This window comes from Cynocephalus volans, chromosome 16, assembly GCF_027409185.1.
Source record: "Cynocephalus volans isolate mCynVol1 chromosome 16, mCynVol1.pri, whole genome shotgun sequence".
In the NCBI taxonomy this organism is placed as follows: domain Eukaryota; kingdom Metazoa; phylum Chordata; class Mammalia; order Dermoptera; family Cynocephalidae; genus Cynocephalus; species Cynocephalus volans.
Window position 1 is genome coordinate 27,589,884 of NC_084475.1, and position 144,179 is coordinate 27,734,062.

A 144,179-nucleotide genomic window follows, 5' to 3' on the forward strand; every position below is an offset into this window, starting at 1 on the left:
CCTCAGCATCTTGCTTTCCTGCAGCCTTGCCTCTGCTGCTCCCCTCGAGGGGGGTGGCTCGGCCAACCTTCCTCCAGGCCGGCCTGCCCCTGGTGGGCGCGGGTGCTGGTGGCGGTCTGTGTGGACAGTGGGGCTCTGTAAGTGCGGTCTCCTGTGGGCAGCTGCATGTTTTTCTACAGAGGGAGCTGGCTGTCAGAGGACCCTGAGGACGAGGAGCGGCACCTTGAGCTGTTTTCTTTCTCTTTGGCCTACATTTACTTACCCACTCCAAGGAGCACGGGCCGCGGATGGTGCCCGCGATTCACTTGTCCTGGTGAAGGCAGCTTGACAGCTGCATAAATCACGTGCAGATCCCACTAATGGGTTGCTGCCTGAGACTGTACCAGACCACCCAAGCGCAGCTCCCTCTGCGGCCTGCACACAAATACAGTAATGCAAATCGCTTAACCCTTGGTCACTCTCCAGCACGCTGCAACAAACGGCCTCCGAATGTCCCTCTCTGGTTCTCAGTCCCCCAGAACAGCCTCGGTCTGCCCCTCCTTCCCCCTCCCTCCCCCTGACTTCTTACACCCCCTTCCCTTCCCCACTTTCCTCCAGCCTCTCCAGACTTCAGCTGAGGCCTGTGCAGGAGCAGGTGGTGAAGGGAGGAAGACCTTGCCAGAGTTTTTGGCCGAGGAGGGATGGGATGGGTTGGGTAGGTCACACTGAGGCTGCAGTCAGTTGGTGGCAGAGCAGGTCATCAGAAAAGCGGGAGCAGAAAAGTACGGTTATGGCGACTGCAACTGCGCCTCCTGCTTCTTGGCCTGAGGGCAAGGTGGTGCCATGCACAGCCTAGTGACAGTTGCCCCAGGCCCTGTCACAGACGCAGAAGGGAAGGTGAGGTGTCCAGTGCAGTTGTAGGGAGAAAACCATGCCTCACTTCCTTGCCTGGTGGAAAATTGACCCAGCTTCTTCCCTTCAGCCACATTTCTCCAGGGCTAACTAGAAATGCTCACCCTGTGCTAGGTGCCAGGAACACCAAAGAGAATGCAGCTGTGTCTCCACTTTCTGGAGCTCAAAGTCCTGCACTACCCGAAGTGACATGCCTTCTACCTGCAGGCCTTCCTGTGGCCCATCCATCATCGCCTCCTGCACCTGTCCCTGGCTCACGCCCCTGCAGCAGCTGGCCTCCATGTGCCCCGATGGCCCAGGACAGCTCCACTCAAGGACTTTGTGTGATTTGTGGGATCTGTGAGACTCCCTCCTTCACACCTTTCAAGCCATGGCTCAAATGCCGTCTTCTCAGCCAAGCCTGTCCTAACCACCCTGTTTAGCCCTACAACGGACCCCCAGTGTAGCACCTGCTACTCCTCTTTTCTGATTTATTTTTGTTTATTGCATTTAACCACTTTCAAACATGCTATACCATTTCCTTCTTTATTTTATTGTTGCCTTCTCCTACTAGTGTGGTAACTCCTTGAGGGTAAGAACTTTGGACTGCTTGTGTGCACTGATGTATCCTTGGCAGTATGGGCTGCATGTGGCAGGTGCACAGTAAATATTTGTTGAGTGATTGATGACTGTCACAAAGGAAAGTGCACTGAGCCATGGGAACTGGAGGAAAGAATGATGTATTAGCCTACAGGAGATGGGCAGGGGCACGTGTCTGAATGTATCAACCCAGGGATCAATCACCCTGTCAGAGAACTTGAAAGCAATTCCTCTGTCATCTCTCAGCATGACATCATTGGCTCCAAAAAATATTTACTTATTTCTCTCTGAAAACAGCTTAGTATATCTGTGATAGACTTCATAATGGCCCCCAAAGATATTCATGTACTGATCTCCAGAACCTTGGTAAAGGGGATTTTGCAGGTGTGATTAGATAAAGGATCTTGAGACAGGGCAATCATTTGGTTTATCCTGGTGAGCCCAATGTAATCACAAGTGTTCTTATGAGAGGGATACAGGAGATCAGAGAGAGAAGGAGATGTGACCACAGAAGCAGAGATGGCAGCAATGTTTATCCCCAAGCCAAGAAATGTGGGAAGCTTCTAGAAGATGGAAAAGGCAGGGAAACGAATTTTCCCCTAGAAGCTCCAGAAGGAATTCAGGCCCAGTGACATCTTGATTTTAGTCCAGTGGAATGGATTTTGGACTTCTGACCTCCAGAGCTGTAAGGTAATACACTTGTGTTATTTTAAGCCACTAAGTTCGTGATAATTTGTTATAGCAGCAATCAGAGATTAATATAATCTCCCCTTTATAATTTGAACCTTTCTTTTCTCAACCCTGCCCTCATTTTGGGCTTTTGTTTTTCTGACAGTACTCATGTGTCTTCTTTTCCATCTTTGCACATGACCTTCTGGAAGTGGAATTAATCTGAGAGCTCTTTGTGCGATTCCTAGGAACATTTTTTAGAAAAAGGATTTTCTCTCTCTTCCTTGTGGGGATCATTTCAGCTTGCTCAATCCACATTTTTTCATATGTATTATTGATAAGAAGGTGCTTCCCAAGCTTCTTGAAGTGCTCTCAGAAATTCCCAAAGGGCTGTGCTTTGGTCCCTGGTGAAGTCTGGCCTTTCTCTCTGTTGGAATGGTGTCTTAGTCTATTTCCTGTTCCTATGACAGAATATCTGAGACTGAATAAGTATAAGGAAAAGAAATTTCTTTCTTACCGTTCTGGAGGCTGGGAAATCCAAGGTCAAGGGAGCACATCTTGCAAGGCCCTTCTTTCTGGTGGGGACTCTTTGCAGAGTCCTGAGCCAGTGCAGGGCATTGCATGGTGAGGGGACTCACAAGAGATGGGCAAACTGGCTTTTATAACAGTCCACTCTTGTGATAGCTAACCCACTCCCTCAATAAGTTATTAATTCATCAATCCATGAATGGATTAATCCATTCATGAGGGCAGAGTCCTCATGACCCAATCACTTCCCAAAGATCTCAAAGGTTCCACTTCTCAACATTGCTGTATTAAGGACCAAGTTTTCAACACAGGAACTTTTGTGGGACATATTAAATCATAGATTCTCTATTTCAACCCTTCAATCTGTGGCCTCAGACTAGCCCTGTGGCCCATTTCCTGGCTGTGCCAGTCCTGTGTCACCCCAAAAGAGGGGCAGGAAGGGGGGTAGGAGTTAGAATCCTGGTCATTTATCTGAGCAGGACTATCTGGGGGCTCACCTCCTGCCTTCATCCTCTTCCTTCCTCTGTCTTTATCTTGCTGTTTATACAATATGAACTTGTTAAATACTTATCAGGCACAATGTACATCCCCTCCAACATGAAATATGAAAAACTAGGGGCAAAAACACTCCTAAACTACATGCAGGAGGGATTCCTGTGATGTTTCTATAGCATTTTACAGACCTGAATGTAATGTCAAGAACATGTCAGTAGAGCTCAGTGATGATTTGCTTTGTTCTTTGGAATAAGTTGGTTGTAAACCCCTTCTCTTTTTGGTGTGTGTCTTTAGTCTTTATCTTCCAGAAGGCTGCAGTGGCACTCAGGATATTAAAAGAACAAAAAGTTGGCACTAAAACTAGAAATGGGTTATGCAAATTAAGGGCTGAAAACTGGAAGCTGGAAATTTAGATCTATACCTTTTCAATTGTAAATGTTATGAAATCTAAATATAGATATAGTATTTCTGTTGACAATTTAGCATCCAAATTGAAAAGTGCCAGATTTTGAGGCTTTAATATGAGAAAAAGAATATAAAATATTTTAATAATTTTATATTACTTACCTGTTAAAATTATACGATCTTGGATATATTGGGCTAAAGTAAAATATATTATTAACATGAATTTCGTCTACCTTTTTCTTTTTTTAACGTGGCTACTAGAACATTTATAATGACATATGTGAGTCACATTGTATTTCCATTGGCCGGAGCTGTCTTGGATGATCTCTGTTATCCCTCTTGGACAACGTCTTAGCAGGATAGGAAATACGTAATCACTCCCCTGATTTTGTCTTCCATATTTTTTAATGGACTTATAATGTAATTTTGAGAAATATGTTTACATCTTTGCTGGTGTTTCCATAAGGATTCCACTTCGGAGAGTAGACTAAGGAGAAAAGACACGTTTTTGCAGTTTACACTCATAGAATGTGAAACAATGAAGAGTAAAACTCAGTTATCAAGAATAAAACCACTGTAGGCAAACAAAACAGTCACAAAAGCACCAACACAAATGCTATGTTCCTACCTGGCTTTGAATTAAATGCATCGTCCATAAGCTTTCAGTTGATACATACAGAGACTGACCTTATCTCCTACTGTTTGGAAGGATTGAGGATATTTGAAATGTTTCTTCATTTACCCCTCGAAAGTCATTTGGAACTTTAACTAACACTTTAATCTCCTGTTTTCTGAGAAGAGATGCCCATCTTCATCTAAGACTTATACTTTCATATGCTCTTGGCACTTATTTCTTCTACCCCAAAACAGCAACGACAATAGCTCAGTTGTTGTCTTAGCTGTCATCATCATCATATTAACAATGTGTTGCTCTATCCACTTACACACACACACACACACACGCGCTTGGTGGTGGTGGTGTGCAATCTTCACAAAAGCTACATGCTGTCACTGTGTTGTTGGCTTTAGCCTGATGCCTGATACACATATTGAAAGAATAAATTATTGAGTCTAATAGAAACATCCTAGTTATTTGAAGTGATCAGCAATGGTTTAATTATTAGAGCTAACATTTATAATGTGTATACTATGTATGTGTATGATGTGTGTCAATTTTCATGCTTCATTAATATTTTCATTATTAACCATAATAATGACAGTAACCAGAATGATAATGAACATTTATTGAGCACTTATTCTCTGCCCAAATCTTCATTTCATCTTCATAAAAATCCTGGGATATAGGTATGCTTATTAACACCCCCTCCCCAGAGATGGGGAAACTGATGCTCACAGAAGTTAGGCAACTTGCCCAAAGCCAGCCAGTTAGTAAATGGAAGAAGCCATGAGATTTGAACCCATCAAACCATGGCAACTACTCTTCTCTTGCAGAGTGCACAAACTGTAAACCCAGGCCTGCCACTTCCAGTGTGACTTCGGTTTTCAGGTCAACACGGAGCACCTGTGGCAAACTGGAACCTCCAGCCCACGTCGGGGGCAGCATGCAGGTGATTTTGAGCCACCTCAGTAGTACAGAAGCTCAGCCAGGGTCCTGGACTGGTGAGGACTGTAGGGCTCAGCAGGGGAAGCTCAAAACCACCCCTAGAGACCTTCATAAGCTGGGGAGTGGAGGACAGGCGTGGGAAACTCCTTTTGCTGAAAATGAGCTCATACCCACAAAATTATGAAGCATGACAGTAAAAGCACTACTATCAAAGAGCATCATCAGATTAAGAATTAAAAAAGCCAAATGAAAAGAAAGGAAAAAAATTCTTATATTTATAAAGTAAAATGCCCACTTCTGAATACCTGGCTAAAAAAATAAATCTTAATGGTCATGACAAAATACATGCACAAAGAGTTTCAACTCAAGAGAGTAAAAGAACAAAATTTCAACAGCAGAAACCCTAAAGTAAATCCAAAGGAGACAGAAGGAAATAATAAAGCTAAAAAAGCATAAATTAATGAAATAGACAAACTCCTTAAAACTGAAAGTTGGTTTTTTTAGAAAGACTATCTCTAATAAGACTGATTAGAGGGAACAAATAAACAACATAGAAAAGGCAAAATAATTGAGATATAATAGAGATTTTCAAAAATGTAAGAATAATAGGAATATCTCTAAGCCCACAACTTAGGAAAGTCAGGAATTGAAGGACAGGGGTGTGGCTGGCCTGTCCTGCCTTGTCTCCACATGCCCTTCAACCACCTGCTCTTTCTGCGCTTTTCCTCCCAGCCCAGAATGCCCTTATTTCCATCTTACTAGCTTTACTCCCATGAAATTATTGGAGGAAATATATGAGGAGTGTTGCCAGATGTAGCAAGTAAAAGTACAGGAGACCCAGGAGGCAATATTTTGGCCATACTTACACCAAAAAAAAAAAAAATTGTTTATCTGAAATTCAAATTTAACTGTGCATCCCGCATCTTATATGGCAACCCTAATTCTTGAGGGAGTGATTTGCTGTGCATGACAGTGGACTGCGTACGAGTGGACGATTCAGGGGCAGGCATTAACATTTCTGTCCTTTAGTTCTGCTAATGCATCTTAGAGAACCCCAGAAGCCTTACTGGGGCCCTGGAGGGAAATGGATTCTGCTTGGGATCCTTGAAGGGGTGACCGCGTTGCTTCTCGATTTATAGAGGGCATGAGACTTGCACAGCTCTTGGACACATTTGGTGAGGAATTAATATTCAAATCCAAACCAGATCTACTTTTCTTTTTTTTTTTCCAGAATAGAGGATCTCTGCCCCAGCTATTCTAAGCTACCTGCTCATCCCCACCCTGCCCTCCATCCTTGACCTATTAATTGGAGCCCAAACCATTTCATCATTCAAGGAGTTCTATGCATACAGCCCGGGATTTCTGAACCAAACAGGAGCTGAAATGAGAGACAGGAAATGGCTTATCTCTTTGACATCTTTTTTCAAGTGTTAATCATTTTGGTTGTTGATGGTAAGATGGAAAGAAGAAGAAGAGGAAGAGGAAAGAGGAAAAGAAAGAGGGAGAAGGAGAGAGAGAGACCCAGGCTCTCCACTGGCCTCAGCCATTTAATTTCTGGCTTAATTCCCTTTTAAAAACTTTGTTTACCTTCCCCCATCCGACCCTCTTGCAAAATACTTTTAAAAGAACGTTAACGGAGGAAGATCAAGGATGTTGTTTTCTTTTCCTTCTTTTTGATTTATGTTCCTTTGTCTGGAAAGCTCCTGTAATCTCCCCCAGCTTTGGAGCCAGTTCCCTGCTGACAGGGTGAAGGCGTAAAAACTCTGCCGGCTTTGAGATAAACCACCCCAGCCTGGATCATTAGCTACACAAGCCTTCTCCCTTGAGCCCCCTCGTAAAACATTTGCAACTCTAGAACTTCTTCCTTGAAAATGAGGAAAAGCGAACACCATAGGTTATATCTTTTAGAAGCATGTAAACCGAGATTTTTGTTAACTCTAGTGGGAGTGGGACCTGGCACTGAGTTGGTTTGGTACCTGCCTGACCGCAGCAGACATTTATCGAACTGCTACTGTGTGCCACTGGCCAGCGCTACAGGAGAGGCAAAGACAAATGTGATGGGTCATACCCACAAGGAGCCTGCTTGTGAAATAGTTGGGGACAAATGCAACCAGTCTTCTAAGACCCCACAATACACTGGGTCAGGTAACCCTGGTAAATACTCTTATAGCAACCTGTATCTTCCCATCACTGCACATTTAAAAACTATATTTCTACATTAACTTCTGTAATGATTAATTCAGTGTCTTGCTCACTAACTAGTGTGTAAGTTCTGTGAGTCCAGGAGGGGAGGGACTGTGTCTTTTGATTACTGTGATATTTTCAGCCTCAAGTTGACACATTCTAGGGACTCATTAAATATAAATCAAATGAATGAATGATTGAATGAGCAAACTATAATATAACACAGAATTTTCTCCATCTGTTACAAATGAAGCATGATGTGAGCAGAGAGAAGGAAGTGATTCATTTGGGAAAGGCTTTGCTAATGCTGTGAACAAGGTACTGATGAGTGAGTGTCTGACTCAGGAAGAGGGTGATGCCCTGACAAGGACTGACGTTGGAAGTGGGTGATGCCCTGACAAGGACTGACGTTGGAAGTGGGTGATGCCCTGACGAGGACTGACACTGGAAGAGGGTGATGCCCTGACAAGGACTGATGTTGGAAGTGGGTGATGCCCTGACAAGGACTGACGTTGGAAGTGGGTGATGCCCTGACAAGGACTGACATTGGAAGTGGGTGATAACCTGACAAGGACTGAGGTTGGAAGTGGGTAATGACCTGACAAAGACAGATGCCAGAAGTAAGTGATGCCCTGACAAGGACTGACACCAGAATAGAGTGATGATATATCGAGGACTGATGCCAGAAGTGGCTGATGCCCTGACAAGGACTGACACCAAAAGTAAGTGACACCCTGACAAGGATTGACACCAGAAGAGGGTGATGCCCTGACTAGGACTGACGTTGGAAGTGGGTGATGCCCTGATGAGGACTGACACTGGAAGAGGGTGATGCCCTGACAAGGACTGATGTTGGAAGTGGGTGATAACCTGACAAGGACTGAGGTTGGAAGTGGGTAATGACCTGACAAGGACAGATGCCAGAAGTAAGTGATGCCCTGACAAGGACTGACACAGAATAGAGTGATGATATATCGAGGACTGATGCCAGAAGTGGCTGATGCCCTGACAAGGACTGACACCAAGAGTAAGTGACACCCTGACAAGGATTGACACCAGAAGAGGGTGATGCCCTGACTAAGACTGACATTGGAAGTGGGTGATGCCCTGACAAGGACTGACATTGTAAGGTGGTGATGCCCTGACAAGGACTAACTTTGGAAGTGGGTGATGCCCTGACGAGGCTTGACACTGGAAGAGGGTGATGCCCTGGCAAGGACTGACATTGGAAGTGGGTGATGCCCTGACGAGGACTGACACTGGAAGAGGGTGATGCCCTGACAAGGACTGACGTTGGAAGTGGGTGATGCCCTGACAAGGACTGACACTAGAAGAGGGTGATGCCCTGACAAGGACTGACGTTGGAAGTGGGTGATGCCCTGACAAGGACTGACGTTGGAAGTGGGTGATGCCCTGACAAGGACTGACGTTGGAAGTGGGTGATGCCCTGACAAGGACTGACACTGGAAGTGGGTGATGACCTGACAAGGACTGACGTTGGAAGTGGGTGATGCCCTGACAAGGACTGACATGAGATAAGGACCGACATGAGAAGAGGGCGATGCCCTGACAAGGACTGACACTGGAAGAGGGTGATGCCCTGACCAGGACTGACGTTGGAAGTGGGTGATGCCCTGACAAGGACTGACGTTGGAAGTGGGTGATGCCCTGACAAGGACTGACACTGGAAGTGGGTGATGCCCTGACAAGGACTGACGTTGGAAGTGGGTGATGCCCTGACAAGGACTGACACTGGAAGTGGGTGATGACCTGACAAGGACTGACATTGGAAGTGGGTGATGCCCTGACAAGGACTGATGTTGGAAGTGGGTGGTGCCCTGACAAGGATTGACGTTGGAAGTGGGTGATGACCTGACAAGGACTGACATTGGAAGTGGGTGATAACCTGACCAGGACTGACGTTGGAAGTGGGTGATGACCTGACAAGGACTGATGCCAGAAGTAAGTGATGCCCTGACAAGGACTGATGCCAGAAGAGGGTGATGATCTGACAAGGACTGACACCAGTAGTGGACCCCGAGTGCCCTGACGTCAGGGGCTGTGAAACTCCGATCCTAGCACAGTCCGATGGCCCTTGATTTGAAGTAGGGCCTCATGGTCTGTGATTTCCAAGGTCTTTGCTTTTCTCTGGTCTGTAGTTTTATACTAATTTAAATAAAAACTGACTCCTTTTTTTCTGACCTTTGCTTCTCTAACCTCTGTTTGTTCCAACATGATGAATAAAACCTTTCTGTAGACCTATTGAGCATTTCCTGTGTATCCTTCAGACATTTATCTTCTATGACTTGTAAAATGGCCCTCAATGGTTTTAAAGATATATGTCTGAAATTCATGGGAAATCCACCCATAACTCAAATATAAGTGCTTCCAACGTCATCTAATCTCGTGGGGCTGATCTCTCCCACTCCTGAGATGTGAACCCCCTCCAGACATACCACTTGCCTCCTCCACAGTCCTCTACAGGTCCAAGGACAGGTGCAGCCAAGAAGACTAGCTCTTCAGCCCCAGCTGAGTGACATTTTTCATATCAGGAATATGGAATGGTAGTTTTAAATGTCAGGGACCCTCAAAACAAGATGACTCCTTAGGGATCATTTGATTCAAACCCTTTGGGAAAAGGTGGCTCAGAGAAAAGAAATGACCTGCCCAGCCACACTGCTAATTACTGACAAGGTGTGGGTGAGGGGACACTGGGAAATAATTGGGTGAGTAGTTTCAGCTGAAGGCTCCACTCTGGGGATAAATATTGTTGAGAAATTTATAACTATATGATAATGCTGCCCTGACCTTCTCTGCTTTATTTGTAAGTTCCAATGGGACATTGTGACTGGGTGATGCAAAGAAGCCAGTAAGGTACATGGCACTTGATAGAGGCTGAGTAAACGTGACTTCCGCTCTGTTCTTTCTCTCTCATTACTCAGTGTGTCGAGCCGAACCTGGATTTCAATTACAATCTGTCTGTCCACTGTCTATTATTAACCTTTCCAGGAAAGCTGGTTCGGTGGTCTCTCCCCCTCACAGCATCAGTAAGAGACAGAACATTCCCAAAAGAAAGGCGGCCTTGTGCTTGTTGGCCTAGGCCATGTGTACAAGATGGCAATGCTTCCAGGTGGAACCGACTCAAAGTCTCCTCCTCTCCTTGCCTTATTGAGTTTGAAGCAGATGGAGCAACATTGTTTTCAGTAAAATGTGCATGGCCTTTTTAGACATCTCCAAAAGCTTTGTGGACTCAACTGACTGGAAAGAACTTTTCTTCCTGGTAAGAGAAAAACACGCTGTCACCTTGAGCTGGCTCTGACCATGGAATATCTGATTCAGCCCAGTGCTGAGGATCTGACTTCATAGCAGGCAGCTTCTCAGGCTTCCCTACCTCAGCTTTGGGGGATTTAGCATCAGAACACAAACCATCAGCATTGCAATTGCTAGTGCACTCCTTTCCCCTCTAGGAGAGCGTGGGACTTGCCTCCTCAAGAATTTGTCCTAATGACTCTGTCAGGCCCTGCATGCTGTACAGCTCCGGAGAGAAGCTTGGCTGAGTCATGGAGACTTCACGAGGTTCCCAAGGGCTTCCATCTCAGTGCGGTTAGGTGACTGTCTAATTTATTGTCCAAAACAGGACACTTTTGAGAACGAAGGGGTCCCTATTATTAATTATGCCAGGAAAACAGGCATCAGCTAGGACTGTCTCAAGCAAACTGGTCCTATTGGCAGCTCTGTGCAGAGTGGATGACAGTGCTCACTCTGGAGCCAGATGGTCTGGTCCAATTCCAGCTCTGTCACTCATTAGCTGTGTGACCTTGAGAAGTTGCTCAACCTCTTTGTGCTTTAGTTTCCTCAGCTATTAAATTGATTATAAAAATCACATCATCTCATCTCACATGGTCACGTTGAGGATTCAGTGAGTGAATAAACACAGCAAGGTGCCTGGTGCGGAGCAAGCGCTACACAATTGTTTGCTGCTGTTTCTACTAAGGGACTGAAGGGAAGGGAAGCATGCACTTTTCAAGCTTCCACATGGGGCAGGCATTCAACTTGGTGATACAGAAGCATTTTGTTTTATCATCTTCAAAATAATACTACATTGTTGGTAGTTCTGATCCCATTTTAGAGATGGGGACACTGAGGCTCCGAAAAGCTCAGTAAGTTGTCTCATGTCACCTGGTCAGTCTGAGCACCGTCACGTTTGCCTTCCAAGCCCAGGCTCAGTCCATCACTACCGTTTTGCACCGACAGAGTGAGCTCTGCCCTCAGCTGGCCCAGGCTCAATTATAAATGGAATGTCCCTTAAGTGCTGCTTCCTCTGCCTGAAATGCCCTCCGTCTACTTCTTTAGTTATTTAGTCTTCACTTACTTCTAGTTCTAGCTCAGGCATCACCTTCTCTGGGAATCCTTCCAAGACCTTTCTCCCTCTTTTAAAGTCTGGATTAGGGGCTCCTCCGTGGCGTTGCTTGAAGTTTCCCTCTCCCCCATCCCTCTGCAAGAGCTCTTAGCCCCCTTCATGTGATGATCTATTAATTGTCTGTCTCTCTTACTAGAGTACAAGCTCTTTGTGCTTATTCCCCAGTGCTAAGTATAGTGCTGGGAACAGCAGGTACTCAATAAACATGTGTTGATTGGATGGAATTGTAGGGTACCACAATGTGTTTATAACGATCTTGGAAGTGACATCCCGTGGCTTCTGCTGTTTTCTGTTGCCTAGAAGCAAATCACCAAGTCCAGCCCACGCTTTAAGAGAGGTAATTAAGTTCCATCTCTTGAAGGGAGAAGTATCAAAGAATTTGTGGACATATCTTTAAAACCATCGCAACATATGCAGCTATATTGCTGACTTACAGAATCTCTAATTTATACTCCTTTTAATTATTCATTATGTAAGTACTATATAAATACATTCTCCTCATAAAATTTCAAAACGTTACGTAGGACCAGACTCCCCTTTGACCCATCCCCTGACACAATTCTTGTCAATGCAGAAGCTCTGAGCTAACCACCACCCTCATACTGCTGTGTATCTTTCTGGATGTTTCACTACACGTTTTACACTCAGAAAATATTTGTTTATACATATAGTGTCATAAGTATATTTTTCCCTTGTTTTTCACTCAATAAGATACATTGAATTTACCTTTTTCATTTAAACGAGTGCAAAGAACCCCCGGGTACAGATAGATCCAAGTCTATTTAGTGATGCCTCTACTGCTGGGCACACAGGTTGTTTCTAGTTTTCAATACGACAAATGGTGAGCTCCGAACAGAAGTCTCTTCCTGTGCTAGAAGTTCTTTAGGGCAGATAGCAAAAAGTAGAGTTGCTCAGTCAGATTTCATTATTAATTAGGCTTCATTTGACTTTTTATTTCCCCCCAAATATTCCTATGTCCTTCAATCTTGCCTCAGGCTCTCCTGGCCAGCTCTTTAGTAGCATGGGTCCAAGACCTCCATGAAACTAGATGAACAGTTGATATGAATCATCAGGGATAGAAGGTGGATTTGTGAACAGATGCTCCTGGTCCCTAAGGATGGGCAGGACCTGTGACTTGCTTCAGACGGAGGGAACACTGCCATGGCGATGGGAGGTCATCTGTGATGACGTCATGTTAAGGAAGACTCCGTCTCGCTAGCAGACTCACTCCAGTCTCTCTCTTCCCTTGCTGGATCTGAAGAAGCAAACTGCTGTGGACCCTGCCGAAAGGAATCAAACGCTGCCAACAGTCACATTAGCAGGGAAGTGGACGGGTTGAGGCTCCGATGAGAACCCAGCCCTAGCTGACACGCTGACTGCTGCCTTAGCAGAAGGCCTCCTGACCGCAGAAACTGTGAGACAATAGGCTGCAAATTTGTGGTGATTTCTTATTCAGGATACATAGCTAGTACACCTCGTTCTACTGAGATTCTCTCTCTCTCTGTTTTTGTTATTGATAACCACCTTTCAGTTGTTGAGCTTTCCTCTCTAAGTCACACATTTTATTTCACATGCTTCATAGTTGTACTAATCAGCTATTGCTGCTTAAACATGCCCCAAGCCTCAGGGACATACCATAACCACTGCTTGCTCACGCATCCATAGGTCCGCCAGGATGGACTGATCTGGGCTGGGCTCTATTGCACTTGGCTGCAAGTGCCACGTTGGGTACGGGTCTGCTCCAGGAGTCTGTCATCCTTCTCGGAGCAGTGGACACCTGAGGCATATTCTTCTTACCATGGGCAAGACCACAGCCCAGTTATGAGAGCACATTTCAAGCCTTGCTCGAGTCAGCACTATTAACATCCCATTGGCCAAAGTGAGTGACATGACCAAGCCCAAAGTCACGGGACAGGAAAGTACACTCCTTAGACCCCAAGGCCATGACATGGAGGAAGATGGATTGAGGGAAGAACTGGGAGCAATAAGTCAATCTCCCAGTGAAAAAAGCACTGGACTGGGATTCCCCCTCTCTTGGTTCTAATCTTAACCTCCAGTACAACCTTTAGCAAATCAGTTAATCTTTCCAGGTCTTAGTTTCCTCATGTGTAACATGAGAGGTTGTACTAAATTTGTTTCAGCATGGAGAATAACTGTTGAATATCTTCTATGAGCAAGGGACTACTTGGTGTGGTAGGAAATTAAAAGAAAAAATGAGTATGGACTTGTTATCAGGACAAAAGATTTGTGGAAATAAACAAAAACCACCTAAATGAGAACAAACTGAACCCATTTTTTCAGATTTTGCTCTAGCTGGGGAGTTGGCCACCAGCACTGTGTCTGGTATAGACTCAAAGGCAGGGGAAAACAGGGGAAGCTTCAGGGACGCTCTGATAGGGGGCTGCTGGCTGAGGAAACCGGCGGCAGGCTCGCTGGCAGCCAGGCGGTCTTACGTGATCAGTTCAGGGAACGTATCTTGCTTTCTCTGGCTGCTCCAGAGAAAGCTTCTGGTTAGAAGGAGAGGCAAAAATGAGGGAGGTCGGCAGTTTCTGCACCAGTCCTGACTGTTCTGAGCCAATTGCTGCAGAGGTTGTGGGTCAGAGTTCTGTGTCATAAACGGTCTGGCCATTGTCTTTTTTACAATTAGTCTCCCAGCTTTAAGATGGCGTATTACTTTTTTGTGAGTGGTGTAAGAAATGCCCAGAAACTTGGAGGCTTGAAACACATTTGCTGTCTCACCGTTCTGGAGGTCAGAAGTCCAACGTCAGTTTCGCTGGGTTGGAGCAGGGTGTCTGCCGGGCCCTGCTCCCTTCCCCTGGAGGCGCAGAGGCGACTGTGCCTGGCTGTTTCCAGCCACAGTTCCTGGGCTGCCTTACTCCAACTCTGCCTCCATGGTAACCTCAGCACCTCCTCTTCGTTGTCTTTAATCTCCTTCTGCTTTTCTCTTACAGGGATACTTGAGATGGCATTTAGGACCTGTTTTAGTCTCTTTGGGATGCTGTAACAAAATACCACAGACTGGGTGGCTTAAACAACAGGCATTTATTTCTCACAGTTCTGGAGGATGTGAAAGCCAAGACCAGGGTGCCAGCACGATCAGGCTCTTGGTGAGAGCCCTCTTCCTGTTCTGCCTTCTCACTGTGTCCCTCATGGCACAGAAAGAGAGAGAGCTCTGGTCTCTTCCTTTTCTAATAAGGACAATAATCCCATCATGGGGCCCCATCCTCATGACCTCATGAACCAATTTACCTCCCAAAGACCCCACCTCCAAATGCCATCACATTGGGGCTTAGGGTTTCAATATATGAATTTGGTGGGGACACAAATACTTAGTCCATAGTAGGGCCCACTGGATAACTTCCTTATCTCAAGATCTCTAATCACATCTGCAGAAACTGCCATGTAGGTAACATTTACCAGTTCCAGGGATTAGGACAAGTACTTATTTTGGGGGGCCATTATCAGACTGCCATAGTGTCCTTAAGTCCCAGTCCAGTGGTTCTCAAAGGTGGTCCCTAGACTAGCAACATCAGCATCACCTGAGAGCTTGTTAGAAATGCAAATTCTTGGAGCCTTGGATCTACTCACTCAAAAATTTAGGGGTAGAGCCCAGCAACCCACTGACAAGCCCTCCAGGTGTTTCTGATGCAGGCTGTACTTTAATAGTCATTGTCCTAGTGTAGTGTTCTCTTCTCCACACTATGGTGCCCAGTATAAAGGACCCTTTTATAAAATATTTTTGTTCAGAGTTCATTCAGAGATTCCCAGATATTTCTCAACTGGTCTCTGCTTCCATGCCATCTTTGATGGATGGGTAAATGCCTGGAATGTTTTCTTTAGAAGAAACAGTACCATGATTGATTAGCAAGGACTGTCACGGCAGGGGAGGGACAGTGGTGTCACCAGCCCTACCTTAGCCTCTAGCTCTGTAGGGTAATTTGTAATTAAAAAAAGAAAATCACACACTTCACATTTTCTTTATGACTGTGTTGCAAAGGGAAACATTTAAATTTTTCTTGGTTTATACTATTTTATATTGTGTTTGCAACCTGCGTAATTTTAGGAGAGTCTTATTTTATATTAACCACAAATACCTACATGAGTCAAATAAAGCAAAACAAAACAACAACGAAAAGAACTTACTGCTTTTTTTTTTTTTTTTTAGACCAAAGCTGCAAATGGCTCTGTGTTGATGGAAAGCTCTTTATTTTTCTTTGGCAACAAGACCCGTAGGGTCTGGACTTGGATTTATTCTGCTCCCCGGAGGCTGCCCCAGAGCCCCGCTCCACACCCACAGAGGACTCTGTGGTTACTTTTCATAAGCTGCCATAATTTTCAAAGCCCAAAGGGCTCATAATCAGATTTGGGAAAGCTGCTCTATTTGTAAGCATCTGAGTCTGCCTTTCGGGAGGTTTTTCCCTGAAGGGAGCCATGACTGACAGCAGAGACATCCTTTTTCTCCCCTCTTGGGGATAATCCTCTGTTGAGCAGGTCTTCATTGTTATGGAGACATTTACCCGGCTTCAGAGCCCACTGCCTGGTTCAGCCACCTTCCCCAGCAGCCCACCCCGACCAGCACCTCTGCACAGACAGCGCAGACTTCTGAGGAGGGGTGGAGTGCTAGGGACAACTCGGTACAAACGTAAGAGTTTTGGGCAGATCTTTTTGTCTGCAGGCTTATGGATTTTGTCCTTCCATCTGCAACCCCAGTTATCACACAATCAGAAACTGTTATCCGCTCAGGTTGTAGCAAAAGGCGTCCTCTTGCAAGGATGGTGCAGACAGGAGAGAGCTCCAGCTGCATGTCGTATTCTCACCACGATGTCTCTGCCTCAAGAAAAGCCCAAATATCCAAAATACAGATTCTAAGTCACACTCAGTTTCTGTATTAATCAGATGAGTCTTCAATAAGGCTTCTCTCGTGGGTCCCTTTGGTTTTCATAGCATGACATTGCTTAGGCTTCTGCAAGGAATTTTTAAAACTCTCATCAGGTTAAAATCCACCAAATCCTATTGCATAATGATTGTATTAGTTCTTGATCTTAATCACTCTTCCTCAATTTCCAGTGTCAGGTTCTTTGATTCTTATAGAGTAGCGTGTTTTCACAAAGGAGAAAATTCTGACTCACCATTAATATTTTATAAGAAAATAATATTAATTGTAGCTAACATTTATTGAGCCCTTACCATATGTCTCACACTCTTCTAAAAAAGTTTCCCATATACTGTAGAAACTCATTTAACCTTCACAATGACCCTATCTCGTCAGTAGTATTACAGGCTGCAATTTAAATGTGAGGATACTAAGGCTCAGAGAGGTTGAGTAATATGCCCAGGGGCACACAGAATGCTTAATTCTTCCAGTTATGTTTAGCGGTTTACCCTGAGTGTATCATTGTCTTCTGTGGGTTAGTAGATCAATCTTTGCTTGTGAAAAAAAAAAAAAGTTTTCTTATTGTGATGTTTATTGCTAACTGGGCCATGTGGGTTTTGAATTCTGGGCCTTTGCCTTATTAAATATCAGGCTCCAAACAGCTGAGTTAACTGACCAGCCACGGGTCACATATTTGCAAAAAAGAAAACTATCTTCACCTCCAACTAGTGTGGGATTCATCAGCCAAATCCTATTTCTTATTTCATGGCTTAAAACTCAAATAATGTTTCCCCCCCATTAGCATAGTTCCTCCCAATTCTACCCCCATCCCTCAGGGCAGAGGCCCTTTTCTCTGTGCAGTTCTGCTCTGTTGACTTCCAAGGTGCTGATAATTCTGGTTTCTTTGCCCTCTGGTACCGCCACTCAGAGGCAAACGTCTTAATAGCTGATGCATTTTTAACACTTTTATCTAGATTTTTAGAATCTTAGAGACTCAACTCATAAATAAAATACAGAATCGGCTTTTGTTTCAAATGTAATTTTAGACTTGAAGATTGTTTAATTTTAATTTTGAAAGGAAAAAATTTACCATATTCAAGCCCTTCAAGTAACTTTGTATGCGCTTTGATTGAGAATCATTACTGCATGTTAAAATGCATTCAGTTCTTTCTTTTCTGCCTTGAAATCCAAGCCTCTCACAGAGAGGAGTATGACTAACCTTCCCTTGGGGAGAGTATTTTGGCCATCCTGGTCCCTAACTCACCTCCCAGATGTTGGGTGAGGTCATAGGCTGGACTGAGCCTCTGGGATCGCACTCCCAATGTATTGTAATTCTAGATGAGCGCATGCCGTTGCATACTCTGTTATGTCATGGCTCCACATACTTCTGACTACAGGAAGGAAACCAGGGAGAACTAATAATAATTTCCTGTGCAGAGGATGGGGATGAATTTGGGATACAGTCAACAGGTGTAGGGACATCTGTAGCTATGCAGCAGTGCTTTCCTGAATAGCACTTTATAAACATAATTAGTTCCACTTCCAACTGTACTGATGGAATAGAGTTAGTCACAGGAATAAACCACTGAGGGCAACTAATTGCTTTTGGTGAATTCTGCAATCAAAAATCTTTTCTCTTGAGGAGATACTTATAGAATTAGCAATTTACAAAACATCCAGATAATTATTATTTTTCGTTCAGTTTCTTAAGTTTTATGGAAACATTAGATATACTTTTGAAAATTCTTAAGTTGAGGAGACAAAGCTTACCCTTTTTATTCTCCAGCTGTATTAAGAAGAACATAATAATTTCCTAAATAGACTTCTTAAATAAGTTTTACAGAAGGCCACTGGTTTGGACTTTGCTTCTACACAAGACCCCAACAACCCAAACCAAATGGAGTCATCTCTGCTAATATTTTATGCCACCAAGGCAAAATAAGATGTTTATCTGACCTTAGGAGAAATCAGGAGAGAGAGATAATAGCCTAATCCCCAAACAGGCTAGTTTTTGCTGGTGTGATAAGAAAGTCCCCTTGCTTTTACCTTCACAAGGAAAGTAACCTTGAAATGACCAGTCTGCTCTTTGTTTCTTGTTTCTGTTTTCTTTAGCCTTTTTCTGTCTGTAAATACTCATTGCCCGTGTTGCAGAGCGAAGTTCTCTGAACCTCTTCTGGTTCCGAAGGCTGCTTGATTCAAGAATCATTCTTTGCTCAAATGAACTTGTTAAATTTATTTTGTGTAAGTGTTTCTTGTATCACTAAAAGTAGGACATGATTTATAGTCAATAGGGACCTAAACTGGAAAGCAGGAACAACCAGCAAATCAATAAATTGTGTTTAGCTTTTTGGTGGGACATGGTGGTCGGTGGGGAGTGGAAGAGCTTACTGCTACGTTGTTTTAAGGAAAATATGCTTCCATAAGGGACAGAAATAAAAACCACTCTGATTCCAGCAGTCAGCTTTCCTTCAAACCTGTTCTCCAGAATAAGCAAATCTTGACTTGAGCTCTTTATTTTTAAGGTTTTTTTGGTCTCATTTTTGGATCCAGTCTGGAATTATAAATGTTTAATTTGAATTCCGTGTCCAGGTGAGACAGCCTGTGAGTTTCGTGTTAGCAGCGCATGTGTTGGTCACGGTGCTGCCCTGCGGTCCCTTCTAGGAGTTGTCATCTTACCTCTCTCCCCACACACAAATGCTTGCTTCTCAATTAGAACTTGATTCATCTCCAGAAAGCTACCAAAATAAACCCACGATCAGTGAGATCATAGGAAAATATTGCCCAAGTGTTCTAGCAAGTAGGGGTCGTGATCTGTAGCCCTCGTCCCACTTAGCCTTCCCACAATTTTCAAGAAAGACTTCTCTAAATGAAGCTATTGCCCTTGAGTGTCCTTAGGAACTTGAACAGATTGAAACTGCCTGAAGCCATGGGGTTTACTGAATGTCTTTAAAATATAGGCATTTCAAAGAGCAGTGGAGGGAGACCATCTCCAAAATGGCTCAACAGCTCCTTGGTAGATACATTCAGGAGGGAGGCACTTCAAAAAGTTTGTGTAAAAATAGAATTGAAAGATAGTATGAATCTTTCCACAACCTTTTTGAAGCACCCTTGTACTTTAGGGCTACGAGATGCTCAGGAGTTGTCTTGGCAGCCTAGAGGCAGATGCACCTAATTGTGTGTGTGTGTGTGTGTGTGTGTGTGTGTGTATGTGTGTGTGTATTGTGTGGTATAACTCTAGCAATTGACATTTTATGTATATGAAAGCATGCACGTGGTATATTATTGGGAAAATATAGGAAAATGGTCAGGGCCCCTCAGACGTTCAGAGTCTTGCTGAGCATTTGCTGTGAATAAGTTGTGTGTGGGTGGAGTTCGTAAGAACCCAAATGCCCCGAGGGATCACACCCTGATCACATAAGTCCTTCTCGGCCACACCCCATCATGGCGCTGGTTGCCCTTCTCTTCCATACTCTCCTTCCCGCCGGCGCGAATCGCACACCAATCAGCTCACCCCAAGCCCCATGCGGTATGCTAAGTAGGGATTGTATTTTAAGCCAATCAGCCTTCCCTAAAAGCCCTATATATATGTGTGTGTGCTGCCTAATAGACAAGCCCTCTCCGGTGGATGGTCAACTGGTGTCGACTCATCCTTTCAGAGTTAGTGCACCTGCGAGGCGCCACCACCTTGGCTGGTGTTCGATTGCCTCAGGCGGCCACTGCACAAGCAGCCATGCTCTAAAACTGTGGCTCCAAGGACCTTTTGGCCAGTTACCCAGCTCATAGACCTGCGTGTAAAGGGTCTGGTGATCCAGCCTGGCATGTGAGGGGTCTGGGGACCCAGCCTGGCATGTGAAGGGTTTGTGACCCAGTGTGGGGACAGGCTTGAGGGGTCTGTGAGCTCCAGACCCAGCACTAGCTCAACAATTGGTCCAGTTGCTGCAAGATTACTGGCAGGAAGAAGAGCCAGACCCATTGGCCCAGTCGGCAGGATTCCGACATTAGTCCTGGCACTGCATATATGCACTGCGTTTATTTATAAATTATATACATATCCTACTGTATTAATATATAACGTATATTAAAACACACATAGAAATAGAAGATTTAGAAGGATGAAGTAAAGAATAAAAGTAAACAGAAGTTTAATATTTTCTTACCGTGTGTCATCATGCATGCGTGGGGTCCGTTCACCCTGTTTTGGGATCCACTGCTCTGGAAACCACAGTGAAATATATGGCTCTTGAATAACCTCCAGCCTGGTTAAGGGAGGGTAAAACCAAGCCTCCTGTGTGTGGAGTTGAAAGGGCATGGGATGAAGATCTGTGACATAAGGCTTTCTAAGGAGCTCAGAACTGCCATTTTACTTCTTTTGAATTCTGTTTTCTCAAATGAAAACAAAAGGGATTGAATTTACTAAGTTTAGTCTGAGGTTCTTTGCAACTCTAATAATGTATGTTTTGAGAGAGCTGGATTTAGACTGAGGTCTGGGGAAGCTGGAGAAGGTGGTACAGAGGAGTTGTGGGAAATGAATGGGATTCTGAGACTCTGACCGAGGGAAGGAAGTGATTTGTGACTGGGGTGGACGTGGTTCCAGTAAAGGTCTGACTCAGGAATAAAGGTGGCAGGGATGGGAAACCACGAAGCAGAAAAGTTGGGGGCTGGTGGGACATGTTTTTGGGTAGTTAAAGAATGAAGGGTGTGGGGGTTAATTTTATGTGTCAACTTGGCTGGGCTCAGTGCCCGGATAGTTGGTCAAACATGATTCTAGATGTTTCTGTGATGGTGTTTTCTGGGTGAGATTAACATTTAAATCAGTGGACTTTCAGTAAAGCACATTTCCCACAGTAATGGGGTGGGCCTCATCCAATCAACTGAAAGCCACATGACTTGTTAGATGGTGTTGGTGAGTTCATTGAGAGCATTTCTCTTCTGCCAGAACCAGAGAAAACCCTGCACGGTCAAGGTACAGATCACCAGCACCTCTCAAGCCCTGGGGAGGAAGAAGGTGATTTGTCAGTCTGATATCTTAGGTGGGATGTTTCTGCTGGCCGACTGCCTTTGGACTTGAAATTTAACTCTGCCCTGAGACTCCAGCCTGGTGGACTACCCCGTCAAATGTTGGGCTCTCCAAACCTCCATAACTGTGTGAGTCAATTTCTCAAAATAATCTCTCTCTCTCTAAATATACACACATCGTATTGATTCTATTTCTCTGGAGAATGCTGGCTAGTACAAGGGGCCAGACTTTGGAGCTCAAATTGAAGCAAAAAAGTTCAGCTTGATGCTATAAATGGAAGTAAATCACTTTAGTATTAACATAATTGTAATTGTTTAGGAAAAATTGTGTGGAAGTGGTTTGTAAGATGAATTAAAAGAAGAAAAAGTCTGGAAATAATGTGGTAACCTGGAAGGCTGGTGCATGTATTCATCCATTCATTCAGTCACTCAAACACTCAGTCCTGAGCGAATCACTGTGACATACTTGGTGTATGTCAGGGTGACAGGTAAGAACAAGAGTTATTCCCTTTCTCTTCTCGGGCTCCTAAAATCAAGAGAGGAGGACACATACCAAACAAACACACACTGATATTTAGTTAAAATGTGTGATAAACACTATCAAAATCAAGAGATTGCTCATCAGGACAAGGAAAATTGGTGACAATTCATGAGAAGAGAAAGGGTGCATTTAAGAGAGATAGCAAAGGAAAAATAACAAGGTTTGGAGACAGATTAGGAATAAATATCGATGGACTGGAAGAGTCAAAAATGACCCCAAGGTATCTAGCCTCGGAGGAAAATTTCCTGGCAAATCCCCACATTCTGAGTTTTGATGACTGTGTCCTCTAGACCTGTATTCCCTGTAAACTGTCAGTTTAGTCTTGGAGGCTGCTTTAGATTCACGTGCAATTTTGGCTAGCAATTACATATACATCATAGATGGGACTCTGGGGAGGTGACTACTTTCTGACGGCCTTTCTTCTTGGTGATGCTAATATTGACCAGTGGCTTAAGGGGTTGCCAGCCTGATTCATCCATTCTGCAGCTCCTTATCAGTCTTTCACCTGATGGTTTTATCAATCACCGATGATCATTACGGGGTGCCAAATGGTGATTTTCTATTTCTGTGATCCTTCTGTATTTATTGGCTAGAAGTCCCTCATCAACTATATGGTTGTCCTGAAAAACAGTTTGAATAAGAAAAATAGAATGAATGTTTGATCCTTTTTCCTTATTTACCAGTTTTCAGAATGAGTTAGTTTCCCAGCACCTTCCAGAGTTGTGACCAGTGAGTTCCATTTACTGTTTTTAGTATGATGACAAATTCGTGAGTTTTTCACATAATTGATATGTTTCAAGCCATTGCAGACAATTTCTTTTTGATACTCAAGCTATTCCACCTTTGGCCAGTGAGGGCCACTTCAAGTTGGTTCCTGTTTGCTTTGAAACAGCCCAGTAGTCTCTATAGTTTCCTGGGTCTCTGGGGTGACAGACGTTCTAGGCAGCTCTTGTACATTTCATGTGCCACACCTGGAATGGGCCATTTCTCTAAGGAGCACTCGTTCGTACTACTGGGAAAGGATATTTGGAAACCACATTCTGGGCACAGAAAACGTATTTAATAGAGCTTGAATCTGTCATATTGACAACTTAGTCAGATCATGGCATATACAAAATCTTCAGAGAAATTCTGTATATATAATCTTATAAATCAAGTGGTGATTTGGCATTAGGTATCATGGGATCATATGAAATTTGGCACTTCCTATATCTAATAAAGCTAATAGGGCTGTAAAAGTTGATACCTATTTTATGAGGCACACATGAAAACATCTCATTAATTTATTGCCACCCCACACATGCTAGGGTCCCTGTAGGTGTATTTCAAGACTTTTCTCATGACTTTTCTATAAGAAAGTCTTTACTAAAACTTATAAGTCCTAAACTGCCCCAGGGGCTATTGTAAATTATAAGATGATAGCAGAACATTTGGCATGTTGGAGAGGAGAAATTATGGGTTATGGATTTTTCTTTTTTTCAGATATTTCTTAATCATGTTATAATGCTTTTCTTTTCCAATTAAAAAAGCACAAATTACAGAAACTCTAAAAGAATAGAAAAAGCCCAAGTGCTAGAAGAATGAGGATTATTAATCCTGCTGGGGATAGTGTTTCTCATGGAGAGAGAGGCAGGTGCATCTTGGTACCTGCCATTTCCCCTCCAGGTAAGCACCAGTGCTCTCCTCCTAGCTGCCTCTGACTGGCATTGGGAAGAATGCTCTTTCTGAAGCTATTTGAGAAGGAAATCGGTCTTCCACTGCTTCAGGTACCATTTTGGTAGAATTATTTGCTATTCCTGTAGACCACAGTGTCACTGCCCAGGGATCAGAGCATGCCACTGAGAAGGATGAGCCCATTGCAGAAAGAGTTTTAAATGTTAAGCTGAGATCAGCATGTTAGTCAGGCTTCAATGAGAAGCAGAGCCTGCAGAGATTTGTGAGTATGACATGTGCAGTCACGGGGGCCGAGTAAGTGGTCCTTGAGTCTGGTGAAGGGAAGGTGGATGGAAGTCGGGCAGAACAAGGACGAGCAGAAGCGAGACCCTGGAGGATGGACTGGAACCCTGGTCGATCTCCTGCCACTTTCAGCCTCAGTGACGTGGGTGGCCTCGAGCAAGCATGCCCCTGGGCCAGGAGCTGGAGATGGTGCAGTGCTGGGAAGTGGAGCAGCTGCGGCCTGGCTGCCACCCCACGTCAGCAGGAAGGTAGCAGGAGAGAAGCGGGAGCTGCGGTCGTGCCTAGAGCCCTGACCGACCTTTTCAGCATAATAATAATAGCAGCTGCTGCTTCATTTCCACCTTCCAAATCTCTCACAGGATGTCTTTTGTGGCCCTCCTTTGTTGATTCTAGTCTTTATCTTGATCACGCAGGTGTGATGTCCCCTTCATTTCTTGTTACTCTATCGGTTCGGCATTACAGCCGTACGACTGACTGCAGCAAGCGTTCTCAGCACAGAATTAACAATGCTTAAATATTATTCCTTTCTTCTCTCATTACAACAACAAAATTGCATGATGAGGTCTTTCCTGTAGAGTCACCATTTTGTTATGAATCGGGGGGACCCGAAGTAGTAAATTACAGTTTTAGTGAAAGCACATTTCTCCACCAGGGTGAGGGAGGATATGTGGTTACAACACTCCCCAGGATGAATAAAAACCCAAACAAACAGGGAATGCCTGTGCCAGCGTGCCAGGAAATGGGTCTGCCTGTGAACTCACTGGTGAGGATGGTGAACCCAGCAGATAAAATGATGGGGAACGATACACAAGAAACACCCCATCTCATAAAGACCATGCCAGCCTTTGAACATTCTTTCAGGTTTTGTAGCTGAGCGTGGTGACAGTAATTAAGGTGATCTCGTTAGGAATTTGATTACTCTTTAATTCACATCTCAATGGAGGCTTTCCCAGAAGAATCTGACTGCTCTTAAAGCGGGTTCCAAACCATTCGAAAGGTGACCTCTGTTGACTGGTTTGCTTCTGATGCCTAATCCCCTCCCTGGGCATGATTCCACACATCGAAAGCTGACTTCTGTTCTGCCCTAACTAGCGCTGTGATCACACTCATAGGCTCTGGGGCCCCACCTGTCACATCGTGAAATGATAGGGTTGGACGTGGATAGTTCCTAATGCTTCTAATGGCATTAACGACATGTGTGACTATGACAGATTACATGATCACTTTCCCATACCATCGGGTTTGTCTCTCCATGCTGCCAGAAGACAAATTTATGGTCCCATGTGACCTATAATTAGTACTAAGCTTGTTCCTGGCTCCATTTAATACATACCTTCGTTCTCTCTTTATTATCTTTCTTATTCAGTTCTGTTTCATGCTCTTTCATTGTACTTTATATCTTTGCAAACCATCTTAAATATACTTTGGAGAACAGCCGGGTATAAATGCATGCACATTTATTTCTATTTCACGACACAGAATCAGCAATACCAGATTGTGATTATGAAAATCAGGTGGGCTGTGCTTCACCTGCCCCTGCCTTGCGTAGGCCTCCACTCTAGCCTGATCCCCTGACTTTCTTCAAGCCTGCCAAGCTCATTCCCAACTTCAGATCTTCACTGCTTGCTCTTCTGTTTCCAGCTACCAACCCTTTCCCTCTCCCTAAATCACTCGGCAAAACTTTCCATCACTTACTCGTCCATATAACTAGTCTTTGAGGGTCATTTCAAACCTTCCCTCCCCCACCCTGTGCGTGCTGGGCAAGTCTGCACCGAAGTACTGAGTACTTCAGTTTGCATCTTCCTACGCCTTTTTTTTTTTTTTTTTTAAAAAATACAGTATTTAGTATCTTAAGTCTGGCAAAAGCTAAGTTTGATGTGTTTTTACTCCTGAACATGCCGTAATTTCTATCACAGAGAGGTGGAGCTCAGTAAAGCTCTTCCTTGTTCAATAGTCTTAATAAAAACAATGTAAACTAAGGTGTAAGTTCCAAGAGTCTAAAAATATTTTGAGAGGGGAGAATGGAAGTGGAGCACTGGGTGATTTAGTGGCCATTGAGAACCCCGAGTGTTTTCAATGAAAATATGAACTTAGCCGTTTAAAAGTGGCTAATAGGTTTGTTTTTGTTCTCACCTAGGTTTTGTGACTGGCATGAAATGTGGGTGCTCTGCAAACCGTAGCTAATACTAGAAATGTGTATTGTGGCTGGGGGTTACGTATCACACCTGAGCTCATACATCTTTTATGACTTGCTCCCAGCCCAGGAATTGAGACTCCGCACAGCGTGGTGACTCCCTGCTTCCCTGCCGTGGCTGCCCTCTGGGTCGTTCAGTTCTGTGAGTAGAACCCAGGCCCATCACGTTCTCCACTGTTCCTCTGGACAAGACCCCAGAACCAGACAACGCATTACCCCAAAATGAAATTTGAATCATGAGTCAAGCACTTCCAGAGCAAAAAAAGTTATTTACCCATGAACTGTTCTGATATTTTTGTTGCCAGGAAGATAGTTGTGGAAGTAGCTCTTGATACGGATGTCAGGATCTGTGACCTTTTGCTCACAGTCTCATGTCTGAGCCCATGTTTAGCGTAAGGTGCTACCTCTCCAATAAAGTTAAGATTAACACATTATTCTCTTTATTTAGCTTGTTAAACCACAATTCTTCTTTGAGACACAAATTATTCCAACATAGTAAAGTGCAAGAAATGTTAGTTGTCTGGTAAACATAGATTTTGCAGCCATTCAAATCATAGAATTTTGGATAGAGGAAACTCACATTTAGGATTAGACTATTACTATAGTTTTTCTTCCAAGGTAAACATAGCTTGTGTGTGTACATATGTGCACTATGAGGTCCTGGACCAAATTTGTCCAGATCATTATGTTATCTAAAAGAAAAATTATTCTATTAATATTATCTATTTACAATTTATACTCAAACTACTTTTCAAAGATATTTGAAGCAACTCATATTAATAACCATATATAGCAAATTCTGCTGTAGCAATTACTTTGTACCAGGCACTGTTCTCTTTCTCTCCTTTATTTTCTACAACTAGTTCTTTTTAAGTATTGATATCTATACCTATGCTCTATTTATGTGTATTAACTCATTTGACTGTCCCTGTTTTGCAGATGAGGAGATTGAGGCACAGAGACGTTAATTAACTACCCAAGTTACACAGCCAGTGAGGGGCAGATCCAGGATCCAAACTCAGGTGGTCCAGCTTTAGAGCCCAGGCCCATGCTTTCTCTTACTATGCTGAATTAGTAAAATCTGACAATTTATTGTCATACAGAAGAAAGGGAAGAAAATGGACCTACAGCATTGGCTGACATGGTCATCGTGATTAGATACTCAGTGTAATTCTCAAATTCTTTGGCAGCCAAGGCAAAAAATGGAAGCATATTGATGAGAGAGAGCCTATCAGTCCAAAATTCCTGATACTGAATTTACAAACTGGACGGCTATGAGGCATGCACTACCAGGACAGCTTGGCCAGCATTTATTTGGGGGAACGGCTGAGTGTAGATTGAGCTCCGAGTTTGCCTCCTGAGGGCTGGTACTGCTGTGGCAGAAACAAGAGGAAGGATGGGGTGTGTAGGAGGCAGGGAGGGCTCACCTTACAGGGGTACACCTCTTCTCGGAGCATGGCGATGGGCCTCCAAATGAAAGGCATGTGTCGCTCTCAGGCACATTCTTGGCATTTCTTTTGAGAAAAATGCCTCATGGCCAAAATGTCAGGAACTTGCTTGTAAATAACAAATTCCTTAGAGTTCCTGAACACACATTCTCTTTTTCAAAAAAGCTCACAGTCACCCCTTTGGAACTTACCCAGTGTATGGTTTGTACATCAGGACTGCAGACTTAGTCCTGAGTTCTGGCCCGTGGGCAAGCATCACTATGCGTTGTCAGGCTGTCACAGAGTGTGCTGTGGGAAGAGTGGGCAAGGCATGGCTTAAGATGCAGGGTTGGAATTACTCATTCATTCATCAAATATTTAATGCATTACTTCGTGGTACATCAGGGAATACGCTGGGGATACAATAATGAATCAGGCATAGTCTCTCAAGGAATGTGGGTCTGTTGGGAAAGTGATAGGACACGAGCAATTATTGTACAGAGTGACAGGTAGTATGATAACGTTGAAGGGAGGGTGCTGTGGGCACCTATTTCAGCGGGGGGCAGAAGTGAGCAGAGAGAGATCCCTTGAGGAGATGACATCCAAGCTGAACAGTTGGTCTGAGGATGACAGTAAGTGATGCCAGGGAAGGGAAGGGCCACGAGGAAGAAGGGATGGCATCAGAAAGCCTGGGACATAGGAGACATGGTGCTCTGGGATACTCTAAGCAGTCCAGATGGCCACAGCACATGCAAGAGCTGAGCCGAGAGGTAAACAAGGTCTTGATGATGTGGTGCCTTGAAGCTACGCTCAGAAGTTTGCTTTTTCTTCTTCAGTCAATGGGAAGCCATTAAAAAATTGTCAGTAGGGCAGTATCATCACCATCATCACCATCGTCAGCACCATCAGCAGCAGCATGATCTCCTTCCATGCTCCTCTGTATGACTTGCTATGTGTCAGGCAATGTGCTGAGCATAACATATGCAAGGGTACTTCAAAAAGTTTGTGGAAAAATAAAATCAAAAGATAATACAAATTCTTCCGTGAACTCTTTGAAGACCGCTCATGCATTATCCCAGTTGATTATCCTAACAATTCTATGAGATAGATGGTATTATTATTTCCATTTTGCCAGTGCAAAGACTATGACTTTACAGAGCAGAGTGTATTAGTTTGCTGAGGCTGCTATAACAAAATAACTGCAGACTGGGTGGCTTACACAATAGAAATTTATTTTCTCACAATTCTGGAGGCTAGAAGTTTGAGATCAAGGTGTCAGCAGGGTTGGTGGCTCCAGAGGCTTCTCTCCTTGGCTTGCAGATGGCCGTCTTCTCCCTGTGTTTTCCCATGGTCTTCCCTCTGTGCCTGCGTCCTGATGTCCTCTTCTTATAGGGACACAAGTCAGATTGGATTAGGGTCCACCCTAATGACGTCATTTTAACTTAACCACCTCTTTAAAGACTTTATCACCAAATACTGTTACACCTCAACCCATGACTAGAAGTAACTTGTCCAGGGTCACAGAGCTGGTGTGGCAGAGTGTGGAATTGAACCCAGGCACACTGACCTGGAGCCTGAGTTCTCGAGCGTCATGTTGTAAATCTGAAACGTGTGTTAGAGAGCTCATGGATGCTGGAATAAAGAACATGCATTGGAGGGGGCAGTGTTGGAGGACCCGCTGAGAGATGATCCTGCTGAGCTCCGATAGTAGCAAGGGGAGTGCCCAGAAGCAGGTAACTTCAGGCGAGGTTGAGGAGGTACAAGAGCATGGTGACTGAGTGGGCGAGGGGAACGGAGTGGGTAAGAGCGGAGAACATCTCCTGGATTTCTGGCTTGGGCACATGTGGATGGCAGTGCTGTTAGTAGGAAGGAGGGAATGACCCTGTCATCAAAGGCTGCTCCATGTATCTAAGGTCCCTGAAGATCCTCATGACAAACCCTGTTGGGTCTGTGTACTATGCTGTGGTTGGCTGTAAGATCACGGGGGGCTGATCTAAGACAAACTACAACTATTTGCAGCTGGTCATCACTCTAAAATGCTCCTGTGTCTTCCTTCCAGAAAGGCTCAAGCTTTCCCGAAATCCTTATTTTCTTCTGTTTTCATTTCACCATTACTTTCTGGATTCTCATGAGTTGGATTCATAGACTGATTTCTCTGTGTGTCCCCTGTTCTGTGCTCCAGCTCAGTGAAGAAACTTCCAGAACTCTGCAGAGGTGTGTACGTGTGCACGTGCATGTGAGTGCTGTGTGGGGTCATAGGCTCCCCCAACTCTGTGACCATATGAAATCATAGTCACACTGAATGCAAAAAGATAAAGTGCTTTTGTTAGAAATTAAGTTTAATGATAATGCCTAAAAGAGGTCTTTCTTCAAAGAACATTATAAGGGTATCCATAACAATACTGGCTCCTTGGGCCCTTGTTCCAATGGGAAAAAAAAAAAACCTTTTGGAGAGAGCACCATGGCATTTCTGGCTGCTACAAAGTGAGGCTAGAAAAAGAAGCCTAGAACTTCCTTAGAGTTATGCTAATTGCAATGCCTGGAGTCTGTGTGACATATTAGAGCTCATAGAGCGCTCTCATGGACCCTAATCACTTGATCCACAGGACAACCCTCGCTCTTTACCTGACTAGCTCCTTCTTATTTTTACATATTTTTGTTTTATTTTCAGTTTCTTGATTGTTTTATGGCACTGAATAACGACTTACACTTACGTTGTCTTTCTCCGCAGCTAGGGTACGGGTTCCCTGAGGGGAGCAGTCTGTGGTCTTCACCCTCATGGTCCCAGCACTCTTTGGAGGACGTGTTGGGGAGAGGTGGAGGCAGGACAAACCATATCTTCTCTTCTTATTTTAGAGGGTGGGGAACAAGCTTGGATCTGTTCATTCTGCAAATAATATGAGCTACTTTATGCAACACAGCATACTCTAGAGGTACTCTGGAGATGCTCAGAACTGAATAAAGTTGTCATTGTCCTCATACATGTAAAACCCAGTGGCAGTCAAAATAGGTTTACAAGTTGGGTGAAAATACTAGTTTTTCCAGGACAGATCTGTTTTACGCTTATTGTCCCTGCTTAATTATTTTTCCTTTCTAATCTTTAATCTTTAATATTGGGTAGTCAGTAAATCATGTCTGGAGTTGACAAATCAAAAAACAGAGATATATGTTTATATTCATAGTTATGGGGGATTAAAAACAGAAATTTTTAAAAGAATAGCTTATGGTCAATAAGATGGGACATAGGAGAGATGGGACAAAAGGTTAACTTTCAATAATATTCTTCTAAATATATTTAATTTTTTTATTCTGAAAAAGTGAAGAAATATTTAAGTGAAAAAATTGAAATAAATATGATATTCTAGAATCAATGGAAAATATAATTTCTTCTGACAACCTGCTCGTTTCTATTATTGCCAATGACATATTTTAATAAAATGACTTGTTAGCCATGTAGTATCTGCGTTATGGATTAGATTTGGTCTCATAAAGGGCTGCAATGGCACAATTATAAACTTAATCACTGATATGAGGCAAAAATAAGACACTATTTTCTTCACTATAGATGTGGGGAAGCCAGTGATCAGAAAGGTCAGATTCCTCTGATAATTATTCGTTCATTTATATGTCATTGCATAAACATTTACTGGGTACCAGTTATGTGTTAGGCACTGAAAGGGCAGAGGAGCTGGAAAAATACATGAAATGCTGTCTATGCTTTCGGGGAGCCGATGTCCAGTAGTGGAAATAAAGTCATACAGAGATAATGGCAACGTGATTGGGGGAATCCCCATGGGATGAACAACTGTGCCAAGAAGTGGCCTGGGACAGTTGGAACCGAGAGCCTCAATATCACCCGGAAAGGCGCCATCAGCGTAAGCTGTGATGTCCTTAACCACCCATCTGCTTTCTGTCTGTATGGGTTTACCTGTTCTGAGTATTTCGTGTCAGTAGAAACATATGATATGTGATGTTTCTGTGTATGGCTTATTTCACTTACCATAGTATTTCTGAGGTCCTCACTGTTGTGGTATGAATCAGAACTTCATTTCTTTTTGTGAAATACATTTTATTGTATGTACTACTTCAAAAACTTCATGGAAGGATCTGTATTACCTTTTAATTGTATTTTTCCACAGACTTTTTAAAGTACCTGTACATGCTACATGTGTTTATGACTCTCCTGTGGATGGACACTTGGGCTGCGTCCACCTCTTGTCTACTGTGCATGGTGCTGCTATTAACATGCCCGTGCATGTGTTTATCTGAGTCCCTGTTTTCAATTGTTTGGGGTATACCTAGTGATGGAATTGCTGGGTTTTGTGTTTGACTTTGTGAGGAACTGTTTTCCACAGCAAATGTGCCATTTTACATGCCCACCAGCAGAGTGGGAAAGGGTTTTAATTCCTCCACATCTTTGCCAACACCGTAGTTCCCCCTCCCCCACCCCTTTTTTCTATTATGACCCCCCTGGAGGTGTGAGGTGGTGCCTCACCGTGGGTTTGGTTTGCATCTCCCCGATGCTGATGTTGAACACCTTTTCATGTGCTTGTGGGTCATTTGTACATTTTCTTTGGAGAAATGTCTATTTAAGTTCTTCGCCCATTTTTTATTTGGGTTGTCTTTTTGCTGTTGAGTTGAAATAGTTCTTTATGTATTTTGGAGACTAGACCCTTACTAGGCTTATAGAGTGAGTTAAAAAGTGTTCCTTCCTTTTCTATTTTTGGATGAGTTTGAGAAGGATTGCTGTTAATTCTTCTTTAAATGTCCACCTCCTGTTTTTGTAAATAAAGTTTTATTGGAACACAGCTGCATTTATTTTTTATTTTTTCCATATTATCTGTGGGTGCTTTTGCACTACTGTCAACGGCAGGGTTGTGTTATTGCAACAAAGACTGTGTGGTCTGCAAAGCCAAAAATAATTACTATCTGCCCCTTTACAAAAAGGCTTGCTGACCCTTGTTTTAGACTCAAAATCTGCTCCTGTGGTCTTAGTTCTATAGAAAACTGAGAAATCTGCCTTTCGGGAGTGAAATATTCATGATAATTTAAAATTTTCATTAGGCCATTTAGATGTGCACGTGCTGTTTCATAGGTACATCTCTGTGTTTCGGAGGCTGGAATGAAGAGGGGCCGTAACTTTTCACCCTAAGAAATAATACTGGTTGGGAAGGTGATGGTGGAGAGAGATCGCTAGAGTACGTGCAGAACGCAGAAGTCGGAGAGAGGACATTCCAGGCCCGTGCCTCTGGAGGGATGAGAATTTGCTTGACTAGGAAAGGCACCAGGAGATCCAGGTGCACAGGGGAAGATCCTGTGCTCAAGTTCTGATAAGCTGAGTTTGAGGTAACCTTGAAACATCTAAACAGAAATGGTACGAGGGGACAGAAATCACTCCAAAAAGTAGTCCTCCTGCCTCTAAATCATTAATATACCAAGACAGGCTCTCAGACCCCTCTTACTTCAAGAGGCGCTTGTTGCCTAACTGGGCACTTCTGCCGAGGTTGGATGTGGCCGACACCTGCCCTGCCCCTGCTGCGGGACCTCAACCCTGGCTCCCCAGGCTCTTCTGTCTGTCCCTGGAGGTGTCTGCATGGTTTCTCTCAGGTGCCATGTCGTCCTCCCACCAATTGCATCTCCAGCGTTTTAAAGTCTGAGGTGCCTAAGCAGATTTTGTTTTCCCTAACTTTCACTAAATACACAATTACATTTGCCCAACTTCTATTATTTGCATGCAACTGAAAACCTTCTAATATATGGTACAAAAACCCAGGTTTTCATGCTTTAAAAAAAAAATAATGTGGGGCAAAAAGTGAATCAAAACAAAGAACTCAGAATGGAGAACTGGTGGTAGAAAGACTGGTTGTGAGCGTGGATCTAAGAAGAAACTAATGGGGGAATTACGGTCATGTAATTGTCTCAAGTTCTGACAAAATAGAAACAGTATAAAGCAACAAAAATTGGGAGGGAGAAAGGGATGCAGGTAAAAGAGGGCCTCCTCTTTTCTAGTGAGAAATCAATCCAAACTGTTTAAAAATAAAATACATATTTAAAACCATCAGCAACAGAGGATGGCTCTAGGCTTCTAACGATAATCTTAAAAAAACCTCAGTGGTGAAGAAACATTTATCTAAATTCCACAGCTCCCTTGGTTTTACTTTAGTTTCTTTTTTCTATGTAAATACACATAAAATAAGATTAAATGGTATATATTGTATGATTTTATTCCAGTAGATTAGCTTTGGCATCTATTTATCTATATCTGTCTATTGAATCCGATTTTTATTCATTCTTTTATCTGTATGTCGGTTTGGAGCAATTCTGTAATAATACTTGTAGACTCTTAAGATTGCTTATTTCTGGGCGGTAAGATTTGGGGTGAGTTTATTTCTTGGACCTTTTCTATATTGTTGAGCTTTTTATGCTTTAGTACAAATATAAGTATTACTTAAGATAAAGTTAGATGACAGTCTCCCATGAATTCAGTTTATAAAGAGTACTTATTTTTGAGATTACACGTGAAATTCCTGAATGCATTTGGAATTTTGCTTAACATTATGTTATGAAGACCATTTTCCTAGTTTCCACAATTCATTTGAAGTGAAGATTTTTAAGATTCTTGTATTTTTACAAACACTGCTGAGCTCACGAAACATTTAACCTTGTAGGTTACACTTGCCTAATTAGAAGTGTGAGTCTTTTTCTTAAGTTTCATAGTCAGTCTGTAATAACTGTATTGGATTTATGTTTCCAATACAGAATCCTACTCCAAAGCGAGGAACATCACACCACTGGTTTTATTGGTCCTGGAGAACAGTACAGCTATTGAAAGTACTAAGAGAAACAGAAAAATCAGTGCATGTTATACATGATACCTGGATCTGTTGTAAAAGAAGAAAAACAAATTGGAAATTAAATATAAACTGTGCTGAGATAATAAGAGCTTTGGTTGAATTCCTAATAACTAGAAAATTTGTTTAGGTCTGACACATGAAATTTAACATGTTCTTTTATGACTAGGTTTACATTTGAATGGAAAGGAACTATTTTAAGGAGGTCATTGAAGTTTTAATTAATACACGTTCAGCTTCTAAGGCAGAAGTTGAATCTCTCTTTTTTCCTCTCATCCTTGTATTCTTTCTTTCCTTCCTTCTTCCCCTTTCTTCCTCTCTTCCCCCTTCCTGTTTTCCTCATCTTTCCTCCTCACACCCCATCCTCTCTTTCTCTTTATTTTCTTCTGTTCTTTTTCTAAATGTAGTCTATGTCATTATTTACTTAGGCCTCCCTTCCAGATCCCGACAGAGGCGAGCTACGCGCTAGCACCATGCGTCCAAGTCAAGCCTCAGTGTGCTCCTAAACCCAGTGTTTATGCTGCCTATTAAAGGCATCACTTTTTGGAAATATATAGGGAGTTAAATGATTTCTGACAGCTGTGAACTGCAGAAGAAAAGGACTCTATTGTTCAAAGAGCTGCCTTTAATATTGAGAAGCCCTTGCTAAACACTGGAGTCTGCAGTGTGGCCAATGTTAATTGGCCATAAACTTAGCAAGAGCTGGTTTTCCTCCCTTTCCTCAACCTCCCCCAGTTCATTTTCCTCACTGCCTCTTCCAAGGTTGAGTTTCTAATACTGTTCTCTACTTCCATTTGCCCTATAAACCTACCACCTAGGATATTCTCTAAGACTTTTGGAAATGCTATTTTCTCATAATACTCTTTTATTTCTTTAAAACAAATAGTGTACAGCTCAGATGCATTAGAGGTGAAAGTTCAGAGCCTTGGAATGCACAGTCTGTGCAAGTCCTTGGTATTTCTAATGGGTTTCCTTGATGCTTCTGCCTTTGCAAGCCATAAAAGTCAGTTTCCTTCTAGAGCTTCTACAGTGATTTTCAAAAGCAAACTTTATTTATCCCTGGGCATTTTCTGGCTGGCCAGCAAGGGCAATAAGAACAGGGTAGGGTCATTTGAGTCTTTCAGAATGGAAGAGAACCCTGTAACCTTGGTGGCCTTCTCCTGTTTCTAATGTTCTTCCTAACCCCTTCCACTATCCAAACCCTACGTGTCCAATGGGCCCAACTCAAGCCCCACTTTTGTTTTATGAGCAACATTGGTAGTGCCTTTAATAAAATACTCACATATTTTGTTAGTTCATATATTTTTTTGCCACAATTTAGATTTCAAGAAACTTGGATTATTTTAAAAAATAAATTCATTAGTGGGTTATTAGAAATAATGGAATATTTGCATCCTGTACATAAATTTACAAATCGGAAGAGTGTGTCTTGATTTTTGGCTATGCATTTATGGCTATCACCTTTGCAGCCCACACTACACAATTAATTTAGTGCCTAGTTATAGAATGTCAATGGATGGATATTTTGAATGTCCTATTGGGCTGAGCACTGCTGTGTACACATTTTAGGTGTGTTAGCTTGGTTTCCTTACCAAGATTTTTCACTTCTTACGAGTTGAGACTATAGCTCGTCACGTTGTCACAGTGCTCCCCATAACCAATGCAAAGCTAAACACATTGCAGGTGCTCAGTGAATATTTTGAGTGACCAAGATGAACATTTTTAAATCTGGAAGAGATCTTAGAAATCATTTACCACTCTCTTGCTTTGTATTTAATTAGCTTATTTACTTTTGTCTCAGATTCTTTTATGGTTGTATGCAAATAAGAATTTTGTTTATTTTTAATTGCTTAAAATTTCTTTTAAAATTACATGTTCGATTACCTGAAAAAATTCAGTTGATGAAATTCCCTGATGGGGAATCCTTGCCTGATTTTTCCTGGATGACTCATGTGCTTGTCTTTCCAGGCCTCCGTCATACAGTACACTATCTTTCATTATGGGTTATATAATTTCATACGTTCGTTGCTGGTCTCCTGCTTGCTAGACTCAAGGGAAGAGACCATGTCATTTAATTTTGTAATCTAAACACTGAGGCCTTCAGTAAAATAGAGAGTTGGTCAATCAGTTATCAAATAATCCTGTCCCTGTATCCAGCATGAGGGGGAGAAGAGGATGCTGATGGTAACGTTTCTTGGGATGAGACTAGAATTCCCCCGCCTAGGTTCAGTCTTTCTCTCTCCCTGTCTTTCCATTTTTACATTCTGCCTAGCTCTGCAAAGAATAGCAATGTAGCCAAGAAAAGATATGACAGAATTTTTGAAAAATTCCTTTTTATGCTATTACAAAAGCGATATATACTGATTCCAACAAATTTAAACAGTACAGATGTATATAGAGTGAAAAGGAAAAACTTTCTTCTTGTCCACTACATTTCCAGTCCCTGGAATAAATACTGTTAACAGCTCAGGGTGTATCACTCTAGAACTTTTTGGAGTGTTTATGCACATCTCTACAAACAAATATGCATGTATATATATATTTTTTTATATATATAATATGCATATATATATATTAAGTTGAATAGACTATTGTATTGCTTGGCAATCTATCTTTTTCTGCTCTGTGATGTAGACATAGTAACACATCTAGAATATGTCATTAAATTTAATAGACCTGTAGTTTGGAACGTTGTAAAATTTGTTTTAACATTCAACTATTTATTAATATGTAGTTCTTTGCTATAATTTTGCCATTAGAAGTAACATTGCAAGAATATATTAGTACATATATATTCATGTATACATGCTAATCATATTTCTGGAGTATATGCTCTAAAAGTAGAATCATGGAATTTAAGAAAGTGCACATTTAATGATGAATACTGACAAATCATCCTTCAGGAAGGCTGTACTGATTTCCTCTTCTGTCAATACTGTATGAAGATGTCCATTTCTGTACACAAGCACCAGCACTGAGTAAATATCACCTTTAAAATCTTTGCTACGTTGATAGACATATCAATTTGCATTTCTTTAGGTACAAGTGATGTTAAATATCTTTCTTCATTTGAACCATTTGTATTTGTCTTCTGTGAATTGCCCATTTATAATCTTGTTATTGATCTATTGCATTATGCATCTTTTAATATTGGTCTGTAGGAATCCTTTATATGTGAAGGATTTAATCTTTTGTTTGCTTTGCAAATATTTTCTTCCAGTCTGTCACTTCCCTTTTAAATTTTATGTGTCTCTTGCCATCTAGAAAATTTAAATTTTTATGTAGCCATGCCTGTCATCTTTTCTCATTAAAAAAAAGCTCTTTGTGATTTGTAAACTTAGTGTCATGCTAAATGAGATCCATGGGAGGGGATCTGCACTAGGTGAAGCTGTGCAATCTTTAATATGTAATCCACGGATTCAAATACATTTGAGCATCTACCACGTGCCACGCACAAGCACAAATGCTGAGTAGGATACAGTCTCTCCCCTCAGAAAGCCCATAGCAAACACTCACAGGAGACACTCACTGGAGACACTCACAGCCGGTTATCATCAGAAGGTTCCGCACTGTGTTAGGAATGAGCATAGAGTGCTGCTGAGGGAAGACTTAGCAGGGCACATGACAAAAGCCACGCTGGGCCAGGAGGGGATGTGGTTAATTGGAAGAATTCCCAAATGGGCTACATTCTAAGCTGGGCCCAGAAAGACAAACTGGAGCTGGAGAGAACGATGTTGATGGCCTGTCAGAATGTCTCCGTGTGGTGGGTCTCAATTTATCACAAGAGGAGCCACCAAGGCATTTTCGAACCCTGGAATCCAACTTCTTTCTTACAGGGAGCTCCAGGTTGAGCCTCGCCCGGGTCTGCATTTGACTCAGAGCCCAGCCGTTCCAGACTGATTTGCCTGTTGCTTAATCTCTTTAATCCCAGTTTCCTAATCTGTAAAACTGGACTAGATCCTAATAGCTGTCTCACATAATTGGGAAGATTCAACTATATAACAAATGAAAGCTCTTTTTACACTATATTAAGCTCAATAAAATTTTGTTTCTCCATCTCCCCTTAAAGTTTGCCTAGACTACAGCAGATTTTATTCTGATCATTTATAGAATTATTTGATATAGAAAAAGAAAAAAATAATGAATTTGTTTAAAAACTGATCTCTAAACTGTCACTGATGGCTTACGTTAAAAGTGTTTGCGGATTAAAAAAATTAGAGTCCTATCTCCCACAAATATGAAATATGGCATTAACTATCCTCCAAAAAAAGACAAAAAATTCAATCTCATCTCTGTGAAACCAGCTTCCCCTCTTCTTTCTATTTATTGCATTCTGCTTCTAAGCAGGACTCTGTTATTTGAAAAATGCATACAAGTTACTGCAGCTCTTTGTAGATCTCTCTTGTGTGCATGCTCACACCCTGGCATGCATGTGTACATTTGCAATTGGGGCAGGATAATTTATGGAGAAATCAATGCATGTTTTGTTCTGTCTTTTGCTGTCCCAATTTAAAGAAAATGGTGGGCTTTCTCTCTCTGTCTCTTACACTCTCTTTCCCAAGCTTTAGAGATTTTACAGAATCCTAAATAAATGCTGCTGCTTGAGAGCAACCACTTTTTGTGTCTTATCAAATGGAAAGCCATAAAAGACATTTTCTGAGGTGTCTCTGAAGGCAGGGAAGCGGGTGAGAGCCCCGGAGAGCAGAGCAGCTGGGGCAGCAGCGAGGCGGTAGCAGATGCTTGAGCAGTGGGACCTGTAAGTGAAAGGGAAAAGGCACCTTTGGGGAGGGCAGGACCCTAGTGTCAAAGTTTCTCTTTATAAACAAGCTCTGTTACCCCTTGGAAAAGAACAGCCTGCCCTGTAAGGAGGCCTCTGTTGAGAAGATCAGTAGGTTCTATTTTTCAAAGGTGGTCTCAATAATGTATCCCATCCCATGTGATCTTTCCCGACGGGGCCCTGCCACACTCCATCAAGGGGTGGGGTCTAATTCTTCTCCCGTTGAATTTGAGCTGCCCTAGAGATTGGCTTGTAAGCTGAAGTCTTGCAGCTTCTGCTTGCTCCTTGGCAAGCTAATTCTCTGGACACTCCTTCCAGGGATGCTCCATCCCAGAACCCAGCTCCTCTGCTAAGAAACCCAAGCTCCATGGACGGGCCACGTGTAGGTGCTCCAGTCAAAAGTGTGGCCAACTCTGCAGCCATCCGGGCCCACCTGCTGCCTTCAGCCATTCAAATCTTCCCATCCGAGTCCCTGAACATTGTGGAGCAGGGACAGACCATGCCCACAGTGCCCTGATTGAATTCCTAACCACAGGATTCATGATGTGCTGAAATGGTGGCACATCATGGTGGCATACAACTGTATGCCAGTAAGATTTTTGTTCTTTTTAAAAAATTAAATAGGCTTATTGATGTATAATTCATATACTATAAAATCCACCCATTTAATAAGTGTACAGTTCAATGGGTTTTAGTAAATATATGCAGTTTTCACCAAAGTCAATTTTAGGACATGTTTATCACACAAAAATTTCACTGGGCTTTTTATAATTCATTTCCTCTCCTAACCTCAGCCCCAGACAACTTCAGATTTGCTCTCTCACTCTGTAGTTCCTCCTTTTCTAGAAATTGTATATAAATGGAATTATAGAATATGAGTCTTTTATGTCTTATGCCACTCCCTTTTGGGATAGTTTGTTAATGTAGTAATTAATATATGACTAGAAAACTCCCTCTTCTCATTTCCTAGGCATGGCATAAGCCATTTGGACAATTGTGCCCCTAAGGAGGGGAACAGTGCCCCAGCGATGACTGAGATCAAATGCCACCCGCAAGCTAATTTAAGTGGATTAAGAAGAAATTGATTTGTGATGTTTCCTGTTAATCTGACTTGGTAGCCTAAGATTCATTGTGGGTTATAATGTGATGATGCCAAGAGACAGGTTCATTTTTAGAGAAGGATTTAAGAGTGCTGCACACCTTCTTGAAACACAGATAGCTACGGAATGCGGTTATTGGTTAGCTTTGCTGCCGTGTGTGCTGCCTTTATGTTGGAAATGAGACAGATCTCATGCATCCGTCCCTTCGGGGGCCACGACATGGACCTGCCACTTCATTTCTCCGTCCCAGCATTGTAGAAAGAGATGAAAGTCACATTACCAAGTGGGAAACTATTGTGCCTCAGTATTTTCAGGGAATTCTATACTTTTAAAATTCCTTAAAAGTTTTGGAACTTTGTACTTTTATACTTTGGCATCCCAAATATCAAGAAGCCTGACAGGAAGAATTGATTAGGCAAGTGAGCTGCTATTGATATGTTCCTCATTTATAGGAGAGTGGTAATAAAAACTGTGGAGTAAAAATCTGTAGGAAAGGGAGAAGGTAAAAACAGAGGTAAACTCAGAAAAGTGTTCAAGAAACCTAGAAGCAAAAATAGGGCAGATCAGAAAAAAACATTCAGTCTGTCCTCACCTCGGTTTGCACATGGAATCCAGCAAACACAAGTAAATGGGTTCTTTCCAGAACCTCCAGGGAGGGCACTCACAGGTCTTCCCCTGGTAAGTCAGTGCATTTTAAAAACAGTAAAGAAAGGGAATACTGTTGACGGGGCTATGTCTGTTGCTTGGTGTGACTGTCATTTCTCAAGCTGGTTTGTGTCTGGGTAATATTTTTATTGGTCTCTCTTAGATACTTTAGTGTTATATCATCAAAATTAAAAAAAAAAAAATTTTAGACCTGGGTGTTTGCAGAAGATGCCATTTGTGGAGTGAGTTGTAACGGGGGAGGAGGCCACCTAGATTCAGTTCCAGAACAATGAGCACGAATATGGAACATCAAGGAGCCGAGGACAGTCCCTAGGCAGTGAAGGTAATTATTATTCATTGTCATCCTAAGTGGGTTCCGAGCTGGGGAGAAGATTACTTACTCGTTACTCTCTCTTTGGAAAAGCCACCCTGAAAAGAGGTCTTTGGAGGTCACAGATCTTTAGGGGGGTCTTTGACTGTGTCTTTTGCCTTGACTCTGTCTTCATTCCCATGTTTATAAAAGTTTAGGATGACATCTGCTTGTCACCTTTACACACAGCTCAGCGTGATCACATCAGAGAAACTCCCCAGCGTCCCCCTGATGTGAACGGAAGCTCAAACCCAGAGAGGAATGGCCATCGTGTGCACGTGTGACTGCTGGGTGGTGCTCTCTAGGGAAGGTGACGCCTCCTCCAGGAGTGGCCAGAGTCCCGTCTGGTCTGGGTCTGGCTGTGACCCTGTCCTCAATGTAGTGTCTTGTTCTGTACCCCACTGCCGTGCTCTTCCATGCTGCTCACCATCTAGTCCATGTCTCTTGCCACCGGAGCTCCAAACACTACTGGAGTCATCCGTCTCTGCCTCAAATTGCACAAAGTTCAGTTTTTTAAAGCACAGATTTTCTGCTTTGAGGACTCAGTGTTGGCGATCTGTTCCAGCCACTTCCTTACTGATTGTTGTTGTATGGACTGATGCAGATCCCAGCAGATTTCTGCTTACGTTTGACCTTAAAACAAATCCCTTTACTATCAATCTGGGAAAGTTTTATTATTATTGCTATTGTTATTATTATTATTATTATTATTATTATTTTGTAACACTAACCCTTTACTTTTTAGTAGCTGGGCTTGAGTCCAAAAGAGCTTCTCTCACCCCAGGAGGGAGTCCTTCCTAGGCAACACTGAAGATGACTTGGGGCTCTGGTCCCCTCCTGGCAGCCTGCTAGCTCTGTGTGGGCATCCTTTCCTGAGTTTTGGGGCACCTGCATTGCAGCTGCCCAGTTAGGCAGACCTAGGAGCCAGGACCCCTAGGCCTAGGCCTGCACAGTTTCCTGGAGAATGAGCTGTTGAATTTTGGAAGCAGGGGCCCAGTGTCCTGGGCTTGGTGTCAGGCATCTGCCCCATCAGTGCCCAGGTGGCCACTCAGGGCCCTGAAGCCTGGCCTTCCCGGCCTCCTTGTGTGATGGAGGCTGGTGCTCTGCCAGGGTTTTCCCTGCCTTGGCCCAATTTCCAGCAATGGACAGGGCCACAGGTCCCTTGAGTTGTCACACTGGCTGCGGGGGGTAATCCTTGTGCCCCTTCCCTCCCAGGTCTTGGGTTGGGGCCAGCCCGAGCCCTTCTGGGACTGATACTTGAACCCTGGAAGGGGGAATCGGTCCCTCAGGTAAAGTGGCATGAGGAGGCAGGGCAGGCTGTTGGCTGGCTAGGGCTGGCAGGATGCCACGCTCACCTCTTCTCCAGTCACCCGCTAGTGTCCAGCCTCACCAAAGACATCGATTTTAGTCAACTGAGGAGTTGTCTGGGTCTGCAGGGCTGTGCCAAGTGCTGCCCTGGCTTCTTCGGGGACTGGGTCTGTCTCTCCTTCTGAGGGAGGTTGAATGCAGACAGCACTGTGCTGGGGGGTGACTTTGGACTTGGGCTGGGCAGGGCCTAGTGATGGGACTTCAGTGAGTTTGCAGGACTGGGACTGTTCTGTGGTCCTGGGGGTAGCCAGAGCTGATATAGAAGGGACAGAGACCAAGCACTCCTGCTCCAAGCTGTCCCGGAGGAATCACAGGACCCCAGAGTCTAGGTCCATGGGGAGGTTAGGAAGTGAGCTCCACGGAAGGAGGGTCCATACTGCTGGTGGCCTGTCCTGATGTCCCCATGCCCCCAGTGAGAGTCACAGCCCTGGGCTCTGCAGAGATCCCCTCCTGACACTGGGCCTCAGCCTCCCGAAACTGCTGACCCTGTGCTGGGGGTCCAGAGCGGGCCAGCACATTGTTCTTGGGAAGGGTCTCCACACCGAGGGAGGCCAGCCGAGGCCTGGGTGCTGGGGACACCAGCTCCAGACCCAGGGACTTCCTCAGAAACTCCTCAGGTGTTGCTGAAAGGAAAGCAGATGTGGTCAGCTTCCGCACAGAGCCTATCTGGTCCTTCTGGGACAGGCCCCATGGATCTGGGTCCCTGGAGTGCCCTGGTTGCTGCGTGGCCTCCCTGGCCTGACACTGAGGACATTCCTGCAATCGGTGGGGGGAGGGTAGGTCACACTTAACTCGATGTAGTTCTGCCATGGGGGCCTGAAGGTGCCTTAGCACCTGTCGTCATCACCTAGGACCCAGTCCACAGAGAGCTGGTCATGCAGAAACCCATACGTGTCTTCCAGGGGCAGCTCTGAAGGTGTTTTCTGTGAACCTCTAAGGTGGTGTAGGCCACAGCTGCAAGCAAATGCTCACCTTCCAGTAAATAGACATCCCAAAATCTCAGGGTGAGGCCGAAGGGGGTCTCCTTGATAAAGCACTGAACGGCCAGTTTGTTTCCACTCCTGTGGTCATTCCTGGGTCATCCAAGTGCTTCTGCAGTTTGGGGAACATTTTTCTGACAGTGTTGCTCCTGATGGAATTAGAGTTCTCTGAAGCGTGGGGAATCTTGGTATGTAGAATCCTTGTAAAATATCACTTCTGAGATGAGCATCCTGTAACACTGCCAAGCTCCTGGGGTTTTGGGGCAAGCCCAGCAGGAAGGTATCTGTTCTTCTTCTGAGGAGCAGTGGTCAGGTCCACTTAAGAACAGGAGCCCAGACCCCCACCCTCTCCATCTCAATTTTAGTTTAGAGTCCTTCCTCTCCTTGCTTGGGCCTCTGTGAGAGGAGTGACCTTGCGTCCTAAATAGGATGCTCTGGGTGTTCATGAATCCAGAATTTTCAAGAAGCAACCATGGCCCATGGGACACCCAAGCCAGTGACTGTGAGAATGAGGCCCGGAATGTCATTGGCTGGGAATACTCACTGTGTCATGCACAGACAGGCCACCAGCAGGTGGATTAAGGCCTGCTGCTCGATGCCGTGGCGCTCCCGAAACATAATGTGGTTTGTGAAGGTGCGGCTCGCTTCCAGGTCGATCTTCTGTATTTCCTGGGAGAACATCTTGCCTTGCCCCTTCTTTCTCTGTCATGCAGGGCCAAGAGAAGGAAGCATCCCAGAGCAAATGGAAGACTCCCTGCCATAAACAGCCATCCTAACGGGGTCCTGGTCATTTAAAATCAATGACCTCATTTCAGGCTGAAACAGAAGTAACTTATAGACAAAATGCTACTTGGAAGTTTTCTCATTGCTCAAAACCTCTTTCTTTCTTTGGTCATTTGCAATATCCTATTATTCAAGGAACTTTTGGTTGAAAAAAGTGGGGTTTAATAAAGATGTGACAATACTATCACTTTGCAGGTCACTGTTGCTTTTTTCTCTTTCTACCTATGGGACACACTTAGGCTGCTGTTAATTAGCAAGCAAGAAAAGACAAGAGGAAAGCAGAAGCTTTTCTGACAATTAGGGAACTTTGAATTCATGTGCCCAACTTGCGGCTGTCGGGTGGAGATACGCTGGGACGCGCGCAGTGATGTTGGGCACATTGAGCAGCACCCGTGAATCTTCACCTAGGTGGTCTTAGGTGGCTCTGCCTTTTATCCTTTGGAACAATCTGTGTTCTTTACCATCGGTTGAAATATTGTTTTGTGTCTGAGCCAAATCCCATCAAGGCTTTTTAGAGAAATAATGAGTTGCAATCATTTTCTTAAAAAAAGGACAAAGAAAAGGCTAATCAGTAGAGGTGATATGGAAGGGGAAATTGGCATGCACATGTCAAGTGATTTAAGCCCCTAGCAAGGGAGGGCTTTCTCTATCTGGCACAGACCTTGCGTGGTATATTTAATTGGGAGTTGGGTGGGAGGTTGGCAGCCATCCAAGCCAGAGCAGCCCCCAGGGGAGAGGTGTGTGTGAGAAGAGGGGGCGTGGGGTAGCTGAATACCTGAGCATTGAGAGTCATAAAGGTTTCTAGGCAAAAAGCATCTCTGCTCTGGACAAGAACTAATTAGGGAGGGTGACAAAACCCACATCACTGCTTCTCAACTCATTAATTCCTGCTCCTGGAGAGCACAGACTTTTTCTCCCAATAACTCAGGTCTCAGGCAACAATGTGCATGTAGCTTGTGGTGTCACTTGGCGAAAGTCATGCTGCTGTGGGAGGCCATGGTGTTGAGGGCTGCGAGGTGTGTCTGTTTTGTAATGAAAAGGTGGTAGAGCCATGTAGAATGTTAGATGGAACCTCACAATGAAAACATGGTGCCCAGAAACCCTAACTTCTCTGGGAACGTAACTATCTTAGTGGCAAAACTTGACCTGAACCCCAAACCTCCTTATTCTAAGGCCAATGCTTCCCTCGGCCCACTCTAAGGCTTACTGAGGTGTGTATTAGTCTGCTGGGGCTACTGTAGCAAAACACCATGGACTGGGCAGCTTCCACAACAGAAATGTGTTTTCTCACAGTTCTGGAGGCTGGAAGTCCAAGATCAAGGCGTCAGTGGGTTTGGGTTCTCTCAAGGCCTCTCACCTTGGCTTGTAGCCAGCTGTGGTCTCACTGTGTCCTCACATGGCCTTTCCTCTGTGCATGAGCATCCCTGGTGTCTCTTGTGTGTGTCCAAGTTCCCTGTTTTTTTTTTTTTGGTGGCTGGCCAGTACAGGGATCTGAGCCCTTGCCTTTTCTTATGAGGACACCAGTCAGATTTGATAAGGACTCACCCTAATGCCCTCATTTTAACTTGATCACCTCTTTAAAGGCTCCATGTCCAAATGCAGTCACATTCTGAGGTACCAGGGTTAGGACTTCAACATATGGATTTTGGCGAAACACAGTTGTGCCCACAGCAGGGTGTGACAGGGACACTGAGAGCATGGAGGAGGATCACAGCCTGTCCTACTGTGGCTTCCGTGCAGTCCCCGACTCCACACAGCAGCCGTCATTCTCTCCTGCCAGCCTCGTGTCAGTGTCTTTTTTGTCTTGGTGATGATCTTGTTTCTCAGTTACCGACCATTAGAAGGGACCCACATGCCACCAGGCGGATGGTGTTGGCTCTCAGTATTGGCTGTTGTACTTTGAAATACCTGGAGGAGATCACATGGGGATCTAGAAGACAAGTTGGGCTTGAAAATCCTCTGGGATGCTCCAGAGAGGGATCCTAACTTCCAAGCCTAACTTCTGTGTTTTAGACATCCTTTTTTTTCTTTCTCGAGGAATATACTTTATATAAATTTGCTTTAATAACACTGAGTCATGTAACATTTTAAAAATAATTTTTTTCCTTTGATGTCACAAACATATTTTCTGTTATGGACTGAATATTTGTGTCGCTCCCCTTCTCTGGCAATTCATATGTTGAAGCCCTAACCTCTGAGGTAATGGTATTTGGAGGTGGATCCTTTGAGATGTAATTAGGGTTAGATGAGGTCGATGAGGTCGTGAGGGTGCGGCCCTCATGGTGGAATTTGAAGCTTTGTAAGAAGAAGAGAAGAGAGATTGCTCTCTTATGTGGGAGTGCAGGGAAAAGGGCATGTGAGGGCACAGTGAGAAGGTGGCATCTGCAGGCCAGGAGCGAGCCCTCACCAGACACCAACCCTGCCAGCACCTGATTTCACACTTCCAGCCTCCGGGATTGTGAGAAAACAAATTTCTGTTGTGTAAGCCACACAGTCTGTGGTATTTTATGACAATCTAAGCAGTCTAAAACAACTTTTTAAAAGAAGAGTAATGCTTCAAGAATAAAAATGGAATGAACAAAAGCAGTGGTTTTAGAGAAAATGCTAGGTCTTGGATGTATCAGATGCATGCCACGTTACAGATACCTCCAGATTTCTTGAAAAACACTAATCTTTTCCATGTACAGGGCTTGGGAGTGCACTGTTCTACCAGGATGCACTGACTCACGGGGAGGCACGGGGACCAGGCTGCTTTGGCCTCAGCCCATGCAGGAATCAGTCCCCGGCACCTGCTGTGGCACTGTCCTGTGTGGCTTGGCCCCCTGCACGCTCCTCGTTGGGCTGCCAGATGTGTGGGAGGAAAGGAAGGAGGCCTGGATCTCTCGGTGGGTTCAGAGTAAACTGCTGTCCATACACTCTGCAAGTCAAAAAGGTTTGGTTGGAGGAAGTAAGTCATTGCCTCAGTTCTCTTTTGGTTTTCAAAATGGGTTGTGTGTGCTTGTGCATGTGTTCGATTTGTGTTTAAAGACACAGTCTCTGCTCCCCGACTTCAGCTGCGGGTGGGTAGATGGGATGTTGGGGGGCATGTGAGACCCGGGGAGAGAAGCCCAGGAAGGCCACATGATCGTCATCATGCGCTGGCTCTGCCATCTCTGCGTCTTGCTGTCTCTTTCTCCTCCTGGACAGCAGTGGCCGGGAGGAGATGAGAGGAACCTGCCCTGGAAGTGTGGATGCGGAGGAGGTGTGGACGTACGTGGTACACAAAGGTGCAGCTGGCACCCGAGAGGCCCTTGCCCTCCGCTCTTGCTGTCAGAGGCCGTGGCCAGGGGAGCCGCTTCTGCTCATCTGAGCCGCGTCCTGCTCTGGGGCTCGCAGCCCACCGTGACCTCTCACCCTGCTGACTTCAGTCTCCTCATCTGAGAAAGGGCAGAAATTTCCCTCATGCCTGTCTCCCGGGGCTATTGTGAGGATTAAGTGAGAATATACTTGCAGCTCAGGAACATATATTTGTAATACGTATGCATATATGTACATATCACATACCTATGTAATATGTCTGCATGCACGTGTGTATTATATGTGTACACATTACATACATACATGTATGTATAGGTATGGATATATGTATAGGTATGGATTGTTCTGACCATCTCCTCGTCGTTATTTTATGTGAAATGTGGCAATAATGGGGGACTAAGGTACAGAAGGAAAATTTTATTTTATTTTAAAATTCCAAAAGGATCCCACATTGGGGGAAGCAGGAGGGTGCAGTAAATGCAAAACTTCATTTGTGGTGAGAGGGCTCAGAGTTTTAAGTTACGTGTGGACTACGAATTATTTCCAGGTTGCTTCCCCAAATCACATTCCTGATGAAAAAAACAGTGGTCAGTTGGAAATGTCAAAAGAAACACAGAAGCATGTGCCTCCAATGTCTTTAAGACTCCTAAGAAAGATCCCAGTTAGTATTCCAGAAGTGTCCAAAGAAGTATTCATTATTTTCCTAAATTAAATGTGTGTCTCCCTTCCCTCCGCATCACTTTTCCTGGTTAGAGTCTAACTTGTCCTGGCTGAATGGTGCTGTCTGTGCTTGTCTGAGGTGATGGGTAGACTACGTGGGAGCTGGGGTCAGGGACTGCAAGGGGGCGCTCATTTGTGCCCTTGGGGTGGGGGCAGAATCTGGTCACCTCAAGGTGGTCTTCATCAGCCTCGGTTGCGCTTCAGAGCCCACCCAGACTCAGGCAGAAATGGCACGACTACCTGTGAACGGGATCCGTGCCTGTGCCAGGTTGGAACACAGGCCTGAGTTCTGGATTCCCCACTCCGGGCCAGTCTCTGGACATGACGCAGAGTTGATGAGGAGGGACACCGGGAGTCCAGCCTGCAGGGAGGCTACCCACACTCGAGAGTCGTCCTAGAAAATAGCAACAACCCTGTGAGAGTTTCGGGAAGCTCTACTCCATTTTTTTTTCCTTTGGTTTTGTTTTTTTCAATGATATCCACCTCAGTGGCCATTTCTTTTCTTTTTTCCTCTTGAAACATGACTTTATATTACATTTCATTTAATGATTTTCACCCGTGCCAAAATATATATATATATATGTTTACTTTATATATATGTGTGTGTATATATATACTTTATATATATATATGTAAAGTAGCTTATCGAGACACTGAAAGAGAATAAATAAATTGAAAGGGAACTCGTGGTGAATGGAAAGTAAAATGGAGATGAAGACTCTGTGCGTGGACCTACCGAGCCGGTGAACTTGGCTTAGAGTTGTCTTTGGTTCTCAGGGAGGCACAAGCTCTTCCCCATGGGCTTTCTGTGCTACTGTAATTTGTGCAGGGCCCAGAGATGCTCACAGAGCTGCATGGCCCATAAAGGCACTCTGCTCCAAGCTCTAGTCCTCTCTGTCTTCCCTGACTGCTGTCAGATGCAGAGGACACAGCAGAGGATTCTCCGGCCCAAGGGAATGGCAGAGCCACAAAAAGCTGTGCCTGGGTCCCTGAACTACTGTGTGGAAGAGAGCTTCCCACTGACAAGGAACACCTGCTGGAAATTTATGCGAAAGAGAAATAAACTTCTGTTGTGTTTGGAACTGTTTGTTGAAGTGGTTAGCCTGGCTGATTAATAGGCTTTTCATTGGACTTGGAGAAGCCCTGAGAACATCGCAGGCCTGAGCGACAGTCAGAATCGCGTTGGCTGTCGGCCTCTATCCGGCTTCACTTTAAGATTCTGGACCTGTCCTTGGTGTCCCGCTGGTGCTGTGGACTCCTTAGGACTGCTGTAGATTTCTGGTCTGTCGCTGGAGTTTCCCTTGGTCTTTTTTTTTTTTTTTTTTAAATTTTATTTTGTCGATATACATTGTGGTTGATTATTGTTGCCCCTTACCAAAACCTCCCTCCCTCCTCCCTCTCCTCCCTCCCCCGCAACAATGTCCTTTCTGTTTGCTTGTCGTATCAACTTCAAGTAATTGTGGTTGTTATATCTTCTTCCCTCCCCCCGGTTTTTTTTTTGTGTGTGTGTGTGTGTGTGTGTGAATTTATATATTAATTTTTAGCTCCCACCAATAAGTGAGAACATGTGGTATTTCTCTTTCTGTGCCTGACTCGTTTCACTTAATATAGTTCTCTCAAGGTCCATCCATGTTGTTGCAAATGGCAGTATTTCATTCGTTTTTATAGCTGAGTAGTATTCCATTGTGTAGATGTACTTCACTTGGTCTTTGACTATCACTCTGTTGCTGCTGCTTGCTTTCTGACCATCCAGAAGTGGAGAATGACTTTTTCTCAGTGGACCAGAACTTTTGCTCCAGCATTAAATATTCAGATTACCGGGTCATTGCAACTTTTTGCAGGTAGCTTTTTCCTTTCCCAGCACATTCCCCAGGACATTACCTCCCACACTGTTCAGTGAACATTAGTTTAGTACATGACGTCAGTAGACATGTGGGGACAAAAAAGGGGCTTTGTGGTCAGATGACTGAGAAAAAAATTGAATTAGGTGAAGTTAAAGATTTCCTTGATGCAGGACTTCTCAGAGCTTTTAGTATCTAGTGAGAGGGTCAGCAAGCTTTGGCCCCCAGGTCAAATCTGATCACCACCGGCTTTTGTAAGTAAAGTTTACGGGATCACAGCTGTGCCCATTCCTGCTGTGCTCTCCATGGCACTTTCCTGCCTGGACGACAGAGAGCATATGGCTACAACAGAGACCACATGGCCCACACGGTGGAAAATATTTACTATGTGGCCTTTTAGAGAAAAGGTTTTCTAACCCTTGCTCATGTGTCTCTGAAAGGAGGAATACACATGGGTTCACACTTATGGGTTGGCACTTACTTGGCCACAAATCCCTCTTATCCTTGGACCCCAGCCTCTTGAGAGCTTCCAGTATTCTTGGAAAATGTCATTGGTGGGTTCAAAGGCCTTGGACTTACCCTTGGTGCTACCTTGTAAACATATGGCCCCTCATTTCCACTTTCTTCCCCAAACTCAGACACATCTCTAGTATCCCTGACCCATCGTCCCACCTTCCTTCCCACACTGAGTTCCCCACCTTGTCTCTGTCCAGCTCCTCAGGCCCAGGAGGCAGGGTTTGCCTTCCTCGCGCCTCCTCATCCACGTTCTAAGGACGACAGGCCCGAAACTCTGTCTCCCACTCACTTGAGAGCCCTGGATGGCAAGGTGTGCAGTCACCCACAGCTCTGCAGGTGGACAGACCTCCTGCACCCTCACTGACAGCGACCCTGAGTGCAATGAGCCTGACCCAGGGCCACCTATAGTAATTCGGAGGTCACCCTCCCACCTCCTACCCCCCCCCCCCGCAACTTTAGGTGTACAAATAGCTCAGGGAAGGATCATTTTAAATGCCTTTAAAGCCTGATTTGTAAATAATCTAAGACCTAAGACAGAGCAAGTTAAATATTTATTTGAAGATTATGTCTCTAAGGAGGGATTGTTGAAAATTAGTGAGTACTTTGCCATCCTGGCATTCCCCTCCCATGCTGGAGGGCATATTATTTTTACGGCTGTGTTTGACAGCCAGAACAAGCCTCTGTAGATTTAGTGGTTGTTTGTAGTGGCATTTATGTGTTTGAATGAGCTGTGCAAACAAGATGGGGGGAGGGAGGTGCGGGTGGTTAATTAACTCTGAGAATCTCTTCGCCAGCACTTCCATGCTCAGGGAAATGCTGGTAAAAGAACCATTCACAGGTTAAAAAAAAAAAATAGCCACACAAAAATCCTTCCCTTAACATGGCAGGTTTGGAAAACACAGCAAATCAGCACTCCGGCCATTGTAGTATTCAGGATCTCCAAAGTGAAAGGCTTGCTTCTGAGCAGGACATGTATGTGGCCACAACTTTCTGGGTGAGAAAACCAGCAGCCCTGGCAGCTGCTAGGATAATGCCAGTCCCTCATTCACCAGGTATTTTCTCATCACCTGGTAGTTCTAGGCCCTGGGTATGTACATATCTTGTACCTGTACAGGCCAACCTGCTCTTTAAGGTGTACACAGAAAGGTATTTGAAAATTTCCTTTTTTTTATAAAATGAATAGATCTATAGTGAAAACCAAGCTTGAGGGGAAACAACACCAAAGCTCTTGGCCAATCAATGTATTGGTTTTACCCACCTACAGCACTTTCATCTCCAGAGGAATTTTAACAGAAGATAAACTGAGTGAGGAAGGTGGGCACCTGGACTCTCATCCCATTGTCCCAGAGGCTGTCTGTGAGTTCTTGGCCAAGTCCCTCACCTCTCTGGGCCTCACCTTTAAAATGAAGAGGTTGGATTAAATGAGTGTTCCCTCAATTTACATAATTATAAGAATCACTTAGAAGGTCCAGTTCAATAGACTGGGGGTCAGTCAGGCTTGAGACTCTGCGATTCTAATAAAGATCCAGTTGATGCTTAAGGCACCAAACATTAGAGAAATACTGGATTAGATGATCTTTGTGGTTCCCTCTGGGTATGACATTTTAATATCAATGTCTTTTCGAAGAGCTGCCTGCTCCTTTCAATGGCTAGCTCTGGAAATGCTCTAATAAGAGTCTGATGATCACCAGACTTTTCACACGAGGAAAACAGGAAAGTGTAAGAGAAAGATCATGCACAAACATTCCCTAATTATTGACGCACCGTGCCTACCAGGTGCTTTCCTTGAATATGGGATAAGTGACATAGATGGGGCTGGTTCCCTTAGTGATAAAGGGCAGGAACAGACCCCTCTGTTGTGTCATGGCCCAGGGAGGGTGGAGAATGCTGCAGGGTGGGCGTGCATGGAGCAGGAGGTTCAGTGCTCACAGGCCTTGCTCTCCACTCCCTCCTGAGCTTCCCCGCAGCCCCTTCCTCCTAGGTCCTGCCTATAGCACTCGTTCTACTTTCCACCCCTCTGCAAGGCACACTCACACCTATTCTTTCCTCCCACCGCAGATGCTGGTTCTCACTTAGCAGCCCACTCCTTGTGCATGGGAGCGAACTGAGCGGAGCTCCCTTTGCTGTGCATGGGGTTTCTGCAGTGCCGCCTTCTCCTCCTGCCCTGTGGGCCCAGCTTCCCGCTAACTCCTGCTAGCAGCTCGGGCTTGGGGGCTCAGGAGATTCCTCCTCCACTCGTGGTCCCCTCCAGGCACAAGGGGCAGGGGAGGTATCGGCTTCTTGCTCTTCTGACATCTGGGTTGCCTCGACATCTCCTGTGGGGCTTCTCAGCTCTCCCATCATCTTGGTGTTAATTCTCTAGTAAGAGGCATAGATGTGTTTCTCTTTTCCTGACTTGGCCCCCAAAACCCCAGTCCTCAAAGTTTGTCCCTAGGCCTAATCTCTGTTCTGAGACTCAAAGCCATCTATACTGCAGCAGCATCTGGCAAGTGACTGGCTGAAATGCTGTTATGTCATTCTTAGGATGTCCCAGACTGAGTGCCCTGACCGTCCCGATTCCCTTCCTCCTCTGTGTTTGCAGTACACAGTGCTGACTGCTGCCGTCGCCAATGTTCAGATTCCCGCTGTCCTCTGCAGCTCTTCCTCACTTTCCACGTGTCCCCAGCACTCTTGAGGACACCTGCTGACGTGTCTGCATCCGCTCCCTCGTGTGCATCCCCACAATGCTGCTTTAGGCCGGTGTCCTTCCTTGTGCTGCAAAGGCCTCTGCTGGTTCCCGGCTTTTGGTGTCTTCCCACCTCCCACCTCACGTGTGCTCCTGGAGTGATATTCATTAAGCACAGTTCCTTTCCATTGCCAGGGACAAAGTAAAGGTCACTTCTCAGGGCAAATGGGCTCCTCTGCGGTCCCACCCATGTGCACAGCCTAGCTCTGGCAGGTGGTGCCGCCCGCCACTTCTCAGGCAGCTTTGCCCGTCCTGCCTGCCTCTCAGAGGGGACACCCTTCTTGTCCCCAGCTTCCAGTCCTGGCTTCGGGCCAGCTCCAACCTAGAGCCCGCTAATCCTCCTATCTGGAACTAATCTCTTGTTTCTCGACGCCTCCTGCGTTTCTTTGTTCTCTCCTTTGCTTCTTACCGCATTCTACCTCATAGGGTAGCCATGTGGCTTCTGTCACCCTCAGATGCTCGTTCACATTTACAGCTCCTGTCAAATAATTGGCACTCGGCAGAGACTGGGTGGAAGGCATGTTATGTCACTCAGGAAATACATATCACATTTGTGATTTACAGCAACGCTTTCATATATATTTCTCTATGTTCTAATCTATCTCTCCATGTTGTCAATCAGCTACATTGCTATTTTTTTTTTGGAAATAGTACTCTCTTCCCATTTTAACCCAGTCCTAAATATAATCAACAGATATAATTTATTAGACTAATTTTCCCATACGGACTATTTGAGAGTCTGTCACATGCACGTGTTAAGTGATTTACATACATTATTTTATTTAATCCTCTCAAGGAGGGATTCTCTTTATTTTATAGACAAGAAAAACTAAGGCTCATAGAGATTAAAGAATTTTGTCAGCATCACACAGCTGGTAAGTAGCTAGACCAGGATCTGAACCCAGCTCTACATGACACAAAACCCCACATCATAAAACGGACAGGTTCTTCCTTCATCCTGGGGGAGATTGATGAGAAAAGATACAGTTTGCATCCACAGAGCAGATGGGAACTCCCCCCCGGTGTTTAGTAACCTTGATTACCCGACACTAGTGAGGTGGCCCACCTTGCTCCGTCTCTCCTCTGGCTTCCTCCAGAGCAACACGGACACCTCTGACTGAAGCCCCGCACCCCACATTTCCAGTTTAGCTCCTCATCAGCTCCCTGCAGTGAACCCCATCCTCACCCCCAAGTGGACACCTCTTCCTAATTCTCAGTAGCTCAACAATTGAAAAATAGTTTGTTCTTACAAGAGACCCAGAGGTGTCAACCTGGGCTTGCGGGGAGACGGGTCTTGCTGTCACTGTCAAGGATGTGAGGTGAGCAGCAGAATTTCTGGCCTGGACTCCATGCTGGGTCTGTGCAGCCTGGGGTTGGTGGCAGTTCTGTCCTGGGTTTCTTTCGCCTGCCAAGTTTGTCGACCTATGGGGTGTGCTGAAAGATGTAGCTTTTTGGTTAGCTCTTTCTTGGGGCTTTTGGATTCTCTTGCTTTCTTTCCCCTTTAGTTTTTCTTTTCAGAGAGACTCAGCTTCCTCATTCATTGCAATAGCCCAAAGGCACCGAGGCATGGGGGTCTGGAGGGGCTGGCTTGTAACCACGAATCCTCTGGGTATAAAAGTGCTAATACAGTAACAAGGACAAGGCAACTCTGCTCTGTTGCTCCATTTGGACAGTCCTCACCATCTTTTTTTCTGTCTCAAGTTTCTGTTGCCTTCTTTCCCCTCCACCCCATGCTTCTGTTATTGTCACAGTTTCTCAGTGTATGGCCGTCAGGCTTCTTGGCCCCCAAGCTGAAACAGTGTTCTGAGTTCTCAGGAATCCCCCCGAAGCGGCTGACTCCTATGGTCACCTCACCCACAAGGAACACAGGGTAGAGGGAAGGAAGCCATCCAGGTACACACCAGGTCGGACGGAATTCGAGAGCCTAATGACCACCAGAAAAGTAAAGAAAGGTAATAATGGCTTTTAAACACTTAACAAAAGCAAATCTCACCTCGAAGCTTTGTAAATTCGTGGTGAGGACTGATTATAAGGGGCGCCTGAGCTGCTGCTTTGTGTTTGATTTGCAAACCAGAATGCACACGCCCCATATGCATAATGGGACCCTCACGGTCTCCGCCTCAATGTGGCCATGGAGTAGAAGTTTATTTATCCAGGGCTCATTCAAAGAAAAGCTGAATGGAACAAGAAAACTCCCACTTTGCGATGGGATTAGATACCATGGAGTATTCCTCCCCCGTACTCTTTCAAAGATTTTTTTTTGAGTTTCTAAATCTGCTTGGGAAGAAAAAGTAAATTGCCAGAACTGAGATTAGTGGGGAATATTGTTCTTAGGACAATAGCGTCTTTATGGCTTGACTGGTATGAGCTCCCTGCTTCAAAAAAATACAAGGGCTGGAGGTGTGGGGCTTCTTAATTGCCTACATCTGATCAACTGGCAGCAAAAAAAGAAGAAAGAAAGAAATCTCATTCAGCTCTGATTTGACCTGGATCAAGTCCACTTGCTAATCAGAGTTTAATGAGGATGGCACTGGCCCTGTTGTATTTGCTGATGCTCCCTCTAAGGTCCCTGGCCTCGTGTTTGTGCGGGGAGCCCTTGCGTCCTGCCACCCCATGAAGCAGGATGCAGACTGAGTTGGAAAAGTCCCAGCCTGGAGAAGTTAATTAAGTTTAGGCCCTTGGCATTCCAAGTCACCGGAACCGATGGGGGGAAGCCTCACCCACCCACACAAAAGACACCCACATAGAGCTCTGAATGACTGTCCCTGGTGGTGGTAGCTGGGCTTCTGCGTGCCCCACTGCCAGCTCTCAATCCTGGGATCTGTGTCCCCTCCCCTCCATTGCACAAACTGAAAAGGCCTGAGGGACCACGGGCCGGCCCGGGCTCGCGCGTAGGAAGTTTTGGTGGAACATCTGATGTCACAGGAACACAGACGCCAGGCTCTGGCAGGGAATTGACAGACCTGTGAAGGCTCAGATGAAGGACTAAGTTGTTTTTAAGTTGAATTCTCTTTGGTTCAAAAAATATTTATCGTAAGCAAAAAGTTGACCTTTAGGTGAGCAAGCTACTTTTTTCTTTTTTAATTGTGCATCCCATAATCTCTGTGGAGAGGGGACTGAAGTGTCTGCGGTCTCCATGAGATGCTGGAGCAGGCTGACATGCCTTGGGGTTCAGGGAGCCCCAGAGTATGTGGAACACCCTCTCTGTGCTGTGCATTTGTGTTCACTGCAAGAGAAGGCATGAGGGCAGATGGGAGAACATGAGGTTTGGAGGCCAGTGGACTTGGGCTGGAGTTCCAAGCCCACCAAAATTCCCTGAGGTCAGTGTTCCTGCTGACAGATAGATTAATAATACTTAATATGGCGTGAGGATCGAGATAACATGTGGGGACATTGTCTTGAGCAGCATCCTCAAAGTCACATATAAGTGGGCCTGTGTTCCCTCTCGGCAGTAGGGTCTCAAAATCCAGCGAATCCCCTACAGAATGCGAATCGCATTCCTAACAAGCTCCTGGGTGAGGCAGATGCAGGTGAATTGAGGACCAGGCTTCCACACCCAACCCGAGGCGACAAGGCAACCAGGCAGTGTTCTGTAGGTGCGAAGTTCTAAGTGTTTTTACTACATCTGAAGCCACCTACATTTATAGTATTATGGCTAGAATTTATTCTGCTGGGCCTGGCATTTGTTTTTCTTTGTCTCTCTCTTATTAACATTTATAAACACTTTCAGTGTTCCAAGTCTTGTGCTAAACCCATTACTCATATCTCATTTAATCCTCTTTTTCTTATCCAAACAGCTGTGTATTAGTCTGTTTCTGTTGGTTATAACAAAATACCTGGAATTGGGTAATTTGTAAAGAAAAGAAAATTTATTGTTTACAGTTTCAGAGGCTGGGAAATCCAAAGTCCAGGGAACACTTATGGTGAGGGCCTTCTTTGGTGACACAGGGTCTCACGAGTTGAAAATAGTAGAGCAGAGAGACAGACTCTCACATACTCTCCTTTTAAAGCCCTAGAACCACACACACAACCACCACCATTATTAATCCATTCATTATGGCATGGTCCTACAATCTAATCACCTCTCATGGCCCCACCTTTCAATCTTCACAATAGGATTTCTCACCTTCTTAATACTGTCACAGTGGGGGCCAAGTTTTCAATACCTGGAGGTTTGGGGGACACAATTTAAGCTTCAGTGAGTTTGGTGGGGGAGGGGGCATTCAATCCACAGTAAGCTGCATGGATTTCTTACTCAGTTCATAATCACCTTAGCTCAAATGTCACCTTCTCAATGAGGACTTGCCACACGTTAAAGTGTCAATCCCCATCCCATTTCTCAGCACATTGTACACCCTGTTGCTGCTTTTTTTCCTTTAAAAAGTACTTGTCACTATTGAATATATATATATTTCATTTCATTTGTCATTCAAATACCCCCAATACTATATAAGTACCAAAACATGGGGCTTCCTTCCTTCCTTCCTTCCTTCCTTCCTTCCTTCCTTCCTTCATCCTTCCTTCCTTCCTTCCTTCCTTCCTTCCTTCCTTCCTTCCTTCCTTCCTTTATGGTGGTTTCTCTAGTGCCCACAACTGTGCCTGATCCATTCTAGGTGCTCAATTAAAATGTATTAAACAAATGAAAGAACCATCTCAGGAAACAGATACTTCACTTTGCAGATGAAAAGGTAGGGTTCAGGAAGGATAGGTGAGTTGGCCAACGTTACATAACCAATAGGTGGAAGATAAAGAACCAGAGCCCAGGTCTGTGTGTCTCCAAAGCCTGGGCCCTCAGCTCTGGGCTGAGGTGAGTTTGGGCAGGTTCCATTGGGAGTCTAGAAATCCTGACAGCCAGCATCACACGGGACTTGGAAGGGCTCATGCTCTCCTGAGAGAGCAGAACTGAAAGTGTAGGGTCTAGGTTGGCCTGAGATGGGGGAGGCTGTCTTCCGAGCACATTGACTCAGCCAGCCCATCATTTTTGAATACCTGAGTGCGTCTAGAGAGAATTTTATCAACACACTGCTCCCTCAGTTGCTGGACAGCTGATTGAACATGTATTTCTGCTTCATAATTTGAATTTATTCTCTAAGAAAGTTCTTCCTCCAGCCCATGGGCAAGCTCCTAGACCTCGTTTTCTTATTCCACTATTGAAATGTCAGCTATAAATTGTGGAGACCCATTTGGTTTTAATGCACAATGAGTGGCTTGTAGTAGCTCAATGCATGTTTGAACAAATTAATGGAAAAAACTATTTTTTAAATTAAACTTTATTTTGAGATAATTATAGAGTCACATATGGTTGAAAGAAATAATGCAGAGAGATTCCTTGTGTCATTTATCCAGTTTCAACCAATGATAACATCTTGCGAAACTATAGTACAATATCAGAACCACTACCAGAATATTGAGATTGATACAATCTCTTGATTGAGGTTGCTGCAGTGAAGATACAAAACATTTCCATCTCTACAAGGATCCCTCATGTTTTATAGACACACCTGTTTCCCTCCTGTTCCTCCCCTCCCTGTCCACACCTTCCTTGCAACCACTAATCTGGTCTTCATTTGTGTAATTTTGCCAATTCAATAATGTTATATAAATGGGATCATACAGTACGTGCCTCATTGGGATTGACTTTTTTCACTTACCATGATTCTCTGGAGATTCATCCAGGTTGTTGCATATATCAACAGTTCATTCCTTTATTACTAAGTAGTATTCCATGGTATTGACGTACTAATAATATCTCTAACCATTGACCTATGGAAGATTGTTTGAGTTATTTCCAATTTTTGGCCATTAAGAATAAAACTGATATGAACATTCATGTATAGGTTTTCGTGTGAACGTAAGTTTTCATTTTTCTGGGATAAATGCCCGGGAGTATAATTGCTGGGCCATATGACAGCTGATGTTTAGTTTTCTATGAAATTGCCAAACTGTTTTGCAGAGTGGCTGCCTTGTTTCACATTCCACCAGCGATGTGCGAGTGCTCCAGTTTCTCTGCATTCACCCCAGGATCTGGTGTTGTCACTTCATTCTTACTTTTCAGAATTGTTTAGCTATTCTAGTTACTTTTGCACTTCCATACAAATTTTACAATAATCTTGTCTGTACCTATAAAAAGTATTGCTGGTATTTTGATAGGAACTACATTAAATCTTTCTTCAATTTGGGGAGAATTGACAGCTTTACTATGTGGAGGACTCCAGCCCATGTTCATATGAGACATACCATGCCTTCGATTTTTTTTTATCAGTATTTTTAAGTTTTTAGCATATAAATCTTATACACATTTTATTAGATTTACTTCTATTTTTTTTGAGCTATTGTAAATGGTATGGCATTTTTAATTACAGTTACCATGTGTTTATTATCAATATATAGACATACAATTGATTCTTGTATGTCGATCTTGTCTCCTGTGGCCTTGCTCAGCTCATTTATTATTCCTAGACATTTAAAAAAAATAAATTTCTTGAGATTTTTTCCATGTAGGCAATCACATAATCTACACAGAGGCACTTTTCTTTCTTTCTTTCCACTCTATGTGCCTTTTATTTAATTTTCTGGCCTTACTGTACTGTCTAGAAATATTGGATTAATGATGAAAGCAGACGTTCTTGTCTGTTCTCAATCTTAGAGGAAAAACATTCAGTCTTTCACGTGTAAGTATAGTGTCAGCTGTTAAGTTTGTTCTTAAATGTTCTTTGTCAAGGTGAAGAAGTTCCTCTCTATTCCTGTTTTTCTGAGAGTTTTTCTTTTTAATCATGAATGAGAGTTGGATTTTGTTAGATAGTTGTTCTGCTCCAATTGACTGATCATGTGGATTTTTTCTTCTATAGCCTATTAATATGGTGGATTTCATTGATTTTCAAATATTGATTGGTTTTGCATATCTGTGGGAATAAAGCCCACTTGGTCATGGTATATAATTCTTTTCATGTATTGCTGAATTTTATTTGTTAATATTTGGTTAAGAAGTTTTGCATATGTATTCATGAGGGATTTTGGTGTATAGTTTTTTCTTTTCTTTTTTTTTTTTTGATACTGTCTTATTGTCTTTGTCTGGCTTTGGTACAAGGGTAATATAGCCTCACAAAATAAATCAAGAAGTGTACCCTCCTCTTGTATTTTCTGGAAGAGATTGTATAGAATTAACATTAATTCTTCTTTAAACATTTGGATGAATTCTCCAATAAAACCATCGGGGCCTGGAGATCTTTCCAGGTGGGGGGCGGTGGGGATTTTTAAAGTACAAATTCAATTTCCTTAATAGTTGTAGGGCTAGTCAAATTTTCTGGTTATCTGCTTCATGTTGGGGAAGTTGTGGTAGTTTGTGCTTCTTGGGAAACTGTCCTCTCAGTGGTCAGCTTTATGTAGAGCTGTTTGTAGCATTCCCCTGTTATCCTTTCAACGTCTTCAGGGTCCAAAGTGATACCTCCCATCTCATTCCTGATTTTGGTAATTTGTCTCCTCTCTCTTTGTCAGTATTTCTAGTGGTTTATCACTTTAGTTGATTTTTTATTTTTTTGAAGAACCAGTTTTTGTTTCATTAAAATGCTCTATGTTCTATGTATTATTTTATTTCCTTTAAGACTTTCTCTCTGACCCATGGATTAAAGTGTGTTTAGTTTATAGGTATTTGGAGATTAAGAAAGTTGCACTGGTTTCTAAAATTCTTCCAATTAAAAAAAAGTCCATCTTATCTAACATTGCTAACATAATACAACCATGATCGACTAGTAGTGGCAGATTTCCTGGATGTGTGTGCCTGTGCTGTGAACTGAGGCTAAAGCAGCATCTGATCAAGGCAATATCTGGCCTTAGGTTTGCTTTTTTCTTGGGGAGGTGTCGATCCTTGATTCTTGTAGTCTGGCCCAGGCTCCCAGCAGTGGCTGGTGGACGTTGACAGCCATGTTTTTGAGGAGGCTGGGAAGTTTCTTCTTGTAGTTATGTCTTCACTGGAAATCATAAAGGGTGAATGATCTCCGAAGCAGAAGAAAGCTGACTGATTGGCTTTGAAAGTGTTGATGGCTCCATGTAGTTTAACTTGACCTCTATTTCAATTTTAGCATTTTAACTTCTAGTGGTTCCATAAACATTTTGGAGGGTGGGCACTCTAGTTCTTTCTCTCTCTAGTTCTCTCTTTCTCTTCCTTTAACAGTGCCTCACACTGTCATTAAATTTCTCTAGTCAACTTTTCCAGTAATGTGACAGTATTTTCATATGAGAGGCACTGAGAGTGCACTGTAAAGACAGGCAAAGGCACATCTTGGCCCTCAGGGGATCATAAACCAACCCAGACAGATGCTTGCTTGCAGAATGTTATCCTGTTCAGATAAAATAAGATGCAACTTGAAAAACTGCCCCTAATTCAAGTTGAAAAACAACTGTCATGGTTTTATTTATAGCTTATTTCTTGATTCCAGCACCTTTCCTATCTGAGTTGGAACCAGTTCTCCCTTACGTACAATGCATGTGGGGATCACAACTGAGTCTGACTTACTGCCTAGTTCCACATGAGGTAAACCCAATAAAAGTGTGTTAAGCTAACTTCTATTCAATAATATAAGCAAATGTCCAGTTCAATTTTTTTACTGTGGTAAAATAGACATAACATAAAACTTACCATTTTAACCATTTGAAGCATACGGTTCATCGCTGTGCCAGCATCACCACGGTCCGTCTCCAGAGCTTTTTCATCATCTCGGCTATAACTCCGTACCCATTAAACATTAACTCCCTACTTCTCTTTCTGCCCAGCCCCAGTCTAGCATAAATTTTATTTTTGTGGTGATGGTTAAATGAGCACATAGCCCTTGGAAGGCTAGTGAAGCACACTCTCCACGTTTCTCTCTCTTTGTTTTTCCTTCTTTCAATAATCCTTCATAACAGACCCAAAACGGTGTGTATTAGATTTCCACTCCTATTTTATAGATTGGGAAGTGAAGTCCTAGCCAGCCAGCATCAATCCCCTGGCTATGTACAATTCTTGCTTGGCTTTTCCTTCTTGCCTGGGCAAACTGTCCACCCACCAAGAACCAGAGAACATTTCATGGCCTCTGTTGCTGTCTTATGCCCTCCCCTGGAATTTCTGGGATTCCAGTCCCCTGCAGGCACTTTGTAGATGGTTATACTAAAGGTACTGCTATCGCCAATTCTGTGCTCCAGTTACATCAAGAAGGAACCCGAGGCTCCTTCTAAGGGTGTTTAACCAAGAGGGGATGGGATCTCTGGATGTGAAGAATTCTTAGCCTAAGTTCCTCTCAGCAGCTGTTTGACCTTGAGCAGATTACTTAGTTCATCTGGATCTCAGCTCCGTCACTGTAAAAAGCTTCAGTGAAGTCATGGTACACTGGGGATAATAACAGATTCGACATTTCCACTTAGACGTCCGATAGGCATCTCCAACTCAACAGAAGGAATGGAGCTCTCGATTTTGTCCTCCTGCGTGGGCTATTTCTGCAGTCCTCTTTAGGACTCATCAGCTCTCTTCTAGGCTGATCAATGTATCATTATCTGACTGTTTATGACAAAAACTTCCTTTCTTTCCTTGTTCACCAGAACGTCCTCTCAATTGTACCTCTGTGTTATATTTTGTTATCTATATCCCACTTCTCTCCAAGTTCACAGCCACCGCCCTGGTTCATGCTCCAGTAAGGACAATGGCAATCGCTGCCCAACTGGTCTACTTGCTTCCATCCTTGGCCTTTCTCCATCCCTTAATAACAAGAGTAAGGGTAGGAATAAGAATACTTTATAGAGCTTTCTCTGCCAGCCACTGTTCTAAGTGCATTATGTATATTAATTCATTTAATCCATGCACTAGTCGTAGGCAAATCCCCTACTTAAAATGAATCCATGGCATCCCATTATTTTAAGACTGAAACTCTAGCTTCCTGTCTGCTGTGCAAGCTTCTGAGTGACCCGGCTTCTCCCTGCAGCCCCCTTTCCCCACTCTCTCCCATGCTCCTCAGCGGCCAACCACACCACCTCTCTTTTTATTCTTCAAACATGTTCTCAAGTCTGTACAACTCCTGGTCCTTCTATTTTGTCTCCCACTCTTAGCATGGCTAGGTTGTCCCCAGGCTTGAAGTCTTAGCTCACAACGTGCCTCCTTGGAGAGGCCTTCCCGGTCTTCTTTATCCTGCTCACGGGCCAGGAATTCTTTATTACAGCATCTGGCTTATTATGTGAGCATCGCTCATCCTAGTTTGTACTGATCTTGCTTATTGATTTGTTTAGTGGTTCGTATTTTATCACCCCCACTGGGCTGTAAGCTCCGTGGGGGCAGAGACTTCATCTGTTTTGTTCTCTGTTCTTTCCCGCTCCCAGCAGAATGCCTGGACTCCCGAGCAGCTCAGCAGCTGTGGCTGGAATGACTCATCGGAAGAATAAATAACTTACGACTTTGACCTGACAAGGTTGTTGGAGGATTAAAGTGCATGAGATAACCTATCTGTCGTACCTTATGAAACAGTCTCCAGTTCAGGTGTTTGAGAACAATAACTTCCTTTCCATACTTTCTTATTTCCTGTAGTTTTACGTCTGAGGCTCCTTTCCCCTGGATGAACAGACATGCTAAGTCAGTCTTCCTCTTGTGGACCCATCCGAGGTGTGAGCCACGCTCAAGAATACCTTGTAGTGCCAAGGCAGGTGAGACAGGGCAGTCAGGTTACTGTCAAGAGCTAAGAGCTGTGTCCACACAGCCCTGCCAGGTGCAGGTCTTTAATGATTGCAGGTCCCACTCAGGTAAGGGACCCTAGGAAGTTCCTGGCATCTGCTCTGTCTGGATGCATGTGCGGATCTTCCTCTCTGGGTCCGGCCACCCTCCTGTGCATTGCCAGGAGAGGCCCACAGGTCTTTCTCTTTCCTGCTGTGCCCCGGGTGAGGAGCGTGTCCTCATCTGCAGGCTGGGCAAGGGGTGTCCTGCTGCTTTTCCTGCTGCGGGCCAACATCCCGCCTGTGCTCTTGGATCCCAGCAGCTCTCCTGTGGCTTCAGTTCCTGGAAGGGGATGGTCAGGGAGATTCTCAGGCTGCCTCCCTTTCCCTTCCCCTGAGGCAAAGGTCTCAGAAAGGAAAAAAAAAAACAAAAAACAAAAAAACAAAAAAACCCCCAAAACACACCTGAGAGCAAAAACATGTGATGCTGTATCTTAAGGACATCCAGCCACACTCACAGAGCACAGGTCGCAGCAAGCACGTAGCAAACGTTAGTTCCCCACTTCTGCCACATTCCTCCCACCCTCAGAGGCCTCACGAATGATCTGTGGAGTCAAACCCCATCGGGACACTGTGACTGACCATTGGAAATCACCACCGCTCTGACCAACTTCTCTGCCCCGGGGGCCCTCAGCCCAGGGTGGCACGCACAGTGCTTTCTCCCTTTAGCAGGTGTCCAAACACAGGCCTCCAGGAGACTTACCTGAACTCCACTTTTTGGGTATACCTCACCTCCTCTTTCTCTGCTTCTCAGAGTGGTGCTGTTGGGTTTGAGACAGTCACAGCCACAAGCTGGGGGTGGCCTGCCTCAGAATCCCTCGGGTCTGGGTTTGTACACATTACCAAGCTTCATGTCCCACCCCTCGCTGTGCTCTGGTCTCTAGGTGCCTTTGCTGAGAGCAGTGCAGGACGCGGATCCTCCAGTGACTGATGGAAGAACCGAGGTCATGGGCCAGACTTATCAAGTGCCCAGAGAGGGAATTCACAGCTGACCTCTATTCTCTCCAGCCTTCTTTCTTCGCCACGGCCCTGACTTACTTTTTTTTTTTTTTGTAATTAATTACAGTTTTTTAAAAATAGACTTTGTTTTTTAGAGCAGTTTTTTGTTCACAGCAAAGTTCAGCAGAAGGTACAGAGTTCCCACACGCCCTCTGCCTTCCCCTCTCCACGTACAGCCTCTGCATTACAAAGCTTCCCCCATCAGAGTGATACATTGGCTATAATCAATGAACTTGCCCTGACAACATTATCACCCGAAATCCGTAGTTGACATCAGGGGTCACTCTTGCTGTCGTACGTTCTGTGGATTTGGACACATTTATAATGACATGTATTCACCATTGCATTATCACACAGAGAAGTTTCATTGCACTAAAAATCCTGTTTCATTCTTCCCTCACTCATTCCCTGGCAAGCACTGATATTTTTACTGTCTCAATAGTTTTGCATTTTCAAGAATGTCACATAGGTGGAATCATACAGTTATAGCCTCTCAGACTGGCTTCCTTCACTTACTCATATGCTTTTCAGCTTCCTCCATGTCTTTTCATGGCTTGACAGCTCGGCTCTTCTGAGCACTGAGTAAGATTGCACTGTCTGGATGTCCACAGCTTATTTATCCATTCACCTACTGAAGCACATCTCGGTTGCCTACAGATTTTGTCAATTATGAATAAAGCTGCTGCAGTCATTTGTGTGCAGGTTTTTGTGTGGACACAGATGTTCAGCTCTTTTGGGTAAATACCAAGGAGTATAATTGCTGGATCATATGGTAAGACTCGCTCTACTTTTCAAAAATCTTTTCATTATGGAGAATTTTGAATGCGTGCAAAAGTAGTCAGAGTCATCAAATCAATACCTGTGAACGTGTCAGCCAGAGCCAGCAATCATCAACCCAGGGCCAATTCTATCCTATCCAAACACCCATTCATCCTCCACTTGAATTATTTTGAGGTAAATCCCAGACATTATATCATTTCTGCTATAAATGTTCCAGTATGCACTCTTAAAAGATAAGGACTTTTCACTGTGCCATACCACAAAACCATTATCATACCTGAAGTAAACTTGTAAAAAATCAATCCTTGATTTCATCAATTATGCAGTGTTCCAATTACAATTGTCTTATACTTATTATAGCACTTTTATAGTTTTATGTTTGATTGATTACAATAAGGTTCACACATTGTCATTGTTTAATATATCTTATAAGTATTTACAGGTTCCCCTTTTTTGTCTTTTTTTTCCTTAAATTTTCTTTCGGAGACCCTCGCTCGTTTATCCCGCTAGGCTTCCCACAGCCTGCGCTTTGCAGATAGATTCTCTGTCGTGCGGTCACACATGTTCTTCCAGCCTTCGTGTTTCCCACGAGTCACTGAATCTTGATCAGATTCAAGTTCTGTTCTTTTGGCAAGACTTCATCATAGGTGCTGTCCTGCTTTCAAATCTGAGTCTTCTAGAATAGCTATGTCCAATAGAACTTCACATGATGATAGAAATAGTCTATATTTGCGTTGTAGAATGATGGTGACCACTAGCTCCGTGTCATCATTGAGCACTTTAATGTGGCTGGTGTGAATGAGAAACTGATTTTTAAAGAAATGTACCTAGTGGGGCTGGAGTTAGGCTTGCAGTGGACCATTGTTAAATACAAATGAGCCAGCACTGCCCTGTCTGCGTCATGCATGCGCATAGCCGCATCCTTTAGTGCCTGGAAGGCCAGAGCTGGGCTCCAGCACCTGCCACCTCCTGTCATATGGCTCGGACCTCAGTCCTGTGTGCATCTCTTACAGGCTGGATGCGGGCACTGGCTTCCCCTTTGTTGGTGGATGTTCTCAATGGCCCTAGCCCCCAAGGACCTTTAAGATAATATATATACTGATTATACATAATTCTCATGTCATCTGTAGAGGAACTTTTGAATATATTTAGTTTTAGTTTTTCAAATGACTACCAACTGCCTTGAGAAGAATCTTCACTACAGAGTAACATGAAGAAAGATGGAATATTATCTGACTGAAGACGAGAAAAGGAAAACCAGAGGTCCCAAGGGGATCTGGCTGCTCCTGGGCAGAGGGAGCCTTTCTTTCAGGTGACTTTGATCCCGTGAAACACACTGAGGTGGTCGTTAGTGCTACACGCGAGTAACCAATTTGTCTTTCCATCACAGGAGACAGTGCAAAAACTTTCTTCAGCAATAAACCATGTGATTCACGAAGTCACACTCTGGTCATCTTCCCGTTTTACTAATGCAAAACGATTACCTCCAGGAGACTTGTTGGAGGCAATGGAGAGCCGTGAGCGTGAATGTATCAGCTGAGAAGGTTTGAACTGCCGGTTGTAGAAAATTGGGCTCAACTGGCTGTAATAAAGAGAAACAAGAATATCGTGATCTCACATAGAAGTTTGAACGCAGGGCCTGGGCAGACCTTCCCTCTGTCTTTCTCTGCTGCTTGACATGTTCTGAGGCTGGCTCACCTCATGGTCACTAGACAGCTGGTACAGTTCCAAAAATCACATCCAAACACAATGACGTCTGGATGCCAAAGACAGAGCATCTCACCCTGAGTGGCTTTAAAAAAAAAAAAACAAACTTTAATCAAAGAAGTAAACCTTTCCCCAAATCCCCCAGTATACTTTTCTTTCTATCCATTGGCCAGAATTATTTCACTTTTATATGCTTAAAGCAATTGTTGGCAGAAGGAAGGGGACCCTACGAGACTGGATCTGGAACCATCTCCCTTGAAACCCAGGATTAGAAGAAGAAAGTGTGTCCTTGACAGATTTGTATTCTCTTAGGAGAGAGGAAGGGATGTTGGCTATGGTCAAGGTTGATCATGTTTTACATGACTTGATGCTTATGTGTTTTGGGGCCCTCTTTATGAAACAGCATGCAAAGTTATGCATACAAGATTAGGAATAAAAATATTTTCATAGAATGAGAAAGGAAACCACAATGAATTATAAAATTTAAAATCTGTCAAATTTAAACAAAAAAATCCGAAACAATCAAATAACATTTTAAGTAATTGCGCGGTACATCGTAGAAAACTTTTTTCTACATTGGATGTATACTCTTTGAAAGCCTCTTCCTATGACAATGTTTTCATGACAATGGAAAGATAATTCAGGTTTTCCTTGACATGGTGGATCAAAAAATGGTTTAATTGGCAGTTTAAAAAAAAGTTTCTTTCAGTTTGGTCACCTGGTATTGGTAATGTCATGTAGAGATTTAGGATTGTTGCTAAAATTGAAGAAACCTCCATCCTGTTTCTTTCATATATGAATTGTAAGAGCTGAGGATTTCAGGGGATTCTTAGTTGTCTTGTGTGTTGGCTAATCTCAAATACTCTTTTTATTCATGACAGTCATGAAACAGTTTATTGTCAGTTTCCTCACTGTGTATCCTAAGTTTTGTGCTAAATTGTTGATGGCAGTATTTTGTGCCAAATCATCAAAAAATTAAAAATGTTTCCAATATGCCCATATGATTCAAATTATTAACGAACTTATCAGATGATCCAAGAGCCTGTTCATTTCTGTTATTCACAATTTATCTTTTCTTCTTAATGTATTACTGTTTTTTATCCCCCAAATGTTCTGGGTATAATCCGGTTCTTAAACCTTGCTATTTGCTTTCAACCAGTGTGGGTTCACCTTGAAGAGAGACACATAAACTTGTTCCACTAAACCCAAACTAATCTTTCCAACTCGACTTCCCCTTATCAGTAGATGACAAAATAACGACAGACACCCGTCGCCCTTCAACACGAGGGCAAGTGTGAGGGAGGAAAACGGGTGAAAAATGACGGGGATCACAACCCATCGTGGTTAAAAATAGCTGACACAAATATTTGTATGGAACGTTGTAAGCGAAGAGCTCCGTCTTCCTGGGCCTCGTTAAGGAGCCCCGGCACGCGAGTGGCCTCGGAGCTCTAACTTCTGTAGCCTCGTGGCTTGTCTGCCTCTGGCTCCTGGGTGGACAGCCCCCAGGGGCTGCTATCGGGGTGTAAGGAAAGTCAGCAACCTTCAGGAGCAGTGCAGTGAGGGAGTCTGGGATCAGGGAGCCCAGGCACCAAGCCCTATCAGTGCTCCAGGAGGACCTGGGGTTGTGGCTGGAGGTGGGGGCAGGAGAGCCTAGAGGAAGACGTAGCAGGCGAGAGTGCTCGGACCAGCCACCAGTCTCCGACTCTCAAGGCTGGACTGGCAGGAAGACGTGGCGGGACTGATGGGGACGGACAGGTTGGAAGGGTGGGATTGTCATATTCCTAACGAGGCAGAGCATGACTTAATGGTGTCAGGAGGTGAGACCTGAAGCCGGCTGAGCCCTCAGCAGATGCAGAAGTGCCTTCCTCAGGGTTCCTCCTCAGAGCGTGGCAAAGCTGGAGGGAACCCCAGTGATTCTTCACCCCAGGCTGTCTCCCAAATGCCACCGTACCTCCCGCTGAGTGCTCCCGGCTGAGAGAGGTATTAGTTCTTGCCTAAGAACAGCCTTCCTGGGAGGTTGCCCCACCGAGTCTCGGTGGGTGGCTGCTCTTACTGATGCTTTTATCAGTTGTAGGGAATCTGAGCTGGGTGCTAAGAACATCCGTAAAACAGGGGAGGTGGGGAAAAACCTATTGTGTTGAGTCTTTCTCATTTCAGTTCTCTCCCCCTCAGTTGCCTCCCACAGACACCTGGTATCCGATGCCAAGATACGCATTCTGGTGCCTTCAAGCAAAGCCGGTTCTCCTGCCAGTGAGAGCTCTAAACTTTCTGTTACTGCCCCTTTACAAACCCTATGTCAAATTTTCACCACGCAGAAGCTGAAGCATCTCATCGCTGACTTGGTTTCAGTGTGATCGTGGCTGCTGCTGCTTGAAGGGGATTTCGTTCACTCAACACTCAACACGTGCTTATCAAGTGTGGCAGCATGGCAGGCACCGTGCTAGACACAGAGAGGCAACAGCGAGCAGTGCAGTCAGTCCTTGCCATCTTGGAGACTCATCAAATCAATCAGAGCAAGTGTAAACTTGCAGCGACTTAAAGGAGAGGCACACATGTGGCTGCGGCATACAGAGTGTTTATTCCACACCGACGGGGTAGCTAGTTTCCTTGGACAGCCACCTGCTCTCCTTCCTCCTGTGCACACAGAGTCTGTGCCACCCATCAAGAGGTGACACCCCTTCCTGAATCTGGGCTGCCATTGGGACTTGCTCTGACCAAGAGGATGCACTAAAGGGATGCTATGAGACTTCTGCTTCTACCTTCCAGAAGCCTCATCATATGTCAAGCCTACGTATCCAGAGGCCACCATGCTGTGAGGAAGCCCCACTAGCATGGGGAAAGGCCACATGGAGACAGCACCGTCCAGCCAGTTCCCAGCTCTTCCACCCTCCCAGCAAGGGCATCAGACGTGTGATCAAAGAAGTCACCTGGGGCGTTCTTACCCCAGTAGACACCACGGGCAGCAGAGAAACCACCTAGATAAATCAGTCCAGTTTGCAAAATTGTAAGACAGAATAAATTGTTGTTTTGAGTTAAGTCTTGGGGAGGGGTGTTACGCAACAGTAGAGTGCTGCCATGAGCACCCCTAGTGCCCCCTCCTCCAGGGCCTGGCCCCTCGAGCTCTGTCTGTGGTACCCCCAGCCCTGTTCCCTCACCTGTGTGTTGGTATTAACTGGGTAATTCCTGGCCCGGCAGGAAGCGGCACCTGTCCTCACGGGGCCTATGTTCTGATTGGCTGGTGTCTGCACAGTACCAATAAAGGTTGTGAGTACCATCCCTGGGTACAGCGTTGCAAGATCGTGTAGTGGTGGTGTTTGACCTCTTCAAAGAGGCTAGGAAAAGAGTCCCTGAGGAAGTGGCACTTGAGCTGAGATCTGAAGTATGTGAAGGTGTCAATTCGTGATGAGGAAGAAGAGGACTCATCTTCAGAGAGGGAATGTCTGTGGTGGGACAGAAGACGGTGGAAAGAGGAACTGAAAGAAGGCTGGGTGGTTGTTCACAGGGAGGTCCGGACCTCCTAAGGCTCCTTGCAGGGCACAGTGGATTGGATAAGAGCCCCCTTCTCTAGGCTGGCCAATGACACAAGAGTGTGACCAGCAACAGTGCTGTATGCTGGAAGGTGACGGGCCAACCTAATCAAGTCCTCTCTTTCAGAGAGTTCAAATCAAAATGTACCTAGAGAGTCAACTGGTCAAGAACAGAATTGCAGCTGAGCCGCTGTAATGGCGAACCAGGGCTGGGGCAAAGGACGCCTTTCCCCAGTGGAGGACTGACCTCCAGAGTGGCCCAGAACAGAGACAGCAGATGGTGGCCTGCAGGCTGATTGGCCGGCGTAGCCACCACACTTTTCTTGTTTTGTTCATGCACACGGGGTTGCCAGAACAATGGTTTATTAAATTAACTACCAACGTTCAAATACCAAAAGATTCCAAATGGAAAGGTCTGAAACATTTGGGAATTTTTTAAGTGTTTCTGCCACATCCCTGATGCAGCAGTGGGTGAAGGTGAGTGGTAGCTGCTGATCTAGGTGGAGTGTGCAGAGCACACCCAGCTTATGACAGTCCCCACCACTCCCCAGGGTGTCTCCAACACCTGAGCCCAGTGTCAGAGGCATCTGGAGGTCCTGGGTGGCACGATCTCTTGTGTTGGGGACCTGAAGCTGCCGCTGTAAACAGAAGACCCTTGATGTCCTCCCGAATGTCTGTGAGGTGGGGTTGCCTGATTTAGCAAACACAAAATTGAAGCAAAACCACCACCACCAAAGAACAAAAGGAAACAGAACCCCCGGTTAAATTTGTATTTCAGACAAGGCACAAATGGTTTTTCAGTGTATGTCCCCAATATTGGAATTTTCTCTGGCGACCCTCTCTGTGAGGAAGAGTAGCGTGGCTGCTGCGACGATGTCCTTCCTTGGTGCGTCCTCCCCATGCATGCACATAACTGGGGACATGGCCACGCGGCCCTGCCTCCCCAGTCCCCTCCCCTGCATGTGGCCACCTACTCAGGCAGGAGAGGCAGCCCCCAAGTAGCCCGGGTCTGAGCAGTGGCGAGAGCTAAATTTGGAAGGTCGTGTGGGGACAGATTATGGATGGTCCCGAACGCAGGCTCCACATGGAGGGTGACCCCAGGGCAGCAGCTTTATGAGAAGGTGCAGCTGACACTGTTGTTTGAGAAACCAGAAGATGGCATTCCTGGTGGTGGGTGCTACCAGAGAGCAGTGTGACACAGGCTTGAAGTCACAGGGACTTTGCTGGAAGGTGGACGCTGGGGTGAACTGGAAGGAACAGAGGTGACACTTTCGAAGGAAGAATCCAGAGGTCTCCAGTGGGGTGGGGTGGGGGTTGGGAGCGGGAGGTGACACTTCTGTGGTCATTGGACAGTGGCGGCCATGAGCGTGGAGGTGGGGAGGACAAGCAGCCCGATGAGAAGCTGAGCAAGGCCTTTTCAGAGGTGCTGATTTTGAGTTGGAATCAAATGGAAGGGTCCAGTAAGTGGTTGAAAATCCTATTAAATTACAAAAGCAACCAGTATGTATTCTGTGCTTACTATGCGTTTCCTGTTCTAAGAACTTTTCACATGTTAATTTCTTAAATCCTCAAAAATCCTCTGAGAGAGAGACCATTATTATTTGCATTGCAGAGATGAGGAAACTGAGTGACAGAGACGTTTGGTGACTGGTTCCATCGCAGCTGTCCTTAGCGACTTTGCCACACTTTGTCACTATTTAAAACCAGCGATCTGCTCCTCACCTCCGCTTTTAGTTGATCAAATTAATCTAAGTGGAGAAGAAAAATATTGTCAGTATCATGTTGGTTACAATTTTTATAACAGGAAATGTGCTATTAAAACACATCAAAAATTAAATTGGATTCATCTATAAGAAGAATAAAAATGGTATATGGCTGTGTCATGTGGAACATTTAATTTGTGGGTTCTAATTAGGGTGCTTTAATTTTACATTGCCATCTTAGTATTTAGTAAGGTCATAGGTGGAGATCAGTAATGAGATGAATCATTAATAATAATATTAAGCCTTTGAAGAACTTTTTAAACATGATCAAATTTATTATCAATAACATATTAACTAATTAATGCTAGCCTTAATTTAATGTTATATAAGTTTAGTTATAATTGAATTCTATTTTAACATATCACATGTAATTATAAAAGGTGAATTAGTGACAGTTTTTTATATTGGTGGCTGACAGTAAGCTGCTAGCAAGTAACTCAGTTTACTTCATCTTTAAAAAATGTTTATTTTTTTCTGTGTCTAACACTAATGCATTTTCATAAATCACTTTAATTTGTTATACATTTTTGCTGGACTGAAAATTGTTATTTTGTCTCTTTGGAGAGCATTGCTGGATCCCTGTTCTTAGATTAATAGCTGTCATTGCACGCTTGTTTTGAAAACATTTTGCAAGAGAACCTTGCATTCCTGAAGTCAGAGTGTGGCTCCTGATTTCAGCTTTCATACACACAAGTTCTACTGGAAGAGAGAAACTCGGAGGACGGGAAATTGTGTCCATGGCAACGTGAAGGGGTCATCACCAGTGTAGGAGATTTAGGACACAGATGCATGGAACAACTGCTGCCTCTCCCCACGGAGCCAGCAACTGTGCTTCCGACTTCACAAACAGGAGGGGAAAATCTGGGAAGAAAAACATCTTTATTCTTGCACGTGTTTTGGCCTATTGCTGACTCTGCCAAAGGTCACTTGGGGTGTGAGAGTGGCCTGAGGTATGTGCAGCCTGGTTCCTTTTAACACTGTGTTCTCCTTGTGACAGGGCCATGAGAAACCCTGGGAAGTGAGGTGTCCCCAGCTCTTGACAGTCCTTCACTGTGGACACTCCTGGCCCAACAATGAGAGAATATGTGTTTACTGACAGTAGGGCTGGGGTACTTGAGGTGTGGGAGGGTTGAGGGCAAAGGCTCTCAGTGCCCTCTATGATGCCAGTGGGCTCGGGGCGCTGGGTTGTTGAACTATTGTAGGGTAACTTACTTATGAATTTCAAGAGCAAATGCGCAAATCTTTGTGAACGCATGCAAATTGCCTAAATAGGCTTGAAGTAGATGAAATAAGATCAGTTCGTATAACTTGGCCCAGACTCAGAGCTGTGGGAATAACATCATCCTGGAAAAATCCTGTGACAAGTTTGCAAAGCAGGGTTGTGTGTTGTGTGTCTGTGTGTTTAAGAACCCTCATCCCAAATTGCTACGTGACTTCCAGTACTTGTATCAGAATCCCTCTCTGTTCTAATGGCATTTATCTCCCTGCAGCACACTATCCATTTTCTCTCATTCCCAAGTGTCATAGTGACTTCAGCTTGGTTCTTTTACCTGTCTTGGACACATGATTTTTTTAAACCTAGGAACAAAGGAGAAAACTCCCTGGAAATTTATTTGGATGCTTGATCAAAACAAATCTTGTAATTGAAAATATTAATAGTTCACATTTTTTAAAAAGGAAGAAAATTGGCTAACTTCTCACAAGTTCTCCTGTTGGCCACTTGGCATAGGTTTAAAACACCTTTTGAATAGCTCATCTAAATGTGTTTTTTCTTGTAAGTAGTTTTAAGAAAAAACAGGTTGCTGGTTCCCTCTTTTCTTGACATTGCTGTGTAATGTTGCTTGTCCGAAGGCCAGACACAAAATGGTGTGTGTGTGTGGGGGGGCGGGCATGACATATGGAACCAGTTTTCCTCTCGATGACATATGAGTGGGTGCTTCCTTCCTCCCAGTTTATGCAGCTCCAAGCACACAGACAATAAGTCAAGCCCAAAGCTGTGCTGTTTGGCTTAGAACAAAAATTCTCCCACAGACTCCTCCAATCTCTTTCCTGGTGATAGCTTAAAAATTAAGATGAAAACAAGAAGAAGGCTCTTCAGAAATAAAAGATCTAAGTCAAGCTTATAATTTGGAAAAACTTCTGCAAATTTAAATTCAGTGTTTCACAGCTCAGGGGGTTCTGCTGCCTGTGTGTTGTAGTCTTAGCAACCATGAATGCAAGAAAGATTAGGATTTTATTTCAAACAAAAACTATTTGCTTTCATTTTTCCATCTGGTGGTAAGGGGAGTGTGGGAGGCCGAATAAATATCTGCAGTTTCTTTAAATGAAAGCCATTAAGCAGTGGATGATTTATTTTATGGTCAGATTCTAGATTATTTTTTAAAAATCTAGGCCATTTATGTTTATTGTGTTTAGGGATAGTCTAAGAAAATAGTGTAAATAAAATATTTTGCTCTTCCCTGTCTACAACTTTTACATGTAAATTTGGTTAAATAATAGAGGACGCATGTAGGGAAAAAATTAAAAAGTGCTAGTGCAAAGAAGAAACAGTTGTATATATTCTTAGTAAAAGCTGCTAAAGTTGCTTTACAAATATAAACTATAATCACTAAGAGAAAAATGATAAATATACTTTTAAGTTTAGAGACACACATGGAACCATAATTATTACTGCCCAATTATAGTAGGACGTATCTGTTTTATTATGTTCCTTAGTGGTGTGGTGCTAGGGGTGCTGGGAGCCTTTTGCAGCCCTTCCCAGTAGATGTGGCATGGTTGGATAAATGAGTATTTCAAGTGTTTTTTCTAAGTTAGAGATGTCTGGGCAGCTTCTTGGTGTTTGGTTATTTTGGAGGCTGTAAGTATTTTCACTTTTGTATTTTTATACAAAGGCAGGAAGGGAGAGTTGCTGGGGTGATGGTTGGGCACATTCTTATCACCTGTGGGGTTTTTTAAAACTACATTCATCTTTCTGACAGACTGTGACAGTGCAGAGCCATTACCCCTTTATCTCCAAACATGCCCAGAGTTAGGCCCTACGACTGAAGAGAGTGTGTCATATTCTTCAGGTGTTTTGGGACAGAAAAAAAAGTTCAAGAAAAAATTTGTATTTCTGAGAGGATTTTTATCTTCAGAAAAAGTGTATTCTATCACCAAATGTCATCTGCTGGTCAAGACAAGATAATATTACGCAACCATAATCAGTTATGATTTCCAAATGATTTATATTTTAATACTCAATACACCACGCAAGGTCTTTGCAGAATTTCTTTTGAACTTGATGGCTTTCCTTAAAGGTTCACCAGGAGAACTATTTCAGGCAAAGCCTTCAAAGTCCGACTCCTGAACATGGTAGGAAGAAGAGGATGGAAGCACAATTTCTTTTTTTTTTTAACCTACTGAAAGATTCAATTACAGTTTATTTTCATCTCAGGGTTCATCTAAAAGGTGGTTTGTACTGGTACCAAACCCCGGTGATCATGAGGGAGCTTACGGCTCCCCCCAGCACAAAGATCTGAATGCTGTTAGCCAAGATGCCTGGGATCCACCAGCTTGAAGGGTGATCTGTCAGCTTTAGAGATTTGGATTTCTAAGATTAGAGACAGCTGTGGGCAGAAAGAAAAATCCACCACCTCCCCCCCCCCTCCGGTTCTAACATTCCCACAGAAATCAATATGCTTTTAGTTGAGCCGACTCAGACACAGAGGAGTCAAGGCTGGAGGATTTATTTGAAACGGAAACCCAAGAAAAATCCTGACACATCTTGAAAAGCCTCTAAAAATCTAAACATGACTGCAGTCCAAAGCGCTGCCCATGAAACGGGTTGAGGGGAGATGGTCCAGACGTGAAGAGCCTAAATCCATCTGTGGTTTTGCTGACCGGGGCTCTGGCTCCCTGATGTAGGGCATTCAGGACTCTGCAAAGGACACGAAGTCCACCTGTGGCCGCGGCCCTGGAGCTCCCAGGTGGAGGCGGTGGCTCCACGGGGTACATAATGATGTGTGGGGAGGCTCTTCCACATGCTTCCTTTTTGGGCTTTTCACCCCCTTGTTTAGCCCCATTTATAAAGCTTATAAACATGGATATCTTTAGAATCAATGAAGAAAGTTTCTTTTCTCTTCACTTTTCTGCTTCAAATGGGAAACAAGGCAGTTTAGGGGAGACACGAGGAGGGTTATCCAGACCTACCCCCACCTGCCTCCCGTGCACCATGAGGGGGGCGCTGCAAGGTGCTGCGAGGTGCACGGCTTCTGCTTCCTGACAGCTGAAAGAGGACAGGAAGGAGACAGCAACTCACAGCTCCACTGTGGTCACAGGACCCGAGCAGTCACTGCTGTGAAGAATACTTCTCAGAGTGGGTCAGTGGGCCACACGCCAGGCAAGGGGCATGGGGATGTGCAAGTGAGGCGTGGATCGCAAATCCACCCAGGCACCCCTGTCGGGCTCCTACCCCTCAGCCGGGGAGAGGCTCTCTGTTGGGCTTTCAGCTTAGGAGCTGCAAGCCTGAGGCCTGCTTCCGGCTCTGCCACTGACTAGCTGGGTGGTGGGTTACCCAGCCAGCCCGGCATCTTCATCCTGGAGGAGCCACCTGTTACCTCTCAGGGTGCCCTGGGAAGTGAAGAGGTTCATAGATCTATGTCACTAAATAAGGGCTTTGCAAAATGTTAGCACCTACATCCTTAGGCGTGTTCACCAGCAGAGGGGGGATGCAAACCTCAGATGTTTGCATGCAAACATGTCAGAAAATGTTATAATAGAATTTATAATTTCCCCTAAAATTTAAATATATAAACGTGAATATTCTGTGGAGACAGGATGTGCTGGAAGATTAGAAATGGCAAATGATTTTATTGTCGAAATAGTTCACACAAGTAACCCTGGCTAAGAATGCAACACATCATTAAATGGGTGGCCTGTGGGTGTCCAGTGCAGGAAGCAGTGTTACCAGAATCAGGATTTATTAAGTTAACATGTATCCATGCAGTTCCTCGTGGTGTTTTTAAGCCTAAATGGGCAGAAATGGGAAAGCAATTACTTCAAATGTTAGAAATGTTCTATTTTACCGGAGTGGGAGACTTGAATTCAAGCCTTTGACTTTGAGACAAACTTGTTTTTTCTTTTTAAATGTATATATGCACATGTGTTTGTTTTTAATTCTGGGAAAGAATCACAATGGGCTTTTAATTTTAATCTCCATGAAGACAGGCAGTGAGTGTTCCTAGTTCCTACAACCGTGCCTGCTGCGCAGGGCTATTATTGAGTGAAAGAACAAATAAGCAACACACAGTAAGCAAGACCCCACCAACCACTGCGGGAAAAACTGGGGAGTAACCAGAATGAAGTTTTACTTTTATTTGTTTTACTCTTGGCAACATATAGGGTATGTTTTAGCTGGGTTTCTTTGGGAGGATTTGTGTGTGTTTGTGCATGTGTGCTGCAAACTGTTGTCTGTTCTTACTACAGTGCGTGGGTTCTTTTTGTAGTGGCTGTCTTCAGGAGACCCAGATCTGAGATGGAGCAGACTTCAGCAAGTTTATGGAGTGTACTTTGTGCAGAAGAAAAATCTATAACAAACTGGTCGACACGTGGGCATGTGTGGAAATGACTATCTCTGAACATGCCGGAGTCAGATTCGTGTAATGAGTGATCACCAGGTGTTGTGGAACCAGGAGGAAGGAGTAAGGGGGTGGAGACCCTCGTATCCATCCTCCCGGAGAGGAAGCGCTCTTGTCATGGGGTGAAGTGAGGCTGGGCCATAGCCTGGGTGAAGAGGGCTCTCTCTCTCTCTCTCTCTCTCTCAGGGGCCTCATGACAAAAGTCGGCAGTCCACAAAGAAGGTAGGAGAGCTGGACTTTGTGATGTGGTGTCAAGCTAGGGGACAGGAAGAGGGACTCCTGGACCTGTAGGATGAGCCCGTGAGCTAGACAATTGGGCAGGTTTACCTACTAAACAAGGTCATCCCCAAGGAACCTCCCATAAGGGACTTCTATGACTGGCCACGCTTTTTGGAAAATAAATCTAACAGATTGTGATCATCTCAGTGATTCAGTCGGGTGATCAGGTTGTGAACAAGTACTCAATTTCTGAGGTAAATGGACAGTGCTCCATGAGTCTACCTTCTCACCATAAGTCTCTTCTCGCTGCTAGTGGTTCTCAGGCTAAAGAGCCTTGATGTGATCACCTTTCATCCTGCCTGTGTTGGCCCCTATTGCTGAGAGGACAGAATTATATCTCCCAGGTCTTCCCTTCACTTGTCCCCAAGTCCGCAGTTCTGTAGTGGCTAACATGGAGGAGGAAAGTAAAAGGGTCTAGTTTGTATTTGTGAGCGATCGATTGCCTGTGCTGGGCACTTTGCGTATGTTATTGTATTCATTCTTCTTGGCAATGGTGACACATGGATATTATTATTCCCATTTTATAGATGAGAAAACCAAGGCACAGAGAGGCTAAATCACTTGCCTAAGTTCACTTAGCTAGTGAGGGGCATCAAACCTAGAATTATCCTGCTCCAGAATTCCTTCTGTTTCTTTCACTACACCTCCCTGTGCTTTGCTCCTGGGAACTTTTTCAAATTCTCATTGGGTAGAGGGAAAGACATGCAGGTAGCTTGCAGGATGGCGTGCAGACATGCAGGAAGCATGTGGGAGCAGGAGGCAAGACTGGAAGCATCTTAGTGAATACTCATCTCTTGCCCTCTTCTGATTCTGCCTCCTCCCGTCTCCCCCACCCCCTAACAATCTCCTGCCTCTGAAAAAAATCACAACAAGGGATTTGTCTCTTTCCAGCTCAGTTTCCTGCCTCTTGAGTTTGGCTGAGTCAAGACACTTGAGCAGAAGGCAGAAGGCCGGCAGCCCCTCAGGCGAGCAAGCAACATTGCATACGGTAAGTGGGATGAAAACATCCCGGCTGACCCCAGACCCACGTGTACCCCAAAGCAGCAGATTTAATGAAGCAAGTGGCCAGGTGAGGTCACAGACCAAATTCCAGGCATATTTTGTCCACACTGGCTTGAAGGGTCTCCTTGCATATCATTGTCAGATTTATAGACACATCTGAATCTCATTTTTAAAATTCCAGCCTCTGAGCTTTGATATATTCCTTTCTAATACTTTTCTGATGTGGCCAGAGAAGCAAGAGGGACATTTGCATCTGCCTTGCAATTAAGATGAGCAGAGAAGGAAAAGATTAAATAATCTTTGAAATTAGCTAAATGATGTTTATAACATTGGCACCTCAAAGTAAGAGGTGACAGTTTGTTTTAGATGCTCCCTTACTTCAGATGAAGCTGGTTTGGACCCACCACCCTGCCTTTCTTTCATTTTATCTCTAGTATGTTCCTCCACCACTGAGGCATGTCAGCGTGCTAAAAGCACGTGATATCTTGTGGTGCACCAACAAGGCAGGTTGCAAGGGCCATGCCAGTGGCTGGGCTGCCAGATTATGGGCCTGGTATCCCACGAGGCACTCAGCTCTGGCTCCAAGAGTGACAGTCTGAGAACATAATTGGAAATATGGCGAGCCACATGACATGTGGGGCTTGCGTGGGTATTGAAGCTTTATTCAAGGGCCAGATCCTGAAGCCATGTGGATTGATGATCATGCGGCAGGTCCCTAAGGTAACCAGGCCAGTGGTTGCCCTTTGCTGCAGTGGGTCCTCTGGGACACACACCCTGGCCTGCACTCCACGTCTCCTGCAGTGTGTGCCTGAGGCTGGCACAGGGAACTTGGTACTCTGGGTACAATTGTAGGATTGAGTCTTTTTCTTTTTCTTTTTAAAAAATCCTTCTCCCTACACCCCTCTCGCGTAGCGTGTGAATACTGGTTTATTCCTTTCACATCTCTTTTGTGCTTATTTTTTCTTTGTAAGGCTGAATGCATTCTGGCCCACAGGAGCTCTGTGGAGGTGGTTGGAAGAGGAGCAACACCTGCCTTTTTTTAATGGCATTTGAACACAAAAAGTGCATCTGAGGCTCATGATCGGGAACTTTTCTCAGCTTACCGGGGTCGTGATACAACAGCTGACCTTCAGAGGCGTCCTCTGAGTGCGCCCATTTTCAAGCCCTTCCCTGAGAGCCAGCACCGGGCGTGCGGATTCTCCATCACCAGTATGTATCTGGAATTTGAACCGAGCTCAGAGTGAGCCCTCGGGCTGAGAAGGGCCGATTCCCCTTAGGAGTGGTGGTCAAGAGTTCAAGTCGATTACATTGGCAGTTTTCTTTGGAAAGTTGCAAAGCACTGACATTAAAATATCTTCCCTGTTAATTAAGGCTTTAAATATAACAGGACAGAGAGCTTTAATGAGCATCATGGCACCCTGGTTGCTGAATTAATGACTAAGCAAAGGGGTCCCAGACTCTGGGCTTATCTGCCATTAGGCATCTCTGAGCTGGCGGGAGGAGCACACTGACAGGAATCACCGTGGAAATGATTGAGTTTCTCAAGCAGCCTGTGTTATTTTAATTAGCCCGGGATATTGAGAACATGGTGCATTGATCAACTAGAGAAATAATGAAGGCTGTTTCTTCTCCCCCTCTCTTTCCACCCCTCCAAATGAAGCAATTATTTCCCTGACCTCAGGAACTGCATTTCAAAGAGGTCTGAAGACAGGCTTAGGCCTGCTGCTCTGGTGAATTCTGTGGTGCCCAATTACTGACCTCAGGAGTCAGCATTCTGAAGATTAGAGTCACGGGGAGTTTGCTTCACAGACTCACTTCTAATAATATACCTTCCATGCAGACACCATTAACCTGCCTTTTCCAGTTAGCCCGTAAGGTACGACTAAGGGCAAAATTGTTATCAGCTCTCCAGGGGTCAGGCCCCTGACTCTAATTAGAAACAGGGGCATCTGCGAGGGAAAGTAATAAAAGCACCCAGAGAGTAAAAGCTGACAGTGAGTGAAGACAAGGTGAGAAGTCGTTCAGTCTTGCAACCTATAGGAATGATATATTTTTGGTGCTGAAAGAATCACAGCTTATTTAGGCTGCGTGGCATCTTAAAACTTACTCTTCTTTTCCTTGCAAGTTTTATTCCTATAAGCTGTGCCAGTGATATTATTCACACCAATCTTATTTAAATGTTCCTGAGGACACAGTGAGTCCTTCCCATAACTTACTGAGAGACACTGTGTGCCAGACACTGCTTGGGTGGATGCTGGACCTTCCCCATGGGATTCCTTGAGAGAATTGAACCCTAATGCCCAAGGCATCCATAGTACCTCTCAGCATCTTTCCCATACATCTAGAATGATTCTAGTTACATTCCATCAGTGAGAGGATTGAGAAAATAGTCACCCATTTTCTGAAGGGTTCGAGTCCTTTAGGTGACACATTGAAAAAGGCCGAATGTTGAACGCCAATCCTGTTCTCCCACTGGCCCTATTCTAGCCAGTAAGACAGGCAATGAGTCGGGCGACAGCATGAAGTGTGGTCAAGACTGGAAGAAGGGACATGTTGCTGTGGGCGCACATGGGAAGCAGCTAACTCAGGTAGGGAGAGGAGGACAGTCAAGGAAAGTCTACCCAAGGGAGCAGCTGGAGGAAGAGCTGGAACTGGTCAGGAGAGGGGGAAAGAAGTGTCCGGGCAGACAGAAGAGTGTGACAGCTGGAGTAAAGGCCTTGAGGAAGACAAAGCGGGTTATTCCTGGGTGGACATTCTGGTGAAAATTCACTCCTCAGTACTTAGCACGTAGTCTTTTTAGCATGGCACATAGTAGATGCTAAATAAATACTTGTTGAATGAATTTACAGAGAAGGAAGAGAAGTTCGGAACAAAATCTGTGGCTGTGGGTGGTGACAGGGAGAGTGGTGATGGCAGGCAAGGAGCTGGGGAAGGGACAAGTCTAGAGAGGTTAACTGCAGCCTCATCAGCTACCTTAAATAATTTGGGCTTTGTCCTAAAGGCACTGGGAGCTGCTAAAGAGTAGTGAAGTCGATTACGCAGCTTCTTTGCCATGTGTCAGAAGTACAAGAGGGTGTATACATGCAGTTCTTCACTGGTGAGCAGGTCCTGCCATTAGCTGGTGGCAAATATGTACCGAGTCCAGAGGCTGGACCCATGTAGAGCCCACCTCTGATGGGCACCCAGAGTTCCCTTCTCTCTCTAGGCTCTGTCTCTCTCTCTCCTTTTCTCTTTATCCCTCAGCTTCTCCTACCCTCTGCCCTTCCCCCAGGACCATGGCCACACCTGAGGGGTAGTGTCAGACCCTGAAGTCCTATGGTTTGGGAGAAAGCCCCAGGTCCTTCACATTGTACAGCAGAGCATCTCTAAGACAGCCCTCTTTCTTCCTGTAGCATGACTTTGACATGTTGTGGCATAATCCTGCCAATGACACCAAATGTAGAGCTGGGGCTGGGTCTGGAGCTCACAGACCCCTCGAGCATATCCACAAACCCTTCACACGCAGGTCTGTGAGCTAGGTAGCCGGCAAAAAGGTCCTTGGAGCATTGGTTGAAGTAGGAATAGTCTTTATTCAGCACACACAACGCTATGAGCCAAACAGTTCACAGAGAAACTCTGAAACTCAACTGCGACCTGCAAAGTCCAAAGAAAAACTGAAACTGAGCAGCTTCCACCAGAATCAACATGCTCTATTGTTAGATGAGAGCTCTCTGCCTCCAGCCTGCTTCACACACTGCAGAACACACAAAAGCAATTCACTAGAAAGACACATGGGTGCACATACACACCAATTCCACCCACACACAACTTGTTTACAAGAAATATCAAGGGAGACTGACTAAATTATCCTATTTTCCCCACACATGTTATTGTGCTAAAGACCTTTATTCAACTTGGTATGGTTCTATGCCTGTTCTTTTGCCATTTACCACCTTTCCAAATGTCCCAAGGAGTGAACAGCAGTTGTGTTAGGGCAGGTGGATTAGCAGGACCTTTTCTCAAAGTTGTCACTGATAAGAATAGTTTAGTTTTGTTTTAAACAATCACATCATTTTATAATGAAAGCAATGTCATTACAAGTTATTTTTCCTTCATTGTGGGGCTTTGCTCTTTCTCCAATGATCGAGAATACAGGCTTTCCCAACATTCACACAACGTTTTTTTCCGTCTGTTAGATCCCAACATACCCTAAGACTTAGAGGAAGGTTTTCAAATTGGGCCCCGATCAGGGAGATGTGCGTGGGAGGAACGGTGAGCTGAGGAGGGAGGTCCAGGTCCCCACATCCCTGCTCCGTGCACAGTCACTAGGCACTGCCTTGCCTGGGTGTAGCCCTCAAGGTCAGATTCCACCAGAATCCAGGATTCTGCAATTGACCAAAGGTTGAAAACCACTGCTCAAGAGAGGAGCTCAAGGTTGGCAACCTGCAAGTGGGCAGGGAGCCACTAAATATCAGTGCTACCCAGTGCACTGTCTACAGCCACAGACCTGGAGGAAAAGCACCCATGAAGATGGGAGGCTCGGAGTTGCTGCTGCTGCTCTTTAAGGAACTGCAATAATTCCTCACCTTTCTTTTGGGAATCCTCGAAACAAACCAGTAAGAAATTTACGAGATGAATCAAGTGGAGAGATCTAATCAGCGTTTACTGGCATCTCCTAGCTATCGGGCCCTGTGCTGAAAGCTTTATGTGTGTTATTCCACCTACCTATCTCAGAAACCACAGGAGAATTGTTTGGGAAAGGAGAGAAACATTATCAATTTGAAGTCCAAGTAGTTCCTAATGGGGCACAGATGAGCCAGAAAGAATGTGACCTTAAATTCCTTAATTTGAAGTGACTGTTGATTGGAAAGGTCAAGTTAGAGGCAATGTCTCCAAAAGCTCCCACTTGTCATTGGTAGGATCATTAACAGTGGAAGCTATAAAACTATACTAAGAGAGTTGGGGTTCTCAAACTTCAGTCTGTGAATATCATCTGGGAACCTAATAAAAATACAGACGTTCAGTCTCCACCTGTGGAGAGTCAGTAAGTTTGGAGCAGGGTCTAAGAAGCAGCAATTTATTATGCAGGTTAGAAGCATTGGTAGACTGAATGGGTAGGAGGGCAAAATAACCATCTTTAAACCTGGTAAGTGGCTTTGCTCAAGTTCATTTGCATCAGAAAAAACGTGCTGCTAATTAATTTGGAAACTGAAGTCCCTGGATTGACCCACCGGTTGTCCTTCCGCAAAGCATTGGTGAGCGAGTGTGGCTGGGGTTCTTCAAGTTGGTGCAGTACCCTCAGCATTTGCATTAGCGTAGTAGAAATGTTCTCCTGTCTCTTGTTATTTCTCTTCGAAGCTGCAATGTCAGATGGTGAGTAGTTAAGCATTGCTTTACAGCTGATGATCTTGTCACGTGTGTCTGTGTCCATACAGCCGATTCGGCTTTGCAAACACATTTCCCAAATCAGTGAGCCTGAACACGGGCAGACCCTTTCCCCACCTTGGCAGAACCCTCCTCACCCCACCTCCCATGCCTTTGTTTATCTCTTTAGCATGCGATGCCCTCTTCACCCTGTCAGGTCCTACTGACCCTCAAAGACTTTTTGCAAATGCCACGTCCTCCTAAAGCACTTCCTGAGTCGCCTTTCTACTTCCTTCTCCTGCACAGTCAAATGGGATTTTCATCATTGCTGAGCCCACAAAACTCACGGTTGTAATTCTTTAATGGTGCATATTTTTTCTTTCTTTTTCATCTTCCATTTTTAATGCTTTATTAAATTGCTAAAAGTGCTTATTGCAATATTTAAGTACTACAGAGTTATGTAGAGTTGAAAATGAAGCCTCTGTCTTCCACAGCAGTCCCACTTTTCCTTACAAACCTTTTAAAAACATATTTGTAATCTGTGTCTGTCTACATACCCACTCCTTCCTCCTGCACGCACACGTGCACGCACACGCACGTGCACACGCACACACACACACACACACGGCCTTACTGTACTTTTAGGGAACGTTGAATCTATAGCAAAGGAGCTTCCTGTCAGCTGCTCCAGCACACGGGTAGAATTCCAAAGAACGTTCAGCCCATCCTTTAATTTGGATTTGAACAATTTGACACATTCTGTAGAGAAATTCATGAGTGGGTTTCCGAGTGCATTCATCTATTCTGTCCTGATCTCTTCAAGGACACCAGGCATTAATTCTAGGCTCTGCAGGTGCCCCAAAGGTATATTCCCATACTTAGAAATGAAAGTGCCACATGGACGAGCCCCTCACCCACACGCCCCCTCTTCCTTCCCCTCCTCAGTCCTTGCCTTCTTATTTCTATTATTTCTGTCATCCAGGGCTTGACATGCCTTTTCTGTAAAGGGCCAGTGAGTACCTCATGTTAGGCTTTGGGCCACACAGTCTCTGTGGGCCACTGGCCTCTGTCGTTGCAGTGTCAAAGCAGCTGTGGACGACATGTAAGCAGATGGGCATGTCTCTGTGCCAGTGAAACCTTATTTATGGACACTGAAGTGTGAATTTCATATAATTATGTCACAAAATATTGTTCTTTTTATTTTTTCCCAATCATTTAAAAATGTAAAAACCATTCTTAGCTTGTGGGCCATGCAAACACAGACAGCCAGCTGGTTTGACCCAAGGACCAACCCCTACCCTCTCCTAAACTCTCACTTCCTTCGGTATCCAGTTTTTGATGAAGTAGACAATTTTCTATTCCTCCTGTAAGGGGTGAGGTAGCGGCACAGATCTTCAGATTCCGAGGCTGGAGGAGGGAAGGCAGAAGGGCCCTCCAATTGCTCCGGGTTTTAGATAAGTATCTAAAAGGCGATAAACAAACAAAAACAGCATCAGATCTTTCAAAGATTACCTGCCTGTGAGACCATGTCTTTTTTCTTATAGTACTAAAGGAGTGTTTCCTTGCTAGCCTTGAGTTAAAACATCACCTTTTCTTGTATGCATTTTATTCTACGTCACTGTACGAGATTAGCTTCCTGAAAATAAGGACTTTGACAACTCGACTGTCTGCATAATTGATCTGAATGCCTGGTACAAATTCGGTGGTCAGACTTGTTGAAGTGAGCTGCTCCTGATAATTTCTATCAACCGACGGCCCTTGTCCTGTCCATTTCTACTCCTTTCTGCTGTTCCCATATAAATTAGCAGATAGAAAACGGCTAGGATATATCTTTAAAATTCTTTTACAAATGTGGCCTATCTTGGAAATCAAAGAAAATGGGGTAGAAGTGAGGGAAGACAGATTTTCCTCTCTAGACACAATTTTATTTCTTAAATCACATGGTGTGATTCTCTGGGAAGAGAGAATACAAATCTTTTCACTTGCTATCCTGTGGTAAACCTAATCGTGGATTTGTACAGGCTTTTAAGAAAGTTCAACACTCTTGGCCACTTGTAGGGAGATGACAAAGTCCTGCCTGCCTTTTGGTCGTGAGTGTTGTACCTCTGTGGCTAGGTCTAAAGGTGCTCCTGACTGCCCCTCCCCCATTCCTGCCTTCCCTGCTTTTCCTGAAAGCAGATGTGGAGTTCTTGGCAGACAAACCCTGTCTTTATATTATAGTATAGTAATATCTGTGTTTTAGTGACCATGGAGAAATGTATGCACATTGGACAAAATGGCAAGGCAGAGGAGATTGGTCAGAGGGAAATGTCTTCCAGAATGCTTAGATTCTGGAGTCAAAGGAATCTAAGCTAACACTTAGGGGTCATCAATTTACAAATTTTTCCCTGGTCAAAAAATAAAATGTCTAACAAGCCTACAAGTATACTCAGTAGCCATATGAAAGTTCTCATAAATCATTTATAGGATGCAAAGTAAACATGCCTGGCTCTTTGTATTTTAGTGCCTTGGCAGAAAGCTTCATTCCAGCTGGCCTCGCGTCAGTGTGGGTGTTTTTCCCAAACACTCAAGTTTCTCCTTTTAATGCGACCCTTTAAAAAAAAAATGAATACCTCACATCTCTCTCTGTCCATGTGGCCTACAGGGATGGTTTAGGGATGTGCTCTGCTGTCGCTGGCAGCATGACGTCCTCCTGCTCCTAAGCCACAGAATAGAGGCATGCCATGTTTACCTAGAAAGAGCCTTTCGTGGACCTGTTTTCAAGGAATCATGGACTCATTGTCAGAGATAGGTTTTAATTCTTCTGATGCAACCTAAGAGCAGGAGTTGGCAAACTACAGAAATGTCTACTTTTTTATGGTTTATGAGCTAAGAATGGTTTTTACACTTTAAAATTATTTTTAAAAATCAAAAGAACAGTATTTAAGTGATATGTGAAAATTTTACGGAACTTAAACTTCAGTGTCCATAGATGAAGTCTTATTAGATCACAGCTGTGCCCAAACATTCACACAGTAGCCACAGCTGCTTTCGCGCCACAATGTCAAGTGGAGTCTCTTGGCAGAGACCTCCATGTGGCCCCGGAGCTCTTTACAGAAAGCGTTTGCTGAGCCTGGGTTAAAAGCAAGGGCTTTGGGTCAGACTTTCTGGTTTGAATTCTGGCCTTGCCACTTGCAGTGTTAAACCTATAAGTTTTTCTTGTCTATAAAATATTTTCTTATCTGTAAAATATGGTCTACTTCATTGTTTTCTTTTGAGATTTGAATGACATCAACTTTGGGCTTCTCTAGGTTCTCATCTTGTCCAGATGTCATTGCTCAAGTTGTGAGAATTACACTCCTCTCTAATCAAGGCCCAAATTTTCAAATAAGAGACTTCACGAGGTTGTGTATTTAACTGGTATTTGGATTCAGCAAACAAAGGTATCAATCATGTGGGTTTGGTTTTCCATCAGCTCCACTCTAAGATGATAAGAAATACTTTCAGCATTCACAGAAAAACCGTCTTGTGTCCATGATTAGAAGTGGGAATTCTGTGGGTTGAGCATGTATTCTGTAGCTTTGATTCATCCTGTGCATCTTTCTGTGCTTATATGGGTTGATTCCCAAGTCTCCCAGGTCACAGATAGGAATCCCACTCCTTTGTGCCCCATCACAGCGTGACCACGTTTCTTTCATCATACTCTTTGGGACTAAGTTATCAGGTGTGCTCGTCTGCTTGCACACAACAGAATTCCAGTCTGGTAAAAGAAAGACGCACTTTTTGGAAGAATACTGGATAGCTAACAAAACTGAAGGAAGAAATAACGAACTGCCCACCAAGCCTCGAGATGAAGCTAGGGGAATTGTGGGGGTTTAAACCCCTAGAACTCATAGACTATCTCTTTAAGATGATGCTTCTGGGGGACTCAGCCTCATCATGTTGTCCCTATGACTTGGTATCAGATTTTAGCATCTGAGAGAGCAAATCTGATGGTCACTTATGTGGTCAGGAGAGAAGGTCCAGTCACTGAAATCCCTTTAGCATCACGTTGAATGGGTGAGGTGAATGCCCAGTGGTCTAAGACAAGAGACACCGACCTTACTCTGACCTTTAAATTTTTTTGGTGGGGGATAGGCTGGGGGATAAGGAGGAAAAGGTGGTTACTCATTTTATTTTATTTTTTTTGGCAGATGACTTGCACAGGGTTCAAACCTGGACCTTGGTCTTATCAGCACCATGCTCTAACCATCTGAGAACTGGCTTTAAATTTTTTTTTTAAACCTCAGTTTCCCAAACTTCCAAAGCCAGAAAATAATACTCATTTTGCTTTGTTTTTGTAAAGATTAAATGAAATAATATATGGAAAGTAGTCTATACCATGCTTGGCACACAGTAAACATGCAGTTACTGGTAACTATTACCCTAATTATTATGGTCTGCATCAAAGCCTTCTGATGGAGTTTGGTGTGTTGTCCCCTCCAAAACTCATGTGGAAATTTGATCTCCAATGTGGCAGTGTTGGAAACTGACTGAGTCATGGGGGCGGATCCCTCATGAATGGATTAATGCTCTCCCTGTGGGAGGGGGGATTAATGAGTGAGTTCTCGCTCTATTAGTTCCCGCGAGAGCTCATTGCTTAATAAGACCCTGGCACCTTCTCTGTCTCTCTTGCTCCCTCTCGCCATGTGATCTGCTTGTACCCGCTGGCTGTCTGCTGCTTTCCGCCATGAGTAGAAGCAGCCTGAGGCCCATGCCAGATGCAGCTGTCCCAGAATCGCAAGCCAAATAAACCTCTATTCTTTATAAATTACCCAGTCTCAGGAAATTTCTGTCATTGCAACACAAAATGGACTAATACACCTTCATACAACAATGTTTTCTTATCAAAGCTGTGCTCTCAGCTCCCAGGACTCATAATCTAGAACACCAGTCCTGTTTCTAGGCATAAGCCACAACAGAAATTGTACTCAAGGATAAATGGTTTTATAAAGAGGTGATCAATGAAATAGTTCATAACTCTTTAAACAAATTGTTTAGGTCCCTGTCAAGGCCATCTGTACACCAGGTCAGTAGCTGATTTCCAACCTATTTATGTGTTAGATTGAAATCTCTTTTAGGACAAGATGCATCTTCATCTTTTTAATTCAGTTAACTTAATTTTTAAGTAGACTAAGCATCTACTATAGGCCAAGCTCTATGTGGGGGCAGGGGTGGCGTGGTAGACAGAAGGAATTCTTTATTAGTGAGAGTGGAGACATCGTTCCTTAGTTACAAAACAATTCCAGTGTAGAAGGAAAGGGTGTTAACCTAAAGCACTTGAAAGGCAGCTGACTTGGGGGGTTACCAGGCTGTAGAGACTGGTTAAAGATCACAGAGGTTATAATGACGTCCTGTGGTTCTAGCTGAATATGATTTTATGAGAAGATGCTATTATGCTGTGTCTGTTGACATAAGGCAGTTTTAAGTGTATTTTACTAACACAGCCTGAGTGTATTTACCAGCCAAGCTGTGGGTGAAAAAAAGTAGATACCCAGCTAGTGGTCTTTCCGTGCATTTTACAAGAGATTTTCACATGTGTAAGAGTCTTGAGCTCAGCCCCCTCCTGTGAGTCACTTTAGATAAGAATAAATTAAATGGTAAACATATATGCCGCAGAAAGACATCTCTAGAGGCTTTTCCCCATGTTCATTCCCAAGAATACTAGCCCTAAAAAACCGTGAAATATGAGAGCATTTGGTTCGTCTTTGTTCTCTGAAAATTAAGTTTGCTCTGCACAAGTCCAGTGTCTCCCAACAATACTGTGTGGATTATTAAATTTATTCCTCCTTTTGTACTCTCTTGTATTTGGGTAATTACTGAAAAACTCCCTTTTGTGACACTAGTTAAAATATCATTTTAAAAATGATTTTTAAATTTTTTACCAATGAAAGTATTATAGCTATTTATTATAGTGTTTTTTAAGGGAGTTCTTATGCCTTTGTATAAAATAATAGTAAACATTAGTTTTCAAGTACTTTATACCAGATATTTTGGTTATCTATTGATGGTTAACAAACTACACCAAAACTTAATGGTTTAAAACAGCCATTTTTTTTTCTTGTGCATGGTTTTGTGGGTCAGTACTTTGGGGAGGCCTTGGCTGGGTGGTCTGTCTCGGTTCCACGTGGTGTCAGCGGGGGCAGCCGGAGCGGGCATTTCCACTCCCAGATGACGTCTCCACTCGTGGATCTGACTCCTCGGTGTGGCTTCTTTCCCTTCACACGGGATTTCATCCGCTAGACCATGCACGTGGTGTAGACTCCCACAGCATGGTGCTCTCAGGGCAGCTGCATGTCTTACGTGACAGCTGGCTTCTAAGAGGCAGAAGCAAAAGCTGCCAGGCCATTCAAGGGCTGTGACCAGAACTGGTGCAACATCACTTCGTCCAGATTCTCCGGGTCACAGCAGAGCCAGGGTACGCCCAGATTCCAGGGAGTGGAGAAACAGTCTCCACCTCTTGTTGGAGGGGAGCCAAAGTCACATTGGAGAGTCATGAGATGGGAGCCATCCTTGTTGCAGCCACCACTGGAAAATGCCATCTGCCACATTTGGACAAGTTTTAAGTACTCTCCATAAATTATACTCATTTAGGCCTTTTATAAACTTTATGAAGTAGTCACTATTATTACTACCATTTTGCAAGTAACAAAACTGAGCCCCATGAACTAAATAACTGGCCCAAAGGGTACACAGCTAGCAAGTGGTATATCTTGCTTAAATAATGAAGAATCCGACTCCCAGGTCCAAGCTCTTTACCACCGTGTTTTCCTGCCTCTCACATGATGCATCAAACCTGAGCCCATATGTATGTTTGTATGAACAAGAAGATTTAGTTTTAAATCCCCTTCTTTGTACATATGACACTTCTGTATAGAGCATTAGAACATGGATAGAAATAGGACATAAGTGAACTTTTCTCCTTCAAGAAACCTGGGATGTGATAGAGAGAACTTTAATGTTTGGAGACAGAACTCGAAGGGAACCCCGAGCTCTACCAGCTGCATCTGTGTAAAGCTGGGCTAGTTGCTCAATCTTTATCACTAAAAACAGGATAAAGCTACTTATCTTAAGGTGTTTTTGTGAGGATTAAAAGAGAATACATACGGATGATGCCTGGTACAGCCTGGACAGGGGAGCCATGCAGTAGTAAGTGAAACATATTAATTCAGGGGTGTTCAGAGGTTGGTTTCTTCCTGTTCACCTGAGATAAAGCTCATGCTGCCTTCACCATACTGGTGGGAAAGGTGAGGCTTGCCCTGTTATTCTCTTTATTGCAATTTGGCTCTGGGTTCAGACTGTGATGATCTTCTCCTAGGCCACGTTGTTTACTTTCCCCTAATAAAAGTTTAAATTAAGTCAATTCTGAAGTTTTACGTTTCAGAGTATGCACAGAGAGTAAATATCCTTGTAAGTGTGTCATTGGCTCATTTTGTTTATCTGTATACAAGATGACTTGCCAGGTCCAAATGAATGCGTATGTGTAAATTTGATAAATTCTGACAAATGCCCTCCTACAGACTTTTATCAATTTGTAATCCCTCAACAATGAATGAGAGGTCTGTCTTTTATTTCTTTGCCAACAGTATGATTTGAAGCTCTTCGACATTTGCTAAATTAGTCAGTGAAATATGGCATCTTGCTGCAATATAATCAGCAGTTCTTGTATTATGGTGATGTCGCTTGTCTTCTCGCGTGTGGAAGAATCATTTGTATTTCCTTTTCTATGAATCATCTCTTCCATCATTACCAATAATTTTCTATTGGAATATATAACATACTGTATGTATAAAATTTGCTTCCAATAGCAAGTTTTATATTAAGAAAGTTAACATTTTTGTCTGTATTTGCAAATATCATGTTAGCTTTTACATGTGAGTTTGCTTTCATGGTGTTTTTGTTTATGCAGAATTTAACAGTTTTTATATACCCAAATTTCATTTGCTTTTCCCTTGTCTTCTGAGTTTTCTGTCATACCTAGAAAGATTTTTTCCATTCCAAAATTATAAAAACCGTCTACTATGTTTATTTTATATTTTTATGAATCACACAATGTTTCCCCATCCACTTGATTGAGAAAAATTTGTAAAATGAGTATTCACCTAAAAATATGGATTCTTGGCTTGGGAAATCTCCACCTCTGGCCTGCACCCCCACATGGAAACAATCAGCTGAAGGTTAGAAGCAGCCCTGCCCCTTTGGACAGGACCAGTCCTCTGCACTTTGCCAGGGTCCGTACCTTGCCCTCTGTACTCGCTGGCATTCCAGGCAAGGCCTTCTAGGCAATTAGGCTTGCTACTTCTGAATTAGAGCCTCATGTGAGGTTAGGGAGTGGAAGGTCTGAGCTGATGAAAGAGTTCAGCTTTTCTGGCACCGCAGTCTGTTTTCTGTAAGTTTTCACATTTCTCTTCATTTTAACATTATATCATAGTGCTTCCAAAAATGGCTCACTATGTCATAGACTGTTTTCAATGTCTATATATAGATCTATCCAATAAAAATAAAATGGGGTGCACTCGCGTATCTTGGAAATAGGCAAAGTCATAATGCAAATGTACATTTTGCTGAAGTTTGGCTCTGAGGTTTGTATGATGATGATGGTATGCAATTTAACTGGTAAATAATTTAAAATGTGGTTGTTAAAAACAAGCATGGATTTAATTTAAAGGATAAATCAATATTTGAATGATTTTTTTCTAAGACTAATAAACTTTAGCTACATCCGCAGGCCCCATGTATGTGGTCAGTCATCTCTGACAAAAGGGTCACTTAGGTATAAAGTTGACATCACGGGGTAATAAATTATATAACTAGTCTAAACATAGATTTGATTTGCATTGTCAGATCAAGTCTTCCTGAACTTTTTATAATCATTTTATTTCAAACAGCTGACGTTAGGTTGGTGACCAGTTCATCTGAGTTTTCGGGTAAAAATGAGATTACTTGGTTCATGAAGCCAGAAGAATATTTTGAGTTAACATATTATGAATCAAGACTATCTGTTAACTAAAAGGAAATATTTCTATGTGTGAGCAAAGGAGAAAAGGTGTAAAAATGGAAAGCCAAGTGGGGGAGATTATGTTGTTTCTGTAAGTTTATTCAGAATTTTATTTGAATAATAGAAAACAGATTTATTTCAAACAACAAATATTTATTAAACGCTAATGTGTGCAAGAATTACTAGTTGCACAAAATGGAGTAGCTTGAGAACTTACAATCTGGTGGGGAAAGAAGGATGACCCCATAAATAAATACTGGTGTTACTGTAGACTGTATATATGTTCCTCTCCAAGGGCAGGATACTTAAAATGCTGGATAAGATATATTATAAAATAAAAAGTTTAAAAGACATAGCTGAGCTGACAGTAAAGGAAATAATGAGAGAGCACTTATATATTTTTTGCCCCTGTCAGTGTTTGGTGGTCTACAGACTTGGTTTTAATGGACTACAGCATAGACGTCAAGGGGCCAAGCCTAGCGCCCAGACTGATTTGAGGACACTGTTTAAAGTCAGGACCATTCAGGGTGACACTCATAATGGGCCAACTAGAAAGCCCAACCTCACAGAGGAGAGGATTTGACTGTCTTGGACTTTGCTGTGAATGTTATAAAAGATGAAAAGGAAAAAAAGAAATGCGACATATGAGAATCCCTCCAAGAGCCTGAATTCCCTCGCGTTTGCAGGCTGTAATTCACTCTATCTGCATAGTCTTAACAAAATTCTAAGACGAAAAATTTAGTAAAGAGTGGTCCTGGGATGATAAGTGCTTGAAGATGGAAGCAAACAGATCCTATCTTGAGGAATGGGCCTTAAACACAATTCTCAGAGAACTTCCATAGATAATGTTTAAGGAACATGAGCTCTCACACACAAAATTTTCTTTTAATTAATAAAAGTACAAGAAGATCTATAGAATCATCAGATGGAGACTATAAAATAAGCATATTTCATACATTTAAATAAATAAATAAGAATATTGAAAGCACGGTAAAGGAACAAGAAACTATAAATATCAATGAGGCATATTTTTACAATAAAATAAAATAAAATTTCTGTAAATAAAAAAATATTAAAATTAAAAACTGGTGTGGGTAAACAGCAAATTGAAAAGATCCTACAAGAAAACTAATGAGCTGGATGATAGACCTGAAGAAATTTCCCAGAAATGAGCATAGAGAAATAAAAAGATAAAAAGTACAAAAGAGAAGTTGAGACATGGATGATGTAGTAAGAAGGTCTAATGAGTGTTTAACTGAAAGTTCAGAAAGATAAGATAGAGAGAATTGGGGAGAAATGATATTCAAAGAGATAATAGCCGAGAAATGTCCTCAATTGATGAATAACTATAATCCTGAGATTCAGGAAGCTCAGAAAACCTCAAATGAAATCCCATCTGAAAGCATCCGTGAATTGCAGACCACCAAACACAGAGATGGTCTTGAAAGCAATCAGAAAAAGATAAAGCAACCAGAGAGAAAAACAAAACAAAACAAAACGGTTATCTGCAAGGGTGTGCTCACTAGACTGACTCCATAGCAACAGTGGAAGCCAAAAGAAAATGTAATAATATTTTACAATGTACTAAAACAGAAAATTTAAACACAGAATTGAATATCTAGTGAATAAAATAAATATAGTGAATATCTTTCTTTTAATCATGAGGCCAAAATAAAGAAGTTTTTAGACAAAAACAAACAAGCAACAGCCCCCTCCCCCCCAAAAAAACAAAAAACAAAAACCTGAGGGTGTTCACTACCAATAGTTCCTCATTAATGTCTAAAGACTATACTTCAGGAAAAAGAAAAATGAGCCCAGAAAAGCACCTGAGATACAAAAAAGAACAGTGAGTAAGTAATACGGTGCACTTGTGGGTAAATACAAACACAGACCCTATGAAATAATTAAAATCTGATTTATGGGCATATAAAATCAATGTAGCGATAAAATTCCCAAACACATAAATCAGAAGGCAAATGATGAATGTTTAAATGTTCTAAGTTCTAAATTTTCAAAGGAAGGTAAAAATATTGATTAACCTCTAGTTTTTAAGGTCGAATGTGCATGTTGATTATTTCTAGTATACTCTGACAGAATAGACATATAATGAATGCTCTTCAAATCAGAAGAGGAAAAAAGGAAATAAAATGGAAAGAGGCAACATATCAAGTCAAAAGGAGGCAAGACAAGGGGGAAAAACTAAAAAGTTGGGCAGAGATAAAATACAAAACAAGGTAGTAAAAATTGATCCAAATACATCATTAATCAAAATGAGTATTAGTTGAATAAAATTATGGTTAAAAGCCAAAGACTGTCAGACTGAATGAACAGACCAACAAATAAACATCAATGCAACAGATTCAGATATGGGCTATTTATAAATTTAAATAAAAGGATACAGTAAAGTATCCTTGGAAGTAAATGGATGGAAAAAAATTGTACCAGGCAAATACAAACTCAAGAAAACTGATGTGGCCAGATTAATATTAGATAAAATCTATTTTAAGGCAGAGGACATTCTGGATATCATTACATAATGCCTAAATATAAAGCTTCAACATGTGACTAAATTACAGAAATAGATAAATCAACCATCATAGTGGGAGATTTTCATGCTACTTCTTTAGATATTTATAGGCAAGATAGAGAACAATCAGTAAGTGTGTAGATTAATAAGCTGTAATATGGGCATATATGGAATTCTTCCCCCAACCAGTGGAGAACATTCAGGGGATATATGACAACTCCCCTTGTTCTTAGATATAAGGCAATTCTCAACAAAAATTAGGAATGGGTGTCATATGGACCACATTATATAAACAGAATGCAGTTAAGTTAGAAATCTGTAACAAAGAGATAACTTTAAAACACATCATAGTCTAGGAATTTAAAAATACACTCCTAAACCTCTCACGAATCAAAGAACAAATTAGTATGGAAATTTAAAAAATATTAATTTTCAATTATTACTTAAATTATTACTTTAACGTTTAATAAAACTGCTGTTTATGAAAAATTGTGGACAGTTGCTGTTCAGTTCCAGCTGGTGATGCCACGTGGAGTGGGGGCCCAAAGATGCCAAAACTCCTGATTTTTTCCAAAGGAATTTGGGAATCTGAGATTTTTAATGGGAAATTTTCTGATTTTCACAACACTGTGTGTGACTCCTCACCTTCCCCCAAAACACTGGGAGGCCTGTAGGTCATCCATTTGTAGTTTCCGATGTGGGAAGTGGGAAATCATTGAAGGTTTAGTGAACTGGAGAAAGACGTGATCAAATTGATCTGATTTGAAATACTTGGAGGCTAGTAATATTTTATATATTCTTATTATATTACACATCTTATTTATATATAATATGCATAGTATTATACAAGTACATATATTTTTAAATAAAAATGAATCTGGCTCAGCCCCTCGCTGCCAAGATACATAAGGCATAATCATTTGATTTTGGAGCTGCCCAGATCACCCTCCCTTGGGTTGCACGGAATCCTTACAGTTGTTACAAGCCTAGGAAAATGAAACAGGTAACTAGTCCTAAGTTGGTGGTGATTGCTGCGGTCATTGTTCCTTTGCCTTGATCCGTTTGGTGTTGACACACAGTAAGCACCTAATAAATATTAGTTGTTATTTCTGAGCCCCATCAGTAAAATAGTTAATAACAGCAAGACTGTAGTGCTCCTCTGAAGATCGCCCACCACCTGGGGCAGAGATGGTGAACAAAGGCCAGAGTCCTTTTTAGTCTGTTGAATGAATAAATTTGGAAGCCAAGGGAATGGCCAGCTTAGTGGAAGGCCTGGGCTGGGTAGGCTGTTTCAGGGTAGAAATTCTAGATCTCCAGCAGAGGAAAGGAGCCGTGTGCAGGAAGAGAAGGCCTGCTAAGGTGGGACATTAGGCTTCCTGAACCTTCTTGTCATCGAGGTTTCAGTTTATAATCTCACCTCAGAGAGGACTTCCCTGATCACCCAGGTACTTCCGTCACAGTGCCTTAATCTATTTATGTGGAAAGGATGTGTTATAATCTGACATTTTCTTGTTTATTTGTTTCCAGTGTTCATGCTCTGCTGGAATAAAAGACAAACGTCTGTCTTGTTCATGGCCGAGTCTCCAGAAGCTAGAGCGTACTCTGCAGACAGCAGGCAATCTGTAATTATTAGGTGGCTGAGTGAGTGTATACTTTATAAATTTGCCTGACTTTATTCTTATTTATGAGCACCCGGAAAAGAAAAGTCCACCAATGTCTGAATTCTGGAAAGATAGGAGATGCTTGTAGAAATGGCTGCACAATTGCGTTTACGTCCCTATCTCTTCCCCAACTTCATACCAGCTTTGAGGGCCTGCACTATAGTCCAAACCTCCTTTTTAAAATAAATTAAGATGGAGGAATTCTTGCTGGAATTTCCTTGCTTGACTGAGGTCATTGTCTCCCTGGAGAACCTCATGTATTTCAGAATTCAGGAATTCTAGGTGAAGTGAGGTGGTGCTGGCTGCAAACCAGATTCAACGAAATCTGGAGATGTGCAGGTTCTTAAAACATCCTTCCTTCAGGCTCAAATTGGAGAAGAACTGGCAGCAAGCACCTTTCTCCCATATGCTTTTGGAGCTCAAAAAAACCTTCACCCTCTCCCAAACCCCCTAATTGCGGAAAAGTGGTATTAAATCAGTTTTGACAGGAAAAGAAGCAAAATATCCCCATTTCATGATGAAACTACCCATTACTACAAATAAAATATCCTACTGTTTACATAAGCTTTGATTTCATATACACTTGACATCCCAAAGTGCTTTTCCTTTTTTGTTTCACTTTATTCTTGAGACATTCATAAATATAAATTATCAGCCCCATTTTAGAGGATATGAAAACGTGACTAAAAATGATTATAAGCTTTGCCCAGGGTCATTTAGTTATTTACAAGACCTGGATTCTAATCTTAGCTTTGCTGCTACGTGATGTTCCATGTTCTTACCTCTGTCTGCGTTGCCATTCTCAAAACTAACTCTTTCTTAAGAGTCTGAGCAATTAAAATATGGATTCAGGGAATAAGAGGAAATACCGTAGGATTTCTTGTTCAAAAAAGGCTACATTTAACAATCATCCAGGTATTTACTGATTATTACTGACAACATTACATGCAGTAATTAACAAATTATGTTTTATACGAAGGGTGGTAGATAATAATTATAAGGGGATAACAATGACACTTTATAATTGGATTGTGCTTTCATCTTTCCAGAGAACTTTAAAATCTATTATTTGATTTTATCCTTACAAATGACGCCTTAAATTCTTATAATATTGTATTTTTAGCAGGTTGTAGAGTCAGGTGTCTCTAAATAGTGTTTGCAAATTATAACATGCAGTTGCTTAGGGTAAAAAGGAAGTTGAGTTGCCCTTAAAAATACCTGGCAGCAAATTAAAAGTGGGGAAAGAAAAATCCTACCCATTTAAAAACTCAGCCATCTAATTCCCTTGGGATTTCAGACTGTTCATAATAGTGAATGTTTTGGCATCAACTAAAACTGCCAGTTGTATTCATTATAGTAAAGAGTGAAATGGCAGTGAGCTTTGGCTTTCACTGGTTGCTGGGATTAAGACCACACTAGTAATTAGCTATAACTCATTCGCCTCAGCAATTACCCACAATTATTCATAATCTCATGGGTAAAGGAACACACAACGCAGTTGGCACACACTGCCTTTTGGGTACTGACCTCTTGGGTGAGAGGTCATCCCAGGCATGAGGAGGGGTGGGCTTAGAGTAGAGTCAGTGAGTCTGGTAGACAACATGTGAAAATAATTTAGTAGAGACACCATAAGGACATTGTGCACACAGGGAAAGCTTTATAATTTTTTTCTTTTAAGTGGAGGAACAGACACAATTTTTGGCTTTTTGTTGTTTGAAAAGAATGCTCTGGAAAACAATATGGTGAGTTTCCTTGGAGTATGCACACAGACTTGGTCTTGGAACCACGTGTCTGTTCTGGGTAGAAAACTATGTGGGAGAAGGGCGTGGACCATGGAGCACAGTACCTGAGCCAAGAGATCCTTGGGATGGGACATAGTAGAGTCTACGTCCACAGCCCCTTCAGAAGCAAGCGTACACTTAAGCATCACGTTACCTTATTCTGTGCAGAACCCTACTGGCGGCTTACAAATGAAGCTCTCCCTAGCAGGGCAACAGGCTTGAAAAAGTGGGTTCATGGTAATTGTGCCATGTGAGGACGTGTTCATTTCAGGCTTTAGTCTTTTGAATTAAGAGACAGAATTACTTCTAAGCTTAGATTTGTATTCTGTGTCACAGTGATTGAGAGTAGAGATTTTTAGAGTGACATAAAACTGTATTCAAATTCTGGCTTTAGTACACACCAGCTGGGCAAGTTACTTAATTTTTTTGAGCCTCAGTTTCCTTTTCTGTAAAGTGGGCAAATAATAAGTACCTCTAGTACCTCACTGGGTTGTTGTGAGGATTAAAGAGATCATGATAGAGCCCTAAGAATGGTACTTTGTATTAAGTGTGCTACATGTCCTTGTTGTATTATTCACATCACTACTTATAAATGGTATGTGTTGTTGGTTCCACACAATCACCCTACGAATCTGAGCTTCTGAAAGGGTATATGATATGCTGAAGTTAAGACCATTAGTAGGTTGAGCCAGCACTCAGAGCTATGACTGACCAAGTCTTCCATATGAAAGGCTCATGGATTTAAGATAATGGCATCTCATATCTCCTAAACCAGCACACCACGCTTTCTCCAAATCTTATTGCCAAGGATGCAGTTTTCTTTGCTGCGGCTCCTTCAGCTCTGCCGACAGCTCCTTGCTGGCTACTCTACTTTGTAATTAGTGGATCAGTGTGGTAGGCAGACTAATGCTTACCCCTCCCTGAGATATCCACATCCTATCCCCAGAATCTGTGAATATATTAAGTTATGTGGCATAGGGGAATTAAGGTTGCTGACAGAATGAAGGTTGTGTCTTAGTATGTTTTCTGCTGCTTAAACAGAATACTACAGACTTGGTCATTTATAAAGAAAAGAGATGCATTTGAATCATGGTTCTGGAGGCTGGCAAGTCCAAGAATGAGGGGCTGCATCTGGTGAGGGTATTCTCACTGCATCATATCATGATGGGAAGTATCACATGGGAGAGAGCACGTGAGAGAGAGAGAGGGGAAAAGGGGGCCACACTTCCCCCTCTATAACTAATCCGCTCCTAACATAACTAACTCACTCCCTCTTTAAGAGCCTTCATCCATTCACGAGGATGGTGCCCTCTTGACTTAATCACCTGTTAAAGGTTTTGCCTCTCAATTACATTGGGCCCACCAAAAACTCCAGGATACTCTCCCTGTTTGAAGGTCAGTTAATTAGCAACCTGCTATGGTTTGAATGTATCCCCCAAAATTCATGTGTTGGAAATTTAACCCCCACATGGAGTGGGTTTAGGTGTGGGTTGGAGTTAGAACAAGCACAGCACAGGTTTATACTGTACTATAATGTAATAAAGGATTACGGCAGGTAGATGCTAAAAGAAGTACAAAACACTCGGGAGTGTCAGAGAAAGGAAAGGACAGAGGTTGAAGGGGTGATCCTGGAAGGAGTCATTTAGGGGCTTGTGCTTGTTCAAGGGCAGAGGAGGTGCAGGGGGCTGGAGAGGAGAGATCATGTGACCCACCTTGATTGGGGGAGAAGGTCAAGTTGTGGGGTAGGGAGAGAGAGAACCGGTGAGTCAGGCCTGCATACACAGCACTCGGCTGGTACTCTAGGAAGCGTCACTTGGCAGGGACATGAAGGAAGAGCTAGAATGTGGCAGGAGGCACGGTAGAGTGGTTTGCAGTGGGAAGAATGAAGTGGAGGCCAGTCAAGGTGATCCTACTGCAGTACGGACCAGGGTTTCTCACTTTCTTCCCCATTATTGCTCCCCTAAGAAGCCTTATTAGGCTTTTTCCCCCCAATTGCCTCCTCCATTAAAAGTTTAACAGAGCAGACAATATATGTTTATTTACTGTCTGTTTGTGTACATGTGCTTTAAAGATAAAAAGAGAAAATTTTCACACATTCCAAGTTCCAATTTTGCCCTTTCTCTAGGGTGGGCCCTAATGAGAATCATGGTGCAGCAGAGGTAGGGGCATCGGAATAGAGGTGGGTGACGGCCGGGAGCGTGGTGGGGACAGGAGTGGGAAGGCTGTGAGGGCGGACAGGTGACAGCTGTTGCTGAAAAGGAGGTGGAGAGAGTATAGGGGAGGCCCTATACAGACCTGAAAAGGAGGTGGAGAGAGTATAGGGGAGGCCCTATACAGACCTGCATCTGAGGGGGACGCAAACATGTTGTGGTGAGCTCCCTCTCTACACTGTCCCTTAGCTGTGTTCAACCTTCTTTTTAGAAAACTGTGATAAATCTTCACCTTAGCCAGGAAGCCTAGAAGGTAATTCCCCAGGGAATCCGCAGGACTCCATTGCTCTGTTTTTGCAAAGAGGAGAATGGTCTTTCCACGTGTCCACCTCGTGAATTCTGTCTCATTTTGTATTCACAGTTGTAGTGGATTGAATTATGTCCCCCCAAAACTCACTGAGGCTTGAATTGTGTCCCCCAAGTTTTATGTATTAGAAACTTAGCCCCCACTGTGACTGTTAAGAGGGTGGGAAATCCTATTACGGTAATTGAGAGGTGGAGCCTTGAAGAGGTGATTGGATTGTAGGATCGTGCAGTAGTGAATGGATTAAAAATGGTGGTCAGGGGTGTGCTTCTGGGCTGTAAAAGAAAAGGAGAGTCTGTCTCGTGCTCTCTGTCTGCTTCCACCATTTTTGCAATGCAATGCCCTGCCTTACTGAAGTCACCACTAAGACCCTCACCAGATGTGTTCCCTGGACTTTGTACTTCCTAGCCTCCAAAACTGTAAGCAATAAATTTTTTCTTTATAAATCACGCAGTTTTGTGTGTTTTTTAAAATAAGCAACAGAAACAGACTAATACAATGGTCTAGGCCAAGGGCCCATGGGAGGACTTGTTGGAACAATTGGTCTCAGTTCAATTTTCTTCCAAGACCACAGATGTGATACTGTGTCCTCAGTGTGTCATATCAGGCATCCATGATGTAAATATGTTTTATTGCTGGCAATGTCAACCCCACTCACTTGGTTAAGGTGGTCTCTGCCAGGTTCCTGTTTGTCTTGTATGACTGATAAATATCTTGGAGGAAACACACTGTGAGACTATGCTAATATCCTATTTCTCCTCAATATTTTTTCAGTGGTTTTAACATCCTTTGGTACTTCTTGCCTGCAACAATTGTTACTGTGGTGTTTGCCTAATGGTGATTTTGTGTTTCTCTCATTTCTTCTATATTTATTTATTGGGATTCTTCTGTAAGGAAGAGCTGTCCTTTTCTTCCCATTTTTTTATTAATTCAATTATCCATTTATACCAATATATACTCCTAGGTATATATTTTATTGTATGGGTCACAACCCAGTACTATAATTATTTATTTCCTTGATCAAATGGTTGCAACTTTGACCATGGGGAGCCCCTCCTGGTTGTGTCCTTGTCCCTTTCTTGAGCACTTCCTTATTTTCTGGTACAACAAGATCTTCTAGGCTTATCATGTAATTTTCGTGTCCCAGCCCTGGAATCAACCTTTTTTCCAAGGAACCCTAGTTCCTTTTATTAAAGAATGGTACATACTAATCAAGATCTAGGTGCCAGGGGTGCTCAAATTGCTATGGGTTGTCATTGCTCCTAGGCTGTCTCAGAGCCAGGAAACATATATAAACACAAATACATTTCTATTTCTGTTTCTATCTATGTGCATATGTATGAATTCCTACTGGGTTCATGAGTTCATACTGCTACCTATGATTTCAGTCCAACAAACAGGTTCATTCTAGCCTGTCCTTTGCCTTATCTAGAACTTCTTCCTCCAACAGTGAGAAATCTGACTCTTGTTATCTACAATGTATTTACTTATCAAGGAATGAAATAAATAGTTGTTTTTACCATATAAACCTTTGTAGGTTTATATGGTAAAAGCATGGGAAACCTTTGCAGGAAAAGCTTCCACACTAGTCCCCACGCTGCATATTTCCCAGCTCTCTTTCCCACACGTATTTCACATACAACCAGCCTACAGTTTCTCACCTTTCCCACTGATCCTGCCTCCTGCCAGCCTCATGGCTTCTTTGCACGTCGAAGACTGTGGTGTAGTCTGTGGCATGGGCCATGGCCCAACTATTTCTTATGCCAAGTTGCCAGTAGGGGCGTTTCTAACTGAAGATTGAAAGGAGTTAACATTCCAGCTACAGTTTTGTCAGAGAATGCTCTGCATGATGTCCTGAAAATGGAAATGTTAGTCACCTTGTATCTGAAAAAGGTCAGGTATAGGGAGGGGACTGTCACTATCGTCATCTCTCATACTTAACCATGTGTTGATCTCTGTTTCTTTCCATGATCCTCCCATGCTACCAGACAGTACCATGGCAAGAGCTGAGAGTAGAGAGCAGAGGTCTCCTGGGCCCTTCCTGGTGGATGTCACTCAGCTGTTGATGAAAAGCACTTCATTAAAACATCCTAGACAACAGGTATGTTCGGGTGCTCCCAGGTAAGCCAGTCAGGGATGACCTGGTTTTAAGATGACTCTGTACACAAAAGGTCTATAATACCTTTCTCTCATAATCCTTACTTCACTCCAAACTTGGAGAAGCCAGAAGTAGCAGAGAGAGGAGAGGAGAAGAGAAAGAGCAAGATAAAAATAAAATCTCAGAGAAGCTCATCATACCCCTTTTGTTCTTGCAGCTTCAAGCTGGTTCTAGCCCAAGCTGAGACAGCAGAGAAATTTTAAGTTGGCTAAGAACTTGGCACTTTGATTTTACATTACTGGGTTTTAAAAAAAATAACTAGTAACACTATGGAAGTTTCCTGGTATATTATCTAGAGCAGAGAAGAATAATTTGAGAAAATTGGTTGAAAGTATTTTGCAAATAATAATGGGCTATTTGACCTATTACTTCATTCTAAGACACTTCCCCCACCCAAATGTATGACAGTACTCCAAAAAGTTCATGGAAAGATTCATATTACCTTTTTTTTTTTTCAGTTTTAAAAGTAGACTTTATTTTTCAGCGCAGTTTTAGGTTCACAGCAAAATTGAGTGGAAGGTACAGAAAGCTCCCACAAACTCGTGCTTGCACGCATGTACAGCTTTTCCTATGTCAGCATGCCATCCCTGAGTGCTGCATTTGTCACAGCTGATGAACCTAGATGGGCACATCATTATCAACCAAAGTCTACAGTTCCATTAGCGTTTATTCTTGGTGTTATACTTTCTATGGGTTTTGAAAAATGTGTGAGTGACATGTATCTGCCATTATAGTATCATATAGACTAGTTTCATGGTCATAAAAATTTTCTGTGCTTCACCTATTCATATCACTTTCCCTCCTGACTCCTGGCAACCACTGATCTTTTTACTATCTCCATAGTTTCACCTTTTCAAGAAGGTCATATAGTTGAAACCATACAATAGACAGCCTTTTCAGATTGGTTTCTTTCACTGAGTAATATGCATTTAAACTTCCTCCATGTCTTTTCATGGCTTGACAGCTCATTTCTTTTTTTTATTATTTTTTAAATTTTTATTGATTATACATGTTCATGGTGCAAGAGCTGACCATCAGCACCTGTGCTGAAGATGTGATGATCAGATCAATGCTATCAGCATACCCAACCTCAAATTGCAATTGTTTCCCCATCCCCCACTCAACCTTTCCCCACCCCGCCCACCCCCGGCCACCCTAGGTCTGTTCTGTCCCTCTGCACGTCCAACGCACCACTGTGGTCCTTCTTTGCTTCCTTCTTTGTCTCTTAGCTTCCACACATGCCTGGCCTACTCCACTTGACATAACTTTCTCCAAGCTCTACCACGTTGCTGTGAAAGGCAGGATTTCACTCTTGTTTTATGGCAGAGTAGTATTCCATTGTGTATATATACCACATTTTCCTAATCCAGTCATCCATCGATGGACATTTAGGTTGGTTTCACATCCTGGGTGTTGTAAATAGAGCTGCAATGAACATGGGAGTGCAGGTATCCCTTTGACATGATGATTTCCATGCCTTTGGGTATATACCTAGAGGTGGAATTGCTGGATCGTATGGTAGCTCTATCTGTAGTAGTCTGAGGAAACTCCATACTGTTTTCTGTAGTGGCTGTACTAATTTACAGTCCCTCCAACAGTGTAGAAGAGTTCCCCTTTCTCCATGTCCTCGCCAGCACTTTCTATCCTCAGTCTTTTTAATTATAGTCAGTCTAACTGGGGAGAAATGATATTAAATGTGGTTTTAATTTACATTTCCTGATGATTACTGATGTTGAGCATTTTTCAAGTACCTGTTGGCCATTCATACGTCTTCTTTGGAAAAATGTCTATTTAGCTTCTTTGCTTATTTTTTAATTGGGTTATTTGTTTCTTTACTGTGTAGTTGTTTAAGTTCTTTGTATATTCTGGATATTAATCCCTTGTCAGATGTATAGTTTCCAAATATTTTCTCCCATTCTGTATGTTGTCTTTTCACTGTGTTGATTGCTTCCTTTGCTGTTCAGAAACTTTTTAGTTTGATATAATCCCATTTGTTTATTTTTTCTTTTGTTGCTTGTGTTTCGGGGGTCTTATTCATAAAGTCTTTGCCCAGTCCTACCTCATAAAGGTTTTTCCCTGTGTTTTGTTTTAGTAGATTTATAGTTCAGGTCTTTTGTACCATATGAATGTTAGGATTTTTTTTTTCTGTGAAGAATGTCATTGGTATTTTGATGGGGATTGCACTGAATCTGTAGATCGCTTTGGGTAGTATGGACATTTTCACAATGTTGACGCTTCCAATCCAAGAGCATGGAATGACTTTCCACCTTTTTGTGGCTTCTTTAATTTCTTTCAGTAGTGATTTGTAGTTCTGTTTGTGGAGATCTTTCACCTCCTTGGTTAAATTGATTCCTAGGTATTTTATTATTTTTTTGGTGATTATTGTAAATGGGCTTACCTTCTTGATTTCTTTTTCTGCTATATTGTTATTGAAGTATAAAAATGCTACTGATTTTTGTGTGTTGATTTTGTATCCTACAACATTACTGAAACTGTTAAGAGTTTTTGGGTAGAGTCTTTGGGTTTTTCTATATATAGGATCATGTTATCTGCAAACATCTACAGTTTGACTTCATCTTTTCCAATCTGGATGCCCTTTATTTCTCTTGCCTGATTGCTCTGGCCAATACTATGAGAAATAAGAGTGGTGAGAGTGGGCATCCCTGTCTTGCTCCTCTATTGGAAGAGATTTCAGCTTTTCCCCTTTCAGGATGATATTGGTGGTGGGTTTGTCATATATGGCTTTTATTGTGTTGAGATACTCTACTTCTATACCTAATTTGCTGAGAGCCTTTATCATGAAGGGGTGTTGAATTTTGTCGAATGCTTTTTCTGCATCTATTGAGATAACCATATGGCTTTTGTCCTTGATTGTGTGATGTGGTGTATCAAATTAATTGACTTGCATGTGTTGAACCATCTTTGTCTCCCTGGGATGAATCGCACTTGATCGTGGTGTTTAATTTTTTTGATGTGTTGCTGTATTCTGATTGCTAGTATTTTGTTGAGGACTTTTATGTCTTTGTTCATCAAGGATATTGGCCTGTAGTTTTCCTTTTTCGTTGTATTTTTGTCTGGTTTTGGTATCAGGGTGATGCTGGCCTCCTAGAATGAGTTTGGGAGAGTGGCTGCTGTTTTAATTTTTTGGAATAGTTTGAAGAGAATTGGTATTAGTTTCTCTTTAGAGGTTTGGTAGAATTCAGCAGTAAAGCCAGCCAGTCCTGGGCTTTTCTTTATTTGGAGATTGCTGATTAGTGCTTCAATTTTGTTGCTTGTTACTGGTCTTTTCAGTTTTTCTATATCTTCTTGGTTCAGTCTTGGTAGTTTGTATGTGTCCAGAAATTTATCTATTTCCTCCAGGTTTTCAAATTTTTTGGTGCTTAGTTGTTTGTAATAGTCTCCAATTATTCTTTCTATTTCTGTGGTATCAGTTGTAATGTCTCCCTGTTCATTTCTGATTTTTGTTATTTGGGTCTTCTCCCTTCTTTTTTTTGGTTAACCTTGTTAGGGGTTTGTCTATTTTGTTTATCTTCTTAAAAAACCAATGTTTTGTTTCATTGATCTTTTGTATCATTTTTAGGGTCTCTATATTATTTAGTTTTGCTCTGATCTTAATCATTTTTTTCTGTCTACTAACTTTAGGACTGGATTGTTTTTGTTTTTCTAGTTCTTTGAGATATAGCATTACATTGTTTATTTAAAATCTTTCTTTCTTTTGTGATGTAAATGTTTATTGCAATAAACTTCCCTCTTAGTACTCCTTTTTGCAGTACAGGTTTTGATATGATATGTCTTTATTTTCACTGGTTTCAAGAAATTTTTTGATTTCCTGTTTAATTTCTTCTTGGATGCATAGATCATTCAGGAGCTTGTTGTTTAACGTCCATGTATTTGTACAGTGTCCTGAGTTTTGCTTGATATTAATTTCTAGTTTTAATCTGTTGTGGTCTGAAAAGATACTTGAGATAATTTTGATTTTTAAAAATTTGTTGAGACTTGATTTGTGACCTAACATGTGGTCTATCCAGGAGAATGTTCCATGTGCTGATTAGAAGAATATATATTCTGTATTTGTTGGATGAAATATTCTGTAGATTTCTGCCAGGTACAATTTGTGTAAAGCATGGTTTAAATTCGTGTTTCTCTGTTGATTTGTTGCCAGGATGATCTGTCCAGTGCTGAGAGAGGGGTGTTCAGGTACCCCCCATTATCATATTGGGATCTGTCTCTTTCTTTAGGTCTAGTAGGGTTTGCTTTATGTATCTCCAGTGTTGGGTGCATACATATTTATCATTGTTGTCTTCCTGTATAGATCACTTTATCACTATATAGTGGCCTTCTTTGTCTCTTTTTATGGCTTTTGGTTTAAAGTCTATTTTATTCAACATAAGAATAGCTACTCCTGCTTGTTTTTGGAGTCCATTTCCTTTTATATCTTTTTCCATCCCTTCACTCTTAGTCTGTGTGCTTCTCTACAGGTGAGGTGAGTCTCCTGAAGACAACATATAGTTCGGTCTAGCTTTTTAATCTAATCCATTGGTCCATGTCTTTTGATTGGGGAGTTTAATCCATTTACATTTAGGGTGGTTATTGAGAGGTATTGTCTTACTCCTGGAATTTTATCACTTTTTGTTTAGAAGTGTTAAATATCTTTTATTCCTTTATTCCCCTTTTATTATTCATCTTCAATGTTTGTTGGTTTTTTGAGGTGGTAAGAATTAGTTTCTTTTATTTTTCTCATTTGCATATGTGTTTTACTAGTGGGTTTTGTTCTTCATATTATATTTTAATTCTATTTTTCCACAAATTCCACAAATATTTTGAAGTCCCTTGTATATATTTTCTCCTTTGAAATTGGGAGGCATCTTAGCACCAATAAGCACATTTATGGTGGTGACTTCCTTCCTTCCTCCCTTTCTTCTTTCCTTCCATTCTTCCTTCTTTTTTCTGAATAGCTTTTATTAAATCCATAATGTATCTTACAATCAGAACTGAGGAATAACTGCAAGGTCTCTTGTTTAATCCAGTATTCTGGAATTGTGTATGAGCTTTTCCCAATGAAGGACTATTTCTTAAGAATATATATTGAAGCATAAAACTTCTTCTTAATTTCTTTTGTGTTGTCAGGCTTATAATCTCATACCAAGCTAAGAAATGAAAAGCTAAATTTTCCCATTTTTAGATATCTTTGGACTTATCTAAAGACATATTTCATCTTTTAGGGAAAATGCTTTGCCTATAGTGAGTATATTTTCCTTCTTCAGGATGCTTGCAGAAAGAGAAAGAGAAGAGTTCATTTTTGTAGGAAAAATTGGAACTAAATTGACAACCTATCTGTTAACTGTCTTTGCTGTTTTGTTTTGTTTTGTTTTTGTACAGAAATGGCAGAACCAGATTAAGGTTTTTCAAATCTAAAAAACAAAACAAAACAATAGCAATTATGACCACCACAAAATGTCCTCATTTTTGACCAGCTACATGCACGTTCTTACTTTATGTGATTTATAAGGGGAGAGTGAGAGAATCCTGAAAAGATGGCATTTCTAATGGAAAGGCTGACAGGCCCTTAACTCCAAGCATGTTGCCAGGCGCCACCATAATATAAGGTGGCAGGCATCCAGGAGTGCTTGCAGCTGCATGCCTGAACTTTATTAAATATCTAACTATAGTTTGCAGGCCCCAGCCAGCTTGTAACTCATTTCTGGTGGACACATTCCAGTTCGTAATTAGTGTAGTACTAATATGGTCCTCACTTTTTTATTCTTTTCCTGTAAAACAAGACTGTTTCAAAAGACAAAGATGTACTTGACTAGGCAGTCAGAGAAATCCATGGAGCTGGATTCTCTAGGCACTTCTGCAGGGTTGGGATCTACGGAGAAGGCAAATAGGTTCAGCTTTCTTCTGTCTCACTGCAAAGGAGCACACAGATCCCCAGATTTTATGTCAGCCCATGTTATCAATCTCTTCCCTTATAAAATCTTGTTTTTCTTTTGACCTGCTAATACATAAAAAATGTATCACTGCTTCCCCTGGATCTCACCCTTGTGGACAAGTGTAGACACACACAGCCTGACAAATGGACCAACCAGATGTGCACAGATCATACATTTCCATAATGGGCCACAACGAACAGGTTTCACGTTTGTCGGTATTTCCTGGAGTTGCTGTGATGGATTTGTTACGTGTGTTTTCCCAAGGAGGAACTATGTTTTCCCAATTCTCTACCTGCATAGTTCCTGGTTGGCTCAAGCCGCAAGATGTGGGAGGTGGAAGGACGGGCAATGGTGGTTTTTTTGCCCATGGAAGCCTGGGGTCCGGCTCTGGTGGTGGTGCAGTTCCCATGGTGGGTGCCCATCTGCAGGATCAGCTTGTTGGTAGCTTCTTCAGGTTTACTGGATTATCTTTTCAGCTTCCCCAACTCTGGCCAAGTGGGCATTTCACTCTGTGACAAAAGATTCCAGAGACCAATACGGATTTCATTCCATCCTTGTGGGTTCCAGGTCGTCATCATGGGTTCCAGTGTATCCTCATCTTTCTTTCCCGACTGCCTGCCCAGCGCAGACACAGTGACAACAGTCTTGCATAAACTGTTAAATTATCACCTATATTGTGTAAGGTCAAATCCTCATAATAAATCCCTTATCTTACGGCACTCTAGTGATTCTGCTCCTCTGATCTCACTCTGCCTGAATCAGTTGCGTGGCCTTAACCTGGCCCTGGAACAGTGCCCAGGAAGTATTTGATCAGTTTTTGTTACTAAGGCAGAATAGGCATCTTTATTCTCCTTTTTCAGCTGAGGAAACTGTGGGCAGAGGAATTTGGTGACTTGACTCAGCTCGTAAGTATTAGCAACAGGATTTGAATTCAGACCTTCTGAGACTATATTCAGTATGCCCTGAGTGGCACCCTATGTAAACTGAAATCAGAAGAGGTAACATGTGAAAAGGCGCTGAGTGTCTTCCATAATCAGGGTCACACAACAGTGAGATGCTGTTTTCCATGTGTCTGGGCTGGGAAGTTTTTAAAGGTTGCTATGAGCAAGAGTCTTCTTCATGAGAAAAGGAAGCTCTTATGAACAGCTGATATCAACTGGTGTAGCTGCTTGGAGGGAAATTTTGTATTTACTAAAATCTAAGGGATTTATATCCATGACCTAGCAAATTTATTTTGCCCTATCTACTTCAGCATATATTTCCAAGTATGTGCAAGGCAGCATTGTCAACAATGTTCAGTAGGACAAAGTGATGGTGCATTAGCTTGGCTAAAATCATGACAGTACAGCCATCCTCCAGAATGAGGCAGATCTACGTACACCAATGTGGAAAGCACTTCACGAATGCTGTGGAATGAACAAGCAGCAAATCACAGAGTGAGACGCTTAACGGAGTATAATTTATGTGAAAACACACAAATATAAAACAGGGCTACATATTTTCCATGAGCAAATATATGTGAGTAAAATGAATTTTTTTTAAAAAATTGGCAAGCTAATAATGATTTGAAGGGAGAAGAAGGAAAGTGGGATTGGAAGTGACAAAGTTGAGTTTAATTTATAATGTTTTATTTATTTATTTTAAGGACCTCAGTTGGCTTTATTGTGATTCTAGAATTGGGCAACATGCCACTAGTAAAATAGAATAAGTGCTCGTGATTGTTTCTTTTACAAAGAAAATGTATCTGTTACCTGTATGGTTACCTGTGTAATTAACTTTTTTCTTTATTTTTATAGCAATTTTAGTTTTATAGAGAAATTAAATAGAAAGCACAGATAGTTCCCATATTCTCCCTCCACCCACATGTACAGTTTCTCCTGTTCCTGATGTTTACACTTGTTACAATTATGAAGCAATACTGACATATTATTAATTTAATTTTATAGTAGGGTTTCCTCTTTCTGTTGTACAGTTCTATGGAAAGGCAATATGTCTGAAAGAAGAGTTGTAGGCCCCGCTGGGTATCAAAAGAGAAGATATCAAAAGAGAAGAGTATGTTTGAAATAATTTAATTAACACTTTCATTTTATAGTGGAGGAAATTGGTGCTCAGAGACAGGAAACAATTGGCCGAAGGCAGAATCTAATAAAAATGTGAAGTCAGGAGTGTCTCAGAGAAATTGGTAACAGAGTTTTAGAGTTATTTGTTAATAGTCTCAGAAAATACAGGCGTGTATCCCACAATGATGTTTTGGTCAACTAGAGACCACATATAGGACAGTGGTTGGAGCAATGGGGCATATGTAGCCGAGGTGTGTACAGGCTGCAGCATCTACGTCTGTGTAAGTACACGCTACGATGTTCCCACAACGACAAAATCACTTAATGAGGCATTTCTCAGAATGTATCCCTGTTGCTGAGCGATGCACGACTCTATGAAATTAGAGTGCATTTCAGGGCACTGTTGTGGGGGCCACTGAGCAAACCAGGCCCAGCTTTGATGTCCACGGTTTGATCTGTTAACAGTGTTTCCCAAGGCCCCTGTTAAGGTCTCGCCAACACTTTAACAACACAGATCATCATCTGTGATCCTTACAGTCTGTTGCTGATCCTGTAAGTTTTTGTAACAACTTCAAATTCTGTTGCCTCAATAAATTCACTTTCTCTCTAGCGTGTTCAAAGACATTTTGGTCTTTGTCCTCCTTCAAGGTGGTCCGTATTTGCAGTGTTTACCTGGATGGCAGAAAACTCAGAGGCAGTTCCCTGTAAAGTCGTTCTTTAAACCAACAGAAATATGTCAATGGCAAATTCTGAGTTCTTTTTTCTGATGCCCCAGGAAGGAGGGAATTGGATTCTGTGTCTACAAATATAATTGCATTTGGCCTTCTCGAGGCTGGGAAATAACCACAGGGCAGCCCAAGAGATGTAAGTCCCTTTGGATTTGGCCCATCGCCTAAATCCAGTCTACTGGGTTTGCTTGGTGACTAGAATTTCATAGTGTACTAACCTGTACCCATAATTCAAGTCCTGTGTATGTTATCCCCAAATCTGCAGGTCTTCTCTTGATCCCTGACCTTCACCCGTCTCCCTTCCTTAAGTGCCCCCCAGGTCTCTTGGGCCCCCCTTTGCCTTATAATGCTGCATTCTGTGTTTTTCTTTCTCACTATGTTGTGAGCAGAGAGAGAGCTGGGTGCTGTTGGAAAGCAGGTGCAGAGATAAGGGGCCTCCTTGGACTACCCCCTCTGTGGGTCTCAGGGTCTTCTGTCACTGTCTTCAGCACAGTACCTTTTCACTGTGATTCCAACCACCATGCAGTATGTATGGCATCTGAGCAAAATTGTCAAAAGATGCCACTCATGGAGACTACTCAGAACAGTGGCTTTCCTTGTCGACCGTCACCCTTTAGCTACGTGCCTGCCTCGTGAACTCTGTATCTTGGACAACGAAGTCTTTCCAGAGCTGTCATCTCCTTTTCAGAGATTATTTCTCAGAGATGAAGGCACTTGAGCGACTGTAGCTGCCTTCGGCTCTCACAGGATGCTTTATTCCATTCAGTACTTGTACATTCTCACGTCTCCTCCTCCTCGCCTGCAAGAATAAACGCTCGTGCTTTTCTGTACCTTGAATACTCAGGACTGTAGTTCATAGCACTTGCCTTTTTCATCCTCTGAAGACCAGGGGGTGGGGCGGGGAAGGCCAGGGCTCTGCTTCATGTCTATGCTGGATCTCAAATGAGCCAGACTCTAAGTCCGCCCAGCAACCAGTCCTCTCCAAGCCTTATTCTTTTAAGATTAACATTTTTGAGCTTTGGTTTAATCAACACACACCACAGATGTTACTCATATTCACCAACCTACTAAAAAGAAAAAAAATACCCAAACCCAATGCGTTACCACAACTGAAGTAAATATTCGCAACAAGTATGGAAGGGCTGACCTGCTGGTTTAATATTTTTCCATTTCAATCTCTTAATGTGCATTATGTGAATCATACACCAAAATGTTACGCCACCCACACTGTCCATGAGGTTTCTTTGCTACTTATCCAGTGAGTTTTGCCTTCATAGTTTCATGTTTTGTGTGACTGTGTGACCTTTTAAAATGTCAAAGATTCCATTGCTTAATTCTTGGGCTGGTTTATTGGAAAAGGAGGGTCCTGACCTCTCATCTATCCACCTATCCACTATCACTTGGTCTTCTGAGGTTTGATTTCCAATGTCTGCAAGAAAGAGAAATCCCTCCAATAATCCAAAGGTCTTTTGTAGGGACATGATGGAGAAATGAGAATTAGTTGACATTTGATCTGAAGTAGATTGCTCTACTACTAATAAAATCAATGAAAAAATGTATGAACATCTCTTGTGTGTCAGGTACTTTGGGAGTAAGCACCATGAATAACAATGGTTCTATTCCCAATGAGAGGAAGTTTGCATGCACTGATGAAAGTCAGTAATCACCAAGCTCTCTTAGCTGTGCCTCACACAGACCCCAGCCCAAGCCCCTGGGAGGGCTGGCAGGACAAACAATCTCTGGCCATCTTACAAGTTCATGCCAGGACTCAAGCAAGATTCCCCCTCCATTCTTAAGATGATTATAGGGGGCTCACCATTCCAGCTAAACCCACAGCTTCTTGTCTTTTAAATCAGTGGTTCGCAAAGTGTGGTCCCCAGACCAGTAGCATCAGCATTATGTGGGATCTTGTTCATAAAGCAAATGTACAGGTCCAACCTCAGACCGTAAGTCCGAGGACCATTGTCATCAGCCCTTTCCTGAGTAGAAGCACTCCTGCCTTGTCAGCAAACCCAGGCTCCCCTCAGCTCCACCACCTTGCCTAAGAGGGGCCAATCTTTGGAAGGACATTTGCATTGACCTCTGAGCACAGGCTCATGACCTCCCAGCTCTTTCCCCACAAGCCCTGGCACTGTGTTAGTTTAGAGCTTTGATTTTCTTTTCTTTTTTCTTTTTCTTTCTTTCTTTTTTTTTTTTTTTTTACCTTTATTGTCAGATCTATTTTATTTATTTACTTTTCTATTTTTGTGGCTGTTGATCCTCTGGTGAGTTATCTAACCCAGGCTGGAAGAAAACATAATTTTGGGGAGTCCAATTTATCAAATGTACCAGAGAATCTATTGTTTGAGCTAAGATTAAACCATGGCTGTAACCCCCCAAAGTTAGTGTTCTCTTCTGAGGTTATTGCAAACGACCTGCCAAACAGCAGGCTCCAAGTCACTTGCCAGTTATTTTCAGAAGTCCTGGGTTGTCAGAAATAGAATTTCATACATTCCTACCTCTGAAGCTGGTGGAAGCCAGTTGTAGGGGCCTCAAATTAATATCAGGCTGTCCACTTTCATTTATGTTTATGACAATGTAGTTGTCACTGCCTTTGCTGTAAAAATGTGGTTGTTAGCCACAAGTTCCCAGAGCCAGATGGAAGATGGCTTTGGTGGGTGAGGAAGTTTACAAAGGAGGAGGGAAAGAGACATTCTGAGCACATGGATGAGCATTCCTGCTTTTCCCACCTACTCTCTGTCTGTCCCTTTTCCTCTTTTGCTGGTTTATCCCTTTTGGCCCTGTAAAGATAGGCGCCTTCTCTTCTGCCCTGTCTCATTCTCCACTATGGGAATGTCCCTCATTTCCACATCTACACCCCTGGACCTGAATGTCCCATGCCCTGCTGGGAGCACCATCCTGTCAGAATCTCAGCTTTAGCATATCCAAAGCGGAGCCAACCAGTTGTTTCCTAACCCCAACTGCTTCCCTTCTCGTTGCCAGCTTACACCCAGTCATGTGCTTTCAGTTGCTCCTGTCCTGCTGGGGGTCTTTCAGGCACTGCACTTCATATCTGTGCCCTCTTGCCACTGGCCTAGTTCAGGCTTTTGGTAATTCTTGCTTATTTTATTGCAGCAGCCTCTTAGCTGGTCTCTCTCCCTCTGAGCTCCTACTGATTTTGCACCTTCTCCGTACCACCACAAGTTATCTTTCTAAAACACAGATTACTTATTTCTTGCTAAAGAAATAAAACATGCCATGGGTCCCCAGTGCCCTATAATTGAATGAAGTTCCAGATCCTTAGAGGGCATTCCAAATTCCCGTGCCGAGGCTGCTCAGCCCGCCTTTGTGGCCATCTCTCCCACAGCATCTCGTCACGTGACCTCCAAGAAGTAGCGACACTTTCCCAGGCCCATTGTGCGGCTTCTTATTTTTTTCTTCTGCTATTCTCTGCACATTACCACTGGCCACTTTTTCTACTTGTGAAAATTTTACTTATCCATTAAAGTTTATCTTAAAATATCATTTTCTTCCACAATATTTGTCCCTCTCTCTGAACTCCCACGGGACTGGGATAAACTGAGATAGTAGTTACTTGATTTATTTTCCTATTAGCTTATCTCTCTCTAGATTGTTCATCTCTGGGTAGCCCAGTTATCACTGTGTCCCCTAATTGCTTTGAATGTTTCTGCACCCACTCCTTGGCTGTCAGGCCAAGGCCCTCTCCAGGCTTCTGCCAAATGGAGGGATGTGGATGTGTGTGTGTGGGTTGTGTGCATGTGTGTGCTAACTTTCTCTGCTCCATTGGCTTTATTCACATACTGGGTTTGACAGCATCGTTTTGTTCCTAACAGGAAACAGCTTCTTTGATTCCACCATGAAAAATGTCCTCATTACTTACACTAGGTCTCATTAGTTTGATAGATTTTCTAGAAAAAGCAATTTGTTGGGTGGAACGGTCATGGGGCTGACCGCATCACTTAGCTCCAGCCTTCCACCTGCCCGAGCCTCCACTCCCTCTCCCGCCTCTCCTGGCTGGCCTGGGAGCCCAGCTGACCTCCTTTCGTGTCCAGAAAGCCTGGGCCAGGAGGAGCCCAGCTGCTTTGACCTTGGTGCTTATCAAAGAATTTTACTTAATACATACAGTTGCTTCTTAAAGGAAGTCCTGGTGTCTGCTGTTAAGATCATAAAACTGTCTCTTCCTCGGAGACCCTGTGACTGATATTCCTGGGTCCCCAGGCTTTTTCATGCATCCTTTAAAATCAGTGTGGAGGAGCACATCAACATTCTCACATTTTCTAGTGTAATTAGTTAATTAGAGAGTATATGTGGCTTCTGTGGCAGAGTGAGTGCCCAGTGCCCAGGGAGCCTGGGGCTAGTGGTGGAGTTCTGGGACGGTGAGTGCCTGAGGGCCCTGGCGTCCCATGCAGGTCCTAAGTCTGTTGTACCTGTGGCTGGACCCTGGTGCTACTTGCCTTTCTGGGCCACTCCTAGTCTTGTTTTCAGCCTTCTCATGGGTCCCCTGAGGTACCCAATACTGTTTAATGAGTTCTCTTTTTCTGCTTAAGTTAATGGGAATCTGTTTCTGTTGTTTGCCACCAAAAAACCAGACTGGTCAAAAACTTTGCATGTGACTTGCACTTAAACATGTTTTTAGATAAATATATTGAATGTTTTAAACTACCAAAATTATAAGTGATTATCTTTTGTATCATTTGGGTAGTAACTTCACCAACCTTATTCTATGTTTTCCCTCTAGCCCTATGTTTTATCCCAATTATTTCCATGTTTTATCTTCTGTAGACTTAAGACTAAAGTAAAATTTTTATTTGGCTATACAAGAGCTTATTTTTTATTTAACTCTAAGAGAGGCTGAAATGTTCAGGTATAATTGACTCTGAAGACGCACTAATTCCTGCTGCTATAGTTAACTCTAGGAGATGTCTTTGGGGAGTAGATTTAGACTGTTTTCTTGGATGGAACAAGACTGCTTCTAGACAAAGCACTGCAGCAAAAGTCCCAAAGCAGATGCAAGGCAGCGCCTGCTTTCTGCATGAGCTCTTTACATCTGCGGGCTTGGACACTCGCCACCCCCAGATACTGCTGGGAGTGTCTGTGGGCAACAAATAGCTCAAAAATTCTGAGCTTCAAATTTGATTTAAGCGATGCTTGTAGTGACAGTTTTTAGAAACTGTGCTGTGCAGAGCCCAGGGGTTTTCACAGAGCCTCTCTGGAGATCTTATGACGGGTGTGGACAGGGGAAGTGAGAAGGGCCAGGGTCTCTTCATGTATAACAGCATCACTTTTTTCTATTTAGGTACAAAGTTTTCATACAAACCAATTAACCACTTTGTGACTCTAATGAAAACCCACCTAGAAAAGGATGCATACACACAGAAGGTTTTTGCATGCAACTTTAGGATGTTCAGACTCTCTGAAAATCTTCATGGTTTTTTATTCCACAGGCTCCCAGTTTAAGGGATTTTGAGGAAAGCTTTCTTGGTTGAAAGCTGCTTTAACTTAAGAAAGAAAAAGATGAAGGAATTCCACTGATCTATGTACATTCACATGCCCTTGGGCTCTATTAATATCTCCATATCTGGTCAATTCCAAAGAATGGCCTTTTCACTGCACTTTAAAACTAGGTTTCATTTGCACAATAAGGTGCCTGTCAGGAAGCTTTGCTCTTGGGCAAAACCAGGCTGCCTACCTGCTCTGTGTCCAGAGTGCCATTTACTAAGACAAATTTGCTTCTCTGCAGAACATGTCTTCTTGAATACTCTTGTGCTGGAAGTGACTTGGCTTTTCACAGGAACAGGCTGGTATAAGGAGCTCATAGTCTGGAAGGCATCCTCAGGACTCCTTAGGAGAAAGGCATGAGAGAGCTCTGAGAGAGCCAGGAATGGGGCAGGGATGGAAGGAACTTGAGTCAGAAACTTGGTTTCGAGTCCAGACCTGCCACTTGCTAAGCAGACAACCATGAAGCAGTGGAGAGTGACTGGCTCTTTGCACCTGAGAATGAAAGCGGTGGTTTAAATGGTCTCCAGCTCCAGTTACAAGATCCTGTGATATTCTTTATGATCCAGGAATTTATGTTGACTTCCTTTCCTCCTGTAACTTAAAGAAGAGGGAGGCCAGCCAGTGAATATAAAGGATTTTTGTTCTCCAGCCTGTCCATACCATGAGTCCTCACTGATCTGACTCCTCACCTGGCCCTGCCCTACCCAGGGAGGGCTAAGACTCTTGCTCAATGGGTTGCACCTATCCTGTACTCTTGTTGAACAGACCAAATCTATGGGAACTTTTGTCTAAATCCTGGACTCCATCTTCAGCCTACAGTCAGAGAATGTGCTAAGGAGAAGAAATGGACAACTCCACCCAACAGGGAACTTACCAAATGAAGCCTCTCGCGTGCTGAAGTCAAATCACATATAGCATCACTTCACAGTGTAACAATGTGAAGGTTAAAGCCAAATTTATATGAGGAACAGATGGGCCCACAGCTAACAGAAAGGGAGAAATTCCTCCAAAACAGGCTTGCTAAATATTATCTCTGAATATAGAGCAGGGAGGAAATGTGTTCTGTTTAAAACATGCTAAAAATGTCTTTGGATCTTTATAGTTCTTCATTATCTCCCTGGCACGTAGATAAAAGAGCTACAAACCATGCAATGCTGTGCAATTGGACTAGCATACTTAACATTATAGGTGAATTTCCTCATTGAAATAAAAAAGAATTCTATCCAAAGATATTGCCTGTGAGAGAGATATTAAGACCCTCAGTACAGCAAAGGAAATATGGACTGAGGTTGGCTTTTCTAGTCTGTTGGATGGGTCAGTGACAAGTGGTTTGGAAACTAGGAATTTCCAAATATTTGCTCCTCTCAAATATTTTCTGCCCTGTCCATTAAAGAATTTAAAATTTCTTTCCCAATGACTCCCTTTCATTATACAACTAAAAATGAGGTGTGAGAGATGAGCACTTCTACAGATGTAGCACCTTGGCTCAAGATTTTACTAAAGCGTTAATGACTGATAGAAAAACTTGTTCTCAAAGAGTGAATTTCAGTGGGACAGCTGGGGAGGGTGACCTAAAGAGGGCACAGACTTCCCAGAAGAGTGGAGGGGGTGCAACCGAGAGCAAGGCTGGGAAGGTTGACTGGGCTAGAGAAAGGCACGCTTTACTTACTTCATTTTTTTGCATAAAGCTTGGTTTTAGTTAATAGAGAGACATAGATAATCATTAGACTTTTGCCAAAAGCTGGGACTTTAGCACTGACTTTCAAGGAAAGATTTGATCTGTACGGCATGGTAATGTCATTGTGCAATATTAGGGACACTGAGAAAAGTAGTGGTCCCAGATGTACTCATCTATCCGTCAATTAACGTCTGAAGCTCTTCAGTCAGTATGTTCCCTTCAGCACAGATGAGTGCTAAAAGGCAAGTATCCCTAGGAGAGTCATTAATTTAAAGTAGGATCCTTTATTCACATAAATATTCATATGTGTAGAGAAAAGAGTAGGAAAATAGAGCTGGGGGAAGACAGAGAAAAGCTGTAACTAGGTACTTTGAGAGGGAGATAGAAACTAATAAGGACAAAAAAAAAAGATGCAGAAAGAGGTGGCTGGGACAATAAAAACTAGTAACAATAATACCAGCAGTAAAAATAATAAAGTATAACATGTGCTGTGTGATTTCTACATGCTAGGCACACTTTTGAGTATCTTACACATATTAATTCATTTAGAGACCAAATTTGTCAATATTGTCACATAAATATCTGCTTCTCAATTACTCATTTAACTCGGTGCCCATTATGTACTGGGCACTTTTCTGCAGGCTGGAGTTCCAGAGGTTAACAGCACAGCCAAGGGCACTGCTTTTACAGGGTTTACATCCTAGTGGAGGAAAATAGAGAATAAATAAGTAAATAGATAAATAGCATTATTCTGGATAATGATAAAGTCTATCTATTATCGGGGTGCTATGGCAGAGATTAACAGGGGCGTGGGGTGATGGGTGGTCAGGAGGCACCTCTCTGTGGGGGGGGGACCTCCACCAACTGATGAGCCGTCAGCCGTGGGCAGACCACGGGCAGGCGAGGTGGGCGAAGTACACCATTTCCTTACTGTTCGTCCCCGTTGCTTGAAAATACTGTACTTCATTTACCTGAAGCTCCTATGTTCCTCAAGTGGATGAGTGTGTGCGTGCATGTACGTACACGTGTGTGTGCCTGTGTGTGTGTAAGCACTCTACACTCTGGAACCGAAAGAGATTTGTTGGGAAGCTTATTAATTTTTTCAGCTCTACCGGTTGGAGTACGGCCTTATAACATAGGATGTGCTCTTTGGGGATAAAAACTTCCATCTGGTGGAAATATTTGCTGTGTTGGCCCTGCAGACAGATGCCTCTAGAGTCTTTGCAGCAGTGCTGCCTTCCCAGCTCAGTTCAGACACTTACTGAGGACACACTGTATGCCAAGAGCCCAGATTAAGGCACTGCTTCAACATAGACGGGTAATTTGCAGACCTTGTCTTCAAGGAGCACGTCTGCAACTGAAACACAGTCTCTTGTGTCAGCTTATGCTGCACTTTCACAACCTGACATAGGCTTTCTTCAGGTGCTTCCACACACAGCTCACTCCCATGCGACCCAGACTCTGTACCTAACCCAGAGAGGCCCCCGTAGCTGTCGACTAGCCACATTGCCAGCAGAGCACGCAAAGCCGGAGGTGGCTGGAGTCAAGAGCTGGGTTTTATTATAACTCTCAAGAGGTCGTGCATAGCAGGAGACTTTGAAATGGACACAGATTATTTCTGGATAGAAAGCATTTAGAGGATAAGGTCTCAGGAATGAAAATCCAAGAGGAGAAGTAAGTGGAGAATGCATCCCGGGGAGAGGAATAATATTTACTAAAGTATGTTTGTTTCAGGCAGATTCCTTCACTTTTACTGCTTATACTGGTAATCTTTGTAAGAAATTTCAGGCTCGAAGAGAGGGCTTGTGGGATAAAGTCTGGATTGTGAAGTGCTCCATCCTTGGCCCCTGCATGCTGGGGGAGGGGGCAGGGGGCTTCTCTGCGGAACAGTATTCTTTGTATTTTATCTTTCCTCCTCCAGTCCCCCTAGGAGCTTTTCCTTCAGCAATTTAAGCACCATCTATGTACCTGCAGCTGCACTAAGTGAAGGGGATACAGTGATGAGCAGGATGTACACAGTCCTGCTGGGGACACAGGCATGGAGCAGATGGTCACCAAGCAACGCACCAATTTCACCTGCAATGAATTACGGAGGAGAAGCACACAAAGTATTTCAGTCACCTTGGCATGAAGATGGAAGCTTCCCTAATTGTGTCCCGGGTTCCAGATCTGGGCTTGTCTTTATTGACTGTGAGCCAGATTTGGTCCAGCTGAGGACCCCAATGAGGAGGACCCCATTTTTTGCTGTTCCTCTGTCCTGTGTTTTCCTCCATCTCCATATTCCTCAGTCGCTCCCGTCCTTCTTTTAGACCTGCATGACTGAACTCTGTTAGGGCAAGGACCAGGGTCTTAGCTTTGAGTACCAGTGTTCCATGCAGTGACAGGTAACCTGCAGGTGCCCAATCAATGTTGGCTTGATTGAACTACAGGCTTTCCTGCTGCTCTAATTCCAAGTCCAGGCTTCAGCTGGGTAGAGGAGCTGTGGGTCCCACCTGGGTATTGCTGGTCGGTTGGACCCTGCATAGAGCGGCCTTCACCATGGTCTGGTTGAGAGTCTAGACAGGTGCTGGAAGGTGAAGATAGATAGGTGAGCAAGGCCAGAGGCTTCTGCTCCAGGCACTCTGGGTCCTCTAGAGGATGATGCAGGCTTAGAAGTTTCCTTTCCCAAGCTCTCCAAGGATGTGAGAGGTTTGGACATCAACTTCTCCCTTGAAGGTTTCAGAATCAGACTGCTGGCTACATCTCAGCCAGCCTTCGAGATCCTCTTTGAGGTGCCTCCAGCACATCCAGATGGAAAATGTCAGTGTTTCATGGAAAATTCACTGTAATACAAACTTAACTCTATGTTACCCTCAACAAAAAGTGAATTGTTTTTCCATGCTTTCTTTAGGTTACTGCCATCCACTCAGAAAATGTATTGCTGTCCTAAAACCCAACTTTCCTTCAACCACTATTTGCTTCCCCCTCAAGCTCAGATGTCCTACTATGTCTACCTCATAAATTTATTTTGCATCTCTCCTTTCTCTCAATCTCTGATGCCATTACTTATAACAGATACCCGGTCACCTGCTTCCAGCCCCTGCTAGCCCGAGAGAGATCTTTTTAACGTATAAATTTATAGTGATTATCCTTAAAGGCATCCTGTCACCTACAAAGTAAATTGTGCCTCCTTAGGTGGGCATAAAAAGCTCTGGCGATCTGATCCCAGGCCACCAGATGGTCCTTGTCCTGCATTCTCTCCCCTTTCTCAGGTGTTCTCTGCTCCTGTTACAACAAATGACTTGGGGGTCTGAACCATGCCACAGTCTTTGAGCTTTTGTGACATGATGTGCCATCTCCTCGAGTACCCCTCCAGGCTCTCTCTGCTCCTTTCTCCACATGAGTCTTGTCAGTGTCTACTCATCGTTTAAGATCCAGCTCAGGCATCCTGCTCCTCAGAAGTCCTCCTGCACCCTTGCCACCCATTCGCCCTACAGTTGATCACGCCCTCTTCTAGGACCCCACAGCTTCTGCATGACTCTATTTGGTGATTTATCACATGGTGTTGGAATTTTCAGTGTTCAACCTTTTGTTCTTGCCCATGTCTTGGTCAGCTTTAGGTTCCCAGACTCTTACACTCTACCTCTTTGTAACTCTGTGACCTTGGACACATTGCATAACCCCTCTCAACTTCATTTTCAGTTTATAAAAGTGCGAATAAGACAGTTAGAAGGATTAAATGGGATGAAGCAAGTAGTACAATACCTGGCATATAGTAACCAATGAATGACATTATCTGTCAAATGTTTGCATGATATCAATGTAGATAGAAATTGTCTTCTGGAGCTGTTCTGGGACTGGTATGTCATCAGAAGGATGTGCTTTTCCCTGTGCTTTGGGCACGAAGTATTAGATTTATAGGAGTTGTTGCCATCAGCTGCTGAAGGACAGTTTCCATGAAGGGACCAGTGGTCATCCTTGAGAGAAGACGTGAGCTTTGACCAGGCACTAGCCTGGAGCTTCTGGGGTGGGGATGTGGTGCATGGAAAATGAATGAGTTTTTACTTGAGTTGTGGCAACATAAGACTTTTAAATCAAGATGGATATGAACTGGACAGAATCAGAAACAAATCTGATATGAATATATTTTATGTATTTGAGTTAGCCTATTACATCACCACTATGAATCTAGCACAAAAGTTCAAGATATTGTTCCAGTCTTAGGTTTTCAAATCCTCACCCACTGCCTTGGGGAGAGAAAGCTACTTTTATTTTAGCATCAGTGTATAATCCCAGGCACACTGTATCCAGTCTGGTGTGATACAGACTCTTGGTCTCCTGGAGTTCAGTGAAAAGTGAGGTCAGCACGTATGGAGGCCCAGGGAAAACAAGCTGATGTAAGGTACTAACCTGGGAAATACCGTTCCATTTTCTTGGATGGAGTCCAGAAGGGTGCTGGAAAACCATCTGGACACATGCAACCCCAAGAGGAATAGCATACTGTAATGCATTTGATTAAAAAGAGGAAGGAAAAAACATGGTGTGTGTTATATTCGTGCTGGGCTGGGGAGCAGGCAGCCTGAGTCGTGGCCCATGGAGATTTCGCCTGGATTACTTTAAAAGCACTTCTGCAGAGCAGCCAAATGAAAGTCATGTGTTTATGCATCAAGGAGACCTTCTCTTGGGGATATTTTATTTGCAGTTCCATAAAGAGGCAAAACCTCCACATTTTTGATCTTCCGTGCAAGAACTTCTAAGTACTGGAAAAGCAGTCACAGGAAGAATGAGTTTGGATGTCTCAGAAATCCTGATAAAGTTTGAAAATTTGTCCAGGCTCCTTAGATTTTTCAGTCAAGCCATATTGGATCCTGCATCTGTGAGAGAGGGTTCACTTACAGCGTGGACGTTTCTCAGGACCCAGATGAGCAAAGGTAACACTGGGACACTCGGCCTTAAGTGTGGGGCTGTCTGAATATCTCCACGTGTCTTCAGGCTTCACTGAGCATTTGAGAGACATGCTTGGGTCATGTAATTTATCTGGGAGAGATTTTCTATCCATCACAAATGGCTTCTAGGCATTTCAGTGGCCAGTCCCCAGTCTTCTCAGCCAATTGGTATCAGCTTAGTAGAAAGGGTTGTGTCCTAACGTTATAGGACTAGTGGAATGAGACTTTCCTCTTCATTGTTTGGATTCTTCAGAAGGTTGAAACATCAACTCAGGAAGCAACAGTATTTTGTGCCTTTGGTTTAGACTGTGGGAAACTGTGTTCAGCCACAGATAGTCAACTTTAGCTCTTTGTGATTCTCTGTATAGTCAGAGTGACAATGAAGTGTCAGTGTACTTGATACATGTTTTTAAATGTGCTAAGTCTGGGGACTTTAATTTCCTTGTCCCAGTTAATTTTGTATGCTGCTGGTCATTCAAGGGCAATTGGAATTGCTTTTGAGGTAAAATGATTTAGGAGAGGAACATGTGCACTAGTTACCTATTGCTATATGTAAAATCACCCCAGAATTTAGCAGATTAAAACAACAAACAGTTATTATCTCACAGCTTCTGTGGGTCAGAATTCTGGAGTGGCGTAGCTGGGTGCTTCTGGTTCAGGGTCCCTCAGGAGGTTGCAGTCAAGCTGTCTGCTGGGGCTGGAGTTGCTGCTCCTGCAACAGCTCCACCACGCGGCCGCTGCAGGAGGCCTCAGCTCCTGGCCACACAGGTCTCTCCATATGGCTTTTTGAGTATCTTCATGACATGGCAGCTGGCTTCCTCAAGAGCTGACAGTGAAAGAGAAAGAGAGAGAGAGAGAAAGACAGAGAGAGAGAGAGACAGAGAGAGAGAGACAGACAGAGAGAGAGAGAGCAAACAGGAAGCCACAATGGATTGACCTAATTTTGGAAGTCATGTACCTTCTCTTCTTTAGAAGTGTCCACTAAGTACAACCTACTCGTAAGGGGAGGAAAATTAGTGTCCACCTTTGGAGGGGAGGAGTATCAAATAATTTGTGGACATATTTTAAAAGGAACGCATCATGAGCCTCAGAAGTCATTGGCATGGGTGTGGATCTCACGTCTGCCACTTGTTAACTGCGTTGCTGGGTACAAGGTGATGAGTCTTTGAACTTCGGTTTTCTCATTTGTGAAGTGATACCCAAAATACCTTCTTTGCAGTGTTATCGATAGGATTAGAAATTATGCTTATAAAATATCTCAAACAGTCCCTAGCCTAAAGTTGTTCTAAATAAAGAGTAGGCGTGGTGATAATAATGACCATCATGGTGATGATGAGTGACCTTGGGCAAGTGACACGATCTCCCTGGGCCTCATTTGATTCATGGCACCTACCTCATGGCACCATTGTCAAGATTCAATACTGTAACTTGTGGGAAAGAAGTTTCTGGCACAAAGTACATTAGTTTTCCTAGTCTCTTGGAGAAACACCAATGAATGATGTGTTGGTTGTTCTTGCTGCTAAAGAAAAAATCATATGTAAAATGAAAACATTAGCTATCATTAATGTCAAACACCCACTGAAAAAAAATGGAGGGCTCGTGCTTTAAAATTTACTCTCCTAGACAAAAGAGTTCCTTTCTCCACTACAGGAACGATTTCCTTGTGGGACATACTGCATTCATTGGTTGTTTGGGGTCAGACAGTCTCTTCTGGGTGTTGGACCTTGAGATGACGTTTATCATGTCCCTTGAAATACACAAGTAGACACACATCAATCTGTTATTTAGCATGTCATTTAGCACGTTGCCATCATCTGAAAATAATTACCCTGTGCATTTGAAAAAGGATGGAAAATGTCACAGAGTGAGGCATTTGGTGTAGATAGTTTTTTACTCTTTCAAAATAATGATCTGCTGGAAGCCAGAGGGACTTGTGGTATGACAATAGGGCGAAATAACTGCCTGGTATAGTGTAGTTTCCCAATGGAGCAATCAGATCTCAGACCCCAAGCTCAGAACAGCAGCAGGGTGGCACGATCAGCACTGACTGATTGATTGATTTTTTCACTATTCCACTTGCTTTCCAAGAACTGAACTGGGTTTGAGCAATTCTCGTCCAGGCTATCCCAGCAAAAGCCTGTTTACACGTGGTGACTTCAAGGTTCCTGGACTTGAAGGTAGAGTCGGTAGTGCTGCTATCGTTGATTCATGTAGGAGCAGGGGAAAGCACTGTTGTAACCGCGATGCAATGAGGGGACAGAGCATTCTCTTCCTGCCCTGGGAAGGCACCCCTCCCTCCTCCCACCTCCTTAGTAGTCAAAGGCGAGGTGGGTGGGGAAGGTTCCCGTTTTCCCTGGAACAGATTGTCAAAACTTTCCCCTCTAGGCTTGAAACATGTTCCCCACTGAGCTGCTCAGCACATTGTCTAACCAGTCTCTACTTGAAAGACAAATGGCATGAACGTGAAAGATGTCATGTCAGCCCTCCCCACCCCCCCTCAGGAAGATTTTGGAAAGATGTTACATCCTGCATCTGGGCCAGCAGAGCGAAGTCTTGAGCAGGCGGTCCTGCGGGGGAAGCTGCCAGGGGGCCAGGGACCCCATGTGGAAGAGGGTCCTTGGCTGGTTTCTGGAGAGTGAACGAAGGAGAAACTTCTGGCAAGAGGAGGAGGCAAAGACCAAGCAGGCAATGGGGGAAGTCAGTTTTATGGAGCTTGCAGACCTGAACTCAAATATTAAAATGCTTTCATCAGTCTCCTTAATCCAGAGAAATTCTTTCTGGCTTAGATGGGAGGAAAAATCAGTCCCTTAAGGGAAGCAAGAGCAGAAGGAGCTAATAAGGATATGAGTCAGACGCAGGGAATTGCTGGCAAGTGCCTTGGCTTCAGGAGGCGGAGGAGGCGGCGTCCAGCTGATCTCACGTTGCAGACACCGATAACACCCGCCTGCTTTTTGCCAATTTCTCCCTTTAGTTTTTAAAAAGGTTTGACTCCACAAAGTGGGGGAAAGGTGAGAAAAAAAAGAAGCACTTTTTTCTTGCTCACTCTTTTTCTGCTCTGGGGAATACGCGGCACTCGGGCTCCAACGCTGTGTTTTTCTTTGGGTTTTGCTTTTTAATAGGGGTTGAAGAAAGTGGTTATAGACATTTGAGGGGAAATAAAGCTTGTGGTTTATTAACAGGGCTGGTTTTAATCAGCAGTGATTTGACTAGGGTAACATTAGAGCTGCAACCATGATAACTGATACTGTGATTTTCTATGCTTTTAACCCCAAACTGAAGTCCTGTGGATTCACTGACAGAAGTGCATTTGTTTCCCTGGCCAGGCTGTGGTGACCGAGTGTTTTGTGAGGACAGCATCTGAGGAGGAGAGGAGGGGGCTGGGGCTGGGACTGAGATCTCGGGGATTCTCAGCTGGAATTCCAGCCGCTGAGAAGCAGGTCTTGGTGACTGAGGGCTTCTCAGAGCAAACAGGAGACAGAGAGAGGAGTGGAAGGCAGGCTTTAGTCTTCGGCTGGCCACTCCAGGTCACTCCAGATGGCTGAGTAGTCACGAGCACACCTCTGCAGACCTGAGGCAAAACCTCAGGCCATGTCATTTCTTCCCTCTATTAGGAAAGTCAAAACAGTATAGGCCATCTCCCAGGTGGAAGGCCCATCTCCAGCGCAACCCAATCCTGTCCTACCCAGGACAGAATCTTTGGGATCTTTCCCACCCAGTCCATTATTTAGCATGGCCACCACCAAAGTCATTGCCAACAAACTTTCTGCTGTTCTGAAAACCAAGATCAAACCCCTACATTAGTCAGCAACTCTAGTTCGCCATATCTGCAGCCAGCCATAGCCATGGGGTTTCTGGGGATGTTTCCTTCAAGAGTAAGACATTTTATTTTTCACAAAGGAGTGTATATTTTTAAAAAGGAGAAACAGGGGCCCAACATCTACCTGTCTCCAACTCCGACTACGGGACCTGACTGCATTGAAGATGAATGAGACCGTGTACAAAAGCTCACGAGAGGCCTGGGTGTGTGGGGTGGGGAGGGAAGGACTCATGCCCCTCAGTCCTCTTGATGTTTCTGTGATGTTCCGAGTTCCTGCGTTTACCTATATATAAGTTATTCTGCCGAGCCATAGAAAGTACGTGGGGTGTTTAGAGTTTCCTTTGTTGTTCTCACACCTGGGGCAATGGCAGAACAGGTATGTGGCTGGGGAGGACTGAGAGAGGGTCTGCGCAGCTCGAGGTCAGAGTCAGTGGCCCCACCCCCAGCGTCCCCTGCTTCCTCAAGCCCCTTCCTCCCTGACCACGTTCCCCTTGTGTCCCTCTGGTGGCATCTTTTGTGGAGCCTTCTCAGTTCATAGCACTAACTCCTTCTTGCAACCTGTTCCTGACTCCAAGAGGTGGGACAGAGAAGCCAGGTCTTAGTGTCCTTGGCTGTCACCCAGCTCTAGAGCAATAGATTCTCTTTTTCAGGAATATAAAATCATAATGGGGAGTTACAGAGACTAGGATTTGTTAGAACTGGGTCCTGTTAATGACAGTGTTCTGGAGCAGTAATCGTCAAGCATTTTTTCATTATGCTTGGGTGAGGTAAAAACGGGACACATACCCAGTAATATTTATGATTATATATTGCATACATGTGTGAGATTACTTCAAAAAGTTCATGGAAAAATAGAATTGAAAGATAGAATGAATCTTTCCATGAACTTTTTGAGGTACCCTCACATTATCATTATTAGCCAATATCTCAAGATACACACTACACATAGGGTTTTTAAAAATGAAAAATGAACATGGCCTCAGTAGTAATGAACACACTTAGCACCCATGGCCTTAGTTTCTAATACCATTTCCCAATAAAAACAGCCAGAAATCACTGGATAAATGAGTGACTCCAGGACTGGAAATGAAATGTACAAAGTGATCCTGGAGCATCCTGTAGTACCAGAAAGTAAGGAAGTGCTCAAAAACAAAGCAACACAACACCAACAAAAAACCATGATAATAGGGAGTGTGAAGGGGACACAGGAGCAAATCAAAAGAGCTCCCAAGTAAGGAAGTGCTCAAAAACACAGCAACACAACACCAACAAAAAACCATAATAATAGGGCGTGTGAAGGGGACACAGGAGCCAATCAAAAGAGCTCCCAAGGGCCAAAAATGAAAAAATTGGAGCAAGCAAATAAATAAAATAGTATAGTGTTATCACCCAAAGTGTAAAATAAATATCCATGAGTCCATACAGATGTAAACAAGTGATTGAATAGATAAATAAATTGGGGAAAAGAGACAAATTTCATGTGCAGAAGATTTCCAAATAATCTGTGTGTACCCCACCACCGGCGAGGTGAATCACGAGCTCCCACTTCTATGCGTAGTGACTTCCTTCCAAAGGATACAGCACAGAAAGGGAGGGGAGAAAAGAGCAGCTTTGAAGTGGAGAAACCTGACAAACATCAGCCAGTGACCAAGGTCAAGATTGACGGTGACAGGTCACGTTGGTAGCGCATCCCTGGATAGAATGTGAAGAAGTGGCACTTTATCTCTGTGGTCTGTCTCCCCGAAACCCATAACCACAGAGGATTATGAGAAGATCAGACAAATCCCAATTGAAGAACATTAGACAAAATACCTGACCAGGACTGCTCCAAATTGTCAAGGTCACCAAAAACAAGGAAAGTCTGAGAAACTGTCCCACCTAGGAGGAACTGAGGAATGGCAAGAAGGTGTGATGACTTGTGGGGTGTAGTGGGCTGACTGTGCTGACTGTGGTCCTGGAGCAGACAGAGGACACCAGGAAGAAACTAAGAAAATCTGAATAAAGTATAGACACTTTATTTAATAATCTAAATGATTAACCTTAGTGTATTGGTATTGCTTTATTAATTGTAATAAATGCATCATACTAATGTAAGATGTTAATAATAGGGAAAACTGAATATGAGATATATGGGAACTCCCTGTACTATCTTCATGATTTTTATATAAATCTACAACTGTCCTAAAAAATGAAGTTTATTATTAAAATAAGTGTAAATGCAGAATAAGAGTTGGGTTAAAACACTGTTTCTCAGTCTTGATACTAGTGACATTTTGGGCTGGATAATTTTCTGCTGTGGGAGGCTGTCCTGTGCATTGTAGGATATTTAGCAGGTCCCTGGTCTTTACACTGTAGATGCCTGTAGCATCTTTCCAGGTGTGACAACCAAAAATGGCTCTAAATGTTGCCAAATGTCTTCTGGGGGGCAAAAATCACCCTTAAATTAGAACCACTTGGTTTAAAGAAATACTGGATTGGGTAGGATGGCTGCTATGAGATAAAAAGTTTGAGAACATTTTCATGTATAAAAAGTAGCCATCCTTCCAAGACAAAAGTCAAATGAGATGAGCACTTGGATGACTAGCACAGCCGTCCCCCTCAGGGAAGGAACTACTGCTATTTGTTATTGTTATCACTAATAACAACAACAACAGCAAAAGTGGCCATACTAGTTTTGCCAACTATGTGTGTATTTATTTACTATCCCATCCCCCTTTATTTATTTTATCACTGTTAGCTGAGTTAGAGGAGACTGGACTAGCTGAGTATTTACGATTCTGTATGTTGTATAAAGTGGGTGCAGAGTATGAGCTGATAGCATTATGAAAATAAGGGAGAACAAGCCGAAGTCCTCAGAAGTATGAGAAGCAGAAAAAACACAGGGCAGTGGACCCGTGAGTCTCTGAGTGCTGGTGATGACAGCTCCTTGCACTGCTTCAAGGAGCTCCTGCATTGCCTCCTACAAAACGCAAGCAAATATCTACGAGCACATGCTCTGCACCAGGCTCGTGCTCTGTACCAGGCTCGTGCTGCACACGGGCATCTATGCAACCCTCCTTCACAGGCCACTGCTGCTCCACACCCAAACTCATCCCTTCCCTCAAGGCCCTCGTGACGCTGTCTAGCGGCCTTGGCCACCCTCATGGGTTCCATATGCCTCAGAGACAAGCCACTTGCTCAGGCCTTTCCCTGTCAATAAAAATGTTTAAGGATCCTTATCTCTGCCTTCTACTGTGTGTGTGTGTGTGTGTGTGTGTGTGTGTGTATACACATATACGTGCACACACATATGCATATATAATTTGTATAAAATTACTCCTTATTTATATTACTACATATATTTAAATACTATATATTTACATATATATTTAATTTACATATATTTAATTTCATAACTGTGAAATTAATTATCTCTTTCCTCCTAAATCTTACTCTTCCTTAAAGATTTCAATCATATGTCACTTTTTCTATGAACCATTCCCCAATTTCCCCAATCAGAAATAGAAGCTGCTTTTTTCTGCAAATTCCCGTAGCTCCTCCAGTACCCCAACAAGGGCACAAATAGCCTGTATATCTTTTTCCTAATAGACTGCACACTGCCCTTGCGATGGGAATTTCTCATCGTCATCATCATCATCATTTTAATCTTTGTGTCCTCGGCCAACCCAGTGCTCAAAATTTTGTTGTGTAAATAAAAAGCTATTTTTACTTACATGTAAATTGCCTTTAATAAATTAATGTGTTACGCCTCATCCTGTTGACATTTTTGCATTTCAGTAGGAACTTTTTGGAGAAACACAGTACTGAACTTAAGAGAGCTGAGAGTGGGCATTTGAGTTACAAAGCCAGGGTAGTCATAGTAACTAGGCAGGCTTCATTTCTGACTCCAGATCTCATCCTGTGGTGGAGTCCTGATGTGCTTATGCCTGAAACTGTCAAGACCTTTAATACATGGGGATCAAGTTTGAGGAATTGGATTCTTATGGAAAATACCCCATTTAGACCTTTTCTGTGGAATAAACCACCCCCAAACTTAGTGGTTTAAAATGACAGTGAAATATTAATTTTCAAGGTCCTGCGGGTTGGTGGGTGCGGTTCCTCTGCTGATTCTACCTGAAGCTCACTCATGTGGCTGTATTCATGGGGAGGGGCAGCGGGGCCAGAGGGTCCAAGATGGCCTCACCAGTATGATTGGCAGACAGTGCTGGCTCTCTGCCCGGGTGCCTGGACTCTCCTGCACATGGTCTCTTATCCTCCAGGAGGCCGGAGCAGCTTCCCCACGTGGTAGTCTCAGTGTTGCATTTCAAGATGGCAAGAGCAGAAGCTGTGAGTACAAGGCCCCTGCAGGCCAAGGCTGCAGGATTCACACAACATCAGTTTCATAACATTCTGTTTGTCAAAGTAAGTCACAAGGCCAGCCTAGAATGAAAAGATGAGGCAATAAGCTCCACCTGTCAACAAGAGGAGCAGCAAAGACTCCGAGGACCTACATTATCTACCACACCCTACAATACAGCACATTAGTGGTTCAGATCCGGCTAACCAAGATAACTACTGGGCCCTTTGCAGAAGTCCTGTGCTTATTCTGCTCTCACAGGGACTAAGATAGGCATACCAGTGTATGACATCCTTGAAGACTTCTCTTTTGCCCAGAGATAGAATTTGACCTGTCTCCTTTGTAGGGAAGAGTCCTACCGTGGCTGACCACTATGCATTTCAGGAAAACTAATCACTTAGCTCTAAGTGATGGCAAGGTACTGCCCAAGCTGCTGAATCATTTCTTGCAAGTGGTGATAACTTTGTAAAGACTGACTCTCTATGTCTAAGAATATGAAGTAGCTAGAATAGCGTTATCATGATACTACATTTCTAATTTGTATTTCAGAATTGTGAGAGGGAAGATTCTCTCATCCATAGAAGTTGAGCAGTTTCCCCCAAATTCAGTCTTTTCCCTGCCCCAACAGTTTGTAATAGGAATAAGTAAGGTGCAGTGAATTCCCTGAGGGAGTATTTCCTGTAGCATCCTTTTGCACAGTTTGGGAGGGGAAATTGTGGTGAATTCACCCCGCAACTCATTCAGCGCTCACAGCCATGCCCAGAGGGGGAATAAGCTTGACATAGCTGAGAAAATGGAGTTCTGAGTTATTGCCAAAGTCTAAACTCCTCACCACGGCCATCCATCTCCAGGGAGGATGTGCACAAAAGGTCAGTCAGATAGGCTGTGCTGTAAAGAATACAGACAAACAAGGACTTGGAAGGGAAGACTCACAGAGAGGTGAGTTTTGAAGGAAATACTTGAGATGGCCTAGAAGCACAATATCCCTCAATCCCTAGCTTTAGAAGAAAAGTCGAACAAGGAAAGATTACTGAAGTAAATGGGTGGGGAGAGAGGGAGAGATGGTGAGGGAGTGCTGCAAGTTGAAGGTGTGTGCTCTGGCCTTCAGCAAGGCCTGGGTAACCAAGAGGCATTCCACATTAGCCAAGGGTAAGTTCAAAGCACTCTCTGGTGTGCTGTCCAGGCCAGCCTGGGTTTCCAGCCAAGTATGTGATATGGCTAGGGCAGTTTAGGGTGACCCTGGGAAAGGCTATTGGTTAAAGGAATAATTCCAGTTCATTCTGGTATTGCAGTGACTTATTCTGTTTTGCCCTGCTATAACAGAATTCTTGAGACTGGGTAATTTATAAAGAATGGAAATTTATTTCTTACAGTTCTGGAGGCTGGGAAGTCCAAGGCTGAGGGCTCACATCTGGTGAGGGCCTTCTTGCTTCATCCTCCTGTGGAGGAAAGTGTAAGGGTCAGAGAGCACACGTGAGAGAGAGAGGAGGGGGCCATACTCATCCTTTCATAAGGAACCACTCCCGTGACATGGCTTTAATCCACTCATGAGGGCACAACCCTTACGACCTAGTCACCTCTTTAAGGTCTTACCTCTCAACACTGTCACATTGGAGATTAAGCTTCCAACACATGAACTTTTGGGGAAACACTCATCCATAGAACATGGGAAATAATTTGTCTTCTCAAGTAAGATGCTATGCTTTGCAATGTGCTGTCACCCTGTGTCACATATGCATATACATCAGTGGACAATCCATTGAGGTGTTAACTTTGCTTCATTTTCACTATCACAAAAGAGAGAAACTGAGATCATGAGGAGTTAGGGATGTTCACCCCACAGCCCCAGGAAGGAGGTGGGCCTTGGAGGAGATGTCTCAGGCTGCCTAGGAACTGATCTCCACTATTAAAGCCCTGAATGGGGAGGGGAGGGTCTCCCTGCCCAGAGGGGGGCTGAGCTGCATACCTGGAGCAGTGCTGTATTCTTTTGGCCTATTGCATGTGCACTACTGATTGACTCATGATGAACGTGGGTTTCCCTCAACAGTGGGCTTAGTAGCAGATGGGGTGATAGAATGCGTCCTTTCGCATCATAGACTAAGGGTCAGGATGACCAGGGATTCTTCTATAACACAATGGAGGAGAGAAGGGAGCCCACAGATGTCCTGCTAGTCAGATACATAGGCCCTTGGAACCAGATGTATCTGATCCGGAAGAATTAGAGAGTGGTACATCTCTTACACTCAAGTGTTTATGGGGAAATTCATACTTATTATATGTATGGATATATTCTCTCTTGTGGTATTTTCTGATTATTTCATGTTCTTCAGTCTTCTCCTGATGAATTCTCAGGGAAGAACAGGTCATGGGTCATTACTCATTCTTTCACATTCCTTGGTTCTAGATTCATACTCACATTCCTTGGTTCTAGACTCATACTAGTTGCTGTAATGAACACATGTTGCTTTTGATGCTTGCAGCATACTGACAGCTTATTACGGCTTATTAAAAGATTGTCAAGCTTTCCAACTATTTTATCAGGAGGAGCCAACCCAATCGCACAGCTGAGGGACACTCTACTGGTCCCAGAAACTGGCACATGGGCCTCAGCCACAACGTAAACTTAGGGTGGCGAGTGTCTTGATGCACCTTCTGGGGAAGTGGCTGACTCTCCCAGCGGCCTGCCTCTGTGATGTTCGTGATTTCTTGCAGAGATGTTGCCCAGTGCTCGTCTTTCGAAGATACACCGCCCCATTAGCAATCTCTTGACTCCTCCACTGCAGCTGCATCGGAAGACCCCATATCCCGGGAACCAGGACCTCCTCCCTTCTAGCTCAGGATTCTGAGTAGAACTTCGTCCGCAGCATAAGGCTGATGTGTGCTAGACCACACTTGCAGTTAGGCTGGCCTATCCTCCGTGGGTCAGCAGGGCAGACTGGGCTGGCCGATGGCATTTTTACAAATGTAAAGGAGTGTGATGTGTGCTTGGGGAGGGGGGGCCCTTCAGGGCTCCACCAGTCTTCAGAGGATTCACAGTTTCACAGCTGGCACTGGGAAGCTGTAGCTGCCGAAGTGAGCCAATATCTGCCTTCTCCACGTCCTCCAGTGTGAGCAAGTGTGTATGTGCATGTGTGTATGCACATGTATGTGTGTGTGCATGTGCGTGTATGCATGCACGTGTGTGTGCGTTTGTATGCACGTGTATGTGTGCACACACACGTGTGTGCATCTGCGTGTGTGTGCACGTGTGTGTGTGTGTGTATATGGGAGCTCACAGTTCCTTTCCCCGCCTGCTCTGAAAGTACTTGATGAGTAGAGATGCAGACTTTTGAAGAGAAAGAGGTTTTTGACAAGTTCACAAAGTCTAAATATTTCTGTAGCAAAGTTGATATTGTCAGATATGAAAACCTGGGCTTTTCCATTTGGAAAATGAGGAAGTAGGGTAATTTACTTATAAGCTGTGTTCTTAAAATGTATATATGTACATAGTTCTCTTTTCTAAGTACATAAGTAATACATTTTCGTTGTAGAGAATTAGGGAGAACTAAAAAATACAAAGGAAAAAGTAAAATCACCTGTAATTCCACAACTATTAAGATTTTTGTGTAATAGTAAAAGTAATACTGCATATATAATAGGCATAGTATGTAATATGATGTGATATGTAATGTATTGTAAACTATTATATTGCATTGTACTATTTTTCCCACAAAATTGAATAATATATTACAACTTAAATGGTATATATTTTCAGGCTCTCTTTAATGTGAATATTTGATAGAAGAATAAATCAATGAACTCATACATTAATGAATAAGTGCATAAACATTTTAATTTTCCTAGTGACAGGGGAAGACTTATGAGTCTTCTGAAAATTTTAAGCTAGAGAAAATTTGAGATTTGCACTAACGTCCTCATAATAAAATGATATTCTACCTCATTCTAATACCTTCCCTCACACACACACATACACATACACACACACACACGCACACGCACACACACACACACACACACACACACACACACACACACACACACACCATCACCATCACCATCACCATCACCACCACCTTCTTTCTCCAATAGTATATAAATCACTCATGTGGGAAGCCCTTAAATAATTCCAGAAATTTCAACATTGCTTATATTGGGCTGAATATTAGGTGTTATCTTTCTTTTTTTTTCTTTTTATTTCTTTTTGGCACAAAAATCTTTCTTTTCAGAGATAAACCATGACTTCTTAACAAATGAAGCTTCAAATAAAAACCTGCCCAGTTCTTTTGAGGTCAATTGCCTCTGACTCAAACAAATGTTAAATTGCTTTGAGACTTTAGCTGTCCTCTTCTGCCTTCCAAACATCGCAGAAGGAATGAAAAATGGGAAAACAAGCATAAGTCAAAAAACATGGAATAGGAATGAATCAAATCTCATTTCCCTAAGAGGGTTCCAGGATCAGAGAGATCTGGCTGGAATCCTGACTTTGCCACATGTATCCATGTGACCCTGAACATCTATTTATTTTCACCTCTTAAAGTTCCAGTTTTCTCATTAATAAAATGAAGATCACGGTAGCCCTATTTTATAAAATTATTGTGAGGTTTAAACAAGATAACATGTACAGAACAAGGATTTTTAAAATACTAAGTGCTAAATACTAAGCAACTATAATTTAACTATTATTATTATTAGTTCTTTCTTAATGTCAATATTGCTGGATTAGAATTGACCTTAAAACTAAAGAATTGTAGAACGAGCCACAAAATCTACTATTAATTTCCTCAACTACTCATTTTTTTCTTCTGTCTTTAAAATGAATACTAACATGAATAACATCTCTGAGGGGATGGTGGGAAGCATTCAGACAATTTTCTGAAACTAATAAGGTAAAAAACAAACAAATACCCACTCAGACCTTCCTAGGATTTCTACTGATTGTGTGTCACAATCCATAATGCTCTCTTTTCTCTTGGTTCCAGTGTACTATCCAGATCATAAATTAATGGCCTCTGACTTTGGTTGGAGCATTATCTAGCCCATCAAGCTTGCTTCTCGAGAGTGGTTGTAAAATAAATCTAATTCTGTTAAAGTTCCAGTTACAAAGAAGAATGTCGAAGCTGATGAGGTATGATGCCGTCACGGGATTGGGGCTTAGCACCGTGAAACTGATCATCCATGAGTCAGTTTTTGGCTCCAGCATGGGGGAGCCTCCAGGGAGCAATAGTCGGGTTTGTGAGTGTCCTGGCAGCCATCATGGTGCTGCATGTTCTGCCCAAACTGCACAAACCATGTGACACGGCTTAATTATTTCTAGTATTTTCAGGGTATCAGAACTCAGCAGAACACTGTGTTGATCAGCATTTGGTGCTGAATGGGATGGGGATGAGAAGATAGGAGGACGCATGCTGATTCCCCGCTCCTTCTTCTAGCAAGCTGTCCTGCTGGCCCAGAGGGCTCACCAGCAGCTGGCAAGAAGCTCGGGGACCAGGGCACTGGGGAAATAGAAGCATTTTCCCAGGTATCCGGAGAGGTGACGGGGGTGTGAAACAGACAGTAGAGCCAAGAAGGAAAGAGACTGAGGCCAGAACCCTGAAGTGTGCCCCTCACCAGGGCACCTTCCATGGCTCCCAGTGAAGGTCGGTGACAGCTGACTGAGCCATCTGTGGCAAAACTACAGACTATCCCCACAGACTGAGCCCAAACTGAATTGAATGTGACAGCACGTTTCTTTCACTAACTTTTCTCCTTCATACACATGTCCATGGTCCCCTTGGCCATCTTGGTCTGCTGTCTCCAGCCTGCTGGAAATGGCATTCTTTACCACAGGATTCCCAGCGTACCTTTGTCAGTGTGGCTGTTCCCACAGTGGGCATGACAGATCCCCTGGGTCCTGTCCTTTTATAACATACTCATGCTAATCATGAACGGGATGAGTCCATTGCTTGAACTGGAGAACCGCTTCTTCATGGGCGTAGGTACACCTGTCAGTGCTCTTAGAGCCGTGTTATTGTCAGCCAGACCACACCAAATGGCTTATGCATTGGAGATGTCCTGAGAGACTGGTCGGGAAGCCACTGATTTCTACCATGGCTGCCCTCGCACCTTCCCATGTGAACTACCTAACTGCTCTGGATCTCAGTTTCTGGAGGGAGTTGAGCTTGGTCTTAATTGTACATTTAAGCTCAAATTTTCATTGCTGACTCTTTGATATTTTGTGTATGTGTGCAGATAGATACATAGAGATAGATAAATAGATAATGTAGTCTCCTCCTCTGTAAACAAAGTTTATACTTCTGGTTGTACAGAGGATTAAAGAGATACGGCTGTGAAGTCCTCCAGGCGCAATGCCTGGTGCACAGGAGGTATTCAATAAACACAGAATGAACGAGTTAGAGTTTCTACGCGTGCAGGCACACGTGCTCAAGCCATGCTTGACTTACATAGCCTCAGCTGAGCTCAGTCCTTGGGCATGACATGATGTGTGAAGGGGTCCTGATCCTTCTTTGACCTGCATAGCGCTGTGTCTGCAGTTCTGGGCACCCTGAAGACTCTCCTCTTGTTCCATGGAACTGCTGGACATTGGGGCAGAGGGTGAGGCAGTTCACACCCATCTACTCAAGACAGGAGGGCAAGAGCCCCTCCCCCTGCCGGGGCAACACTGGAAACAAATAATTTCCTGGCAGTCTGACTTACCCCTTGAAGTGAGTTTTCCCATGGGACAATGTTTTACACGGTGCTTGGTTTCTTGGAGCAGTCTACAAAAGAATCGTGTATGAGTCAGGGAGGAAACACATGGCACACTCAACTTGGGTAATTTAGGAGAGTTTAATAAAGGGATTGTTTACAAAGATGTGGGCAGGGTGTAGAGGAATCACAAGGGATAGTGCAGTGGCCTGTAGAATGACCGTGGGAGGCCATAGGTGCCACCCCTGGGCCTGAAGAGGCAATGGGAGGAGTAGTTACCAAAACTTGGTGACAGGAAGCTTTGTGGGGAGGGCCAGACCACCTTCAGGGGACAGACACAGCCAGCCTGCAATACCCGGGCAGGGAGCCAGGGGAGTCAGCATCCACCCTCGATCCTCCCCTCCCCATTGGGTAAACCCAACCAGAAGGCAAAGAACAAGGGTGCCAGTTGGTGCAGACCATTCAAATCAGCCTTTTGGGGCAGAACAGGATGGAAGAGGGCAGAGTGGAGACCTGCAATCCTAACAGGGTTTTCTGAAAGGCCTCCAGAACCCACCCACCATGTGCAACATTGTTCCTGAGGGAAAACGTGTTTCAAGCTCCAAACAATGCAGCTTAGCTTTTAGAACACTGCCCATTTGTAATGCATAGAGTGTCTCTCATGTACATGCATGTTTTGTGCACATTTACACATATACCTAAAAGTGCTGATGCATAAGTTAATGTTATTAAGAAAACTATTTTATTTTGAAAGTGACGTGGGTACTATTCCTCTGATTAACACTTAAGCAGGCACCATTCTAGGCAAACTGGGGCATATGTCATCTTAACTGAAATGTGACAAAATGGATTCTATAAGTCACAAATGAATCCTAATCTTGTTACTTATAATCACTTGTACATATGCATATATGTTATGTATGTCTGACAAGCATTCCTTTCAGATACTAGGTGTACTATGAGGTACAATTTGAGTAGAAACCAGTTAAAAGGAGTGAAGTCTTCTATCTCAAATCATCACTACACCTGCCATGCCTCATGCCTCAAATTTCCCCATTAGCACACTATTCCTTCATGTGGAAGTATTTTTTCCTACTAAATATAGATGTTCCTCAGAAAGATTTTATATTAGGCTGCTTTTGCTATTAATACCTTACTGGTGACACATTTTCTAGTTCTGACCATCCTGAAGATAGTTTGCAGTGGGAAGAGGACAGATAGAAAGACCCTTTTGATGAAGGAGGTAGCTGACAGGTCTTGAGTTGCTGAACTGTCTAGGAAACGATCTTCTGGTCAGGGTGTCCAGACTCTAAACTACCTTCTGACCCATCGGGCCCCTGTGCAATCCTGGCCCCACTTCTATCTCCATCTGATTTATGATCACAAATCCTTCTTTTACAGTCAAGTGAAGTCGCATCTTATGGATTGCCTGCCCCACTCCACTGGTGGTCCTCAAGATGATTTCAAGCAGAATTCAGATGTGGTGCTAACGAACAACTGAAGTCCACACTAAAAGAGCTGCTCCCCACAGCAGACGCTACTGATTGCTTGGTGAGCCCCAACTTTTTCAGATGAAAACCCATCAGAGGAGATGTCCAGCTCAGGGGTAAATCCAGATAGGTTTTAAAAAAACATCATTTTATTACTCTCATATTTGTTTACAAGAGGGCACGAGACCAGTTCTAGCCAATGAGACATGAGAGGAAGTGCCCTGGGGCATCTGAGAAGTGTTCTTAAATCTCGTGAGCCTGCTTATTCTTTAGTCAAGTGAAGGTGATGATTTTGCTCTACCCAAATGATCTACTGCAGCCTCCGAGAAAACTTGCACACAGCAGTTGAGCACGTTTTATATCTGGTGATGGTGTGCCATTGCCCCTTCTTCCCGAACTCACTCTATTCATTTTATTTCTCTCTCTTCAATCATTCAACTCTTCCCCATCACAAGCTTCTTACACTTATGCTACCAGCGTAAGATGGCAAGTCTTTGCACCTTGAGACAAAACCCCCGGCCCTGCTGCCCCCTCGGCTGCACTGCCTAGTCCTCCCCAGCACTGTGCATCTTCTTGCTGGAGCTGCCAGGGCTCTGTGTGTCTTCCCCACTCCAGTTGCTATTCAGCTCACTGCAGTGAGACATGTGTGTTTGGGCCCCACTGAAACTGCCCTCATCTGAGTCGATGAACCATCTCCTGGCAGCAGAGCCAGGCGCTCTTCTTCAAGCCTCCCCTTACCGTCCTCGAAGCTCCTGCACTGTCCCTGCTCGTTTCCCTGCACCTCGGCCACATCTCTGTGAACAACCCCTTTGTTAAGCTCTCCTCCATGAGCCAGCATGAGCATGCTGCATGTTTCTTCCCTGACTCACACAGTAGGCTCTGGGGATGGGTCCAGGAAACTCACATGGTCCCACGGAAAACTCGCTCTTGCCTTCCTTCTGAGGCTCGTTCCTCCCTCACCTCCACGTGTCCTTCTCCTGTGGGCGTTGTCCTCTGACTCTTCCTCCTGGTCGTTCACAGCCCAGCTTCACTGTGTGTACACCTCAGTGTTGCTATTGCCCAGGCTTCTGCCCTCTGCCACTTCTCTGTGGCCTTTCTCTGGGGTACTCATCTACTCCTGTGGCTTCAGCTACAGACTCCATGGCCACATCTGTCGGTGTGATCTCCTCTCACTCCAGCAGGGGGTCAGAGAATCTCAAACCCAAGGGGTCCTTGGGGAGACTCATTCTCGGGGCTCTTCTGTGTTTCCCACCCCAGGAAATGGCCTTGCCAGCCACTCACTCACCCACACGTGACTCATCAGTGACACCGAAGACCCTCATTCTGCAGCTTCTCCCAGATCCTGTCCGTTCCACTCTCACATTCTCTTGTCACATTTGTCCTCTGAACATCTCCACTCTCAGTCTGTCAGCTGGAGCCCTCTTCGTTTTCACATGGGCTACTTTGTAGACTCCTAAGTGGCCCCCATTCCTGTCCATCCTCCAGATGACCACTGCTGTTATCTTCCAGAAATAAACCGGTGTTGTCTCCTACTTGAAAAGTCTCAACTCCTCAGCGCAGCACACAAGGCTCTGCACACTTAGACTCGGGCTGCTTTTCTGTGGTTGTCTTCTGCCATCCCTCTTCATTCCTCAGTGCCAGCCGTCCCCGGAACATACCATGCTCTTTTTCACGTGGGCCTCTTGGAGCATGCTAATCCTTCCTTCAGCAATGTTCTTCCCAAGCATCTCTTTCTACATAATTTTCAAGGCCAGATGTAAACGCTCTGGACTCCACAGGTGATGGGATAAAATATAGGTGTTAGAAGCTGAGCATCATTAGTTAAAATTCTGCTGAAATATAATCTCCATTTCAGTAATGGGTTTGCTCCATGTCCTGGTGCAGAGGAAGGTCTCCGTCACTCTTCGTTGAATA